A 143,098-nucleotide genomic window follows, 5' to 3' on the forward strand; every position below is an offset into this window, starting at 1 on the left:
ATCGCGGTGTTCATTCCACTTGAGGCCGCAAACTCAGGGTCACTCTCACATACCTAGAGCTGAGAGAAGCCTCCTCTTGAGGTGCTTGTGGTAAGGTGGTATTCCTCTGGAGTCGAAGCCAGGGACTAACCTCTCATCTCGTGTTGATTTTTGGTCCACGGAGCTCTTTTGTGTTGCTACAGTGACCTCAGGATCCCTCTCGCTTTGAAACAGTGTTCTTGGGGTTTCTCAAGAGTGCCATCAAGGAAATCAAGGCTCCTTTCATGTGTGATGTGCAACATGGAATTGCCTTGCACGCAGTGCAAGGGAATCGGGCCTCATCTTGCGGCGAGGGGGAAGTCTCATGGTTTTTCTCGAGTTTCGGCGGAAACCTGGGGTATATTCTCGAGTTACGACGGGGATGGCCCTTCCACACACGTGTTTGTTCTGCGACGTCAGGACTCCTGCCTAGTTGCGAGGGACAACTCGGGATTCTCCTCTAGGCTTGGCAGGGCAATTGGGATGCCTCTCCAGCTGAGGCGGGAGACCAAGGGTCCCTTTCCACGTGCCACAGGAATCCTGGGACTCCTATCAAGTTTCACGAGGAGTCAGGCATCATCTCATTTGGAGGCACTGATCTCCGCATACCTCTGGAGTTTTCAAAGGATGTGAGGCCTCCAGTCGTGATGAGGTGGGATACTAGGTCTTTCTCTGTGGTCTCCACAGGGGATTCAGACATCCTTTCGTCTTGGGAGATGCAAGACGAGCCTGCATTCAAGTCACTGAAGGGATATCCGGCCTTATTTCGAGTCAGGGCATCGCGGTGTCCATTCCACTTGAGGCTGCTAACTCAGGTTCCCTCTCACATACCTAGAGTTGAGAGAAGCCTCCTCTTGAGGTACTCGTGGTAAGGTGGTGTTCTTCTGGAGTCGAAGCCAGGGACTAACCTCTCATCTCGAGTTGATTTTTGGTCCACGGAGCTCTTTCGTGTTGCTACAGTGACCTCAGGATCCCTCGAGCCTTGAAACAGTGTTCTTGGGGTTTCTCTGGAGTGCCATCAAGGAAATCAAGGCTCCTTTCATCTGTGATGTGCAACACGGAATTTCTCTGCACGCAGTGCAGGGGAATCGGGCCTCATTTCGCGGCGAGGGGGAAGTCTCATGGTTTTTCTCGAGTTGCGGCGGGAACCTGGGGTATATTCTCGAGTTATGACGGGGATGGCCCTTCCACACACGTGTTTGTTCTGCGAAGTCAGGACTCCTGCCTAGTTGCGAGGGACAACTCGGGATTCTCCTCTAGGCTTGGCAGGGCAATTGGGATGCCTCTCCAGCTGAGGCGGGAGACCAAGGGTCCCTTTCCACGTGCCACAGGAATCCTGGGACTCCTATCAAGTTTCACGAGGAGTCAGGCATCATCTCATTTGGAGGCACTGATCTCCGCATACCTCTGGAGTTTTCAAAGGATGTGAGGCCTCCAGTCGTGATGAGGTGGGAAACTAGGTCTTTCTCTGTGGTCTCCACAGGGGATTCAGACATCCTTTCGTCTTGGGAGATGCAAGACGAGCCTGCATTCAAGTCACTGAAGGGATATCTGGCCTTATTTCGAGTCAGGGCATCGCGGTGTCCATTCCACTTGAGGCCGCAAACTCAGGGTCCCTCTCACATACCTAGAGCTGAGAGAAGCCTCCTCTTGAGGTGCTTGTGGTAAGGTGGTATTCCTCTGGAGTCGAAGCCAGGGACTAACCTCTCATCTCGAGTTGATTTTTGTCCATGGAGCTCTTTCGTGTTACTACAGTGACCTCAGGATCCCTCTAGCCTTGAAACAGTGTTCTTGGGGTTTCTCTGGAGTGCCATCAAGGAAATCAAGGCTCCTTTCATGTGTGATGTGCAACACGGAATTGCTCTGCCCGCAGTGCAGGGTATCGGGCCTCATTTTCCGGCGAGTGGGAAGTCTCATGGTTTTTCTCGAGTTGTGGTGGGAACCTGGGGTATATTCTCGAGTTACGACGGGGATGGCCCTTCCACCCACGTGTTTGTTCAGCGACGTCAGGACTCCTGCCTAGTTGCGAGGGACAACTCGGGATTCTCCTCGAGGCTTGGCAGGGCAATTGGGACACCTCTCCAGCTGAGGCGGGAGACCAAGGGCCCCTTTCCACTTGCCACAGGAATCCTGAGAATCCTATCAAGTTTCACGAGGAGTCCGGCATCATCTCCTTTGGAGGCACTGATCTCCGCGTACCTCTGGAGTTTTCAAAGGATGTGAGGCTTCCAGTCGCGATGAGGTGGGGAACTAGGTCTTTCACTGCGGTCTCCACAGGGGATTCAAACATCCTTTCGTCTTGGGAGATGCAAGACGAGCCTGCATTCAAGTCACTGCAGGGATAACCGGCCTTATTTCGAGTCAGGGCATCGCGGTGTCCATTCCACTTGAGGCCGCAAACTCAGGGTCCCTCTCACAAACCTAGAGCTGAGAGAAGCCTCCTCTTGATGTGCTTGTCGTAAGGTGGTATTCCTCTGGAGTCGAAGCCAGGGACTAACCTCTCATCTCGAGTTGATTTTTGGTCCACGGAGCTCTTTCGTGTTGCGACAGTGACCTCAGGATCCCTCTAGCCTTGAAACAGTGTTCTTGGGGTTTCTCTGGAGTGCCATCAAGGAAATCAAGGCTCCTTTCTTGTTTGATGTGCAACACGGAATTGCTCTGCATGCAGTGCAGAGGAATCGGGCCTCAACTCGCGCGAGGGGGAAGTCTCATGGTTTTTCTCGAGTTGCGGCGGGAACCTGGGGTATATTCTCGAGTTACGACGGGGATGGCCCTTCCACCCACGTGTTTGTTCAGCAACGTCAGGACTCCTGCCTAGTTACGAGGGACAACTCGGGATTCTCCTCGAGGCTTGGCAGGGCAATTGGGATGCCTCTCCAGCTGAGGCGGGAGACCAACGGTCCCTTTCCACGTGCCACAGGAATCCTGGGACTCCTATCAAGTTTCACGAGGAGTCAGGCATTGGCTCCTTTGGAGGCACTGATCTCCGCGTACCTCTGGCGTTGTCAAAGGATGTGAGGCCTCCGGTCGCGAAGAGGTGGGGAACTAGGTCTTTCTCTGTGGTCTCCACAGGGGATTCAGACATCCTTTCGTCTTGGGAGATGCAAGACGAGCCTGCATTCAAGTCACTGCAGGGATATGCGGCCGTATTTCGAGTCAGGACATCGCGGTGTCCATTCCACTTGAGGCCGCAACGTAAGGGTCCCTCTCACATACCTAGAGCTGAGAGAAGCCTCCTCTTGAGGTACTTGTGGTAAGGTGGTATTCCTCTGGAGTCGAAGCCAGGGACTAACCTCTCATCTCGAGTTGTTTTTTGGTCCACGGAGCTCTTTCGTGTTGTGACAGTGACCTCAGAATCCCTCTAGCCTTGAAACAGTGTTCTTCGGGTTTCTCTGGAGTGCCATCAAGGAAATCAAGGCTCCTTTCATGTGTGATGTGCAACACGGAATTGCTCTGCATGCAGTGCAGGGGAATCGGTCCTCAACTCGCGCGAGGGGGAAGTCTCATGGTTTTTCTCGAGTTGCGGCAGGAACCTGGGGTATATTCTCGAGTTGCGAGGGGGATGGCCCTTCCACCCACGTGTTTGTTCAGCCACGTCAGGACTCCTGCCTACTTGCGAGGGACAACTCGGGATTCTCCTCGAGGCTTGGCAGGGCAACTGGGACGCCTCTCCGGCTGAGGCGGGAGACCAAGTTTCCCTTTCCACGTGCCACAGGAATCCTGGGACTCCTATCAAGTTTCACGAGGAGGCAGGCATCGTCTCCTTTGGAGGCACTGATCTCTGCGTACCTCTGGAGTTTTCAAAGGATGTGAGGCCTCCGGTCGCGATGAGGTGGGGAACTAGGTCTTTCTCTGTGGTCTCCACAAGGGATTCAGACAGCCTTTCGTCTTGGAAGATGCAAGACGAGCCTTCATTCAAGTCACTGCAGGGATATCCGGGCTTATTTCGAGTCAGGGCATCACGGTGTCCATTCCACTTGAGGCCGCAAACTCAGGGTCCCTCTCACATACCTAAAGCTGCTAGAAGCCTTCTCTTGAGGTGCTTGTGGTAAGGTGTTATTGCTCTGGAGTCGACGTTAGGGACTAACCTCTCATCTCGAGTTGATTTTTGGTCCACGGAGCTCTTTCGTGTTGCTACAGTGACCTCAGGATCCCTCTAGCCTTGAAACAGTGTTCTTGGGGTTACTCTGGAGTGCCATCATGGAAATCAAGGCTCCTTTCATGTGTGATGTGCAACACGGAATTGCTCTGCACGCAGTGCAGCGGAATCGGACCTGATCTCGAGGCGAGGGGGAAGTCTCATGGTTTTTCTCGAGTTGCGGCGGGAACGTGGGGTATATTCTCGAGTTACGTCGGGGATGGAACTTTCACACACTTGTTTATTCAGCAACGTCAGGACTCCTGCCTAGTTGCGCGGGACAACTCGGGATTCTCCTCGAGGCTTGGCAGGGCAATTGGGATGCCTCTCCAGCTGATCGTGAGACCAAGTGTCCCTTTCCACGTGCCAAAGGAATCCTGGGACTCCTATCAAGTTTCACGAGGAGTCAGGCATCGTCTCCTATGGAGGCGCGGATCTCTGCGTACCTCTGGAGTTATCAAAGGATGTGAGGCATCGGTTGCCATGAGGTGGGGAACTAGGTCTTTCTCTGTGGTCTCCACAGGGGATTCAGACATCCTTTCATCTTGGGAGATGCAAGACGAGTCTGCATTCAAGTCACTGCAAGGATATCCGGCCTTATTTCGAGTCAGGGCATCGCGGTGTCCATTCCACTTGAGGCCGCAAACTCAGGGTCCCTCTCACATACCTAGAGCTGAGAGAAGCCTCCTCTTGAGGTGCTTGTGGTAAGGTGGTATTCCTCTGGAGACGAAGCCAGGGACTAACCTCTCATCTCGAGTTGATTTTTGGTCCACGGAGCTCTTTTGTGTTGCTACAGTGACCTCAGGATCCCTCTAGCCTTGAAACAGTGGTCTTAGGGTTTCTGTGGAGTGCCATGAAGGAAATCAAGGCTCCTTTCATGTGTGATGTGCAACATTGAATTGCTCTGCCCGCAGTGCAGGGGAATCGGGCCTCATCTCGCGGCGAGTGGGAAGTCTCATGGTTTTTCTGGAGTTGCGGCGGGAACCTGGGGTATATTCTCGAGTTACGACTTGGATGGCCCTTTCAGCCACGTGTTTGTTCAGCGACGTCAGGACTCCTGCCTAGTTGCGAGGGACAATTCGGGATTCTCCTCGAGGCTTGGCAGGGCAATTGGGACGCCTCTCCAGCTGAGGCGGGAGACCAAGGGTCCCTTTCCACGTGCACAGGAATCCTGGGACTCTATCAAGTTTCACGAGGAGTCAGGCATCTTCTCCTTTGGAGGCACTGATCTCCGCGTACCTCTGGAGTTTTCAAAGGATGTGAGGCCTCCGGTCGCGATGAGGTGGGGAACTAGGTCTTCTTCTGTGGTCTCCACAGGGGATTCAGACATCCTTTCGTCTTGGGAGATGCAAGACGAGCCTGCATTCAAGTCACTGCAGGGATATCCGGCCTTATTTCGAGTCAGGGCATCGCGGTGTCCATTCCACTTGAGGCTGCTAACTCAGGTTCCCTCTCACATACCTAGAGCTGAGAGAAGCCTCCTCTTGAGGTACTCGTGGTAAGGTGGTGTTCTTCTGTAGTCGAAGCCAGGGACTAACCTCTCATCTCGTGTTGATTTTTGGTCCACGGAGCTCTTTTGTGTTGCTACAGTGACCTCAGGATCCCTCTCGCTTTGAAACAGTGTTCTTGGGGTTTCTCTAGAGTGCCATCAAGGAAATCAAGGCTCCTTTCATGTGTGATGTGCAACATGGAATTGCCTTGCACGCAGTGCAAGGGAATCGGGCCTCATCTTGCGGCGAGGGGGAAGTCTCATGGTTTTTCTCGAGTTTCGGCGGGAACCTGGGGTATATTCTCGAGTTACGACGGGGATGGCCCTTCCACACACGTGTTTGTTCTGCGACGTCAGGACTCCTGCCTAGTTGCGAGGGACAACTCGGGATTCTCCTCGAGGCTTGGCAGGGCAACTGGGACGCCTCTCTGGCTGAGGCGGGAGACCAAGTTTCCCTTTCCACGTGCCACAGGAATCCTGGGACTCCTATCAAGTTTCACGAGGAGGCAGGCATCGTCTCCTTTGGAGGCACTGATCTCTGCGTACCTCTGGAGTTTTCAAAGGATGTGAGGCCTCCGGTCGCGATGAGGTGGGGAACTAGGTCTTCTCTGTGGTCTCCACAAGGGATTCAGACAGCCTTTCGTCTTGGAAGATGCAAGACGAGCCTTCATTCAAGTCACTGCAGGGATATCCGGGCTTATTTCGAGTCAGGGCATCACGGTGTCCATTCCACTTGAGGCCGCAAACTCAGGGTCCCTCTCACATAGCTAGAGCTGAGAGAAGCCTCCTCTTGAGGTGCTTGTGGTAAGGTGGTATTCCTCTGGAGTCGAAGCCAGGGACTAACCTCTCATCTCGAGTTGATTTTTGGTCCACGGAGCTCTTTCGAGTTGCTACAGTGTCCTCAGGATCCCTCTAGCCTTGAAAGAGTGTTCTTTGGGTTTCTCTGTAGTGCCATCAAGGAAATCAAGGCTCCTTTCATGTGTGATGTGCAACACGGAATTGCTCTGCACGCAGTGCAGGGGAATCGGGCCTCATCTCGCGGGGAGGGGGAAGTCTCATGATTTTTCTCGAGTTTCGGCGGGAACCTGGGGTATATTTTCGAGTTATGACGGGGATGGCCCTTCCACCCACGTGTTTGTTCAGCGACGTCAGGACTCCTGCCTAGTTGCGAGGGACAACTCGGGATTCTCCTCGAGGCTTGGCAGGGCAATTGGGACGCCTCTCCAGGTGAGGCGGGAGACCAAGGGTCCCTTTCCATGTGCCACAGGAATCCTGGGACTCCTATCAAGTTGCACGAGGAGTCAGGCATCGTCCCCTTTGGAGGCACTGATCTCCGTGTACCTCTGAAGTTTTCAAAGGATGTGAGGCCTCCGGTCGCGATGAGGTGGGGAACTAGGTCTTTCTCTGTGGTCTCCACAGGGGATTCAGACATCCTTTCATCTTGGGAGATGCAAGACGAGCCTGCATTCAAGTCACTGCAGGGATATCCGGCCTTATTTCGAGTCAGGGCATCGCGGTGTCCATTCCACTTGAGGCCGCAAACTCAGGGTCCCTCTCACATACCTAGAGCTGAGAGAAGCCTCCTCTTGAGGTGCTTGTGGTGAGGTGGTATTCCTCTGGAGTCGAAGCCGGTTACTAACCTATCATCTCGTGTTGATTTGTGGTCCACCGAGCTCTTTCGTGTTGCTACAGTGACCTCAGGATCCCTCTAGCCTTGAAACAGTGTTCTTGGGGTTTCTCTGGAGTGCCATCAAGGAAATCAAGGCTCCTTTCATGTGTGATGTGCAACACCGAATTGCTCTGCACGCAGTGCAGGGGAATCGGGCCTCATCTCGCGGCGAGGGGGAAGTCTCATGGTTTTTCTCGAGTTGCGGCGGGAACCTGGGGTATATTCTCGAGTTACGACGGGGATGGCCCTTCCACCCACGTGTTTGTTCAGCGACGTCAGGACTCCTGCCTAGTTTCGAGGGACAACTCGGGATTCTCCTCGAGGCTTGGCAGGACAATTGGGACGCCTCTCCAGCTGAGACGGGAGACCAAGTGTCCCTATCCACGTGCCACAGGAATCCTGGGACTCCTATCAAGTTTCACGAGGAGTCAGGCATCGTCTCCTTTGGAGGCAATGATCTCCGCGTACCTCTGGAGTTTTCAAAGGATGTGAGGCCTCCGGTCGCCATGAGGTGGGAAACTAGGTCTTTCTCTGTGGTCTCCACAGGGGATTCAGACATCCTTTCGTCTTGGGAGATGCAAGACGAGCCTGCATTCAAGTCACTGCAGGGATATCCGGCCTTATTTCGAGTCAGGGCATCGCGGTCTCCATTCCACTTGAGGCCGCAAACTCAGGGTCCCTCTCACATACCTAGAGCTGAGAGAAGCCTCCTCTTGAGGTGCTTGTGGTGAGGTGGTATTCCTCTGGAGACGAAGCCAGGGACTAACCTCTCATCTCGAGTTGATTTTTGGTCCACGGAGCTCTTTTGTGTTGCTACAGTGACCTCAGGATCCCTCTAGCCTTGAAACAGTGTTCTTGGGGTTTCTGTGGAGTGCCATGAAGGAAATCAAGGCTCCTTTCATGTGTGATGTGCAACATTGAATTGCTCTGCCCGCAGTGCAGGGGAATCGGGCCTCATCTCACGGCGAGGGGGAAGTCTCATGGTTTTTCTCGAGTTGCGGCGGGAACCTGGGGTATATTCTCGAGTTACGACTTGGATGGCCCTTTCAGCCACGTGTTTGTTCAGCGACGTCAGGACTCCTGCCTAGTTGCGAGGGACAATTCGGGATTCTCCTCGAGGCTTGGCAGGGCAATTGGGACGCCTCTCCAGCTGAGGCGGGAGACCAAGAGTCCCTTTCCACGTGCACAGGAATCCTGGGACTCCTATCAAGTTTCACGAGGAGTCAGGCATCGTCTCCTTTGGAGGCACTGATCTCCGCGTACCTCTGAAGTTTTCAAAGGATGTGAGGCCTCCGGTCGCGATGAGATGGGGAATTAGGTCTTTTTCTGTGGTCTCCACAGGGGTTCAGACATCCTTTCGTCTTGGGAGATGCAAGACGAGCCTGCATTTAAGTCACTGCAGGGATATCCGGCCTTATTTCGAGTCAGGGCATCGCGGTGTCTATTCTACTTGAGGCCGCAAACTCAGGGTCCCTCTCACATACCTAGAGCTGAGAGAAGCCTCCTCTTGAGGTGCTTGTGGTAAGGTGGTATTCCTCTGGAGTCGAAGCCCGGGACTAACCTCTCATCTCGAGTTGATTTTTGGTCCATGGAGCTCTTTCGTGTTGCTACAGTGACCTCAGGATCCCTCTAGCCTTGAAACAGTGTTCTTGGGGTTTCTCTGGAGTGCCACCAAGGAAATCAAGGCTCCTTTCATGTGTGATGTGCAACACGGAATTGCTCTGCACGCAGTGCAGGGGAATCGGGCCTCATCTCGAGGCGAGGGGGAAGTCTCATGGTTTTTCTCGAGTTGCGGCGGGAACCTGGGGTATATTCTCGAGTTACGACGGGGATGGCCCTTCCAACCACATGTTTGTTCAGCGACGTCAGGACTCCTGCCTAGTTGCGAGGGACAACTCGGGATTCTCCTCGAGGCTTGGCAGGGCAATTGGGACGCCTCTCCAGCTGAGGCGGGAGATCAAGGGTCCCTTTCCACGTGCCACAGGAATCCTGGGACTCCTATCAAGATTCCCGAGGAGTCAGGCATCGTCTCCTTTGGAAGCACTCATCTCCGCGTACCTCTGGAGTTTTCAAAGGATGTGAGGCCTCCCGTCGCGATGAGGTGGGGAACTAGGTCTTTTTCTGTGGTCTCCACAGGGGATTCAGACATCCTTTCGTCTTGGGAGATGCAAGACGAGCCTGCATTCAAGTCACTGCAGGGATATCCGGCCTTATTTCGAGTCAGGGCATCGCGGTGTCCATTCCACTTGAGACCGCAAACTCAGGGTCCCTCTCACATAGCTAGAGCTGAGAGAAGCCTCCTCTTGAGGTGCTTGTGGTAAGGTGGTATTCCTCTGGAGTCGAAGCCAGGGACTAACCTCTCATCTCGAGTTGATTTTTAGTCCACGGAGCTCTTTCTTGTTGCTACAGTGACCTCAGGATCCCTCTAGCCTTGAAACAGTGTTCTTGGGGTTTCTCTGGAGTGCCATCAAGGAAATCAAGGCTCCTTTCATGTGTGATGTGCAACACGGAATTGCTCTGCACGCAGTGCAGGGGAATCGGGCCTCATCTCGCGGCGAGGGGGAAGTCTCATGGTCTTTCTCGAGTTGCGGCGGGAACCTGGGGTATATTCTCGAGCTACGACGGGGATGGCCCTTCCACACACGTGTTTGTTCAGCGACGTCAGGACTCCTGCCTAGTTGCGAGGGACCCCTCGAGATTCTCCTCGAGGCTTGGCAGGGCAATTGGGACGCCTCTCCAGCTGAGGCGGGAGACCAAGGGTCCCTTTCCACGTGCCACAGGAATCCTGGGACTCCTATCAAGTTTCACGAGGAGTCAGGCATCGTCTCCTTTGGAGGCACTGATCTCTGCATACCTCTGGAGTTTTCAAAGGATGTGAGGCCTCCGGTCGCGATGAGGTGGGGAACTAGGTCTTTCTCTGTGGTTTCCACAGGGGATTCAGACATCCTTTCGTCTTTGGAGATGCAAGACGAGCCTGCATTCAAGTCACTGCAGGGATATCCGGCCTTATTTCAAGTCAGGGCATCGCGGTCTCCATTCCACTTGAGGCCGCAAACTCAGGGTCCCTCTCACATACCTAGAGCTGAGAGAAGCCTCCTCTTGAGGTGCTTGTGGTGAGGTGGTATTCCTCTGGAGACGAAGCCAGGGACTAACCTCTCATCTCGAGTTGATTTTTGGTCCACGGAGCTCTTTTGTGTTGCTACAGTGACCTCAGGATCCCTCTAGCCTTGAAACAGTGTTCTTGGGGTTTCTGTGGAGTGCCATGAAGGAAATCAAGGCTCCTTTCATGTGTGATGTGCAACATTGAATTGCTCTGCCCGCAGTGCAGGGGAATCGGGCCTCATCTCACGGCGAGGGGGAAGTCTCATGGTTTTTCTCGAGTTGCGGCGGGAACCTGGGGTATATTCTCGAGTTACGACTTGGATGGCCCTTTCAGCCACGTGTTTGTTCAGCGACGTCAGGACTCCTGCCTAGTTGCGAGGGACAATTCGGGATTCTCCTCGAGGCTTGGCAGGGCAATTGGGACGCCTCTCCAGCTGAGGCGGGAGACCAAGAGTCCCTTTCCACGTGCACAGGAATCCTGGGACTCCTATCAAGTTTCACGAGGAGTCAGGCATCGTCTCCTTTGGAGGCACTGATCTCCGCGTACCTCTGAAGTTTTCAAAGGATGTGAGGCCTCCGGTCCCGATGAGATGGGGAATTAGATCTTTTTCTGTGGTCTCCACAGGGGTTCAGACATCCTTTCGTCTTGGGAGATGCAAGACGAGCCTGCATTTAAGTCACTGCAGGGATATCCGGCCTTATTTCGAGTCAGGGCATCGCGGTGTCTATTCTACTTGAGGCCGCAAACTCAGGGTCCCTCTCACATACCTAGAGCTGAGAGAAGCCTCCTCTTGAGGTGCTTGTGGTAAGGTGGTATTCCTCTGGAGTCGAAGCCCGGGACTAACTTCTCATCTCGAGTTGATTTTTGGTCCATGGAGCTCTTTCGTGTTGCTACAGTGACCTCAGGATCCCTCTAGCCTTGAAACAGTGTTCTTGGGGTTTCTCTGCAGTGCCGTCAAGGAAATCAAGGCTCCTTTCATGTGTGATGTGCAACACGGAATTGCTCTGCACGCAGTGCAGGGGAATCGGGCCTCATCTCGCGGCGAGGGGGAAGTCTCATGGTTTTTCTCGAGTTGCGGCGGGAACCTGGGGTATATTCTCGAGTTACGACGGGGATGGCCCTTCCAGCCACATGTTTGTTCAGCGACGTCAGGACTCCTGCCTAGTTGCGAGGGACAACTCGGGATTCTCCTCGAGGCTTGGCAGGGCAATTGGGACGCCTCTCCACCTGAGGCGGGAGACGAAGGGTCCCTTTCCACGTGCCACAGGAATCCTGGGACTCCTATCAAGATTCCCGAGGAGTCAGGCATCGTCTCCTTTGGAAGCACTCATCTCCGCGTACCTCTGGAGTTTTCAAAGGATGTGAGGCCTCCCGTCGCGATGAGGTGGGGAACTAGGTCTTTTTCTGTGGTCTCCACAGGGGATTCAGACATCCTTTCGTCTTGGGAGATGCAAGACGAGCCTGCATTCAAGTCACTGCAGGGATATCCGGCCTTATTTCGAGTCAGGGCATCGCGGTGTCCATTCCACTTGAGACCGCAAACTCAGGGTCCCTCTCACATAGCTAGAGCTGAGAGAAGCCTCCTCTTGAGGTGCTTGTGGTAAGGTGGTATTCCTCTGGAGTCGAAGCCAGGGACTAACCTCTCATCTCGAGTTGATTTTTAGTCCACGGAGCTCTTTCTTGTTGCTACAGTGACCTCAGGATCCCTCTAGCCTTGAAACAGTGTTGTTGGGGTTTCTCTGGAGTGCCATCAAGGAAATCAAGGCTCCTTTCATGTGTGATGTGCAACACGGAATTGCTCTGCACGCAGTGCAGGGGAATCGGGCCTCATCTCGCGGCGAGGGGGAAGTCTCATGGTCTTTCTCGAGTTGCGGCGGGAACCTGGGGTATATTCTCGAGTTACGACGGGAATGGCCCTTCCACACACGTGTTTGTTCAGCGACGTCAGGACTCCTGCCTAGTTGCGAGGGACCCCTCGAGATTCTCCTCGAGGCTTGGCAGGGCAATTGGGACGCCTCTCCAGCTGAGGCGGGAGACCAAGGGTGCCTTTCCACGTGCCACAGGAATCCTGGGACTCCTATCAAGTTTCACGAGGAGTCAGGCATCGTCTCCTTTGGAGGCACTGATCTCTGCATACCTCTGGAGTTTTCAAAGGATGTGAGGCCTCCGGTCGCGATGAGGTGGGGAACTAGGTCTTTCTCTGTGGTTTCCACAGGGGATTCAGACATCCTTTCGTCTTGGGAGATGCAAGACGAGCCTGCATTCAAGTCACTGCAGGGATATCCGGCCTTATTTCAAGTCAGGGCATCGCGATGTCCATTCCACTTGAGGCCGCGAACTCAGGGTCCCTCTCACATACCTAGAGCTGAGAGAAACCTCCTCTTGAGGTGCTTGTGGTAAGGTGGTATTCCTCTGGAGTCGAAGCCAGGGACTAACCTCTCATCTCGAGTTGATTTTTGGGCCACGGTGCTCTTTCCTGTTGCTACAGTGACCTCAGGATTCCTCTAGCCTTGAAACAGTGTTCTTGGGGTTTCTCTGGAGTGCCATCAAGGAAATCAAGGCTCCTTTCATGTGTGATGTGCAACATTGAATTGCTCTCCACGCAGTGCAGGGGAATCGGGCCTCATCTCGCGGCGAGGGGGAAGTCTCATGGTTTTTCTCGAGTTGCGGCGGGAACCTGGGGTATAATCTCGAGTTACGACGGGGATGGCCCTTCCACCCACGTGTTTGTTCAGCGACGTCAGGACTCCTGCCTAGTGGCGAGGGACAACTCCCGATTCTCCTCGAGGCTTGGCAGGGCAATTGGGACGCCTCTCCAGCTGAGGCGGGAGACCAAGGGTCCCTTTCCACGTGCCACAGGAATCCTGGGACTCCTATCAAGTTTCACGAGGAGTCAGGCATCGTTTCCTTTGGAGGCACTGATCTCCGCGTACCTCTGGAGTTTTCAAAGGATGTGAGGGCTCCGGTCGCCATGAGGTGGGGAACTAGGTCTTTCTCTGTGGCCTCCACAGGGGATTCAGACATCCTTTCATCTTGGGAGATGCAAGACGAGCCTGCATTCAAGTCACTGCAGGGATATCCGGCCTTATTTCGATTCAGGGAATTGCGGTGTCCATTCCACTTGAGGCCGCAAACTCAGGGTCCCTCTCACATACCTAGATCTGAGAGAAGCCTCCTCTTGAGGTGCTTGTGGTAAGGTGGTATTCCTCTGGAGTCGAAGCCAGGGACTAACCTCTCATCTCGAGTTGATTTTTGGTCCGCGGAGCTCTTTCATGTTGCTACAGTGACCTCAGGATCCCTCTAGCCTTGAAACAGTGTTTTTGGGGTTTCTCTGGAGTGCCATCAAGGTAATCAAGGCTCCTTTCATGTGTGATGTGCCACACGTAATTGTTCTGCACGCAGTGCTGGGGAATCAGGCCTCATCTCGCGGCGAGGGGGAAGTCTCATGGTTTTTCTCAAGTTACGGCGGGAACCTGAGGTATATTCTCGAGTTACGACGGGGATGGCCCTTCCACCCACGTGTTTGTTCAGCGACGTCAGGACTCCTGCCTAGTTGCGAGGGACAACTCGGGATTCTCCTCGAGGCTTCGCAGGGCAATTGGGACGCCTCTCCAGCTTAGGCGGGAGACCAAGGGTCCCTTTCCAAGTGCCACAGGAATCCTGGGACTCCTATCAAGTTTCACGAGGTGTCAGGCATCGTCTCCTTTGGAGGCAATGATCTCCGCGTACCTCTGGAGTTTTCAAAGGATGTGAGGCCTCTGTTCGTGATGAGGTGGGGAACTAGGTCTTTCTCTGTGGTCTCCACAGGGGATTCAGACATTCGTACATCTTGGGAGATGCAAGACGAGCCTGCATTCAAGTCACTGCACGGATATCCGGCCTTATTTCGCGTCAGGGCATCACAGTGTCCATTCCACTTGAGGCCGCAAAATCAGGGTCCTCTCACATACCTAGAGCTGAGAGAAGCCTCCTCTTGAGGTGCTTGTGGTAAGGTAGTATTCCTCTGGAGTCGAAGCCAGGGACTAACCTCTCATCTCGAGTCGATTCTTGGTCCACGGAGCTCTTTCGTGTTGCTACAGTGACCTCAGGATCCCTCTAGCCTTGAAACAGTGTTCTTTGGGTTTCTCTGGAGTGCAATCAAGGAAATTAAGACACCTTTCATGTGTGATGTGGAACACGGAACTGCTCTGCACGCAGTGCAGGGGAATCGGGCCTCATCTCGGGGCGAGGGGGAAGTCTCATGGTTTTTCTCGAGTTGCGGCGGGAACCTGGGGTATTTTCTCGGGTTATGACGGGGATGGCCCTTCAAACCACGTGTTTGTTCAGCGATGTCAGGACTCCTGCCTATTTGCGAGGGACAACTCGGGATTCTCCTCGAGGCTTGGCAGGGCAATTGGGACGTCTCTCCAGCTGAGGCGGGAGACCAAGGGTCACTTTCCATGTGCCACAGGAATCCTGGGACTCCTATCAAGTTTCACGAGGAGTCAGGCATCGTCTCCTTTGGAGGCACTGATCTCCGCGTACCTCTGGAGTTTTCAAATTATGTGAGGCCTCCGGTCGCCATGAGGTGGAGAATTAGGTCTTTCTCTGTGTCCTCCACAGGGGATTCAGACATTCTTTCATCTTGGGAGATGCAAGACGAGCCTGCATTCAAGTCACTGCAGGGATATCCGGCCTTATTTCGAGTCAGGGCATCGCGGTGTTCATTCCACTTGAGGCCGCAAACTCAGGGTCCCTCTCACACACCTGGAGCTGAGAGAAGCCTCCTCTTGAGGTGCTTGTGGAAAGGTGGTATTCCTCTGGAGCCGAAGTTAGGGAATAATCTCTCATCTCGAGTTGATTTTTGGTCCACGGAGCTCTTTCTTGTTGCTACAGTGACCTCAGGATCCCTCTAGCCTTGAAACAGTGTTCTTGGGGTTTCTCTGGAGTGCCATCAAGGAAATCAAGGCTCCTTTCATGTGTGATGTGCAACACGGAATTGCTCTGCACGCAGTGCAGGGGAATCGGGCCTCATCTCGCGGCGAGGGGGAAGTCTAATGGTTTTTCTCGAGTTCTGGCGGGAACCTGGGGTATATTCTCGAGTTACGACGGGGATGGCCCTTACACACACGTGTTTGTTCAGCGATGGCAGGACTCCTGCCTAGTTGCTTGGGACAACTCGGGACTCTCCTCGAGGCTTGGCAGGGCAATTGGGACGCCTCTCCAGCTGAGGCGGGAGACCAAGGGTCCCTTTCCACTTGCCACAGGAATCCTGGGACTCCTATCAAGTTTCACGAGGAGTCCGGCATCGTCTCCTTTGGAGGCACTGATCTCTGCGTACCTCTGGAGTTTTCAAAGGATGTGAGGCCTCCGGTCGCGATGAGGTGGCGAACTAGGTCTTTCTCTGTGGTCTCCACAGGGGATTCAGACATCCTTTCGTCTTTGGAGATGCAAGACGAGCCTGCATTCAAGTCACTGCAGGGATATCCGGCCTTATTTCAAGTCAGGGCATTGCGGTGTCCATTCCACTTGAGGCCGCGAACTCAGGGTCCCTCTCACAAACCTAGAGCTGAGAGAAGCCTCCTCTTGAGGTGCTTGTGGTAAGGTGGTATTCCTCTGGAGTCGAAGCCAGGGACTAACCTCTCATCTCGAATTGATTTTTGTCCACGGAGCTCCTTCCTGTTGCTACAGTGACCTCAGGATCCCTCTAGCCTTGAAACAGTGTTCTTGGGATTTCTCTGGAGTGCCATCAAGGAAATCAAGGCTCCTTTCATGTGTGATGTGCAACACGGAATTGCTCTCCACGCAGTGCAGGGGAATCAGGCCTCATCTCGCGGCGAGGGGGAAGTCTCATGGTTTTTCTCGAGTTGCGGCGGGAACCTGGGGTATAATCTCGAGTTAGGTCGGGGATGGCCCTTCCACCCACGTGTTTGTTCAGCGTCGTCAGGACTCCTGCCTAGTTGCGAGGGACAACTCGCGATTCTCCTCGAGGCTTGGCAGGGCAATTGGGACGCCTCTCCAGCTGAGGCGGGAGACCAAGTGTCCCTTTCCACGTGCCACAGGAATGCTGGGACTCCTATCAAGTTTCACGAGGTGTCAGGCATCGTCTCCTTTGGAGGCACTGATCTCCGCGTACCTCTGGAGTTTTCAAAGGATGTGAGGCCTCCGGTCGCGATGAGGTGGGGAACTAGGTCTTTCTCTGTGGCCTCCACAGGGGATTCAGACATCCTTTCATCTTGGGAGATGCAAGACGAGCCTGCATTCAAGTCACTGCAGGGATATCCGGGCTTATTTCCCGTCAGGGCATCGCAGTGTCCATTCCACTTGATTCCGCAGAATCAGGGTCCCTCTCACATACCTAGAGCTGAGAGAAGCCTCCTCTTGAGGTGCTTGTGGTAAGGTGGTATTCCTCTGGAGTCGAAGCCAGGGACTAACCTCTCATCTCGAGTTGATTTTTGGTCCACGGAGCTCTTTCGTTTTGCTACAGTGACCTCAGGATCCCTCTAGCCTTGAAACAGTGTTGTTGGGGTTTCTCTGGAGTGCCATCAAGGAAATCAAGGCTCCTTTCATGTGTGATGTGCAACACGGAATTGCTCTGCACGCAGTGCAGGGGAATCGGTCCTCATCTCGTGGCGAGGGGGAAGTCTCATGGTTTTTCTCGAATTGCGGCGGGAACCTGGGGTATATTCTCGAGTTACGACGGGGATGGCCCTTCCACCCACGTGTTTGTTCAGCGACGTAAGGACTCCTGCCTAGTTGCGAGGGACAACTCGGGATTCTCCTCGAGGCTTGGCAGGGCAATTGGGACGCCTCTCCAGCTGAGGCGGGAGACCAAGGGTCCCTTTCCACGTGCCACAGGAATCCTGGGACTCCTATCAAGTTTCTCGAGGAGTCAGGCATCGTCTCCTTTGGAGGCACTGATCTCCGTGTACCTCTGGAGTTTTCAAAGGAAGTGAGGCCTCCGGTCGCGATGAGGTGGGGAACTAGGTCTTTCTCTGTGGTCTCCACTGGGGATTCAGACATCCTTTCGTCTTGGGAGATGCAAGACGAGCCTGCTTTAAAGTCACTGCAGGGATATCCGGCCTTATTTCGAGTCAGGGCATCGCGGTGTTCATTCCACTTTAGACCGCAAACTCAGGGTCCCTCTCACATACCTAGAGCTGAGAGAAGCCTCCTCTTGAGGTGCTTGTGGTAAGGTGATATTCCTCTGGAGTCGAAGTCAGGGACAAACCTCTCATCTCGAGTTGATTTTTGGTCCACGGAGCTCTTTCGTGTTGCTACAGTGACCTCAGGATCCCTCTAGCCTTGAAACAGTGTTCTTGGGGTTTCTCTGGAGTGCCATCAAGGAAATCAAGACTCCTTTCATGTGTGATGTGCAACACGGAGTTGCTCTGCACGCAGTGCAGGGGAATCAGGCCTCATGTCGTGGCGAGGGGGATGTCTCATGGTTTTTCTCGAGTTGCGGCGGGAACCTGGGGTATATTCTCGAGTTACGACGGGGATGGCCCTTCCACACACGTGTTTGTTCAGCGACGTCAGGACTCCTGCCTAGTTGCGACGGACAACTCGGGATTCTCCTCGAGGCTTGGCAGGGCAATTGGGACGCCTCTCCAGCTGAGGCGGGAAACCAAGGGTCCCTATTCACGTGCCACACGAATCCTGGCACTCCTATCAAGTTTCACGAGGAGTCAGGCATCGTCTCCTTTGGAGGCACTGATCTCCGCGTACCTCTGGAGTTTTCAAAGGATGTGAGGCCTCCGGTCGGGATGAGGTGGGGAACTAGGTCTTTCTCTGTGGTCTCCACAGGGGATTCAGACATTCTTTCATCTTGGGAGAAGCAAGACGAGCCTGCATTCAAGTCACTGCAGGGATATCCAGCCTTATTTCGCGTCAGAGTATCGCAGTGTCCATTTCACTTGAGACCGCAAAATCAGGGTCCCTCTCACATACCTAGAGCTGAGAGAAGCCTCCTCTTGAGGTGCTTGTGGTAAGGTGGTATTCATCTGGAGTCGAAGCCAATGACTAACCTCTCATCTGGAGTTGATTCTTGGTCCACGGAGCTCTTTCATGTTGCTACAGTGACCTCAGGATCGCTCTAGCCTTGAAACAGTGTTCTTGGGGTTTCTCTGGAGTGCCACCAATGAAATCAAGGCTCCTTTCATGTGTGATGTGCAACACGGAATTGCTCTGCATGCAGTGCAGGGGAATCGGGCCTTATCTCGCGGCGAGGGGGAAGTCTCATGGTTTTTCTCGAGTTGCGGCGGAACCTGGGGTATATTCTCGAGTTACGACGGGGATGGCCCTTCCACACACGTGTTTGTTCAGCGACGGCAGGACTCCTGCCTGGTTGCGAGGGACAACTCGGGATTTTCCTCGAGGCTTGGCAGGGCAATTGGGACGCCTCTCCAGCTGAGGCGGGAGACCAAGTGTCCCTTTCCACGTGCCACAGGAATCCTGGGACTCCTATCAAGTTTCACGAGGAGTCAGTCATCGTCTCCTTTGGAGGCACTAATCTCCGCGTACCTCTGGAGTTTTCAAAGGATGTGAGGCCTACCGTCGCGATGAGGTGGGGAACTAGGTCTTTCTCTGTGGTCTGCACAGGGGATTAAGACATCCTATCGTCTTGGGAGATGCAAGACGAGCCTGCATTCAAGTCACTGAAGGGATATCCGGCCTTATTTCGCGTCAGGGCATCGCAGTGTCCATTCCACTTGATTCCGCAGAATCAGGGTCCCTCTCACATACTTAGAGCTGAGAGAAGCTTCCTCTTGAGGTGCTTGTGGTAAGGTGGTATTCCTCTGGAGTCGAAGCCAGGGACTAACCTCTCACCTCGAGTTGATTTTTGGTCCACGGAGCTCTTTCGTTTTGCTACAGTGACCTCAGGATCCCTCTAGCCTTGAAACAGTGTTCTTGGGGTTTCTCTGGAGTGCCATCAAGGAAATCAAGGCTCCTTTCATGTGTGATGTGCAACACGGAATTGCTCTGCACGCAGTGCAGGGGAATCGGTCCTCATCTCGCGGCGAGGGGGAAGTCTCATGGTTTTTCTCGAGTTGCGGCGGGAACCTGGGGTATATTCTCGAGTTACGACGGGGATGGCCCTTCCACCCACGTGTTTGTTCAGCGACGTGAGGACTCCTGCCTAGTTGCGAGGGACAACTCGGGATTCTCCTCGAGGCTTGGCAGGGCAATTGGGACGCCTCTCCAGCTGAGGCGGGAGACCAAGGGTCCCTTTCCACGTGCCACAGGAATCCTGGGACTCCTATCAAGTTTCACGAAGAGTCAGGCATCGTCTCCTTTGGAGGCACTGATCTCCGTGTACCTCTGGAGTTTTCAAAGGAAGTGAGGCCTCCGGTCGCGATGAGGTGGGGAACTAGGTCTTTCTCTGTGGTCTCCACAGGGGATTCAGACATCCTTTCGTCTTGGGAGATGCAAGACGAGCCTGCTTTCAAGTCACTGCAGGGATATCCGGCCTTATTTCGAGTCAGGGCATCGCGGTGTTCATTCCACTTTAGGCCGCAAACTCAGCGTCCCTCTCACATACCTAGAGCTGAGAGAAGCCTCCTCTTGAGGTGCTTGTGGTAAGGTGGTAGTCCTTTGGAGTCGAAGCCAGGGACTAACCTCTCATCTCGAGTTGATTTTTGGTCCACGGAGCTCTTTCGTGTTGCTACAGTGACCTCAGTTTCCCTCTAGCCTTGAAACAGTGTTCTTGGGGTTTCTCTGGAGTGCCATCAAGGAAATCAAGGCTCTTTTCATGTGTGATGTGCAACACGGAATTGCTCTGCACGCAGTGCAGGGGAATCGGGCCTCATCTCGCGGCGAGGGGGAAGTCTCATGGTTTTTCTCGAGTTGCCGTGGGACCTGGGGTATATTCTCGAGTTACGACGGGGATTGCCCTTCCACACACGTGTTTGTTCAGCGACAGCAGGACTTTTGCCTAGTTGCGAGGGACAACTCGGGATTCTCCTCGAGGCTTGGCACGGCAATTGGGATGCCTCTCCAGCTGAGGCGGGAGACGAAGGGTCCCTTTCCACGTGCCACAGGAATCCTGGGACTCCTATCAAGTTTCACGAGGAGTCAGGCATCGTCTCCTTTGGAGGCACTTAACTCTGCGTACCTCTGGAGTTATCAAAGAATGTGAGGCCTCCGGTCGCGATGAGGTGGGGAACTAGGTCTTTCTCTGTGGTCTCGACAGGGGATTCAGACATCCTTTCATCTTGGGAGATGCAAGACGAGCCTGCATTCAAGTCACTGCAGGGATATCCGGCCTTATTTGGAGTCAGGGCATCGCGGTGTCCATTCCACTTGAGGCCGCGAACTCAGGGTCCCTCTCACATACCTAGAGCTGAGAGAAGCCTCCTCTTGAGGTGCTTGTGGTAAGGTGGTATTCCTCTGGAGTGGAAGCCAGGGACTAACCTCTCATCTCGAGTTGATTTTTGGTCCACGGAGCTCTTTTGTGTTGCTACAGAGACCTCAGGATCCCTCTAGCCTTGAAACAGTGTTCTTGGGGTTTCTCTGGAGTGCCATCAAGGAAATCAAGGCTCCTTTCATGTGTGATGTGCAACACGGAATTGCTCTGCACGCAGTGCAGGGGAATCGGGCCTCATCTCGCGGCGAGGGGGAAATCTCATGGTTTTTCTCGAGTTGCGGCGGGAACCTGGGGTATATTCTCGAGTTACGACGGGGATGGCCGTTACACACACGTGTTGGTTCAACGACGTCAGGACTCCTGCCTAGTTGCAAGGGACAACTCGGGATTCTCCTCGAGGTTTGGCAGGGCAATTGGGATGCCTCTCCAGCTGAGGAGGGAGACCAAGGCTCCCTTTCCACGTGCCACAGGAATCCTGGGTCCTCCTATCAAGTTTCAGGAGGAGTCAGGTATCGTTTCCTTTGGAGGCACTGATCTCCGCATACCTCTGGAATTTTCAAAGGATGTGAGGCCTCCGGTCGCGATGAGGTGGGGAACTAGGTCTTTCTCTGTGGTCTCCACAGAGGATTCAGACATCCTTTCGTCTTGGGAGATGGAAGCCGAGCCTGCATTTATGTCACTGCAGGGATATCCGGCGTTATTTCGAGTCAGGGCATTGCATGTCCATTCCACTTGAGGTTGCAAACTCAGGGTCCCTCTCACATACCTAAAGCTGCGAGAAGCCTCCTCTTGAGGTGCTTGTGGTTAGGTGGTATTCCTCTGGAGTCGAAGCCAGGGACTAACCTCTCATCTTGAGTTGATTTTTGGTCCACGGAGCTCTTTCGTGTTGCTACAGTGACCTCAGGATCCCTCTAGCCTTGAAACAGTGTTCTTGGGGTTTTTTTAGAGTGCCATCAATAAAATCAAGGCTCCTTTCATGTTTGATGTGTAACACGGAATTGCTCTGCATGCAGTGCAGGAGAATCGAGCCTCATCTCGCGGCGAGGGGGAAGTCTCATGGTTTTTCTCGAGTTGCGGCGGGAACCTGGGGTATATTCTCGAGTTATGATGGGGATGGCCCTTCCACCCACGGGTTTGTTCAGCCACGTCAGGACTCCTGCCTAGTTGCGAGGGACAACTCGGGATTCTCCTCGAGGCTTGGCAGGGAAATTGGGACGCCTCTCCAGCTGAGGCGGGAGACCAAGGGTCCCTTTCCACGTGCCACAGGAATCCTGGGATTCCTATCAAGATTCACGAGGAGTCAGGCATCGTCTCCTTTGGAGGCACTGATCTCCGCCTACCTCTGGAGTTTTCAAAGGATGTGAGGCCTCCGGTCGCGTGAGATGGGGAACTAGGTCTTTCTCTGTGGTCTCCACTGGGGATTCAGACATCCTTTCGTCTTGGGAGATGCAAGACGAGCCTGCATTCAAGTCACTGCAGGGATATCCGGCCTTAATTTGAGTCAGGGTATCGCGGTGTCCATTCCACTTGAGGCCGCAAACTCAGGGTCCCTCTCACATACCTAGAGCTGAGAGAAGCCTCCTCTTGAGGTGCTTGTGGTAAGGTGGTATTCCTTTGGAGTTGAAGCCAGGGACTAACCTCTCATCTCGAGTTGATTTTTGATCCACGGACCTCTTTCGTGTTGCTTCAGTGACCTCAGGATCCCTCTAGCCTTGAAACAGTGTTCTTGGGGTTTCTCTGGAGTGCCATCAAGGAAATCAAGGCTCCTTTCATGTGTGATGTGCAAGACGGAATTGCTCTGTACGTAGTGCACGGGAATCGGGCCTCATCTCGTGGCGAGGGGGAAGTCTCATGGTTTTTCTCGAGTGGCAACGGGAACCTGGGGTATATTCTCCAATTACAACGGGCATGGCCATTCCCCCCACGTGTTTGTTCAGCGACGTCAGGACTCCTGCCTAGTTGCGAGGGACAACTCGGGATTCTCCTCGAGGCTTGGCAGGGCAATTGGGACGCCTCTCCAGCTGAGGCGGGAGACCAAGGGTCCCTTTTCACGTGCCACAGGAATCCTGGGACTCCTATCAAGTTTCACGAGGAGTCAGGCATCGTCTCCTTGGGAGGCACTGATCTCCGCGTACCTCTGGAGTTTTCAAAGAATGTGAGGCCTCCGGTCGCGATGAGGTGGGGAACTAGGTCTTTCTCTGTGGTCTCCACTGGGGATTCAGACATCCTTTCGTCTTGGGAGATGCAAGACGAGCCTGCATTCAAGTCACTGCAGGGATATCCGGCCTTATTTCGAGTCAGGGCATCACGGTGTCCATTCCACTTGAGGCCGCAAACTCAGGGTCCCTCTCACATAGCTAGAGCTGAGAGAAGCCTCCTCTTGAGGTGCTTGTGGTAAGGTGGTATTCCTCTGGAGTCGAACCCAGGAACTAACCTCTCATCTCGAGTTGATTTTTGGGCCACGGAGCTCTTTCATGTGGCTACAGTGACCTCAGGATCCCTCTAGCTTTGAAACAGTGTTCTTGGGGTTTCTCTGGAATGCTATCAAGGAAATCAAGGCTCCATTCATGTGTGATGTGCAACACTGAATTGCTCTGCACATAGTGCAGGGGAATCGGGCCTCATCTCGCGGTGAGGGGGAAGTCTCATGGTTTTTCTCGAGTTGCGGCGGGAACCTGGGGTATATTCTCGAGTTACGACGGGGATGGCCCTTCCAACCACATGTTTGTTCAGCGAAGTCAGGACTCCTGCCTAGTTGCGAGGGACAACTCGGGATTCTCCTCGAGGCTTGGCAGGGCAATTGGGACGCCTCTCCAGCTGAGGCGGGAGACCAAGCGTCCCTTTCCACGTGCCACAGGAATCCTGGGACGCCTATCAAGTTTAACGAGTCAGGCATCGTCTCCTTTGGAGGCACTGATCTCTGCGTACCTCTAGAATTTTCAAAGGATGTGAGGCCTCCGGTCGCGATGAGGTGGGGAACTAGGTCTTTCTCTGTGGTCTGCACAGGGGATTAAGACATCCTTTCCTCTTGGGAGATGCAAGACGAGCCTGCATTCAAGTCACTGCAGGGATATCCGGCCTTATTTCGCGTCAGGGCATCGCAGTGTCCATTCCACTTGAGGCCGCAAACTCAGGGTCCCTCTCACATACCTAGAGCTGAGAGAAGCCTCCTCTTGAGGTGCTTGTGGTAAGGTGGTATTCCTCTGGAGTCGAAGCCAGGGACTAACCTCTCATCTCGAGTTGATTTTTGGTCCACGGAGCTCTTTCGTGTTGCTACAGTGACCTCAGGATCCCTCTAGCCTGGAAACAGTGTTCTTGGGGGTTTTTTAGAGTGCCATCAAGAAAATCAAGGCTCCATTCATGTTTGATGTGTAACACGGAATTGCTCTGCATGCAGTGCAGGAGAATCGAGCCTCATCTCGCGGCGAGGGGGAAGTCTCATGGTTTTTCTCGAGTTGCGGCGGGAACCTGGGGTATATTCTCGAGTTACGACGGGGATGGCCCTTCCACCCACGTGTTTGTTCAGCGACAGCAGGACTTCTGCCTAGTTGCGAGGGACAACTCGGGATTCTCCTCGAGGCTTGGCACGGCAATTGGGATGCCTCTCCAGCTGAGGCGGGAGACGAAGGGTCCCTTTCCACGTGCCACAGGAATCCTGGGACTCCTATCAAGTTTCACGAGGAGTCAGGCATCGTCTCCTTTGGAGGCACTGATCTCTGCGTACCTCTGGAGTTATCAAAGGATGTGAGGCCTCCGGTCGCGATGAGGTGGGGAACTAGGTCTTTCTCTGTGGTCTCGACAGGGGATTCAGATATCCTTTCATCTTGGGAGATGCAAGACGAGCCTGCATTCAAGTCACTGCAGGGATATCCGGCCTTATTTCGAGTCAGGGCATCGCGGTGTTCATTTCACTTGAGGCCGCAAACTCAGGGTCCCTCTCACATACCTAGAGCTGAGAGAAGCCTCCTCTTGATGTGCTTGTCGTAAGGTGGTATTCCTCTGGAGTCGAAGCCAGGGACTAACCTCTCATCTCGATTTGATTTTTGGTCCACGGAGCTCTTTTGTGTTGCTACAGAGACCTCAGGATCCCTCTAGCCTTGAAACAGTGTTCTTGGGGTTTCTCTGGAGTGCCATCAAGGAAATCAAGTCTCCTTTCATGTGTGATGTGCAACACGGAATTGCTCTGCACGTAGTGCAGGGGAATCGGGCCTCATCTCGCGGCGAGGGGGAAGTCTCATGGTTTTTCTCGAGTTGCGGCGGGAACCTGGGGTATATTCTCGAGTTACGACGGGGATGGCCGTTACACACACGTGTTGGTTCAACGACGTCAGGACTCCTGCCTAGTTGCGAGGGACAACTCGGGATTCTCCTCGAGGCTTGGCAGGGCAATTGGGACGCCTCTCCAGCTGAGGCGGGAGACCAAGGGTCCCTTTCCACGTGCCACAGGAATCCTGGGACTCCTATCAAGTTTCACGAGGAGTCAGGCATCGTCTCCTTTGGAGGCCATGATTTCCGTGTACCTCTGGAGTTTTCAAAGGATGTGAGGCCTCCGGTCGGGATGAGGTGGGGAACTAGGTCTTTCTCTGTGGTCTCCACAGGGGACTCAGACATCCTTTCGTCTTGGGAGATGCAAGAAGAGACTGCATTCCAGTCACTGCAGGGATATCCGGCCTTATTTCGAGTCAGGGCATCGCGGTGTTCATTCCACTTGAGGCCGCAAACTCAGGGTCCCTCTCACATACCTAGAGCTGAGAGAAGCCTCCTCTTGAGGTGCTTGTGGTAAGGTGGTATTCCTCTGGAGTCGAAGCCAGGGACTAACCTCTCATCTCGAGTTGATTTTTGGTCCACGGAGCTCTTTCGTTTTGCTACAGTGACCTCAGGATCCCTCTAGCCTTGAAACAGTGTTCTTGGGGTTTCTCTGGAGTGCCATCAAGGAAATCAAGGCTCCTTTCATGTGTGATGTGCAACACGGAATTGCTCTGCACGCAGTGCAGGGGAATCGGTCCTCATCTCGCGGCGAGGGGGAAGTCTCATGGTTTTTCTCGAGTTGCGGCGGGAACCTGGGGTATATTCTCGAGTTACGACGGGGATGGCCCTTCCACCCACGTGTTTGTTCAGCGACGTCAGGACTCCTGCCTAGTTGCGAGGGACAACTCGGGATTCTCCTCGAGGCTTGGCAGGGCAATTGGGACGCCTCTCCAGCTGAGGCGGGAGACCAAGGGTCCCTTTCCACGTGCCACAGGAATCCTGGGACTCCTATCAAATTTCACGAAGAGTCAGGCATCGTCTCCTTTGGAGGCACTGATCTCCGTGTACCTCTGGAGTTTTCAAAGGAAGTGAGGCCTCCGGTCGCGATGAGGTGGGGAACTAGGTCTTTCTCTGTGGTCTCCACAGGGGATTCAGACATCCTTTCGTCTTGGGAGATGCAAGACGAGCCTGCTTTCAAGTCACTGCAGGGATATCCGGCCTTATTTCGAGTCAGGGCATCGCGGTGTTCATTCCACTTTAGGCCGCAAACTCAGCGTCCCTCTCACATACCTAGAGCTGAGAGAAGCCTCCTCTTGAGGTGCTTGTGGTAAGGTGGTAGTCCTTTGGAGTCGAAGCCAGGGACTAACCTCTCATCTCGAGTTGATTTTTGGTCCACGGAGCTCTTTCGTGTTACTACAGTGACCTCAGTTTCCCTCTAGACTTGAAACAGTGTTCTTGGGGTTTCTCTGGAGTGCCATCAAGGAAATCAAGGCTCTTTTCATGTGTGATGTGAAACACGGAATTGCTCTGCACGCAGTGCAGGGGAATCGGGCCTCATCTCGCGGCGAGGGGGAAGTCTCATGGTTTTTCTCGAGTTGCTGTGGGACCTGGGGTATATTCTCGAGTTACGACGGGGATTGCCCTTCCACACACGTGTTTGTTCAGCGACAGCAGGACTTTTGCCTAGTTGCGAGGGACAACTCGGGATTCTCCTCGAGGCTTGGCACGGCAATTGGGATGCCTCTCCAGCTGAGGCGGGAGACGAAGGGTCCCTTTCCACGTGCCACAGGAATCCTGGGACTCCTATCAAGTTTCACGAGGAGTCAGGCATCGTCTCCTTTGGAGGCACTTAACTCTGCGTACCTCTGGAGTTATCAAAGAATGTGAGGCCTCCGGTCGCGATGAGGTGGGGAACTAGGTCTTTCTCTGTGGTCTCCACAGGGGATTCAGACATCCTTTCATCTTGGGAGATGCAAGACGAGCCTGCATTCAAGTCACTGCAGGGATATCCGGCCTTATTTGGAGTCAGGGCATCGCGGTGTCCATTCCACTTGAGGCCGCGAACTCAGGGTCCCTCTCACATACCTAGAGCTGAGAGAAGCCTCCTCTTGAGGTGCTTGTGGTAAGGTGGTATTCCTCTGGAGTGGAAGCCAGGGACTAACCTCTCATCTCGAGTTGATTTTTGGTCCACGGAGCTCTTTTGTGTTGCTACAGAGACCTCAGGATCCCTCTAGCCTTGAAACAGTGTTCTTGGGGTTTCTCTGGAGTGCCATCAAGGAAATCAAGGCTCCTTTCATGTGTGATGTGCAACACGGAATTGCTCTGCACGCAGTGCAGGGGAATCGGGCCTCATCTCGCGGCGAGGGGGAAGTCTCATGGTTTTTCTCGAGTTGCGGCGGGAACCTGGGGTATATTCTCGAGTTACGACGGGGATGGCCGTTACACACACGTGTTGGTTCAACGACGTCAGGACTCCTGCCTAGTTGCAAGGGACAACTCGGGATTCTCCTCGAGGGTTGGCAGGGCAATTGGGATGCCTCTCCAGCTGAGGCGGGAGACCAAGGGTCCCTTTCCACGTGCCACAGGAATCCTGGGACTCCTATCAAGTTTCAGGAGGAGTCAGGCATCGTCTCCTTTGGAGGCACTGATCTCCGCATACCTCTGGAATTTTCAAAGGATGTGAGGCCTCCGGTCGCGATGAGGTGGGGAACTAGGTCTTTCTCTGTGGTCTCCACAGAGGATTCAGACATCCTTTCGTCTTGGGAGATGGAAGCCGAGCCTGCATTTATGTCACTGCAGGGATATCCGGCGTTATTTCGAGTCAGGGCATTGCATGTCCATTCCACTTGAGGTTGCAAACTCAGGGTCTCTCTCACATACCTAAAGCTGCGAGAAGCCTCCTCTTGAGGTGCTTGTGGTTAGGTGGTATTCCTCTGGAGTCGAAGCCAGGGACTAACCTCTCATCTTGAGTTGATTTTTGGTCCACGGAGCTCTTTCGTGTTGCTACAGTGACCTCAGGATCCCTCTCGCCTGGAAACAGTGTTCTTGGGGTTTTTTTAGAGTGCCATCAAGAAAATCAAGGCTCCTTTCATGTTTGATGTGTAACACGGAATTGCTCTGCATGCAGTGCAGGAGAATCGAGCCTCATCTCGCGGCGAGGGGGAAGTCTCATGGTTTTTCTCGAGTTGCGGCGGGAACCTGGGGTATATTCTCGAGTTATGATGGGGATGGCCCTTCCACCCACGTGTTTGTTCAGCCACGTCAGGACTCCTGCCTAGTTGCGAGGGACAACTCGGGATTCTCCTCGAGGCTTGGCAGGGCAATTGGGACGCCTCTCCAGCTGAGGCGGGCGACCAGGGGTCCCTTTCCACGTGCCACAGGAATCCTGGGATTCCTATCAAGTTTCACGAGGAGTCAGGCATCGTCTCCTTTGGAGGCACTGATCTGCGCCTACCTCTGGTGTTTTCAAAGGATGTGAGGCCTCCGGTCGCGATGAGATGGGGAACTAGGTCTTTCTCTGTGGTCTCCACTGGGGATTCAGACATCCTTTCGTCTTGGGAGATGCAAGACGAGCCTGCATTCAAGTCACTGCAGGGATATCCGGCCTTAATTTGAGTCAGGGTATCGCGGTGTCCATTCCACTTGAGGCCGCAAACTCAGGGTCCCTCTCACATACCTAGAGCTGAGAGAAGCCTCCTCTTGAGGTGCTTGTGGTAAGGTGGTATTCCTTTGGAGTTGAAGCCAGGGACTAACCTCTCATCTCGAGTTGATTTTTGGTCCACGGAGCTCTTTCGTGTTGCTTCAGTGACCTCAGGATCCCTCTAGCCTTGAAACAGTGTTCTTGGGGTTTCTCTGGAGTGCCATCAAGGAAATCAAGGCTCCTTTCATGTGTGATGTGCAAGACGGAATTGCTCTGTATGCAGTGCACGGGAATCGGGCCTCATCTCGTGGCGAGGGGGAAGTCTCATGGTTTTTCTCGAGTGGCAACGGGAACCTGGGGTATATTCTCCAATTACAACGGGCATGGCCATTCCCCCCACGTGTTTGTTCAGCGACGTCAGGACTCCTGCCTAGTTGCGAGGGACAACTCGGGATTCTCCTCGAGGCTTGGCAGGGCAATTGGGACGCCTCTCCAGCTGAGGCGGGAGACCAAGGGTCCCTTTAAACGTGCCACAGGAATCCTGGGACTCTTATCAAGTTTCACGAGGAGTCAGGCATCGTCTCCTTGGGAGGCACTGATCTCCGCGTACCTCTGGAGTTTTCAAAGGATGTGAGGCCTCCGGTCGCGATGAGGTGGGGACCTAGGTCTTTCTCTGTGGTCTCCACTGGGGATTCAGACATCCTTTCGTCTTGGGAGATGCAAGACGAGCCTGCATTCAAGTCACTGCAGGGATATCCGGCCTTATTTCGAGTCAGGGCATCACGGTGTCCATTCCACTTGAGGCCGCAAACTCAGGGTCCCTCTCACATAGCTAGAGCTGAGAGAAGCCTCCTCTTGAGGTGCTTGTGGTAAGGTGGTATTCCTCTGGAGTCGAACCCAGGAACTAACCTCTCATCTCGAGTTGATTTTTGGGCCACGGAGCTCTTTCATGTGGCTACAGTGACCTCAGGATCCCTCTAGCTTTGAAACAGTGTTCTTGGGGTTTCTCTGGAATGCTATCAAGGAAATCAAGGCTCCATTCATGTGTGATGTGCAACACTGAATTGCTCTGCACATAGTGCAGGGGAATCGGGCCTCATCTCGCGGTGAGGGGGAAGTCTCATGGTTTTTCTCGAGTTGCGGCGGGAACCTGGGGTATATTCTCGAGTTACGACGGGGATGGCCCTTCCAACCACATGTTTGTTCAGCGAAGTCAGGACTCCTGCCTAGTTGCGAGGGACAACTCGGGATTCTCCTCGAGGCTTGGCAGGGCAATTGGGACGCCTCTCCAGCTGAGGCGGGAGACCAAGCGTCCCTTTCCACGTGCCACAGGAATCCTGGGACGCCTATCAAGTTTAACGAGTCAGGCATCGTCTCCTTTGGAGGCACTGATCTCTGCGTACCTCTAGAATTTTCAAAGGATGTGAGGCCTCCGGTCGCGATGAGGTGGGGAACTAGGTCTTTCTCTGTGGTCTGCACAGGGGATTAAGACATCCTTTCCTCTTGGGAGATGCAAGACGAGCCTGCATTCAAGTCACTGCAGGATTATTCGGCCTTATTTCGCGTCAGGGCATCGCAGTGTCCATTCCACTTGAGGCCGCAAACTCAGGGTCCCTCTCACATACCTAGAGCTGAGAGAAGCCTCCTCTTGAGGTGCTTGTGGTAAGGTGGTATTCCTCTGGAGTCGAAGCCAGGGACTAACCTCTCATCTCGAGTTGATTTTTGGTCCACGGAGCTCTTTCGTGTTGCTACAGTGACCTCAGGATCCCTCTAGCCTGGAAACAGTGTTCTTGGGGTTTTTTTAGAGTGCCATCAAGAAAATCAAGGCTCCTTTCATGTTTGATGTGTAACACGGAATTGCTCTGCATGCAGTGCAGGAGAATCGAGCCTCATCTCGCGGCGAGGGGGAAGTCTCATGGTTTTTCTCGAGTTGCGGCGGGAACCTGGGGTATATTCTCGAGTTACGACGGGGATGGCCGTTACACACACGTGTTGGTTCAACGACGTCAGGACTCCTGCCTAGTTGCGAGGGACAACTCGGGATTCTCCTCGAGGCTTGGCAGGGCAATTGGGACGCCTCTCCAGCTGAGGCGGGAGACCAAGGGTCCCTTTCCACGTGCCACAGGAATCCTGGGACTCCTATCAAGTTTCACAAGGAGTCAGGCATCGTCTCCTTTGGAGGCCATGATTTCCGTGTACCTCTGGAGTTTTCAAAGGATGTGAGGCCTCCGGTCGGGATGAGGTGGGGAACTAGGTCTTTCTCTGTGGTCTCCACAGGGGACTCAGACATCCTTTCGTCTTGGGAGATGCAAGACGAGACTGCATTCCAGTCACTGCAGGGATATCCGGCCTTATTTCGAGTCAGGGCATCGCGGTGTTCATTCCACTTGAGGCCGCAAACTCAGGGTCCCTCTCACATACCTAGAGCTGAGAGAAGCCTCCTCTTGAGGTGCTTGTGGTAAGGTGGTATTCCTCTGGAGTCGAAGCCAGGGACTAACCTCTCATCTCGAGTTGATTTTTGGTCCACGGAGCTCTTTCGTTTTGCTACAGTGACCTCAGGATCCCTCTAGCCTTGAAACAGTGTTCTTGGGGTTTCTCTGGAGTGCCATCAAGGAAATCAAGGCTCCTTTCATGTGTGATGTGCAACACGGAATTGCTCTGCACGCAGTGCAGGGGAATCGGTCCTCATCTCGCGGCGAGGGGGAAGTCTCATGGTTTTTCTCGAGTTGCGGCGGGAACCTGGGGTATATTCTCGAGTTACGACGGGGATGGCCCTTCCACCCACGTGTTTGTTCAGCGACGTCAGGACTCCTGCCTAGTTGCGAGGGACAACTCGGGATTCTCCTCGAGGCTTGGCAGGGCAATTGGGACGCCTCTCCAGCTGAGGCGGGAGACCAAGGGTCCCTTTCCACGTGCCACAGGAATCCTGGGACTCCTATCAAGTTTCACGAAGAGTCAGGCATCGTCTCCTTTGGAGGCACTGATCTCCGTGTACCTCTGGAGTTTTCAAAGGAAGTGAGGCCTCCGGTCGCGATGAGGTGGGGAACTAGGTCTTTCTCTGTGGTCTCCACAGGGGATTCAGACATCCTTTCGTCTTGGGAGATGCAAGACGAGCCTGCTTTCAAGTCACTGCAGGGATATCCGGCCTTATTTCGAGTCAGGGCATCGCGGTGTTCATTCCACTTTAGGCCGCAAACTCAGCGTCCCTCTCACATACCTAGAGCTGAGAGAAGCCTCCTCTTGAGGTGCTTGTGGTAAGGTGGTAGTCCTTTGGAGTCGAAGCCAGGGACTAACCTCTCATCTCGAGTTGATTTTTGGTCCACGGAGCTCTTTCGTGTTGCTACAGTGACCTCAGTTTCCCTCTAGCCTTGAAACAGTGTTCTTGGGGTTTCTCTGGAGTGCCATCAAGGAAATCAAGGCTCTTTTCATGTGTGATGTGCAACACGGAATTGCTCTGCACGCAGTGCAGGGGAATCGGGCCTCATCTCGCGGCGAGGGGGAAGTCTCATGGTTTTTCTCGAGTTGCCGTGGGACCTGGGGTATATTCTCGAGTTACGACGGGGATGGCCGTTACACACACGTGTTGGTTCAACGAAGTCAGGACTCCTGCCTAGTTGCGAGGGACAACTCGGGATTCCCCTCGAGGCTTGGCAGGGCAATTGGGACGCCTCTCCAGCTGAGGCGGGAGACCAAGGGTCCCTTTCCACGTGCCACAGGAATCCTGGGACTCCTATCAAGTTTCACGAGGAGTCAGGCATCGTCTCCTTTGGAGGCCATGATTTCCGTGTACCTCTGGAGTTTTCAAAGGATGTGAGGCCTCCGGTCGGGATGAGGTGGGGAACTAGGTCTTTCTCTGTGGTCTCCACAGGGGACTCAGACATCCTTTCGTCTTGGGAGATGCAAGAAGAGACTGCATTCCAGTCACTGCAGGGATATCCGGCCTTATTTCGAGTCAGGGCATCGCGGTGTTCATTCCACTTGAGGCCGCAAACTCAGGGTCCCTCTCACATACCTAGAGCTGAGAGAAGCCTCCTCTTGAGGTGCTTGTGGTAAGGTGGTATTCCTCTGGAGTCGAAGCCAGGGACTAACCTCTCATCTCGTGTTGATTTTTGGTCCACGGAGCTCTTTCGTTTTGCTACAGTGACCTCAGGATCCCTCTAGCCTTGAAACAGTGTTCTTGGGGTTTCTCTGGAGTGCCATCAAGGAAATCAAGGCTCCTTTCATGTGTGATGTGCAACACGGAATTGCTCTGCACGCAGTGCAGGGGAATCGGTCCTCATCTCGCGGCGAGGGGGAAGTCTCATGATTTTTCTCGAGTTGCGGCGGGAACCTGGGGTATATTCTCGAGTTACGACGGGGATGGCCCTTCCACCCACGTGTTTGTTCAGCGACGTCAGGACTCCTGCCTAGTTGCGAGGGACAACTCGGGATTCTCCTCGAGGCTTGGCAGGGCAATTGGGACGCCTCTCCAGCTGAGGCGGGAGACCAAGGGTCCCTTTCCACGTGCCACAGGAATCCTGGGACTCCTATCAAATTTCACGAAGAGTCAGGCATCGTCTCCTTTGGAGGCACTGATCTCCGTGTACCTCTGGAGTTTTCAAAGGAAGTGAGGCCTCCGGTCGCGATGAGGTGGGGAACTAGGTCTTTCTCTGTGGTCTCCACAGGGGATTCAGACATCCTTTCGTCTTGGGAGATGCAAGACGAGCCTGCTTTCAAGTCACTGCAGGGATATCCGGCCTTATTTCGAGTCAGGGCATCGCGGTGTTCATTCCACTTTAGGCCGCAAACTCAGCGTCCCTCTCACATACCTAGAGCTGAGAGAAGCCTCCTCTTGAGGTGCTTGTGGTAAGGTGGTAGTCCTTTGGAGTCGAAGCCAGGGACTAACCTCTCATCTCGAGTTGATTTTTGGTCCACGGAGCTCTTTCGTGTTGCTACAGTGACCTCAGTTTCCCTCTAGACTTGAAACAGTGTTCTTGGGGTTTCTCTGGAGTGCCATCAAGGAAATCAAGGCTCTTTTCATGTGTGATGTGAAACACGGAATTGCTCTGCACGCAGTGCAGGGGAATCGGGCCTCATCTCGCGGCGAGGGGGAAGTCTCATGGTTTTTCTCGAGTTGCTGTGGGACCTGGGGTATATTCTCGAGTTACGACGGGGATTGCCCTTCCACACACGTGTTTGTTCAGCGACAGCAGGACTTTTGCCTAGTTGCGAGGGACAACTCGGGATTCTCCTCGAGGCTTGGCACGGCAATTGGGATGCCTCTCCAGCTGAGGCGGGAGACGAAGGGTCCCTTTCCACGTGCCACAGGAATCCTGGGACTCCTATCAAGTTTCACGAGGAGTCAGGCATCGTCTCCTTTGGAGGCACTTAACTCTGCGTACCTCTGGAGTTATCAAAGAATGTGAGGCCTCCGGTCGCGATGAGGTGGGGAACTAGGTCTTTCTCTGTGGTCTCCACAGGGGATTCAGACATCCTTTCATCTTGGGAGATGCAAGACGAGCCTGCATTCAAGTCACTGCAGGGATATCCGGCCTTATTTGGAGTCAGGGCATCGCGGTGTCCATTCCACTTGAGGCCGCGAACTCAGGGTCCCTCTCACATACCTAGAGCTGAGAGAAGCCTCCTCTTGAGGTGCTTGTGGTAAGGTGGTATTCCTCTGGAGTGGAAGCCAGGGACTAACCTCTCATCTCGAGTTGATTTTTGGTCCACGGAGCTCTTTTGTGTTGCTACAGAGACCTCAGGATCCCTCTAGCCTTGAAACAGTGTTCTTGGGGTTTCTCTGGAGTGCCATCAAGGAAATCAAGGCTCCTTTCATGTGTGATGTGCAACACGGAATTGCTCTGCACGCAGTGCAGGGGAATCGGGCCTCATCTCGCGGCGAGGGGGAAGTCTCATGGTTTTTCTCGAGTTGCGGCGGGAACCTGGGGTATATTCTCGAGTTACGACGGGGATGGCCGTTACACACACGTGTTGGTTCAACGACGTCAGGACTCCTGCCTAGTTGCAAGGGACAACTCGGGATTCTCCTCGAGGGTTGGCAGGGCAATTGGGATGCCTCTCCAGCTGAGGCGGGAGACCAAGGGTCCCTTTCCACGTGCCACAGGAATCCTGGGACTCCTATCAAGTTTCAGGAGGAGTCAGGCATCGTCTCCTTTGGAGGCACTGATCTCCGCATACCTCTGGAATTTTCAAAGGATGTGAGGCCTCCGGTCGCGATGAGGTGGGGAACTAGGTCTTTCTCTGTGGTCTCCACAGAGGATTCAGACATCCTTTCGTCTTGGGAGATGGAAGCCGAGCCTGCATTTATGTCACTGCAGGGATATCCGGCGTTATTTCGAGTCAGGGCATTGCATGTCCATTCCACTTGAGGTTGCAAACTCAGGGTCTCTCTCACATACCTAAAGCTGCGAGAAGCCTCCTCTTGAGGTGCTTGTGGTTAGGTGGTATTCCTCTGGAGTCGAAGCCAGGGACTAACCTCTCATCTTGAGTTGATTTTTGGTCCACGGAGCTCTTTCGTGTTGCTACAGTGACCTCAGGATCCCTCTCGCCTGGAAACAGTGTTCTTGGGGTTTTTTTAGAGTGCCATCAAGAAAATCAAGGCTCCTTTCATGTTTGATGTGTAACACGGAATTGCTCTGCATGCAGTGCAGGAGAATCGAGCCTCATCTCGCGGCGAGGGGGAAGTCTCATGGTTTTTCTCGAGTTGCGGCGGGAACCTGGGGTATATTCTCGAGTTATGATGGGGATGGCCCTTCCACCCACGTGTTTGTTCAGCCACGTCAGGACTCCTGCCTAGTTGCGAGGGACAACTCGGGATTCTCCTCGAGGCTTGGCAGGGCAATTGGGACGCCTCTCCAGCTGAGGCGGGCGACCAGGGGTCCCTTTCCACGTGCCACAGGAATCCTGGGATTCCTATCAAGTTTCACGAGGAGTCAGGCATCGTCTCCTTTGGAGGCACTGATCTGCGCCTACCTCTGGAGTTTTCAAAGGATGTGAGGCCTCCGGTCGCGATGAGATGGGGAACTAGGTCTTTCTCTGTGGTCTCCACTGGGGATTCAGACATCCTTTCGTCTTGGGAGATGCAAGACGAGCCTGCATTCAAGTCACTGCAGGGATATCCGGCCTTAATTTGAGTCAGGGTATCGCGGTGTCCATTCCACTTGAGGCCGCACACTCAGGGTCCCTCTCACATACCTAGAGCTGAGAGAAGCCTCCTCTTGAGGTGCTTGTGGTAAGGTGGTAGTCCTTTGGAGTTGAAGCCAGGGACTAACCTCTCATCTCGAGTTGATTTTTGGTCCACGGAGCTCTTTCGTGTTGCTTCAGTGACCTCAGGATCCCTCTAGCCTTGAAACAGTGTTCTTGGGGTTTCTCTGGAGTGCCATCAAGGAAATCAAGGCTCCTTTCATGTGTGATGTGCAAGACGGAATTGCTCTGTACGCAGTGCACGGGAATCGGGCCTCATCTCGTGGCGAGGGGGAAGTCTCATGGTTTTTCTCGAGTGGCAACGGGAACCTGGGGTATATTCTCCAATTACAACGGGCATGGCCATTCCCCCCACGTGTTTGTTCAGCGACGTCAGGACTCCTGCCTAGTTGCGAGGGACAACTCGGGATTCTCCTCGAGGCTTGGCAGGGCAATTGGGACGCCTCTCCAGCTGAGGCGGGAGACCAAGGGTCCCTTTAAACGTGCCACAGGAATCCTGGGACTCCTATCAAGTTTCACGAGGAGTCAGGCATCGTCTCCTTGGGAGGCACTGATCTCCGCGTACCTCTGGAGTTTTCAAAGGATGTGAGGCCTCCGGTCGCGATGAGGTGGGGACCTAGGTCTTTCTCTGTGGTCTCCACTGGGGATTCAGACATCCTTTCGTCTTGGGAGATGCAAGACGAGCCTGCATTCAAGTCACTGCAGGGATATCCGGCCTTATTTCGAGTCAGGGCATCACGGTGTCCATTCCACTTGAGGCCGCAAACTCAGGGTCCCTCTCACATAGCTAGAGCTGAGAGAAGCCTCCTCTTGAGGTGCTTGTGGTAAGGTGGTATTCCTCTGGAGTCGAACCCAGGAACTAACCTCTCATCTCGAGTTGATTTTTGGGCCACGGAGCTCTTTCATGTGGCTACAGTGACCTCAGGATCCCTCTAGCTTTGAAACAGTGTTCTTGGGGTTTCTCTGGAATGCTATCAAGGAAATCAAGGCTCCATTCATGTGTGATGTGCAACACTGAATTGCTCTGCACATAGTGCAGGGGAATCGGGCCTCATCTCGCGGTGAGGGGGAAGTCTCATGGTTTTTCTCGAGTTGCGGCGGGAACCTGGGGTGTATTCTCGAGTTACGACGGGGATGGCCCTTCCAACCACATGTTTGTTCAGCGAAGTCAGGACTCCTGCCTAGTTGCGAGGGACAACTTGGGATTCTCCTCGAGGCTTGGCAGGGCAATTGGGACGCCTCTCCAGCTGAGGCGGGAGACCAAGCGTCCCTTTCCACGTGCCACAGGAATCCTGGGACGCCTATCAAGTTTAACGAGTCAGGCATCGTCTCCTTTGGAGGCACTGATCTCTGCGTACCTCTAGAATTTTCAAAGGATGTGAGGCCTCCGGTCGCGATGAGGTGGGGAACTAGGTCTTTCTCTGTGGTCTGCACAGGGGATTAAGACATCCTTTCCTCTTGGGAGATGCAAGACGAGCCTGCATTCAAGTCACTGCAGGGATATTCGGCCTTATTTCGCGTCAGGGCATCGCAGTGTCCATTCCACTTGAGGCCGCAAACTCAGGGTCCCTCTCACATACCTAGAGCTGAGAGAAGCCTCCTCTTGAGGTGCTTGTGGTAAGGTGGTATTCCTCTGGAGTCGAAGCCAGGGACTAACCTCTCATCTCGAGTTGATTTTTGGTCCACGGAGCTCTTTCGTGTTGCTACAGTGACCTCAGGATCCCTCTAGCCTGGAAACAGTGTTCTTGGGGTTTTTTTAGAGTGCCATCAAGAAAATCAAGGCTCCTTTCATGTTTGATGTGTAACACGGAATTGCTCTGCATGCAGTGCAGGAGAATCGAGCCTCATCTCGCGGCGAGGGGGAAGTCTCATGGTTTTTCTCGAGTTGCGGCGGGAACCTGGGGTATATTCTCGAGTTACGACGGGGATGGCCGTTACACACACGTGTTGGTTCAACGACGTCAGGACTCCTGCCTAGTTGCGAGGGACAACTCGGGATTCTCCTCGAGGCTTGGCAGGGCAATTGGGACGCCTCTCCAGCTGAGGCGGGAGACCAAGGGTCCCTTTCCACGTGCCACAGGAATCCTGGGACTCCTATCAAGTTTCACAAGGAGTCAGGCATCGTCTCCTTTGGAGGCCATGATTTCCGTGTACCTCTGGAGTTTTCAAAGGATGTGAGGCCTCCGGTCGGGATGAGGTGGGGAACTAGGTCTTTCTCTGTGGTCTCCACAGGGGACTCAGACATCCTTTCGTCTTGGGAGATGCAAGAAGAGACTGCATTCCAGTCACTGCAGGGATATCCGGCCTTATTTCGAGTCAGGGCATCGCGGTGTTCATTCCACTTGAGGCCGCAAACTCAGGGTCCCTCTCACATACCTAGAGCTGAGAGAAGCCTCCTCTTGAGGTGCTTGTGGTAAGGTGGTATTCCTCTGGAGTCGAAGCCAGGGACTAACCTCTCATCTCGAGTTGATTTTTGGTCCACGGAGCTCTTTCGTTTTGCTACAGTGACCTCAGGATCCCTCTAGCCTTGAAACAGTGTTCTTGGGGTTTCTCTGGAGTGCCATCAAGGAAATCAAGGCTCCTTTCATGTGTGATGTGCAACACGGAATTGCTCTGCACGCAGTGCAGGGGAATCGGTCCTCATCTCGCGGCGAGGGGGAAGTCTCATGGTTTTTCTCGAGTTGCGGCGGGAACCTGGGGTATATTCTCGAGTTACGACGGGGATGGCCCTTCCACCCACGTGTTTGTTCAGCGACGTCAGGACTCCTGCCTAGTTGCGAGGGACAACTCGGGATTCTCCTCGAGGCTTGGCAGGGCAATTGGGACGCCTCTCCAGCTGAGGCGGGAGACCAAGGGTCCCTTTCCACGTGCCACAGGAATCCTGGGACTCCTATCAAGTTTCACGAAGAGTCAGGCATCGTCTCCTTTGGAGGCACTGATCTCCGTGTACCTCTGGAGTTTTCAAATGAAGTGAGGCCTCCGGTCGCGATGAGGTGGGGAACTAGGTCTTTCTCTGTGGTCTCCACAGGGGATTCAGACATCCTTTCGTCTTGGGAGATGCAAGACGAGCCTGCTTTCAAGTCACTGCAGGGATATCCGGTCTTATTTCGAGTCAGGGCATCGCGGTGTTCATTCCACTTTAGGCCGCAAACTCAGCGTCCCTCTCACATACCTAGAGCTGAGAGAAGCCTCCTCTTGAGGTGCTTGTGGTAAGGTGGTAGTCCTTTGGAGTCGAAGCCAGGGACTAACCTCTCATCTCGAGTTGATTTTTGGTCCACGGAGCTCTTTCTTGTTGCTACAGTGACCTCAGTTTCCCTCTAGCCTTGAAACAGTGTTCTTGGGGTTTCTCTGGAGTGCCATCAAGGAAATCAAGGCTCTTTTCATGTGTGATGTGCAACACGGAATTGCTCTGCACGCAGTGCAGGGGAATCGGGCCTCATCTCGCGGCGAGGGGGAAGTCTCATGGTTTTTCTCGAGTTGCCGTGGGACCTGGGGTATATTCTCGAGTTACGACGGGGATTGCCCTTCCACACACGTGTTTGTTCAGCGACAGCAGGACTTTTGCCTAGTTGCGAGGGACAACTCGGGATTCTCCTCGAGGCTTGGCACGGCAATTGGGATGCCTCTCCAGCTGAGGCGGGAGACGAAGGGTCCCTTTCCACGTGCCACAGGAATCCTGGGACTCCTATCAAGTTTCACGAGGAGTCAGGCATCGTCTCCTTTGGAGGCACTTAACTCTGCGTACCTCTGGAGTTATCAAAGAATGTGAGGCCTCCGGTCGCGATGAGGTGGGGAACTAGGTCTTTCTCTGTGGTCTCCACAGGGGATTCAGACATCCTTTCATCTTGGGAGATGCAAGACGAGCCTGCATTCAAGTCACTGCAGGGATATCCGGCCTTATTTGGAGTCAGGGCATCGCGGTGTCCATTCCACTTGAGGCCGCGAACTCAGGGTCCCTCTCACATACCTAGAGCTGAGAGAAGCCTCCTCTTGAGGTGCTTGTGGTAAGGTGGTATTCCTCTGGAGTGGAAGCCAGGGACTAACCTCTCATCTCGAGTTGATTTTTGGTCCACGGAGCTCTTTTGTGTTACTACAGAGACCTCAGGATCCCTCTAGCCTTGAAACAGTGTTCTTGTGGTTTCTCTGGAGTGCCATCAAGGAAATCAAGGCTCCTTTCATGTGTGATGTGCAACACGGAATTGCTCTGCACGCAGTGCAGGGGAATCGGGCCTCATCTCGCGGCGAGGGGGAAGTCTCATGGTTTTTCTCGAGTTGCGGCGGGAACCTGGGGTATATTCTCGAGTTACGACGGGGATGGCCGTTACACACACGTGTTGGTTCAACGACGTCAGGACTCCTGCCTAGTTGCAAGGGACAACTCGGGATTCACCTCGAGGGTTGGCAGGGCAATTGGGATGCCTCTCCAGCTGAGGCGGGAGACCAAGGGTCCCTTTCCACGTGCCACAGGAATCCTGGGACTCCTATCAAGTTTCAGGAGGAGTCAGGTATCGTTTCCTTTGGAGGCACTGATCTCCGCATACCTCTGGAATTTTCAAAGGATGTGAGGCCTCCGGTCGCGATGAGATGGGGAACTAGGTCTTTCTCTGTGGTCTCCACAGGGGATTCAGACATCCTTTCGTCTTGGGAGATGGAAGCCGAGCCTGCATTTATGTCACTGCAGGGATATCCGGCGTTATTTCGAGTCAGGGCATTGCATGTCCATTCCACTTGAGGTTGCAAACTCAGGGTCCCTCTCACATACCTAAAGCTGCGAGAAGCCTCCTCTTGAGGTGCTTGTGGTTAGGTGGTATTCCTCTGGAGTCGAAGCCAGGGACTAACCTCTCATCTTGAGTTGATTTTTGGTCCACGGAGCTCTTTCGTGTTGCTACAGTGACCTCAGGATCCCTCTCGCCTGGAAACAGTGTTCTTGGGGTTTTTTTAGAGTGCCATCAAGAAAATCAAGGCTCCTTTCATGTTTGATGTGTAACACGGAATTGCTCTGCATGCAGTGCAGGAGAATCGAGCCTCATCTCGCGGCGAGGGGGAAGTCTCATGGTTTTTCTCGAGTTGCGGCGGGAACCTGGGGTATATTCTCGAGTTACGACGGGGATGGCCCTTCCACCCACGTGTTTGTTCAGCCACGTCAGGACTCCTGCCTAGTTGCGAGGGACAACTCGGGATTCTCCTCGAGGCTTGGCAGGGCAATTGGGACGCCTCTCCAGCTGAGGCGGGCGACCAGGGGTCCCTTTCCACGTGCCACAGGAATCCTGGGATTTCTATCAAGTTTCACGAGGAGTCAGGCATCGTCTCCTTTGGAGGCACTGATCTGCGCCTACCTCTGGAGTTTTCAAAGGATGTGAGGCCTCCGGTCGCGATGAGATGGGGAACTAGGTCTTTCTCTGTGGTCTCCACTGGGGATTCAGACATCCTTTCGTCTTGGGAGATGCAAGACGAGCCTGCATTCAAGTCACTGCAGCGATATCCGGCCTTAATTTGAGTCAGGGTATCGCGGTGTCCATTCCACTTGAGGCCGCAAACTCAGGGTCCCTCTCACATACCTAGAGCTGAGAGAAGCCTCCTCTTGAGGTGCTTGTGGTAAGGTGGTATTCCTTTGGAGTTGAAGCCAGGGACTAACCTCTCATCTCGAGTTGATTTTTGGTCCACGGAGCTCTTTCGTGTTGCTTCAGTGACCTCAGGATCCCTCTAGCCTTGAAACAGTGTTCTTGGGGTTTCTCTGGAGTGCCATCAAGGAAATCAAGGCTCCTTTCATGTGTGATGTGCAAGACGGAATTGCTCTGAACGCAGTGCACGGGAATCGGGCCTCATCTCGTGGCGAGGGGGAAGTCTCATGGTTTTTCTCGAGTGGCAGCGGGAACCTGGGGTATATTCTCCAATTACAACGGGCATGGCCATTCCCCCCACGTGTTTGTTCAGCGACGTCAGGACTCCTGCCTAGTTGCGAGGGACAACTCGGGATTCTCCTCGAGGCTTGGCAGGGCAATTGGGACGCCTCTCCAGCTGAGGCGGGAGACCAAGGGTCCCTTTTCACGTGCCACAGGAATCCTGGGACTCCTATCAAGTTTCACGAGGAGTCAGGCATCGTCTCCTTGGCAGGCACTGATCTCCGCGTACCTCTGGAGTTTTCAAAGGATGTGAGGCCTCCGGTCGCGATGAGGTTGGGAACTAGGTCTTTCTCTGTGGTCTCCACTGGGGATTCAGACATCATTTCGTCTTGGGAGATGCAAGACGAGCCTGCATTCAAGTCACTGCAGGGATATCCGGCCTTATTTCGAGTCAGGGCATCACGGTGTCCATTCCACTTGAGGCCGCAAACTCAGGGTCCCTCTCACATAGCTAGAGCTGAGAGAAGCCTCCTCTTGAGGTGCTTGTGGTAAGGTGGTATTCCTCTGGAGTCGAACCCAGGAACTAACCTCTCATCTCGAGTTGATTTCTGGGCCACGGAGCTCTTTCATGTGGCTACAGTGACCTCAGGATCCCTCTAGCTTTGAAACAGTGTTCTTGGGGTTTCTCTGGAATGCTATCAAGGAAATCAAGGCTCCATTCATGTGTGATGTGCAACACTGAATTGCTCTGCACATAGTGCAGGGGAATCGGGCCTCATCTCGCGGTGAGGGGGAAGTCTCATGGTTTTTCTCGAGTTGCGGCGGGAACCTGGGGTATATTCTCGAGTTACGACGGGGATGGCCCTTCCAACCACATGTTTGTTCAGCGAAGTCAGGACTCCTGCCTAGTTGCGAGGGACAACTCGGGATTCTCCTCGAGGCTTGGCAGGGCAATTGGGACGCCTCTCCAGCTGAGGCGGGAGACCTAGCGTACCTTTCCACGTGCCACAGGAATCCTGGGACGCCTATCAAGTTTAACGAGTCAGGCATCGTCTCCTTTGGAGGTACTGATCTCTGCGTACCTCTAGAATTTTCAAAGGATGTGAGGCCTCCGGTCGCGATGAGGTGGGGAACTAGGTCTTTCTCTGTGGTCTGCACAGGGGATTAAGACATCCTTTCCTCTTGGGAGATGCAAGACGAGCCTGCATTCAAGTCACTGCAGGGATATTCGGCCTTATTTCGCGTCAGGGCATCGCAGTGTCCATTCCACTTGAGCCCGCAAACTCAGGGTCCCTCTCACATACCTAGAGCTGAGAGAAGCCTCCTCTTGAGGTGCTTGTGGTAAGGTGGTATTCCTCTGGAGTCGAAGCCAGGGACTAACCTCTCATCTCGAGTTGATTTTTGGTCCACGGAGCTCTTTCGTGTTGCTACAGTGACCTCAGGATCCCTCTAGCCTGGAAAAAGTGTTCTTGGGGTTTTTTTAGAGTGCCATCAAGAAAATCAAGGCTCCTTTCATGTTTGATGTGTAACACGGAATTGCTCTGCATGCAGTGCAGGAGAATCGAGCCTCATCTCGCGGCGAGGGGGAAGTCTCATGGTTTTTCTCGAGTTGCGGCGGGAACCTGGGGTATATTCTCGAGTTACGACGGGGATGGCCCTTCCACCCACGTGTTTGTTCAGCGACAGCAGGACTTCTGCCTAGTTGCGAGGGACAACTCGGGATTCTCCTCGAGGCTTGGCAGGGCAATTGGGACGCCTCTCCAGCTGAGGCGGGAGACCAAGGGTCCCTTTTCACGTGCCACAGGAATCCTGGGACTCCTATCAAGTTTCACGAGGAGTCAGGCATCGTCTCCTTTGGAGGCACTGATCTCTGCGTACCTCTGGAGTTTTCAAAGGATGTGAGGCCTCCGGTCGCGATGAGGTGGGGAACTAGGTCTTTCTCTGTGGTCTCGACAGGGGATTCAGACATCCTTTCATCTTGGGAGATGCAAGACGAGCCTGCATTCAAGTCACTGCAGGGATATCCGGCCTTATTTCGAGTCAGGGCATCGCGGTGTTCATTCCACTTGAGGCCGCAAACTCAGGGTCCCTCTCACATACCTAGAGCTGAGAGAAGCCTCCTCTTGATGTGCTTGTCGTAAGGTGGTATTCCTCTGGAGTCGAAGCCAGGGACTAACCTCTCATCTCGAGTTGGTTTTTGGTCCACGGAGCTCTTTTGTGTTGCTACAGAGACCTCAGGATCCCTCTAGCCTTGAAACAGTGTTCTTGGGGTTTCTCTGGAGTGCCATCAAGGAAATCAAGGCTCCTTTCATGTGTGATGTGCAACACGGAATTGCTCTGCACGTAGTGCAGGGGAATCGGGCCTCATCTCGCGGCGAGGGGGAAGTCTCATGGTTTTTCTCGAGTTGCGGCGGGAACCTGGGGTATATTCTCGAGTTACGACGGGGATGGCTGTTACACACACGTGTTGGTTCAACGACGTCAGGACTCCTGCCTAGTTGCGAGGGACAACTCGGGATTCTCCTCGAGGCTTCGCAGGGCAATTGGGACGCCTCTCCAGCTGAGGCGGGAGACCAAGGGTCCCTTTCCACGTGCCACAGGAATCCTGGGACTCCTATCAAGTTTCACGAGGAGTCAGGCATCGTCTCCTTTGGAGGCCATGATTTCCGTGTACCTCTGGAGTTTTCAAAGGATGTGAGGCCTCCGGTCGGGATGAGGTGGGGAACTAGGTCTTTCTCTGTGGTCTCCACAGGGGACTCAGACATCCTTTCGTCTTGGGAGATGCAAGACGAGACTGCATTCCAGTCACTGTAGGGATATCCGGCCTTATTTCGAGTCAGGGCATCGCGGTGTTCATTCCACTTGAGGCCGCAAACTCAGGGTCCCTCTCACATACCTAGAGCTGAGAGAAGCCTCCTCTTGAGGTCCTTGTGGTAAGGTGGTAATCCTCTGGAGTCGAAGCCAGGGACTAACCTCTCATCTCGAGTTGATTCTTGGTCCACGGAGCTCTTTCGAGTGGCTACAGTGACCTCAGGATCCCTCTAGCCTTGAAACAGTGTTCTTGGGGTTTCTCTGGAGTGCCATCAAGGAAATCAAGGCTCTTTTCATGTGTGATGTGCAACACGGAATTGCTCTGCACGCAGTGCAGGGGAATCGGGCCTCATCTCGCGGCGAGGGGGAAGTCTCATGGTTTTTCTCGAGTTGCGGCGGGAACCTGGGGTATATTCTCGAGTTACGACGGGGATGGCCCTTCCACCCTCGTGTTTGTTCAGCGACGGCAGGACTCCTGCCTAGTTGCGAGGGACAACTCGGGATTCTCCTCGAGGCTTGGCAGGGCAATTGGGACGCCTCTCCAGCTGAGGCGGGAGACCAAGGGTCCCTTTCCACGTGCCACAGGAATCCTGGGACTCCTATCAAGTTTCATGAGGAGTCAGGCATCGTCTCCTCTGGAGGCACTGATTTCCGTGTACCTCTGGAGTTTTCAAAGGAAGTGAGGCCTCCGGTCGCGATGAGGTGGGGAACTAGGTCTTTCTCTGTGGTCTCCACAGGGGATTCAGACATCCTTTCGTCTTGGGAGATGCAAGACGAGCCTGCTTTCAAGTCACTGCAGGGATATCCGGCCTTATTTCGAGTCAGGGCATCGCGGTGTTCATTCCACTTTAGGCCGCAAACTCAGGGTCCCTCTCACATACCTAGAGCTGAGAGAAGCCTCCTCTTGAGGTGCTTGTGGTAAGGTGGTAGTCCTTTGGAGTCGAAGCCAGGGACTAACCTCTCATCTCGAGTTGATTTTTGGTCCATGGAGCTCTTTCGTGTTGCTACAGTGACCTCAGGATCCCTCTAGCCTTGAAACAGTGTTCTTGGGGTTTCTCTGAAGTGCCATCAAGGAAATCAAGGCTCTTTTCATGTGTGATGTGCAACACGGAATTGCTCTGCACGCAGTGCAGGGGAATCGGGCCTCATCTCGCGGCGAGGGGGAAGTCTCATGGTTTTTCTCGAGTTGCGGCGGGACCTGGGGTATATTCTCGAGTTACGACGGGGATTGCCCTTCCACACACGTGTTTGTTCAGCGACAGCAGGACTTCTGCCTAGTTGCGAGGGACAACTCGGGATTCTCCTCGAGGCTTGGCACGGCAATTGGGATGCCTCTCCAGCTGAGGCGGGAGACGAAGGGTCCCTTTCCACGTGCCACAGGAATCCTGGGACTCCTATCAAGTTTCACGAGGAGTCAGGCATCGTCTCCTTTGGAGGCACTGATCTCCGCGTACCTCTGGAGTTTTCAAAGGATGTGAGGCCTCCGGTCGCGATGAGGTGGGGAACTAGGTCTTTCTCTGTGGTCTCCACAGGGGATTCAGACATCCTTTCGTCTTGGAAGATGCAAGACGAGCCTGCATTCAAGTCACTGCAGGGATATCCGGCCTTATTTCGCGCCAGAGTATCGCAGTGTCCATTTCACTTGAGGCCGCAAAATCAGGGTCCCTCTTACATACCTAGAGCTGAGAGAAGCCTCCTCTTGAGGTGCTTGTGGTAAGGTGGTATTCCTCTGGAGTCGAAGCCAATGACTAACCTCTCATCTGGAGTTGATTCTTGGTCCACAGAGCTCTTTCATGTTGCTACAGTGACCTCAGGATCCCTCTAGCCTTGAAACAGTGTTCTTGGGGTTTCTCTGGAGTGCCACCAATGAAATCAAGGCTCCTTTCATGTGTGATGTGCAACACGGAATTGCTCTGCACGCAGTGCAGGGGAATCGGGCCTCATCTCGCGGCGAGGGGGAAGTCTCATGGTTTTTCTCGAGTTGCGGCGGGAACCTGGGGTATATTCTCGAGTTACGACGGGGATGGCCCTTCCACACACGTGTTTTTTCAGCGACGGCAGGACTCCTGCCTGGTTGCGAGGGACAACTCTGGATTCTCCTCGAGGCTTGGCAGGGCAATTGGGACGCCTCTCCAGCTGAGGCGGGAGACCAAGTGTCCCTTTCCACGTGCCACAGGAATCCTGGGACTCCTATCAAGTTTCACGAAGAGTCAGGCATCGTCTCCTTTGGAGGCACTGATCTCCGTGTACCTCTGGAGTTTTCAAAGGAAGTGAGGCCTCCGGTCGCGATGAGGTGGGGAACTAGGTCTTTCTCTGTGGTCTCCACAAGGGATTCAGACATCCTTTCGTCTTGGGAGATGCAAGACGAGCCTGCTTTCAAGTCACTGCAGGGATATCTGGCCTTATTTCGAGTCAGGGCATCGCAGTGTTCATTCCACTTTAGGCCGCAAACTCAGCGTCCCTCTCACATACCTAGAGCTGAGAGAAGCCTCCTCTTGAGGTGCTTGTGGTAAGGTGGTAGTCCTTTGGAGTCGAAGCCAGGGACTAACCTCTCATCTCGAGTTGATTTTTGGTCCACGGAGCTCTTTCGTGTTGCTACAGTGACCTCAGTTTCCCTCTAGCCTTGAAACAGTGTTCTTGGGGTTTCTCTGGAGTGCCATCAAGGAAATCAAGGCTCTTTTCATGTGTGATGTGCAACACGGAATTGCTCTGCACGCAGTGCAGGGGAATCGGGCCTCATCTCGCGGCGAGGGGGAAGTCTCATGGTTTTTCTCGAGTTGCCGCGGGACCTGGGGTATATTCTCGAGTTACGCGGGGATTGCCCTTCCACACACGTGTTTGTTCAGCGACAGCAGGACTTCTGCCTAGTTGCGAGGGACAACTCGGGATTCTCCTCGAGGCTTGGCACGGCAATTGGGATGCCTCTCCAGCTGAGGCGGGAGACGAAGGGTCCCTTTCCACGTGCCACAGGAATCCTGGGACTCCTATCAAGTTTCACGAGGAGTCAGGCATCGTCTCCTTTGGAGGCACTGATCTCTGCGTACCTCTGGAGTTATCAAAGAATGTGAGGCCTCCGGTCGCGATGAGGTGGGGAACTAGGTCTTTCTCTGTGGTCTCCACAGGGGATTCAGACATCCTTTCATCTTGGGAGATGCAAGACGAGCCTGCATTCAAGTCACTGCAGGGATATCCGGCCTTATTTGGAGTCAGGGCATCGCGGTGTCCATTCCACTTGAGGCCGCGAACTCAGGGTCCCTCTCACATAACTAGAGCTGAAAGAAGCCTCCTCTTGAGGTGCTTGTGGTAAGGAGGTATTCCTCTGGAGTGGAAGCCAGGGACTAACCTCTCATCTCGAGTTGATTTTTGGTCCACGGAGCTCTTTTGTGTTGCTACAGAGACCTCAGGATCCCTCTAGCCTTGAAACAGTGTTCTTGGGGTTTCTCTGGAGTGCCATCAAGGAAATCAAGGCTCCTTTCATGTGTGATGTGCAACACGGAATTGCTCTGCACGCAGTGCAGGGGAATCGGGCCTCATCTCGTGGCGAGGGTTAAGTCTCATGGTTTTTCTCGAGTTGCGGCGGGAACTTGGGGTATATTCTCGAGTTATGACGGGGATGGCCCTTCCACCCACGTGTTTGTTCAGCCACGTCAGGACTTTTGCCTAGTTGCGAGGGACAACTCGGGATTCTCCTCGAGGCTTGGCAGGGCAATTGGGACGCCTCTCCAGCTGAGGCGGGCGACCAGGGGTCCCTTTCCACGTGCCACAGGAATCCTGGGATTCCTATCAAGTTTCACGAGGAGTCAGGCATCGTCTCCTTTGGAGGCACTGATCTCCGCCTACCTCTGGAGTTTTCAAAGGATGTGAGGCCTCCGGTCGCGATGAGATGGGGAACTAGGTCTTTCTCTGTGGTCTCCACTGGGGATTCAGACATCCTTTCGTCTTGGGAGATGCAAGACGAGCCTGCATTCAAGTCACTGCAGCGATATCCGGCCTTTATTTGAGTCAGGGTATCGCGGTGTCCATTCCACTTGAGGCCGCAAACTCAGGGTCCCTCTCACATACCTAGAGCTGAGAGAAGCCTCCTCTTGAGGTGCTTGTGGTAAGGTGGTATTCCTTTGGTGTTGAAGCCAGGGACTAACCTCTCATCTCGAGTTGATTTTTGGTCCACGGAGCTCTTTTGTGTTGCTTCAGTGACCTCAGGAACCCTCTAGCCTTGAAACAGTGTTCTTGGGGTTTCTCTGGAGTGCCATCAAGGAAATCAAGGCTCCTTTCATGTGTAATGTGCAAGACGGAATTGCTCTGAACGCAGTGCACGGGAATCGGGCCTCATCTCGTGGCGAGGGGGAAGTCTCATGGTTTTTCTCGAGTGGCAGCGGGAACCTGGGGTATATTCTCCAATTACAACGGGCATGGCCATTCCCCCCACGTGTTTGTTCAGCGACGTCAGGACTCCTGCCTAGTTGCGAGGGACAACTCGGGATTCTCCTCGAGGCTTGGCAGGGCAATTGGGACGCCTCTCCAGCTGAGGCGGGAGACCAAGCGTCCCTTTCCACGTGCCACAGGAATCCTGGGACGCCTATCAAGTTTAACGACTCAGGCATCGTCTCCTTTGGAGGCACTGATCTCCGCGTACCTCTGTAGTTTTCAAAGGATGTGAGGCCTCCGGTCGCGATGAGATGGGGAACTAGGTCTTTCTCTGTGGTCTCCACAGGGCATTCAGAAATCCTTTTGTCTTGGGAGATGCAAGATGAGCCTGCATTTAAGTCACTGCAGGGATGACCGGCCTTATTTCGAGTCAGGGCATCCCGGTGTCCATTCCACTTGAGGCCGCAAAATCAGGGTCCCTCTCACATACCTAGAGCTGAGAGAAGCCTCCTCTTGAGGTGCTTGTGTTAAGGTGGTATTCCTCTGGAGTCAAAGCCAGGGACTAACCTCTCATCTCGAGTTGATTCTTGGTCCACGGAGCTCTTTCGTGTTGCTACAGTGACCTCAGGATCCCTCTAGCCTTGAAACAGAGTTCTTGGGGTTTCTCTGGAGTGCCATCAAGGAAATCAAGGCTCCTTTCATGTGTGATGTGCAAGACGGAATTGCTCTGCACGCAGTGCAGGGGAATCGGGCCTCATCTCGCGGCGAGGGGGAAGTCTCATGGTTTTTCTCGAGTTGCGGCGGGAACCTGGGGTATATTCTCGAGTTACGACGGGGATGGCCCTTCCACACACTTGTTTGTTCACCGACGTCAGGACTCCTGCCTACTTGCGAGGGACAACTCGGGATTCTCCTCGAGGCTTGGCAGGGCAATTGGGACGCCTCTCCAGCTGAGGCGGGAGACCAAGGGTCCCTTTTCACGTGCCACAGGAATCCTGGGACTCCTATCAAGTTTCACGAGGAGTCAGGCATCGTTTCCTTGGGAGGCACTGATCTCCGCGTACCTCTGGAGTTTTCAAAGGATGTGAGGCCTCCGGTCGCGATGAGATGGGGAACTAGGTCTTTCTCTGTGGTCTCCACAGGGGATTCAGACATCCTTTCATCTTGGGAGATGCAAGACAAGCCTGCATTCAAGTCACTGCAGGGATATCCGGCCTTATTTCGAGTCAGGGCATCGCGGTGTTCATTCCACTTGAGGCCGCAAAATCAGGGTCCCTCTCACATACCTAGAGCTGAGAGAAGCCTCCTCTTGAGGTGCTTGTGGTAAGGTTCTATTCCTCTGAAGTCGAAGTCAGGGACTAACCTCTCATCTCGAGTTGATTTTTGGTCCACGGAGCTCTTTTGTGTTGCTACAGTGACCTCAGGTTCCCTCTAGCCTTGAAACAGTGTTCTTGGGGTTTCTCTGGAGTACCATCAAGGAAATCAAGGCTCCTTTCATGTGTGATGTGCAACACGGAATTTCTCTGCACGCAGTGCAGGATATCAGGCCTCATTTTGCGGCGACGGGGAAGTCTCATGGATTTTCTCGAGTTGCGGTGGGAACCTGGGGTATATTCTGAGGTTATGACGGGGATGGCCCTTCCAGCCACGTGTTTGTTCAGCGAAGTCAGGACTTCTGCCTAGTTGCGAGGGACAACTCGGGATTCTCCTCGAGGCTTGGCAGGGCAATTGGGACGCCTCTCCAGCTGAGGCGGGAGACCAAGCGTCCCTTTCCACGTGCCACAGGAATCCTGGGACGCCTATAAAGTTTCAGGAGGAGTCAGGCATCATCTTCTTTGGAGGCACTGATCTCCGCGTACCTCTGGAGTTTTCAAAGGATGTGAGGGCTCCGGTCGCCATGAGGTCGGGAACTAGGTCTTTCTCTGTGGTCTCCACAGGGGATTCAGACATCCTTTCGTCATGGGAGATGCAAGGCTAGACTGCATTCAAGTCACTGCAGGGTTATCCGGCCTTATTTCGAGTCAGGGCATCGCAGTGTCCATTCCACTTGAGGCCGCAAACTCAGGGTCCCTCTCACATACCTAGAGCTGAGAGAAGCCTCCTCTTGAGGTGCTTGTGGTAAGGTGGTATTCCTCTGGAGTCGAAGCCAGGGACTAACCTCTCATCTCGAGTTGATTTTTGGTCAACGGACCTCTTTCCTGTTGCTACAGTGACCTCAGCTTCCTTCTAGCCTTGAAACAGTGTTCTTGGGGTTTCTCTGGAGTGCCACCAATGAAATCAAGGCTCCTTTCATGTGTGATGTGCAACACGGAATTGCTCTGCACGCAGTGCAGGGGAATCGGGCCTCATCTCGCGGCGAGGGGGAAGTCTCATGGTTTTTCTCGAGTTGCGGCGGGAACCTGGGGTATATTCTCGAGTTACGACGGGGATGGCCCTTCCACACACGTGTTTTTTCAGCGACGGCAGGACTCCTGCCTGGTTGCGAGGGACAACTCTGGATTCTCCTCGAGGCTTGGCAGGGCAATTGGGACGCCTCTCCAGCTGAGGCGGGAGACCAAGTGTCCCTTTCCACGTGCCACAGGAATCCTGGGACTCCTATCAAGTTTCACGAAGAGTCAGGCATCGTCTCCTTTGGAGGCACTGATCTCCGTGTACCTCTGGAGTTTTCAAAGGAAGTGAGGCCTCCGGTCGCGATGAGGTGGGGAACTAGGTCTTTCTCTGTGGTCTCCACAAGGGATTCAGACATCCTTTCGTCTTGGGAGATGCAAGACGAGCCTGCTTTCAAGTCACTGCAGGGATATCTGGCCTTATTTCGAGTCAGGGCATCGCAGTGTTCATTCCACTTTAGGCCGCAAACTCAGCGTCCCTCTCACATACCTAGAGCTGAGAGAAGCCTCCTCTTGAGGTGCTTGTGGTAAGGTGGTAGTCCTTTGGAGTCGAAGCCAGGGACTAACCTCTCATCTCGAGTTGATTTTTGGTCCACGGAGCTCTTTCGTGTTGCTACAGTGACCTCAGTTTCCCTCTAGCCTTGAAACAGTGTTCTTGGGGTTTCTCTGGAGTGCCATCAAGGAAATCAAGGCTCTTTTCATGTGTGATGTGCAACACGGAATTGCTCTGCACGCAGTGCAGGGGAATCGGGCCTCATCTCGCGGCGAGGGGGAAGTCTCATGGTTTTTCTCGAGTTGCCGCGGGACCTGGGGTATATTCTCGAGTTACGCGGGGATTGCCCTTCCACACACGTGTTTGTTCAGCGACAGCAGGACTTCTGCCTAGTTGCGAGGGACAACTCGGGATTCTCCTCGAGGCTTGGCACGGCAATTGGGATGCCTCTCCAGCTGAGGCGGGAGACGAAGGGTCCCTTTCCACGTGCCACAGGAATCCTGGGACTCCTATCAAGTTTCACGAGGAGTCAGGCATCGTCTCCTTTGGAGGCACTGATCTCTGCGTACCTCTGGAGTTATCAAAGAATGTGAGGCCTCCGGTCGCGATGAGGTGGGGAACTAGGTCTTTCTCTGTGGTCTCCACAGGGGATTCAGACATCCTTTCATCTTGGGAGATGCAAGACGAGCCTGCATTCAAGTCACTGCAGGGATATCCGGCCTTATTTGGAGTCAGGGCATCGCGGTGTCCATTCCACTTGAGGCCGCGAACTCAGGGTCCCTCTCACATAACTAGAGCTGAAAGAAGCCTCCTCTTGAGGTGCTTGTGGTAAGGAGGTATTCCTCTGGAGTGGAAGCCAGGGACTAACCTCTCATCTCGAGTTGATTTTTGGTCCACGGAGCTCTTTTGTGTTGCTACAGAGACCTCAGGATCCCTCTAGCCTTGAAACAGTGTTCTTGGGGTTTCTCTGGAGTGCCATCAAGGAAATCAAGGCTCCTTTCATGTGTGATGTGCAACACGGAATTGCTCTGCACGCAGTGCAGGGGAATCGGGCCTCATCTCGTGGCGAGGGTTAAGTCTCATGGTTTTTCTCGAGTTGCGGCGGGAACTTGGGGTATATTCTCGAGTTATGACGGGGATGGCCCTTCCACCCACGTGTTTGTTCAGCCACGTCAGGACTTTTGCCTAGTTGCGAGGGACAACTCGGGATTCTCCTCGAGGCTTGGCAGGGCAATTGGGACGCCTCTCCAGCTGAGGCGGGCGACCAGGGGTCCCTTTCCACGTGCCACAGGAATCCTGGGATTCCTATCAAGTTTCACGAGGAGTCAGGCATCGTCTCCTTTGGAGGCACTGATCTCCGCCTACCTCTGGAGTTTTCAAAGGATGTGAGGCCTCCGGTCGCGATGAGATGGGGAACTAGGTCTTTCTCTGTGGTCTCCACTGGGGATTCAGACATCCTTTCGTCTTGGGAGATGCAAGACGAGCCTGCATTCAAGTCACTGCAGCGATATCCGGCCTTAATTTGAGTCAGGGTATCGCGGTGTCCATTCCACTTGAGGCCGCAAACTCAGGGTCCCTCTCACATACCTAGAGCTGAGAGAAGCCTCCTCTTGAGGTGCTTGTGGTAAGGTGGTATTCCTTTGGTGTTGAAGCCAGGGACTAACCTCTCATCTCGAGTTGATTTTTGGTCCACGGAGCTCTTTTGTGTTGCTTCAGTGACCTCAGGAACCCTCTAGCCTTGAAACAGTGTTCTTGGGGTTTCTCTGGAGTGCCATCAAGGAAATCAAGGCTCCTTTCATGTGTAATGTGCAAGACGGAATTGCTCTGAACGCAGTGCACGGGAATCGGGCCTCATCTCGTGGCGAGGGGGAAGTCTCATGGTTTTTCTCGAGTGGCAGCGGGAACCTGGGGTATATTCTCCAATTACAACGGGCATGGCCATTCCCCCCACGTGTTTGTTCAGCGACGTCAGGACTCCTGCCTAGTTGCGAGGGACAACTCGGGATTCTCCTCGAGGCTTGGCAGGGCAATTGGGACGCCTCTCCAGCTGAGGCGGGAGACCAAGCGTCCCTTTCCACGTGCCACAGGAATCCTGGGACGCCTATCAAGTTTAACGACTCAGGCATCGTCTCCTTTGGAGGCACTGATCTCCGCGTACCTCTGTAGTTTTCAAAGGATGTGAGGCCTCCGGTCGCGATGAGATGGGGAACTAGGTCTTTCTCTGTGGTCTCCACAGGGCATTCAGAAATCCTTTTGTCTTGGGAGATGCAAGATGAGCCTGCATTTAAGTCACTGCAGGGATGACCGGCCTTATTTCGAGTCAGGGCATCCCGGTGTCCATTCCACTTGAGGCCGCAAAATCAGGGTCCCTCTCACATACCTAGAGCTGAGAGAAGCCTCCTCTTGAGGTGCTTGTGTTAAGGTGGTATTCCTCTGGAGTCAAAGCCAGGGACTAACCTCTCATCTCGAGTTGATTCTTGGTCCACGGAGCTCTTTCGTGTTGCTACAGTGACCTCAGGATCCCTCTAGCCTTGAAACAGAGTTCTTGGGGTTTCTCTGGAGTGCCATCAAGGAAATCAAGGCTCCTTTCATGTGTGATGTGCAAGACGGAATTGCTCTGCACGCAGTGCAGGGGAATCGGGCCTCATCTCGCGGCGAGGGGGAAGTCTCATGGTTTTTCTCGAGTTGCGGCGGGAACCTGGGGTATATTCTCGAGTTACGACGGGGATGGCCCTTCCACACACTTGTTTGTTCACCGACGTCAGGACTCCTGCCTACTTGCGAGGGACAACTCGGGATTCTCCTCGAGGCTTGGCAGGGCAATTGGGACGCCTCTCCAGCTGAGGCGGGAGACCAAGGGTCCCTTTTCACGTGCCACAGGAATCCTGGGACTCCTATCAAGTTTCACGAGGAGTCAGGCATCGTTTCCTTGGGAGGCACTGATCTCCGCGTACCTCTGGAGTTTTCAAAGGATGTGAGGCCTCCGGTCGCGATGAGATGGGGAACTAGGTCTTTCTCTGTGGTCTCCACAGGGGATTCAGACATCCTTTCGTCTTGGGAGATGCAAGACAAGCCTGCATTCAAGTCACTGCAGGGATATCCGGCCTTATTTCGAGTCAGGGCATCGCGGTGTTCATTCCACTTGAGGCCGCAAAATCAGGGTCCCTCTCACATACCTAGAGCTGAGAGAAGCCTCCTCTTGAGGTGCTTGTGGTAAGGTTCTATTCCTCTGAAGTCGAAGTCAGGGACTAACCTCTCATCTCGAGTTGATTTTTGGTCCACGGAGCTCTTTTGTGTTGCTACAGTGACCTCAGGTTCCCTCTAGCCTTGAAACAGTGTTCTTGGGGTTTCTCTGGAGTACCATCAAGGAAATCAAGGCTCCTTTCATGTGTGATGTGCAACACGGAATTTCTCTGCACGCAGTGCAGGATATCAGGCCTCATTTTGCGGCGACGGGGAAGTCTCATGGATTTTCTCGAGTTGCGGTGGGAACCTGGGGTATATTCTGAGGTTATGACGGGGATGGCCCTTCCAGCCACGTGTTTGTTCAGCGAAGTCAGGACTTCTGCCTAGTTGCGAGGGACAACTCGGGATTCTCCTCGAGGCTTGGCAGGGCAATTGGGACGCCTCTCCAGCTGAGGCGGGAGACCAAGCGTCCCTTTCCACGTGCCACAGGAATCCTGGGACGCCTATAAAGTTTCAGGAGGAGTCAGGCATCATCTTCTTTGGAGGCACTGATCTCCGCGTACCTCTGGAGTTTTCAAAGGATGTGAGGGCTCCGGTCGCCATGAGGTCGGGAACTAGGTCTTTCTCTGTGGTCTCCACAGGGGATTCAGACATCCTTTCGTCATGGGAGATGCAAGGCTAGACTGCATTCAAGTCACTGCAGGGTTATCCGGCCTTATTTCGAGTCAGGGCATCGCAGTGTCCATTCCACTTGAGGCCGCAAACTCAGGGTCCCTCTCACATACCTAGAGCTGAGAGAAGCCTCCTCTTGAGGTGCTTGTGGTAAGGTGGTATTCCTCTGGAGTCGAAGCCAGGGACTAACCTCTCATCTCGAGTTGATTTTTGGTCAACGGACCTCTTTCCTGTTGCTACAGTGACCTCAGCTTCCTTCTAGCCTTGAAACAGTGTTCTTGGGGTTTCTCTGGAGTGCCATCAAGGAAATCAAGGCTCCTTTCATGTGTGATGTGCAACACGGAATTGCTCTGCACGCAGTGCAGGATATCAGGCCTCATGTTGCGGCGACGGGGAAGTCTCATGGATTTTCTCGAGTTGCGGTGGGAACCTGGGGTATATTCTGAGGTTATGACGGGGATGGCCCTTCCACCCACGTGTTTGTTCAGCGACGTCAGGACTCCTGCCTAGTTGCGAGGGACAACTCGGGATTCTCCTCGAGGCTTGGCAGGGCAATAGGGACGCCTCTCCATCTGAGGCGGTAGACCAAGGGTCCCTTTCCACATGCCACAGGTTTCCTGGGACTCGTATCAAGTTTCACGAGGAGTCAGGCATCGTCTCCTTTGAAGGCACTGATCTCCGCGTACCTCTGGAATTTTCAAAGGATGGGAGGCCTAGGGTGGCGATGAGGTGGGGAACTAGGTCTTTCTCTGTGGTCTCCACAGGGGATTCAGACATGCTTTCGTCTTGGGAGATGCAAGACGAGCCTGCATTCTAGTCACTGTAGGGATATCCGGCCGTATTTCACGTCAGTGCATAGCGGTGTCCATTTCACTTGAGGTTGCAAACTCAGGGTCCCTCTCACATTCCTAGAGCTGAGAGAAGCCTCCTCTTGAGGGGCTTGTGGTAAGGTGGTATTCCTCTGGAGTCGAAGCCAGGGACTAACCCCTCATCTCGAGTTGATTTTTGGTCCACGGAGTTCTTTCGTGTTGCTACAGTGACCTCAGGATCCCTCTAGCCTTGAAACAGTGTTCTTGGGGTTTCTCTGGAGTGCCATCAAGGAAATCAAGGCTCCTTTCATGTGTGATGTGCAACACGGAATTGCTCTGCAAGCAGTGTAGGGGTATCGGCCCTCATCTCGCGGCAAGGAGTAAGTCTCATGGTTTTTCTCGAGTTGCGGCGGGAACCTGGGGTATATTCTCGAGTTACGACGGGGATGGCCCTTTCAAACCCATGTTTGTTCAGCGACGTTAGGACTCCTGCCTAGTTGCGAGGGACAACTCGGGATTCTCCTCGAGGCTTGGCAGGGCAATTGGGACGCCTCTCCAGCTGAGGCGGGAGACCAAGTGTCCCTTTCCATGTGCCACAGGAATTCTGGGACTCCTATCAAGTTTCAGGAGGAGTCAGGCATCGTCTCCTTTGGAGGCACTGATCTCCGCGTACCTCTGGAGTTTTCAAAGGGTATGAGGCCTCCGGTCGCGATGAGGTGGGGAACTAGGTCTTTCTCTGTGGTCTCCACAGGGGATTCAGACATCCTTTCATCTTGGGAGATGCAAGACGAGCCTGCATTCAATTCACTGAAGGGATATCCGGCCTTATTTCGCGTCAGGGCATCGCAGTGTCCATTCCACTTGAGTCCGCAAAATCAGGGTCCCTCTCACATACCTAGAGCTGAGAGAAGCCTCCTCTTGAGGTGCTTGTGGTAAGGTGGTATTCCTTTGGAGTCGAAGCCAGGGACAAACCTCTCATCTTGAGTTGATTTTTGGTTCACGGACCTCTTTCTTGTTGCTGCAGTAACCTCAGGATCCCTCTAGCCTTGAAACAGTGTTCTTGGGGTTTCTCTAGAGTGCCATCAAGAAAATCAAGGCTCCTTTCATGTTAGATGTGCAATAAGGAATTGCTCTGCATGCAGTGCAGGAGAATCGGGCCTCATCTCGTGGCGAGGGGGAAGTCTCATGGTTTTTCTCGAGTTGCGGCGGGAACCTGGGGTATATTCTCGAGTTCCGACGGGGATGGCCCTTCCACCCACGTGTTTGTTCAGCGACGTCAGGACTCCTGCCTAGTTGCGAGGGACAACTCGGGATTCTCCTCGAGGCTTGGCAGGGCAATTGGGACGCCTCTCCAGCTGAGGCGGGAGACCAAGGGTCCCTTTCCACGTGCCACAGGATTCCTGGGACTCCTATCAAGTTTCACGAGGAGTCAGGCATCGTCTCCTTGGGAGGCACTGATCTCCACGTACCTCTGGAGTTTTCAAAGGATGTGAGGCCTCCGGTCGCGATGAGGTGGGGAACTAGATCTTTCTCTGAGGTCTCCACAGGGGATTCAGACATCTTTTCGTCTTGGGAGATGGAAGACGAGCCTGCATTCAAGTCACTGCAGGGATATCCGGCCTTATTTCGCGTCAGGGCATCGCGGTGTCCATTCCACTTGAGGCCGCAAACTCAGGGTCCCTCTCACATATGTAGAGCTGAGAGAAGCCTCCTCTTGAGGTGCTTCTGTGAAGGTGGTATTCTTCTGGAGTCGAAGTTAGGGACGAATCTCTCATCTCGAGTTGATTTTTGGTCCACGGAGCTCTTTCGTGTTGCTACAGTGACCTCAGGATCCCTCTAGCCTTGAAACAGTGTTCTTGGGGTTTCTCTGGAGTGCCATCAAGGAAATCAAGGCTCCTTTCATGTGTGATGTGCAACACGGAATTGCTCTGCACGCAGTGCAGGGGAATCAGGCCTCATCTCGCGGCGAGGGGGAAGTCTCATGGTTTTTCTCGAGTTGCGGCGGGAACCTGGGGTATATTCTCGAGTTACGACGGGGATGGCCCTTCCACACACGTGTTTGTTCTGCGACGGCAGGACTCCTGCCTAGTTGCGAGGGACAACTCGGGATTCTCCTCGAGGCTTGGCAGGGCAATTGGGACGCCTCTCCAGCTGAGGCGGGAGACCAAGGGTCCCTTTCCACGTGCCACAGGAATCCTGGGACTCCTATCAAGTTTCACGAGGAGTCAGGCATCGTCTCCTTTGGAGGCACTGATCTCCGCGTACCTCTGGAGTTTTCAAAGGATGTGAGGCCTCCGGTCGCCATGAGGTGGGGAACTAGGTCTTTCTCTGTGGTCTCCACAGGGGATTCAGACATCCTTTCATCTTGGGAGATGCAAGACGAGCCTGCATTCAAGTCACTGCAGGGATATCCGGCCTTATTTCGAGTCAGGGCATCGCGGTGTCCATTCCACTTGAGGCCGCAAACTCAGGGTCCCTCTCACATACCTAGAGCTGAGAGAAGCCTCCTCTTGAGGTGCTTGTGGTAAGGTGGTATTCCTCTGGAGTCGAAATCAGGGACTAACCTCTCATCTCGAGTTGATTTTTGGTCCACGGAGCTCTTTCCTGTTGCTACAGTGACCTCAGGATCCCTCTAGCCTTGAAACAGTGTTCTTGGGGTTTCTCTGGAGTGCCATCAAGGAAATCAAGGCTCCTTTCATGTGTGATGTGCAACACGGAATTGCTCTGCACGCAGTGCAGGGGAATCGGGCCTCATCTCGCGGCGAGGGGGAAGTCTCATGGTTTTTCGCGAGTTGCGGCGGGAACCTGGGGTATATTCTCGAGTTACGACGGGGATGGCCCTTCCACCCACGTGTTTGTTCAGCGACGTCAGGACTCCTGCCTAGTTGCGAGGGACAACTCGGGATTCTCCTCGAGGCTTGGGAGGACAATTGGGAGGCCTCTCCAGCTGAGGCGGGAGACCAAGGGTCCCTTTCCACGTGCCACAGGAATCCTGGGACTCCTATCAAGTTTCACGAGGAGTCAGGCATCGTCTCCTTTGGAGGCACTGATCTCCGCGAACCTCTGGAGTTTTCAAAGGATGTGAGGCCTCCGGTCGGGATGAGGAGGGGAACTAGGTCTTTCTCTGTGGTCTCCACAGGGAATTCAGATATTCTTTCATCTTGGGAGAAGCAAGACGAGCCTGCATTCAAGTCACTGCAGGGATATCCGGCCTTATTTCGAGTCAGGGCATCGCAGTGTCCATTCCACTTGAGTCCGCAAAATCAGGGTCCCTCTCACATACCTAGAGCTGAGAGAAGCCTCCTCTTGAGGTGCTGTGGTAAGGTGGTATTCCTCTGGAGTCGAAGCCAGGGACTAACCTCTCATCTGGAGTTGATTCTTGGTCCACGGAGCTCTTTCATGTTGCTACAGTGACCTCAGGATCGCTCTAGCCTTGAAACAGTGTTCTTGGGGTTTCTCTGGAGTGCCACCAATGAAATCAAGGCTCCTTTCATGTGTGATGTGCAACACGGAATTGCTCTGCACGCAGTGCAGGGGAATCGGGCCTCATCTCGCGACGAGGGGGAAGTCTCATGGTTTTTCTCGAGTTGCGGCGGGAACCTGGGGTATATTCTCGAGTTACGACGGGGATGGCCCTTTCACACACGTGTTTGTTCAGCGACGGCAGGACTCCTGCCTAGTTGCGAGGGACAACTCGGGATTCTCCTCGAGGCGTAGCAAGGCAATTGGGACGCCTCTCCAGCTGAGGCGGGAGACCAAGGGTCCCTTTCCATGTGCCACAGGAATCCTGGGACTCCTATCAAGTTTCAGGAGGAGTCAGGCATCGTCTCCTTTGGAGGCACTGATCTCCGCGTACCTCTGGAGTTTTCAAAGGATGTGAGGCCTCCGGTCGCGAAGAGGTGGGGAACTAGTTCTTTCTCTGTGGTCTCCACAGGGCATTCAGACATCCTTTCGTCTTGGGAGATGCAAGACGAGCCAGCATTCAAGTCACTGCAGGGATATCCGGCCTTATTTCGCGTCAGGGCATCGCAGTGTCAATTCCACTTGAGGCCGCAAAATTAGGGTCCCTCTAACATACCTAGAGCTGAGAGAAGCCTCCTCTTGAGGTGCTGGTGGTAAGGTGGTATTACTCTGGAGTCGAAGCCAGGGACTAACCTCTCATCTCGAGTTGATTTTTGGTCCACGCAGCTCTTTCGTGTTGCTACAGTGACCTCAGGATCCCTCTAGCCTTGAAATAGTGTTCTTGGGGTATCTCTGGAGTGCCATCAAGGAAATCAAGGCTCCTTTCATGTGTGATGTGCAACACGGAATTGCTCTGCAAGCAGTGCAGGGGAATCGGGCCTCATCTCGCGGCGAGGGGGAAGTCTCATGGTTTTTCTCGAGTTGCGGCGGGAACCTGGGGTATATTCTCGAGTTCCGACGGGGATGGCCCTTCCACCCACGTGTTTGTTCAGCGACGTCAGGACTCCTGCCTAGTTGCGAGGGACAACTCGGGATTTTCCTCGAGGGTTGGCAGGGCAATTGGGACGCCTCTCCACCTGAGGCGGGAGACCAAGGGTCCCTTTCCACGTGCCACAGGAATCCTGGGACTCCTATCAAGTTTCATGGGGTGTCAGGCATAGTCTCCTTTGGAGGCACTGATCTCCGCGTTCCTCTGGGGTTTTCAAAGGATGTGAGGCCTTCGGTCGTGATGAGATGGGGAACTAGGTCTTTCTCTGTGGTCTCCACAGGGGATTCAGACATCCTTTCGTCTTGGGAGATGCAAGACGAGCCTGCATTCAAGTCACTGCAGGGAAATCCGGCCTTATTTCGAGTCAGGGCCTCGCAGTGTCCATTCCACTTGAGGCCGCAAACTCAGGGTCCCTCTCACATACCTAGAGCTGAGAGAAGCCTCCTCTTGAGGTGCTTGTGGTAAGGGGATATTCCTCTGAAGTCGAAGCCAGGGACTAACCTCTCATCTCGAGTTGATTTTTGGTCCACGCAGCTCTTTCTTGTTACTACAGTGACCTCAGGATCCCTCTAGCCTTGATACAGTGTTCTTGGGGTTTCCCTGGAGTGCGATCAAGGAAATCAGGGCTCCTTTCATGTGTGATATGCAACACGGAATTGCTCTGCACGCAGTGCAGGGGAATCGGGCCTCATCTCGCGGCGAGGGGGAAGTCTCATGGTTTTTCTCGAGTTGCGGCGGGAACCTGGGGTATATTCACGAGTTATGACGGGGATGGCCCTTCCACACACGTGTTTGTTCAGTGACGTCAGGACTTCTGCCTAGTTGCGAGGGTCAACTCGGGATTCTCCTCGAGGCTTGGCATGTCAATTGGGACGCCTCTCCAGCTGATGCGGGAGACCAACGGTCCCTTTCCACGTGCCACAGGAATCCTGGGACTCCTATCAAGTTTCACGAGGAGTCAGGCATCGTCTCCTTTGGAGGCACTGATCTCCGCGTACCTCTGGAGTTTTCAAAGGATATGAGGGCTTCGGTCGCGATGAGGTGGGGAACTAGGTCTTTCTCTGTGGTCTCCACAGGGGATTCAGACATCCTTTCATCTTGGGAGATGCAAAACGAGCCTGCATTCAAGTCACTGCAGTGATATCCGGCCTTATTTCGAGTCAGGGCATCGCAGTGTCCATTCCACTTGAGGCTGCAAACTCAGGGTCCCTCTCACATACCTAGAGCTGAGAGAAGCCTCCTCTTGAGGTGCTTGTGGTAAGGTGGTATTCCTCTGGAGTCGAAGCCAGGGACTGAACTCTCATCTCGAGTTGATTTTTGGTCCACGGAGCTCTTTCTTGTTGCTACAGTGACCTCAGGATCTGTCTAGCCTGGAAACAGTGTTCTTGGGGTTTCTCTGGAGTGCCATCAAGGAAATCAAGGCTCCTTTCATGTGTGATGTGCAACACGGAATTGCTCTACACGCAGTGCAGGGGAATCAGGCCTCATCTCGCGGCGAGGGGGAAGTCTCATGGTTTATCTCGAGTTGCGGCGGGAGCCTGGGGTATATTCTCGAGTTACGACGGGGATGGCCCTTCCACACACGTGTTTGTTCAGCGACGTCAGGACTCCTGCCTAGTTGCGAGGGACAACTCGGGATTCTCCTCGAGGCTTGGCAGGGCAATTGGGACGCCTCTCCAGCGGAGGCGGGAGACCAAGGGTCCCTTTCCACGTGCCACAGGAATCCTGGGACTCCTATCAAGTTTCACGAGGAGTCAGGCATGCTCCCCTTTGGAGGCACTGATCTCCGCGTACCTCTGGAGTTTTCAAAGGATGTGAGGCCTCCGGTCGCGATGAGGTGGGGAACTAGGTCTTTCTCTGTGGTCTCCACAGGGGATTCAGACATCCTTTCGTCTTGGGAGAAGCAAGACGTGCCTGCATTCAAGTCACTGCAGGGATATCCGGCCTTATTTCGAGTCAGGTCATCGCGGTGTCCATTTCACTTGAGGCCGCAAACTCAGGGTCCCTCTCACATACCTAGAGCTGAGAGAAGCCTCCTCTTGAGGTGCTTGTGGTAAGGTGGTATTCCTCTGGAGTCGAAGCCAGGGACTAATCTCTCATCTCGAGTTGATTTTTGGTCCACGGAACTTTTTCGTGCTGCAACAGTGAGCTTAGGATCGCTCTAGCCTTGAAACAGTGTTCTTGGGGTTTCTCTGGAGTGCCATCAAGGTAATCAAGGCTCTTTTCATGTGTGATGTGCAACACGGAATTGTTCTGCACGCAGTGCAGGGGAATCGGGCCTCATCTCGCGGCGAGGGGGAAGTCTCATGGTTTTTCTCGAGTTGCAGCGGGAACCTGGGGTATATTCTCGAGTTCAGTCGGGGATGCCCCTTCCACACACGTGTTTGTTCAGCGACGTCAGGACTCCTGCCTAGTTGCGAGGGACAACTCGGGATTCTCCTCGAGGCTTGGCAGGGCAATTGGGACGCCTCTCCAGCTGAGGCGGGAGACCAAGGGTCCCTTTCCACGTGCCACAGGAATCCTGGGACTCCTATCAAGTTTCACGAGGAGTCAGGCATTGTCTCCTTTGGAGGCACTGATCTTCACGTACCTCTGGAGTTTTCAAAGAATATGAGGCCTCCGGTCGCGATGAGGTGGGGAACTAGGTCTTTCTATGTGGTCTCCACAGGGGATTCAGACATCCTTTCATCTTGGGAGATGCAAGACGAGCCTGCATTCTAGTCACTGCAGGGATATCCGGCCTTATTTCGAGTCAGGGCATCGCGGTGTCCATTCCACTTGAGCCCGCAAACTCAGGGTCCCTCTCACATACCTAGAGCTGAGAGAAGCCTTCTCTTGAGGTGCTTGTGGTAAGGTGGTAATCCTCTGGAGTCGAAGCCAGGGACTAACCTCTCATCTCGAGTTGATTTTTGTTCCACGGAGCTCTTTCGTGTTGCTACAGTGACCTCAGGATCCCTCTAGCCTTGAAACAAAGTTCTTGGGGTTTCTCTGAAGTGCCATCAAGGAAATCAAGGCTCCTTTCATGTGTGATGTGCAACACGGGATTGCTCTGCATGCAGTGCAGGGGAATCAGGCCTCATCTCGCAGCGAGGGGGAAGTCTCATGGTTTATCTCGAGTTGCGGCGGGAACCTGGGGTATATTCTCGAGTTACAACGGTGATGGCCCTTTTACACACGTGTTTGTTCAGCGATGGCCGGACTCCTGCCTAGTTGCGAGGGACAACTCGGGATTCTCCTCGAGGCTTGGCAGGGCAATTGGGACGCCTCTCCAGCTGAGGCGGGAGACCAAAGGTCCCTTTCCACGAGCCACAGGAATCCTGGGACTCCAATCAAGTTTCACGAGGAGTCAGGCATCGTCTCCTTTGGAGGCACTGATCTCCGCATACCTCTGGAGTTTTCAAAGGATGTGAGGCCTCCGGTCGCCATGAGGTGGGGAACTAGGTCTTTCTCTGTGGTCTCCACAGCGGATTCAGACATCCTTTCATCTTGGGAGATGAAAGACGAGCCTGCATTCAAGTCACTGCAGGGATATCCGGCCTTATTTCGATTCAGGGAATTGCAGTTTCCATTCCACTTGAGGCCGCAAAATCAGGGTCCCTCTCACATACCTAGAGCTGAGAGAAGCCTCCTCTTGAGGTGCTTGTGGTAAGGTGGTATTCCTCTGGAGTCGAAGTTAGGGACTAACCTCTCATCTCGAGTTGATTTTTGGTCCACGGAGCTCTTTCGTGTTGCTACAGTGACCTCGGGATCCCTCTAGCCTTGAAACAGTGTTCTTGGGGTTTCTCTGGAGTGCCATCAAGGAAATCAAGGCTCCTTTCATGTGTGATGTGCAACACGGAATTGCTCTGCCCGCAGTGCAGGGGAATCGGGCCTCAGCTCGCGGCGAGGGGGAAGTCTCATGGTTTTTCTCGAGTTGCGGCGGGAACCTGGGGTATATTCTCGAGTTACGACGGGCATGGCCCTTCCACACACGTGTTTGTTCAGCGACGTCAGGACTCCTGCCTAGTTGCGAGGGACAACTCGCGTTTCTCCTCGAGGCTTGGCAGGGCAATTGGGACGCCTCTCCAGCTGAGGCGGGAGACCAAGGGTCCCTTTCCACGTGCCACAGGAATCCTGGGACTCCTATCAAGTTTCACGAGGAGTCAGGCATCGTCTCCTTTGGAAGCACTGATCTCCGCGTACCTCTGGAGTTTTCAAAGGATGTGAGGCCTCCGGTCGCGATGAGGTGGGGAACTAGGTCTTTCTCTATAGTCTCCATAGGGGATTCAGACATCCTTTCGTCTTGGGAAATGCAAGACGAGCCTGCATTCAAGTCACTGCAGGGATATCCGGCCTTATTTCGCGTCAGGGCATCGCAGTGTCCATTCCACTTGAGGCCGCAAAATCAGGGTCCCTCTCACATACCTAGAGCTGAGAGAAGCCTTCTCTTGAGGTGCTTGTGGTAAGGTGGTATTCCTCTGGAGTCGAAGTTAGGGACTAATCTCTCATCTCGAGTTGATTTTTGGTCCACGGAGCTCTTTCGTGTTGCTACAGTGACCTCAGGATCCCTCTAGCCTTGATACAGTGTTCTTGGGGTTTCCCTGGAGTGTGATCAAGGAAATCAGGGCTCCTTTCATGTGTGATATGCAACACGGAATTGCTCTGCACGCAGTGCAGGGGAATCGGTCCTCATCTCGTGGCGAGGGGGAAGTCTCATGGTTTTTTTCGAGTTGCGGCGGGAACCTGGGGTATATTCTCGAGTTACGACGGGGATGGCCCTTCCACCCACGTGTTTGTTCAGCGACGTCAGGACTCCTGCCTAGTTGCGAGGGACAACTCGGGATTTTCCTCGAGGCTTGGCAGGGCAAATGGGACGCCTCCCCAGCTGAGGCGGGAGACCAAGGGTCCCTTTCCACGTGCCACAGGAATCCTGGGACTCCTATCAAGTTTCACGAGGAGTCAGGCATCGTCTCCTTTGGAGGCACTGATCTCCGCGTACCTCTGGAGTTTTCAAAGGAAGTGAGGCCTCCGGTCGCGAAGAGGTGGGGAACTAGGTCTTTCTCTGTGGTCTCCACGGGGGATTCAGACATCCTTTCGTCTTGGGAGATGCAAGACGAGCCTGCATTCAAGTCACTGCAGGGATATCCGGCCTTATTTCGAGTCAGGGCATCGCGGTGTTCATTCCACTTGAGGCCGCAAACTCAGGGTCCCTCTCACATACTTAGAGCTGAGAGAAGCCTCCTCTTGAGGTGCTTTTGGTAAGGTGGTAGTCCTTTGGAGTCGAAGCCAGGGACTAACCTCTCATCTCGAGTTGATTTTTGGTCCACGGAGCTCTTTCGTGTTACTACAGTGACCTCAGTTTCCCTCTAGCCTTGAAACAGTGTTCTTGGGGTTTCTCTGGAGTGCCATCATGGAAATCAAGGCTCTTTTCATGTGTGATGTGTAACACGGAATTGCTCTGCACGCAGTGCAGGGGAATCGGGCCTCATCTCGCGGCGAGGGGGAAGTCTCATGGTTTTTCTCGAGTTGCGGCGGGACCTGGGGTATATTCTCGAGTTACGACGGGGATGGCCATTCCACACACGGGTTTGTTCAGCGACGGCAGGACTCCTGCCTAGTTGCGAGGGACAACTCGGGATTCTCCTCGAGGCTTGGCAGGGCAATTGGGACGCCTAGCCAGCTGAGGCAGGAGACGAAGGGTCCCTTTCCCCGTGCCACGGGAATCCTGGAACTCCTATCAAGTTTCAGAGGAGTCAGGCATCGTCTCCTTTGGAGGCACTGATCTCCGCGTACTTCTGGAGTTTTCAAAGGATGTGAGGCCTCCGGTCGCGATGAGGTGGGGAACTAGGTCTTTCTCTGTGGTCTCCACAGAGGATTCAGACATCCTTTCGTCTTGTGAGATGCAAGACGAGCCTGCATTCAAGTCACTGCAGCGATATCCGGCCTTATTTCGCGTCAGGGCATAGCGGTGTCCATTCCACTTGAGGCTGCAAACTCAGGGTCCCTCTCACATACCTAGAGCTGAGAGAAGCCTCCTCTTGAGGTGCTTGTGGTAAGGTAGTATACCTCTGGAGTCGAAGCCAGGGACTAACCCCTAATCTCGAGTTGATTTTTGGTCCACGGAGTTCTTTCGTGTGGGTACAGTGACCTCAGGATCCCTCTAGCCTTGAAACAGTGTTCTTGGGGTTTCTCTGGAGTGCCATCAAGGAAATCAAGGCTCCTTTCATGTGTGATGTGCAACACGGAATTGCTCTGCACGCAGTGCAGGGGAATCGGCCCTCATCTCTCGGCGAGGGGGAAGTCTCATGGTTTTTCTCGAGTTGCGGCGGGAACCTGGGGTATATTCTCGAGTTACGACAGTGATGGCCCTTCCACACACGTGTTTGTTCAGCGATGGCAGGACTCCTGCCTAGCTGCGAGGGACAACTCGGGATTCTCCTCGAGGCTTGGCAGGGCAATTGGGACGCCTCTCCAGCTGAGGCGGGAGACTAAGGGTCCCTTTCCACGTGCCACAGGAATCCTGGGACTCCTATCAAGTTTCACGAGGAGTCAGGCATTGTCTCCTTTGGAGGCACTGATCTCCGCGTACATCTGGAGTTTTCAAAGGATGTGAGGCCTCCGGTCGGCATGAGGTCGGGAACTAGGTCTTTCTCTGTGGTCTCCACAGGGGATTCAGACATCCTTTCATCTTGGGAGATGCAAGACGAGCCTGCATTCAAGTCACTGCAGGGATATCCGGCCTTATTTCGCGTCAGGGCATCGCAGTGTCCATTCCACTTGAGGCCGCAAAATCAGGGTCCCTCTCACATACCTAGAGCTGAGAGAAGCCTCCTCTTGAGGTGCTTGTGGTAAGGTGGTATTCCTCTGGAGTCGAAGTTAGGGACTAATCTCTCATCTCGAGTTGATTTTTGGTCCACGGAGCTCTTTCGTGTTACTACAGTGACCTCAGTTTCCCTCTAGCCTTGAAACAGTGTTCTTGGGGTTTCTCTGGAGTGCCATCAAGGAAATCAAGGCTCTTTTCATGTGTGATGTGTAACACGGAATTGCTCTGCACGCAGTGCAGGGGAATCAGGCCTCATCTCGCGGCGAGGGGGAAGTCTCATGGTTTTTCTCGAGTTGCGGCGGGACCTGGGGTATATTCTCGAATTACGACGGGGATGGCCCTTCCACACACGGGTTTGTTCAGCGACGGCAGGACTCCTGCCTAGTTGCGAGGGACAACTCGGGATTCTCCTCGAGGCTTGGCAGGGCAATTGCGACGCCTAGCCAGCTGAGGCAGGAGACGAAGGGTCCCTTTCCACGTGCCACAGGAATCCTGGGACTCCTATCAAGTTTCACGAGGAGTCAGGCATCGTCTCCTTTGGAGGCACTGATCTCCGCGTACCTCTGGAGTTTTCAAATTATGTGAGGCCTCCGGTCGCCATGAGGTGGGGAACTAGGTCTTTCTCTGTGGTCTCCACGGGGGATTCAGACATCCTTTCGTCTTGGGAGATGCAAGACGAGCCTGCATTCAAGTCACTGCAGGGATATCCGGCCTTATTTCGAGTCAGGGCATCGCGGTGTTTATTCCACTTGAGGCCGCAAACTCAGGGTCCCTCTCACATACTTAGAGCTGAGAGAAGCCTCCTCTTGAGGTGCTTTTGGTAAGGTGGTAGTCCTTTGGAGTCGAAGCCAGGAACTAACCTCTCATCTCGAGTTGATTTTTGGTCCACGGAGCTCTTTCGTGTTACTACAGTGACCTCAGTTTCCCTCTAGCCTTGAAACAGTGTTCTTGGGGTTTCTCTGGAGTGCCATCAAGGAAATCAAGGCTCTTTTCATGTGTGATGTGTAACACGGAATTGCTCTGCACGCAGTGCAGGGGAATCGGGCCTCATCTCGCGGCGAGGGGGAAGTCTCATGGTTTTTCTCGAGTTGCGGCGGGACCTGGGGTATATTCTCGAATTACGACGGGGATGGCCCTTCCACACACGGGTTTGTTCAGCGACGGCAGGACTCCTGCCTAGTTGCGAGGGACAACTCGGGATTCTCCTCGAGGCTTGGCAGGGCAATTGCGACGCCTAGCCAGCTGAGGCAGGAGACGAAGGGTCCCTTTCCACGTGCCACAGGAATCCTGGGACTCCTATCAAGTTTCAGGAGGAGTCAGGCATCGTCTCCTTTGGAGGCACTGATCTCCGCGTACCTCTGGAGTTTTCAAAGGATGTGAGGCCTCCGGTCGCGATGAGGTGGGGAACTAGGTCTTTCTCTGTGGTCTCCACAGGGGATTCAGACATTCTTTCGTCTTGGGAGATACAAGGCGAGCCTGCATTCAAGTCACTGCAGGGATATCCGGCCTTATTTCGAGTCAGGGCATCGCAGTGTCCATTCCACTTGAGGCGGGAAAATCAGGGTCCCTCTCACATACCTAGAGCTGAGAGAAGCCTCCTCTTGAGGTGCTTGTGGTAAGGTGGTATTCCTCTGGAGTCGAAGCCAGGGACTAACCTCTCATCTCGAGTTGATTTGTGGTCCACGGAGCTCTTTCTTGTTGCTACAGTGACCTCAGGATCCCTCTAGCCTTGAAACAGTGTTCTTGGGGTTTCTCTGGAGTGCCATCAAGGAAATCAAGGCTCCTTTCATGTGTGATGTGCCACACGTAATTGCTCTGCACTCAGTGTAGGGGAATCGGGGCTCATCTCGCGGCGAGGGGGAAGTCTCATGGTTTTTCTCGAGTTGCGGCAGGAACCTGGGGTATATTCTCGAGTTACGATGGGGATGGACCTTCCAACCACGTGTTTGTTCAGTGACGTCAGGACTCCTGCCTAGTTGCGAGGGACAACTCGGTATTCTCCTCGAGGCTTGGCAGGGCAATTGGGACGCCTCTCCAGCTGAGGCGGGAGACCAAGGATCCCTTTCCACGTGCCACGGGAATCCTGGAACTCCTATCAAGTTTCAGAGAGTCAGGCATCTTCTCCTTTGGAGGCACTGATCTCCGCGTACTTCTGGAGTTTTCAAAGGATGTGAGGCCTCCGGTCGCGATGAGGTGGGGAACTAGGTCTTTCTCTGTGGTCTCCACAGAGGATTCAGACATCCTTTCGTCTTGTGAGATGCAAGACGAGCCTGCATTCAAGTCACTGCAGCGATATCCGGCCTTATTTCGCGTCAGGTCATAGCGGTGTCCATTCCACTTGAGGCTGCACACTCAGGGTCCCTCTCACATACCTAGAGCTGAGAGAAGCCTCCTCTTGAGGTGCTTGTGGTAAGGTGGTATACCTCTGGAGTCGAAGCCAGGGACTAACCCCTAATCTCGAGTTGATTTTTGGTCCACGGAGTTCTTTCGTGTGGGTACAGTGACCTCAGGATCCCTCTAGCCTTGAAACAGTGTTCTTGGGGTTTCTCTGGAGTGCCATCAAGGAAATCAAGGCTCCTTTCATGTGTGATGTGCAACACGGAATTGCTCTGCCCGCAGTGCAGGGGAATCGGGCCTCATCTCTCGGCGAGGGGGAAGTCTCATGGTTTTTCTCGAGTTGCGGCGGGAACCTGGGTTATATTCTCGAGTTACGACAGTGATGGCCCTTCCACACACGTGTTTGTTCAGCGATGGCAGGACTTCTGCCTAGTTGCGAGGGTCAACTCGGGATTCTCCTCGATGCTTGGCAGGTCAATTGGGACGCCTCTCCAGCTGATGCGGGAGACCAACGGTCCCTTTCCACGTGCCACAGGAATCCTGGGACTCCTATCAAGTTTCAGAGGAGTCAGGCATCGTCTCCTTTGGAGGCACTGATCTCCGCGTACCTCTGGAATTTTCAAAGGATATGAGGCCTCCGGTCGCGATGAGGTGGGGAACTAGGTCTTTCTCTGTGGTCTCCACAGGGGATTCAGACATCCTTTCATCTTGGGAGATGCAAGACGAGCCTGCATTCAAGTCACTGCAGGGATATCCGGCCTTATTTCGAGTCAGGGCATCGCGGTGTCCATTCCACTTGAGGCTGCAAACTCAGGGTCCCTCTCACATACCTAGAGCTGAGAGAAGCCTCCTCTTGAGGTGCTTGTGGTAAGGTGGTATTCCTCTGGAGTCGAAGCCTGGGACTAACCTCTCATCTCGAGTTGATTTTTGTTCCACGGAGCTCTTTCGTGTTGATACAGTGACCTCAGGATCCCTCTAGCTTTGAAACAGTGTTCTTGGGGTTTCTCTGGAGTGCCATCAAGGAAATTAAGGCTCCTTTCCTGTGTGATGTGCAACACGGAATTGCTCTGCACGCAGTGCAGGGGAATCGGGCCTCATCTCGCGGCGAAGGGGAAGTCTCATGGTTTCTCTCGAGTTGCGGCGGTAACCTGGGGTATATTCTCGAGTTACGACGGGGATGGCCCTTCCACTCACGTGTTTGTTCACCGACGTCAGGACTCCTGCCTAGTTGCGAGGGACAACTCGGGATTCTCCACGAGGCTTGGCAGGGCCATTGGCATGCCTCTCCAGCTGAGGCGGGAGACCAAGGGTCCCTTTCCACGTGCCACAGGAAGCCTGGGACTCCTATCAAGTTTCACGAGGAGTCAGGCATCGTCTCCTTTGGAGGCACTGTTCTCCGCGTACCTCTGGAGTTTTCAAAGGATATGAGGCCTCCGGTCGCGATGAGGTGGGGAAATAGGTCTTTCTCTGTGGTCTACACATGTGATTCAGACATCCTTTCGTATTGGGAGATGCATGACGAGCCTGCATTCAAGTCACTGCAGGGATATCTGGCCTTATTTCGCGTCAAGGAATCGCAGTGTCCATTCCACTTGAGGACGCAAACTCAGGGTCCCTCTCACATACCTAGAGCTGAGAGAAGCCTCCTCCTGACGTGCTTGTGGTAAGGTGGTATTCCTCTGGAGTCGAAACCAGGGACTAACCTCTCATCTCGATTTGATTTGTGGTCCACGGAGCTCTTTCTTGTTGCTACAGTGACCTCAGGATCCCTCTAGCCTTGATACAGTGTTCTTGGGGTTTCCCTTTAGTGCGATCAAGGAAATCAGAGCTCCTTTCATGTGTGATATGCAACACGGAATTGCTGTGCACGCAGTGCAGGGGAATCGGGCCTCATCTCGCGACGAGGGGGATGTCTCATGGTTTTTCTCGAGTTGCGGCGGGAACCTGGGGTATATTCACGAGTTATGACGGGGATGGCCCTTTCACACACGTGTTTGTTCAGTGACGTCAGGACTTTTGCCTAGTTGCGAGGGTCAACTCGGGATTCTCCTCGATGCTTGGCAGGTCAATTGGGACGCCTCTCCAGCTGAGGCGGGAGACCAAGGGTCCCTTTCCACGTGCCACAGGAATCCTGGGACTCTTATCAAGTTTCACGAGGAGTCAGGCATCGTCTCCTTTGGAGGCACTGATCTCCGCGTACCTCTGGAGTTTTCAAAGGATATGAGGCCTCCGGTCGCGATGAGGTGGGGAACTAGGTCTTTCTCTGTGGTCTCCACAGGGGATTCAGACATCCTTTCATCTTGGGAGATGCAAGACGAGCCTGCTTTCAAGTCACTGCAGGGATATCCGGCCTTATTTCGCGTCAGGGCATCGCAGTGTCCATTCCACTTGAGGCCGCAAAATCAGGGTCCCTCTCAAATACCTAGAGCTGAGAGAAGCCTCCTCTTGAGGTGCTTGTGGTAAGGTGGTATTCCTCTGGAGTCGAAGCTAGGGACTAACCCCTCATCTCGAGTTGATTTTTGGTCCACGGAGCTCTTTCGTGTTGCTACAGTGGCCTCAGGATCCCTCTAGCCTTGAAACAGTGTTCTTGGGGTTTCTCTGGAGTGCCATCAAGGAAATTAAGGCTCCTTTCATGTGTGATGTGCAACACGGAATTGCTCTGCCCGCAGTGCAGGGGAATCGGGCCTCATCTCGCGGCGAGGGGGAAGTCTCATGGTTTCTCTCGAGTTGCGGCGGGAACCTGGGGTGTATTCTCGAGTTACGACGGGGATGGCCCTTCCACCAACGTGTTTGTTCAGCGACGTCAGGACTCCTGCCTAGTTGCGAGGGACAACTCGGGATTCTCCTCGAGGCTTGGCAGGGCAATTGGGACGCCTCTCCAGCTGAGGCGGGAGACCAAGGGTCCCTTTCCACGTGCCGCAGGAATCCTGGGACTCCTATCAAGTTTCACGAGGAGTCAGGCATCGTCTCCTTTGGAGGCACTGATCTCCACGTACCTCTGGAGTTTTCAAAGGATGTGAGGCCTCCGGTCGCGATGAGGTGGGGAACTAGGTCTTTCTCTGTGGTCTCCACAGGGGATTCAGACATCCTTTCCTCTTGGGAGATGCAAGACGAGCCTGCATTCAAGTCACTGCAGGGATATCCGGCCTTATTTCGAGTCAGGGCATCGCGGTGTCCATTCCACTTGAGGCCGCAATCTCAGGGTCCCTCTCACATAGCTAGAGCTGAGAGAAGCCTCCTCTTGACGTGCTTGTGGTAAGGTGGTATTCCTCTGGAGTCGAAGCCAGGAACTAACCTCTCATCTCGAGTTGATTTTTGGGCCACGGAGCTCTTTCATGTTGCTACAGTCACCTCAGGATCCCTCTAGCTTTGAAACAGTGTTCTTGGGGTTTCTCTGGAGTGCCACCAAGGAAATCAAGGCTCCTTTCATGTGTGATGTGCAACACGGAATTGCTCTGCACGCAGTGCAGGGGAATCGGGCCTCATATCGCGGCGAGGGGAAAGTCTCATGGTTTTTCTCGAGTTGCGGCGGGAACCTGGTGTATATTCTCGAGTTACGACGGGGATGGCCCTTCCAACCACATGTTTGTTCAGCGACGTCAGGACTCCTGCCTAGTTGCGAGGGACAACTCGGGATTCTCCTCGAGGCTTGGCAGGGCAATTGGGACGCCTCTCCACCTGAGGCGGGAGACCAAACGTCCCTTTCCACGTGCCACAGGAATCCTGGGACTCCTATCAAGTTTCATGAGGAGTCAGGCATCGTCTCCTTTGGAGGCACTGATCTCCGCGTACCTCTGGAGTTTTCAAAGGATGTGAGGCCCCCGGTCGCGATGAGGTGGGGAACTAGGTCTTTCTCTGTGGTCTCCACAGAGGATTCAGACAACCTTTCGTCTTGGGAGATGCAAGACGAGCCTGCATTTATGTCAATGCAGGGATATCCGGCCTTATTTCGAGTCAGGGCATTGCATGTCCATTCCACTTGAGGCTGCAAACTCAGGGTTCCTCTCACATACCTAAAGCTGCGAGAAGCCTCCTCTTGAGTTGCTTGTGGTTAGGTGGTATTCCTCTGGAGTCGAAGCCAGGGACTAACCTCTCATCTCGAGTTGATTTTTGGTCCACGGAGCTCTTGCGTGTTGCTACAGTGGCCTCAGGATCCCTCTAGCCTTGAAACAGTGTTCTTGGGGTTTCTCTGGAGTGCCATCAAGGAAATTAAGGCTCCTTTCATGTGTGATGTGCAACACGGAATTGCTCTGCACGCAGTGCAGGGGAATCGGGCCTCATCTCGCGGCGAGGGGGAAGTCTCATGGTTTCTCTCGAGTTGCGGCGGGAACCTGGGGTATATTCTCGAGTTACGACGGGGATGGCCCTTCCACCCACGTGTTTGTTCAGCGACGTCAGGACTCCTGCCTAGTTGCGAGGGACAACTCGGGATTCTCCTCGAGGCTTGGCAGGGCAATTGGGACGCCTCTCCAGCTGAGGCGGGAGACCAAGGGTCCCTTTCCACGTGCCACAGGAATCCTGGGACTCCTATCAAGTTTCACGAGGAGTCAGGCATCGTCTCCTTTGGAGGCACTGATCTCCACGTACCTCTGGAGTTTTCAAAGGATGTGAGGCCTCCGGTCGCGATGAGGTGGGGAACTAGGTCTTTCTCTGTGGTCTCCACAGGGGATTCAGACATCCTTTCATCTTGGGAGATGCAAGACGAGCCTGCATTGAAGTCACTGCAGAGATATCTGGCCTTATTTCGAGTCAGTGCATTGCGGTGTCCATTCACTTGAGGCCGCAAACTCAGGGTACCTCTCACATACCTAGAGCTGAGAGAAGCCTCCTCTTGGGGTGCTTCTGGTAAGGTGGTATTCCTCTGGAGTCGAAGCCAGGGACTAACCTCTCATCTCGAGTTGATTCTTGGCCCAGAGAGCTCTTTCATGTTGCTACAGTGACCTCAGGATCCCTCTAGCCATGAAACAGTGTTCTTGGGGTTTCTCTGGAGTGCCATCAAGGAAATCAAGGCTCCTTTCATGTGTGATGTGCTACACGGAATTGCTCTGCACGCAGTGCAGGGGAATCGGGCCTCATCTCGCGGCGAGGGGGAAGTCTCATGGTTTTTGTCGAGTTGCGGCCCGAACCTGGGGTATATTCTCGAGTTATGACGGGGATGGCCCTTCCACACACGTGTTTGTTCAGCGACGTCAGGACTCCTGCCTAGTTGGAAGGGACAACTCGGGATTCTCCTCGAGGCTTGGCAGGGCAATTAGGATGCCTCTCCAGCTGAGGCGGGAGAGCAAGAGTTCCTTTTCACGTGCCACAGGAATCTTGGGACTCCTTTCAAGTTTCACGAGGAGTCAGGCATCGTCTCCTTTGGAGGCATGATCTCCGCGTCCCTCTGGAGTTTTCAAAGGATGTGAGGCCTCCGGTCGCGATGAGGTGGGGAACTAGGTCTTTCTCTGTGGTCTCCACAGGGGATTCAGACATCTTTCGTCTTGGGAGATGCAATACGAGCCTGCATTCAAGTCACCACAGGGATATCCGGCCTTACTGCGAGTCAGGGCATCACGGTGTCCATTCCACTTGAGGCCGCAAACTCAGGGTCCCTCTCACATACCTAGAGCTGAGAGAAGCCTCCTCTTGAGGTGCTTGTGGTAAGGTGGTATTCCTCTGGAGTCAAAGCCAGGGACTGCCCTCTCATCTCGAGTTGATTCTTTCTTCACAGAGCTCTTTCATGTTGCTACAGTGGCCTCAGGATCCCTCTAGCCTTGAAACAGTGTTCTTGGGGTTTCTCTGGATTGCCATCAAGGAAATCAAGGCTACTTTCATGTGTGATGTGCAACACGGAATTGCTCTGCACGCAGTGCAGGGGAATCGGGCCTCATCTCGCGGCGAGGCGGAAGTCTCATGGTTTTTCTCGAGTTGTGGTGGGAACTTGGGGTATATTCTCTAGTTATGACGGGGATGGCCCTTCCACAAAAGTGTTTGTTCAGCGACGTCAGGACTCCTGCCTAGTTGCGAGGGACAACTCGGGATTCTCCTCGAGGCATGGCAGGGCAATTGGGACGCCTCTCCAGCTGAGGCGGGAGACCAAGTGTCCCTTTCCACGTGCCAGAGGAATCCTGGGACTCCTATCAAGTTTCACGAGGAGTCAGGCATCGTCTCCTTTGGAGGCAATGATCTCCGTGTACCTCTGGAGTTTCCAACGGAAGTAGGCCTCTGCTCCCGATGAGGTGGGGAACTAAGTCTTTCTCTGTGGTCTCCACAGGGGATTCAGACATCCTTTCGTCTTGGGAGATGCAAGACGAGCCTGCATTCACGTCACTGCAGCGATATCCGGCCTTATTTCATGTCAGGGCATCGCGGTGTCCATTCCACTTGAGGCCGCAAAATCAGGGTCCCTCTCACATACCTAGAGCTGAGAGAAAACCCCTCTTGAGGTGGTTGTGGTAAGGTGGTATTCCACTGGAGTCGAAGCCAGGGACTAACCTCTCATCTCGAGTTGATTTTTGGTCCACGGGCCACTTTTGTGTTGTTACAGTGACCTCAGGATCCCTCTAGCCTTGAAACAGTGTTCTTGGGGTTTCTCTGGAGTGCCATCAAGGAAATCAAGGCTCCTTTATGTGTGATGTGCAACACGGAATTGCTCTGCATGCAGTGCAGGTGAATCGGGCCTTATCTCGCGGAGAAGGGGAAGTCTCATTGTGTTTCTTGAGTTGCGGGGGGAACGTGGGGTATATTCTCGAGTTACGACGGGGATGGCCCTTCCACACACGTGTTTGTTCAGCGACGTCAGGACTCCAGCCTAGTTGCAAGGGACAACTCAGGATTCTCCTCGAGGCTTGGCAGGGCAGTTGGGACGCCTCTCCAGCTGAGGCGGGAGACCAAGGGTCCCTTTCCACGTGCCACAGGAATCCTGGGACTCCTATCAAGTTTCACGAGGAGTCAGTCATCCTCTCCTTTGGAGGCACTGATCTCCGCGTACCTCTGGAGTTTTCAAAAGAAGTGAGGCTCCGGTCCCGATGAGGTGGGGAACTAGGTCTTCTCTGTGGTCTACACAGGGGATTCAGACATCCTTTGGTCTTGGGAGATGCAAGACGAGCCTTCATTCAAGTCACTGCAGGGATATCTGGCCTTATTTCGAGTCAGGGCATCGCGGTGTCCATTCCACTTCAGGCCGCAAACTCAATGTCCCTTTCACATACCTAGAGTTGAGAGAAGCCTCCTCTTGAGGTGCTTGTGGTAAGGTGGTATTCCACTGGAGTCGAAGCCAGGGACTAACCTCTCATCTCGAGTTGTTTCTGAGTCCACGGAGATATTTTGTGTTGCTACAGTGACCTCAGGATCCCTCTAGCCTTGAAACAGTGTTCTTGGGGTTTCTCTGGAGTGCCATCATGGAAATCAACGCTCCTTTCATGTGTGATGTGCAACACGGAATTGCTCTGCACGCAGTGCAGGGGAATCGGGCCTCATCTCGCCGCGAGGGGGAAGTCTCATGGTTTTTCTCGAGTTGCGGCAGGAAACTGGGGTATATTCTTGAGTTACGACGGGGATGGCCCTACCACACACTTGTTTGTTTAGCGACGTCAGGACCCTGCCTAGTTGCGAGGGACAACTCGGGATTCTCCTCTAGGCTTGGCAGGGCAATTGGGACGCGTCTCCAGCTGAGGCGGCAAACCAAGGGTCCCTTTCCACGTGCCACAGTGATCGTGTGACTCCTCTCAAGTTTCACGAGGAGTCAGGTATCGTCTCCTTTGGAGGCACTGATCTCCGCGTACCTCTGGAGTTTTCAAAGGGAGTGAGTTCTCCGGGTCCGATGAGGTGGGGAACAAGGTCTTTCTCTGTGGTCTTCACAGGGGATTCAGACATCCTTTCGTCTTGGGAGATGCAAGACGAGCCTGCATTCAAGTCACTGAAGGGATATCCGGCCTTATTTCGAGTCAGGGCATCGCGGTGTCCATTCCACTTGAGGCCGCAAACTCAGGGTCCCTCTCACATACCTAGAGCTGAGAGAAGCCTCCTCTTGAGGTGCTTGTGTTAAGGTGGTATTCCTCTGGAGTCAAAGCCAGGGACTAACCTCTCATCTCGAGTTGATTCTTGGTCCACGGAGCTCTTTCGTGTTGCTACAGTGACCTCAGGATCCCTCTAGCCTTGAAACAGAGTTCTTGGGGTTTCTCTGGAGTGCCATCAAGGAAATCAAGGCTCCTTTCATGTGTGATGTGCAACACGGAATTGCTCTGCACGCAGTGCAGGGGAATCGGGCCTCATCTCGTGGCGAGGGGGAAGTCTCATGGTTTTTCTCGAGTTGCGATGGGAACCTGGTGTATATTCACGAGTTACCACGGGGATGGCCCTTCCACAAAAGTGTTTGTTCAGCGACATCAGGACTCCTGCCTAGTTGCGAGGGACAACTCGGGATTCTCCTCGAGGCTTGGCAGGGCAATTGGGACGCCTCTCCAACTGAGGCGGGAGACAAAGGGTCCCTTTCCACGTGCCACAGGAATCCTGGGACTCCTATCAAGTTTCACGAGAAGTCAGGCATCGTCTCCTTTGGAGGCACTGATCTCCGCGTACCTCTGGAGTTTTCAACGGAAGTAGGCCTCTGCTCCCGATGAGGTGGGGACCTAGGTCTTTCTCTGTGGTCTCCACAGGGGATTCAGACATACTTTCGTCTTGGGAGATGCAAGACGAGCCTGCATTCACGTCAATGCAGCGATATCTGGCCTTATTTCATGTCAGGGCATCGCGGTGTCCATTCCACTTGAGGTCGCAAAATCAGGGTCCCTCTCACATACCTAGAGCTGAGAGAAACCCCCTCTTGAGGTGCTTGTGGTAAGGTGGTATTCCACTGGAGTCGAAGCCAGGGACTAACCTCTTATCTCGAGTTGTTTCTGGGTCCACGGAGCTCTTTTGTGTTGCTACAGTGACCTCAGGATGCCTCTAGCCTTGAAACAGTGTTCTTGGGGTTTCTCTGGAGTGCCATCAAGGAAATCAAGGCTCCTTTCATGTGTGATGTGCAACACGGAATTGCTCTGCACAAAGTGCAGGCGAATCGGGCCTCATCTCGCGGCGAGTGGGAAGTCTCATGGTTTATCTCGAGTTGCGGCGGGAAACTGGGGTATAATTTCGAGTTTCAACGGGGATGGCCCTTCCACACACGTGTTTGTTCAGCGACGTCAGGACTCCTGCCTAGTTGCGAGGGACAACTCGGGATTCTCCTCTAGGCTTGGCAGTCCAATTGGGACGACTCTCCAGCTGAGGCGGGAGACCAAGGGTCCCTTTCCACATGCCACAGGAATCCTGGGACTCCTATCAAGTTTCACGAGGAGTCAGGCATCATCTCCTTTGGAGGCCCTGATCTCCGCATACCTCTGGAGTTTTCAAAGGATGTGAGGTCTCTGGTCGCGATGAGGTGGGGAACTAGGTCTTTCTCTGTGGTCTCCACAGGGGATTCAGACATCCTTTCGTATTGGGAGATGCAAGACGAGCCTGCATTCAAGTCACTGCAGGGATATCCGGCCTCATTTCGAGTCAGGCCATCGCGGTGTCCATTCCACTTGAGGCCGCAACCTCAGGGTCCCTCTCACATACCTAGAGCTGAGAGAAGCCTCCTCTTCAGGTGGTTGTGGTAAGGTGCTATTCCTCTGGAGTCGAAGCCAGGGACTAACCTCTCATTTCGAGTTGATTTTTGGTCCAAGGAGCTCTTTCGTGTTGCTACAGTGACCTCAGGATCCCTCTAGCCTTGAAACAGTGTTCTTGGGGTTTCTCTGGAGTGCCATCAAGGAAATCAAGGCTCCTTTCATTTTTGATGTGCAACACGGAATTGCTCTGCACACAGTGCAGGGGAATCGGGCCTCATCTCGCGGCGAGGGGGAAGTCTCATGGTTTCTCTCGAGTTGCAGCGGGAGCCTGGGGTATATTCTCGAGTTACGACGGGGATGGCCCTTCCACACACGTGTTTGTTCAGCGACGTCAGGACTCCTGCCTAGTTGCCAGGGACAACTGGGGATTCTCCTCAAGGCTTGGCAGAGCAATTGGGACGCCTCTCCAGCTGAGGCGGAAGACCAAGGGTCCCTTTCCACGTGCCACACGAATCCTGGGACTCCTATCAAGTTTCACGAGGAGTCAGGCATCGTCTCCTTTGGAGGAACTGATCTCCGCGTACTTCTGGAGTTTTCAAAGGATGTGAGGCCTCCGGTCGCCATGAGGTGGAGAATTAGGTCTTTCTCTGTGGCCTCCACAGGAGATTCAGACATCCTTTCGTCTTGGGAGATGCAAGACGAGCCTGCATTCGAGTCACTGCAGGGATATCCGGCCTTATTTCGAGTCAGGGCATCGCGGAGTCCATTCCACTTGAGTCCACAAACTCAGGGTCCCTCTCACATACCTAGAGCTGAGAGAAGCCTCCTCTTGAGGTGCTTGTGGTAAGGTGATATTCCTCTGGAGTCGAAGCCAGGGACTAACCTCTCATCTCGAGTTGATTTGTGGTCCACGGAGCTCTTTCGTGTTGCTACAGTGACCTCAGGATCCCTCTAGCCTTGAAACAGTGTTCTTGGGGTTTCTCTGGAGTGCCATCAAGGAAATCAAGGCTCCTTTCATGTGTGATGTGCAACACGGAATTGCTCTGCACAAAGTGCAGGCGAATCGGGCCTCATCTCGCGGCGCGTGGGAAGTCTCATGGTTTATCTCGAGTTGCGGCGGGAAACTGGGGTATAATTTCGAGTTTCCACGGGGATGGCCCTTTCACACACGTGTTTGTTCAGCGACGTCAGGACTCCTGCCTAGTTGCGAGGGACAACTCGGGATTCTATTCGAGCATTGGCAGGGCAATTGGGACGCCTCTCCAGCTGAGGCGGGAGACCAAGGGTCCCTTTCCACGTGCCACAGGAATCCTGGGACTCCTATCAAGATTCACGAGGAGTCAGGCATCGTCTCCTTTCGAGGCACTAATCTCCGCGTACTTCTGGAGTTTTCAAAGGATCTGAGGCCTCCGGTCGTGATGAGGTGGGGAAGTATGTGTTTCTCTGTGGTCTCCACAGGGGATTCAGACATTCTTTCGTCTTGGGAGATGCAAGACGAGCCTGCATTCAAGTCACTGCAGGGATATCCGGCCTTATTTCGAGTCAGGGCATCGCGGTGTCCATTCCACTTGAGGCCGCAAACTCAGGGTCCCTCTCACATACCTAGAGCTGAGAGAAGCCTCCTCATGGGGTGCTTGTGGTAAGGTGCTATTCCTCTGGAGTCGAAGCCAGGGACTAACCTCCCATTTCGAGTTGATTTTTGGTCCAAGGAGCTCTTTCGTGTTGCTACAGTGACCTCAGGATCCCTCTAGCCTTGAAACAGTGTTCTTGGGGTTTCTCTGGAGTGCCATCAAGGAAATCAAGGCTCCTTTCATGTTTGATGTGCAACACGGAATTGCTCTGCACACAGTGCAGGGGAATCGGGCCTCATCTCGCGGCGAGGGGGAAGTCTCATGGTTTCTCTCGAGTTGCAGCGGGACCCTTGGGTATATTCTCGAGTTACAACGGGGATGGCCCTTCCACACACGTGTTTGTCGAGCGACGTCAGGAATCCTGCCTAGTTGGAAGGGACAACTCGGGATTCTCCTCGATGCTTGGCAGGGCACTTGGGACGCCTCTCCAGCTGAGGCGGGAGACCAAGGGTCCCTTTCCTCATGCCACAGTAATCCAGGGACTCCTATCAGGTTTCACGAGGAGTCAGGCATCATCTCCTTTGGAGGCCCTGATCTCCGCGTACCTCTGGAGTTTTCAAAGGATGTGAGGCCTCCAGTCGCGATGAGGTGGGGAACTAGGTCTTTCTCTGTGGTCTCCACTGGGGATTCAGACATCCTTTCGTCTTGGGAGATGCAAGACGAGCCTGCATTCAAGTCACTGCAGGGATATCCGGCCTCATTTCGAGTCAGGCCATCGCGGTGTCCATTCCACTTGAGGCCGCAACCTCAGGGTCCCTCTCACATACCTAGAGCTGAGAGAAGCCTCCTCTTGAGGTGCTTCTGGTAAGGTGCTATTCCTCTGGAGTCGAAGCCAGGGACTAACCCCTCATTTCGAGTTGATTTTTGGTCCAAGGAGCTCTTTCGTGTTGCTACAGTGACCTCAGGATCCCTATAGCCTTGAAACAGTGTTCTTGGGGTTTCTCTGGAGTGCCATCAAGGAAATCAAGGCTCCTTTCATGTGTTATGTGCAACACGGAATTGCTCTGCACACAGTGCAGGGGAATCGGGCCTCATCTCGCGGCGAGGGGGAAGTCTCATGGTTTCTCTCGAGTTGCAGCGGGAGCCTGGGGTATATTCTCGAGTTACGACGGGGATGGCCCTTCCACACACGTGCTTGTTCTGCGACGTCAGGACTCCTGCCTAGTTGCCAGGGACAACTCGGGATTCTCCTCAAGGCTTGGCAGAGCAATTGGGACGCCTCTCCAGCTGAGGCGGGAGACCAAGGGTCCCTTTCCACGTGCCACAGGAATCCTGGGACTCCTATCAAGTTTTACGAGCAATCAGGCATTGTCTCCTTTGGAGGAACTGATCTCCGCGTACCTCTGGAGTTTTCAAAGGATGTGAGGCCTCCGGTCGCGATGAGGTGGGGAAATAGGTCTTTCTCTGTGGTCTCCACAGGGGATTCAGACATCCTTTCGTCTTGGGAGATGCAAGACGAGCCTGCATTCAAGTCACTGCAGGGATATCCGGCCTTATTTCGAGTCAGGGCATCGCGGAGTCCATTCCACTTGAGTCCACAAACTCAGGGTCCCTCTCACATACCTAGAGCTGAGAGAAGCCTCCTCTTGAGGTGCTTGTGGTAAGGTGATATTCCTCTGGAGTCGAAGCCATGGACTAACCTCTCATCTCGAGTTGATTTTTGGTCCACGGAGCTCTTTTGTGTTGCTACAGTGACCTCAGGATCCCTCTAGCCTTGAAACAGTGTTCTTGGGGTTTCTCTGGAGTTCCATCAAGGAAATCAAGGCTCCTTTCATTTTTGATGTGCAACACGGAATTGCTCTGCAGACAGTGCAGGTGAATCGGGCCTCATCTCGCGGCGAGGGGGAAGTCTCATGGTTTCTCTCGAGTTGCAGCGGGAGCCTGGGGTATATTCTCGAGTTACGACGGGGATGGCCCTTCCACACACGTGTTTGTTCAGCGACGTCAGGACTCCTGCCTAGTTGCCAGGGACAACTCGGGATTCTCCTCAAGGCTTGGCAGAGCAATTGGGACGCCTCTCCAGCTGAGGCGGGAGACCAGGGGTCCCTTTCCACGTGCCACAGGAATCCTGGGACTCCTATCAAGTTTCACGAGGAGTCAGGCATCGTCTCCTTTGGAGGAACTGATCTCCGCGTACCTCTGGAGTTTTCAAAGGATGTGAGGCCTCCGGTCGCGATGAGGTGGGGAAATAGGTCTTTCTCTGTGGTCTCCACTGGGGATTCAGACATCCTTTCGTTTTGGGAGATGCAAGACGAGCCTGCATCCAAGTCACTGCAGGGATATCCGGCCTCATTTCGAGTCAGGCCATCGCGGTGTCCATTCCACTTGAGGCCGCAACCTCAGGGTCCCTCTCACATACCTAGAGCTGAGAGAAGCCTCCTCTTGAGGTGCTTCTGGTAAGGTGCTATTCCTCTGGAGTCGAAGCCAGGGACTAACCTCTCATTTCGAGTTGATTTTTGGTCCAAGAAGCTCTTTCGTGTTGCTACAGTGACCTCAGGATCCCTCTAGCCTTGAAACAGTGTTCTTGGGGTTTCTCTGGAGTGCCATCAAGGAAATCAAGGCTCCTTTCATGTGTGATGTGCAACACGGAATTGCTCTGCACACAGTGCAGGCGAATCGGGCCTCATCTCGCGGCGATTGGGAAGTCTCATGGTTTATCTCGAGTTGCGGCGGGAAACTGGGGTATAATTTCGAGTTTCAACGGGGATGGCCCTTCCACACACGTGTTTGTTCAGCGACGTCAGGACTCCTGCCTAGTTGCGAGGGACAACACGGGATTCTATTCGAGCCTTGGCAGGGCAATTGGGACGCCTCTCCAGCTGAGGCGGGAGACCAAGGGTCCCTTTTCACGTGACACAGGAATCCTGGGACTCCTATCAAGATTCACGAGGAGTCAGGCATAGTCTCTTTTGGAGGCACTAATCTCCGCGTACTTCTGGAGTTTTCAAAGGATCTGAGGCCTCCGGTCGCGATGAGGTGGGGAACTAGGTCTTTCTCTGTGGTCTCCACAGGGGATTCAGACATCGTTTCGTCTTGGGAGATGCAAGACGAGCCTGCTTTCATGTCACTGTAGGGATATCCGGCCTTATTTCAAGTCAGGGCATCGTGGAGTCCATTCCACTTGAGTCCACAAACTCAGGGTTCCTCTCACATACCTAGAGCTGAGAGAAGCCTCCTCTTGAGGTGCTTGTGGTAAGGTGCTATTCCTCTGGAGTCGAAGCCAGGGACTAACCTCTCATTTCGAGTTGATTTTTGGTCCAAGGAGCTCTTTCGTGTTGCTACAGTGACCTCAGGATCCCTCTAGCCTTGAAACAGTGTTCTTGGGGTTTCTCTGGAGTGCCATCAAGGAAATCAAGGCTCCTTTCATGTTTGATGTGCAACACGGAATTGCTCTGCACACAGTGCAGGGGAATCGGGCCTCATCACGCGGCGAGGGGGAAGTCTCATGGTTTCTCTCGAGTTGCAGCGGGAGCCTGGGGTATATTCTCGAGTTACGACCGGGATGGCCGTTCCACATACGTGTTTGTTCAGCGACGTCAGGACACCTGTCTAGTTGCGAGGGAAATGTCGGGATTCTCCTCGAGGCTTGGCAGGGCAATTGGGACGCCTCTCCAGCTGAGGTGGGAGACCAAGGGTCCCTTTCCACGTGCCACAGGAATCCTGGGACTCCTATCAAGTTTCACGACGAGTCAGGCATCGTCTCCTTTGAAGTCACTGATCTCCGCATACCTCTGCAGTTTTCAAGGGATGTGAGGACTCCGGTCGCGAAGAGGTGGGGAACTAGGTCTTTCTCTGTGGTCTCCACAGGGGATTCAGACATCCTTTCGTCTTGGGAGATGCAAGACGAGCCTGCATTCAAGTCACTGCATGGATGTCCGGCCTTATTTCAAGTCAGGGCATCGCGGTGTCCATTCCACTTGGGCCGCAAACTCAGGGTCCCTCTCACATACCTAGAGCTGAGAGAAGCCTCCTCTTGGGGTGCTTGTGGTAAGGTGGTATTCCTCTGGAGCCGAAGCCAGGGACTAACCTCTCATCTCTAATTGATTTTTGGTCCACGGAGCACTTTCGTGTTGCCACAGTGAGCTCACGATCCCTCTAGCCTTGAAACAGTGTTCTTGGGTTTTCTCTGGAGTGCCATCAAGGAAATCAAGGCTCCTTTCATGTTTGATGTGCAACACGGAATTGCTCTGCACGCAGTGCAGGGGAATCGGGCCTCATCTCGGGGCGAGGGGGAAGTCTCATGGTTTTTCTCGAGTTGCGGCGAGAACCTGGGGTATATTCTCGAGTTACGACGGGGATGGCCCTTCCACACACGTGATTGTTCAGCGACGTCAGGACTCCTGCCTAGTTGGGAGGGACAACTCTGGATTCTCCTCGATGCTTGGCAGGGCAATTGGGACGCCTCTCCAGCTGAGGCGGGAGGCCAAGGGTCCCTTTGAGAGGGTAACAGGCAGGAAGGCCAGGGGTCTCCAAATGGAGGAAAGAGGCTGTAATTGCCAGACATTTTTATCTCTCTTAAATGGCAAGAAGAAACAAACCAGCGATCTGTTTTTCATTCTCTATACAAATTTAAAAGGAGGTTTCTCTTAACATTCTGTGTTGCCATGACACCTGGTCTCACCTAAAGCTAACCACTCTCAAACTTTGAGTTAACCAATACATGCCTTTTTCGTATGGAAATGTGGTCTTAAGCTATGTTAATGAACCCCAGACTCAATCTTCAAGTTGGTTCCGCTAAATGGCCTAACTTACTTCCTCAGGTATTGTTCTCCTAATCTATGTAAACGGAACTATTTGTTGGTATTCTGCCCTTCTAAAAGATTCAAGTCAATCGTTTTATGGCCTGGGATGAATTATCTGATGCCATTCTAAATTTTATGACATTCCTTTCATTTCATTAACAGACTGTGAGTGACTATATAACATACAGCTAAAGACTAGGAGGGGGGTACTCTTTTGCCCCCTTCTGATGCCTATGTCAGAAGCTTTCTCTATCTCCTTTATACTTTAATAAAACTTTATTACACAAAAGCTCTGAGCGATCCAGCCTCGTCTCTGGTCCCGGATTGAATTCGTCTCCTCCGGAGGCCAAGAATCCCGCGTCTTATCGTTCAGCAACAACCTTTCGTCTTGGGGGCTCGTCCGGGATCCTTCAGGACAAGGTAAGGATGCTTGGTGCTCTAGTTCTTTGTTCTCCTAGCGAACACGTTTTCAGCTGTACTTTACTAACTCTATGGTGTGCTTGTGTAAATGAATGAAACGCCCTGCGCGAAGCAAGTGAGGAGCCCTGCTCTGTGGTCCCGCGGTGACCTCATAAGGCTATGGCAAAAACCTGTCGGGGGTTTATACCGACCTGCCAATGCCAAGAGGCAACCAATGTCTCCTTCGGGAACTGACCAGAAACGGGCAAAGCGTGTGGACCGAACTCTCCTTTCTCGGTCAAACTTTTTGGTCTCTTTGACCATTTCATAGCTCCTTGGGAATTAGAAGTACTAACCTTATCTATCGGATGATAGACTTTCAAGGGACTTGTGACCTATGTTGCTGCTATACTGTGGTCTTGGTCTCAAACTTGGATTGGTAGTCAGGAAGCGCCTAGCCTCGCTAGGCATGGAAAGTTCGGAAGCTAGATGGAGCTCTAACTCCCAGAGCATCTCTGAGGTTAAAGGTTACTCGGATTGGAACTGCAATGGTGTTTTCCTTTGGTAACACTGGCTCTTAGTGGACCAGAGGAGGCTCTTATACCGGTGTGGTGACGCTTGGAAGGAACATCTCAGTTTCATGTTGTATCGGTCTTATTGCGGTCAAGAATGTACTCAGGGTTGTGCACAGGCACTCAGGTGATGAATGTGTCCCCCAGAGGTCTTAGCTTGGGAAGCATTCCGGAAGGTTACTCTGATTGTGCCCCGGGTGGCATCAGAGGCAAGCGAAGTGAAGGGCTGGACGTCAGTCAGGGATGCCATCAGGTCTACCCCTGGTGCATCCCCACCCCGTCTTGGTGGTAGAACCGGGAGGGACGAATGTGACGCCTGCGTCGGTAAGAGACAGACTAAGTCCGACCAGGAAGGAAAAGCTTTTGGTGTAACGTCTGTCTACACCCCCATCTAGAGCAGGGAGGGACGCCTCCAGTAGAAAAAATGGCGCTGGTCGCTTTTTTTCTCTCTTACAGATGGGAGCTAACAATTCCAGCCTCACTCCTTTGAACTGTATCCTGAAAAACTGGGATAGATTTGATCCCCAGGGCTTAAAGAAGACACACCTGGTCTTCCTATGTGATACTGCATGGCCGCGGTACCCACTGGAGGACGGCGAACGGTGGCCAGTTGGAGGGTCTCTTAAGTATTATAACACTGTTCTACAATTAGACCGGTTCTGTAAAAAGCAAGGAAAATGGGTAGAAGTAGCGTATGTGTTGTCCTTTTTCTCTCTGCGAAATATGCCAGACTTATGTCCTAAGGGTGTAGATTTGGGTGTGAAACCTTCTGCTCCCCCCTGTCCTCCTACTTTGCCCCCGTATCCGGGTCTCCAAGATGAGGTTCAAACTACTCTGGTTTCAGTAGAAACTCAGACCATCGAAGTAAGAGATGAGATAGAGGACAGGAGGCAAAGAGATAGAGAAAAGCAGGTTTTTCCAATCTATCCCTGGGATATGTCCAGAGTAGCCAGAGAGACGGAGGGACAGCCACTCATGCTGTTGCCTCTTCACGAAGTACCCACCGGGAGAAATTATCAGTCTATGAGAGTTAATAAGCCTTTTTCTTATCAAGAGATACAAAGAATTAAAGAGGACCTGGGAGACTATTTAGAGGACCCAGAAAAATATATTAGAGCTTTTAAAGGTGTTACTCTGCATTATGACCTCACTTGGAAGGATGTGATGTATATCTTGGGACAAACGCTGACTCCCGACTCAAAGGCTCGAGTTTTGGGGAAAGCGGTTGCTTATGGTGATGAGTGGCTTGGTAATGAATCAGTGGGAAAGAGGGAGGACGAGATAACTGCCCTCCCCACTGGGAGTCAGGCGGTCCCAGCTACAGAACCAGACTGGGACTATAACACTGCTAAAGGAAGATGGGATCAGAGTCATTTTGTCAGATGTATTCTTGAAGGACTCAGACAGGTGCGTTCTAAGCCTTTAAACTATGGCAAACTGGCAGACATAGAACAGGAGGAGAAGGAAGCTCCTGGTAAATTCCTAGATAGACTGAGAGAAGCCCTTCGCAGATTCACTGAGATTGATCCCGAAAGTGAAGAAGGGAAAGTGATCTTAAAAGATAAATTTCTCACTCAGTCGGCTCCAGATATTCGCCGTAAGTTATCAAAACGGGCGTATGGACCAAATCAGTCTTTAGATAATCTGTTACAACTGGCTCAGACAGTCTATTATGGTAGGGAATATGAGGAAAAGAAAGAAAGGCAGAGAAAGACGAAGGAAAAGGCGGAAGCCCTCGCAATGGCTATGAAAACCATTCTTAAGCAGCCTGAGAAAAGTGCCCAGAGGGACCCAGGTGAAAAGGGATGGGCTTGCTATTGCTGTGGAAAGGAGGGGCATCTCAAGCGGGATTGCCCTCAGGCATCTAAGCCGCCCCCGGCTCCATGTCCGGTCTGCAAGGGACCACACTGGAGGAGAGACTTCCCCCAGAGGCGTAGGTCTCAGGGGTCTGACTCTCAAGACAATCAGGACTGAAGGTGCCCGGGGGTCCCCACACAAGCTCCCGTCCTAATTACACCTGAGGAACCCCGGGTATTAATAACAGTGGGAGGCCAATCCGTCAATTTCCTTTTAGATACTGGGGCAACTTACTCCGTGCTTACTGAAGCCCCTGGCCCACTTTCTTCCTGATCCGCTTCCGTAATGGGACTGTCTGGACGAGCCAAAAGGTATTACTTCAGTTATTCTCTATCATGCAACTGGGATTCTGTGCTATTTTCACACGAGTTTCTTATCGTGCCAGAATCACCCTCACCCCTTTTGGGGAGGGATATACTGAGCAAAGTCCATGCCTCTGTTTTCATGAATATGGAGCCTTCCCTTTCTCTCCCTTTAGTTGAACAAAATGTGAATCCTAGAGTATGGGCTGATGGAAAATCTGTGGGTTGAGCACAAAATGCTATTCCTGTGGTTGTCAAGCTCAAAGACCCACACTTATTCCCACATAAGAAGCAGTATCCACTGAAACCTGAGGTTAAGGAAGGGTTAAAACCCATCATTGAGAATTTAAAGGAACAGGGACTATTAGTTCCCTGTAACAGTCCATGCAACACTCCTATTTTGGGTGTAAAAAAATCAAATGATAAATGGAGATTAGTTCAAGATTTATGAATAATAAATGAGGCTGTGGTTCCTTTACACCCTGTGGTGCCTAATCCTTATACTCTATTGTCTGAAATTCCTGAACGAGCCAAATATTTTTCAGTAATTGATTTGAAAGATGCCTTCTATTCAGTGCCTTTGGCAGAGGAAAGTCAATTTCTATTTGCCTTTGAAGACCCTACACAGCCAGCTTCCCAGTTAACCTGGACAGTTTTGCCGCAGGGATTTCGTGACAGTCCTCACTTGTTTGGACAGTTTGTCACGAGATCTACAAAACTTTAATAGCTCTGAAGCGGTAGTGTTACAATATGTAGATGATATTTTGCTCTGTGCTGAGACAGAGGAAGCTTGTTCACGAGCCTCAGAAGATTTCTTAAACTTTCTGGCAGACTGCGGTTACAAGGCATCAAGAGAAAAGGCTCAGCTTTGTCAACAATCTGTTAGATATCTGGGCCTAATCATCTCAGAAGGGACTAGGGCCATAGGCCCTGAGAGAATTAAACCTATACTAAACCATCCCCTACCTATGACTTTAAGACAATTGAGAGGATTTTTGGGAATCACAGGCTACTGTCGTATTTGGATTCCGAGCTATGGGGAACTTGCCCGGCCTTTATATAAACTTATAGCTGAAACTCAGCAGGCCCAAACCGACAAACTGGTTTGGTCTCCAGATACTCAAAAGGCTTTTAAGTTTCTTCAGACTGCTCTCCTGCAAGCTCCGGCTTTGAGTTTGCCCACAGGGTCAGAATTTAACCTGTTTGTCACTGAAAGAAAAGGTATGGCCTTGGGAGTTTTGACACAACCCCGGGGGCCTCACCAGCAACCTATTGCTTATCTAAGCAAAGAATTAGATGTAATTGCACGTGGGTGGCCCCACTGCCTAAGAGTAATTGGGGCAACGGCTTTATTAGCACCTGAAGCTTTAAAAATAATTAATGGGCGAAACCTTACCGTACTGACTTCTCATGATGTGAGTGGAATCTTAAATTCTAAGGTTAATATTTGGATGACAGACAGTAGACTTCTTAAATATCAGTCACTGTTGTTAGAAGGACCAGTAACTAAGCTTAAAGTTTGTGGAAATTTAAATCCTGACACTTTCCTTCCTGAGAAGGAAGATGAAACACCTGATCACGATTGTTCCCAATTCCTAACTTTAAACTATGCAGCTCGGGAGGATCTAATGGATACCCCATTAGACAATCCTGACATGGAAATATTTACAGACGGCAGTTCTTTTGTTCGGGATGGAAAGCGCAAAGCAGGTTACGCTGTGGTGACTGCTGAACAGGTTTTAGAAGCAAAATCTCTCCCCCAGGGAACCAGTGCCCAGTTAGCGGAGCTTGTGGCTCTGACCCGAGCTCTAGAGTTAAGCAAAGGGCAGCGAGTGAATATCTACACTGATTCTAAGTATGCTTATTTGACTTTACATGCTCATGCTGCAATATGGAAAGAAAGACAGTTTAAAACAGCAACAGGAGAACCTATTAAGCATTTCAGAGAGATTGAGAGACTTTTAACTGCTATCTATTGTCCTAAAGAAGTAGCGGTTATGCATTGCAAAGGGCACAGCAGGGATGGGAGTAAAGTAGCTGCCGGTAACCTGCTGGCTGATTCTCAAGCCAAAAAAGCGGCACTTTACAAAACCCCCTCCCTACAGACGCCTTTGATCTGGACAGGTCCTGTGGAACAGGAAAAACCACAATATACTGAGGAAGAATTAGAAAGATATGAGAAAAGAGGAGCAAAGATTACTGATAAAGGATGGTTACAGTCCGAGGATGGATGATTAATAATTCCTGAAAATGCTCAGTGGAAAATTCTTAAGGGTTTACACCAGAGTTTTCATTTGGGTGTAGAAAGTACTTACCAGATGGCTTCTCGTTTGTTTGAAGGTAAAAATATAATGAAAACTTTAAAGAACATTATCAAACGGTGTGAGGTATGTCAGAAAAATAACCCAAAGACTGAAAAGCTAGCAAAATCTGGATTACAACGAAAGGGAAAGTATCCTGGAGAAGACTGGGAAATTGATTTTACTCATATGCCAAAAGCTAATGGATATTCTTGCTTACAAGTTTGGGTGGATACTTTTACTGGATGGATTGAGGCGTTCCCCTGTCGTAGTGAACAAGCTAAGGAGGTTATAAAGATTTTAATCCATAAAATTATCCCCAGGTTTGGGCTGCCACGGAGCCTTCAGAGCGACAATGGTTCTGCCTTTAAATCTGCTGTAACTCAGGGGGTGTCTAAAGCTCTAGGAATAGAGTATCACTTACACTGTTCCTGGAGACCCCAATCCTCAGGAAAGGTTGAAAAAGCTAATGACATTATCAAAAGACATCTGCGAAAATTAATTCAAGAAACGCAGGACAACTGGATTAAAGTCCTACCCATAGCTTTAATGAGGGCTCGAACTGCCCCCAAAAAGGAGGGACTGTCCCCCTTTGAATGTATTTATGGAAGGCCTTTCTTACGCACAGACATTGTTATAGATCCTGAGGCCTTAGAGTTAACTAATTATGTAACTCAACTCTCAGCTTTTCAACAGGCATTAACAGAACTCTGGGAGATGACTCCTGACCCAGCCTCTGAATCCAGCAAGCCTCTATTTGAGCCAGGAACCGAGGTCCTCATAAAAACATTGGGATCTGGGGGCTCATCCCTCGAGCCCCTCTGGGAAGGCCCTTACCAGGTTATTCTTTCTTCTCCCACAGCTGTCAAAGTCCCAGGAATTGATTTGTGGGTACATCACACTCGAGTTAAGAGGTGGCACCCTGACCAGAACTAAGTGATGTCATTTCATGTTTTTACTTTCTATGCTCTGACTTTGTATGTTTCAGATGGGCCTGATAATCTATGTGAGCCTACTTCTGCTGACTCCAGAAATCCTGAGTCTGCCCTTTGATCCTCAAGACAATGCCTTCCTGTCCTGGGCTCACTCCTATGCTGCATTCCACAATCGGTCTAACTGCTGGGTCTGCAGAGCACTCCCCTCCTCATCAGTGAAAGGCTTCCCGTGGTGGACATCTCCACTTCAAAAAAAAGACTTTCTCCAAGTCTGTGAATACCTTCCACAACAATCACAGGTGATGCCTCTTCTTCTTCTGATGACATCTAACAACCCTAGAATGGACTGGTGCAATACTTTGTACCTTAACTATGGACATAACGTGACTTTTAATACTGATTGTTTTGTTTTTGCTGTTTGCTCCCTGCATCTGTAACTGTGTAACTGGATTTGTTTCTAGTCGCATGAAAGCTTTTAAGTTACAAATGGTTGCTCAAACTCCTGCTATCACTGCAGCTTCTTCCGACTACTATTTGGGGCCCCTGGATCAGACATCCTCACTATGAGGATTAGGAGAATATGTTGCCTCACCAATTTAGGGACAACGCCCCTTGTCAGCTCGGAAGCAGTTATGGAATGGAAACGATGCCCCTTTTCCCTAGGCAACATAATTCTCCTAAAAGAAAAGGGGGGAATGAGAGGGTAACAGGCAGGAAGGCCAGGGGTCTCCAAATGGAGGAAAGAGGCTGTAAGTGCCAGACATTTTTATGTCTCTTAAATGGCAAGAAGAAACAAACCAGCAATCTGTTTTTCATTCTCTATACACATTTAAAAGGAGGTTTCTCTAACATTCTGTGTTGCCATGACACCTGGTCTCACCTAAAGCTAACCACTCTCAAACTTTGAGTTAACCAATACATGCCTTTTTCGTATGGAAATGTGGTCTTAAGCTATGTTAATGAACCCCAGACTCAATCTTCAAGTTGGTTCCGCTAAACAGCCTAACTTACTTCCTCAGGTATTGTTCTCCTAATCTATGTAAACGGAACTATTTGTTGGTATTCTGCCCTTCTAAAAGATTCAAGTCAATCGTTTTATGGCCTGGGATGAATTATCTGATGCCATTCTAAATTTTATGACATTCCTTTCATTTCATTAACAGACTGTGAGTGACTATATAACATACAGCTAAAGACAAGGAGGGGGGTACTCTTTTGCCCCCTTCTGATGCCTATGTCAGAAGCTTTCTCTATCTCCTTTATACTTTAATAAAACTTTATTACACAAAAGCTCTGAGCGATCCAGCCTCGTCTCTGGTCCCGGATTGAATTCGTCTCCTCCGGAGGCCAAGAATCCCGCGTCTTATCGTTCAGCAACAACCTTTCACCTTTCCACGTGCCACAGGAATCCTGGGACTCCTATCAAGTTTCACGAGGAGTCAGGCATCGTCTCCTTTGGAGGCCCTGATCTCCGCGTACCTCTGGAGTTTTCAAAGGATGTGAGGCCTCCGGTCGCGATGAGGTGGGGAACTAGGTCTTTCTCTGTGGTCTTCACAGGGGTTTCAGACATCCTTGCGTCTTGGGAGATGCAAGACGAGCCTGCATTCAAGTCACTGCAGGGATATTCGGCCTTAGTTCGAGTCAGGGCATCGCGGTGTCCATTCCACATGAGGCCACAAACTCAGGGTCCCTCTCACATACCTAGAGCTGAGAGAAGCCTCCTCTTGAGGTGCTTGTGGTAAGGTGGTATTCCTCTGGAGTCGAAGCCAGGGACTAACCTCTCATCTCAGGTTGATTTTTGGTCCACGGAGCTCTTTCGTGTTTCTACAGTGACCTCAGGATCCCTCTAGCATTGAAACAGTGTTCTTGGGGTTTCTCTGGAGTGCCATCAAGGAAATCAAGGCTCCTTTCATGTGTGATGTGCAACACTGAATTGCTCTGCACGCAGTGCAGGGGAATCGGGCCTCATCTCGCGGCGAGGGGGAAGTCTCATGGTTTTTCTCGAGTTGCGGCGGGAACCTGGGGTATATTTTCGAGTTACGACGGGGATGGTCCTTCCACACACGTGTTTGTTCAGCGACGTCAGGACTCCTGCCTAGTTGCGAGGGACATCTCGCAATTCTCCTCGAGGCTTGGCAGGGCAATTGGGATGCCTCTCCAGCTGAGGCGGGAGGCCAAGGGTCCCTTTGAGAGGGTAACAGGCAGGAAGGCCAGGGGTCTCCAAATGGAGGAAAGAGGCTGTAATTGCCAGACATTTTTATCTCTCTTAAATGGCAAGAAGAAACAAACCAGCGATCTGTTTTTCATTCTCTATACAAATTTAAAAGGAGGTTTCTCTTAACATTCTGTGTTGCCATGACACCTGGTCTCACCTAAAGCTAACCACTCTCAAACTTTGAGTTAACCAATACATGCCTTTTTCGTATGGAAATGTGGTCTTAAGCTATGTTAATGAACCCCAGACTCAATCTTCAAGTTGGTTCCGCTAAATGGCCTAACTTACTTCCTCAGGTATTGTTCTCCTAATCTATGTAAACGGAACTATTTGTTGGTATTCTGCCCTTCTAAAAGATTCAAGTCAATCGTTTTATGGCCTGGGATGAATTATCTGATGCCATTCTAAATTTTATGACATTCCTTTCATTTCATTAACAGACTGTGAGTGACTATATAACATACAGCTAAAGACTAGGAGGGGGGTACTCTTTTGCCCCCTTCTGATGCCTATGTCAGAAGCTTTCTCTATCTCCTTTATACTTTAATAAAGCTTTATTACACAAAAGCTCTGAGCGATCCAGCCTCGTCTCTGGCCCCGGATTGAATTCGTCTACTCCGGAGGCCAAGAATCCCGCGTCTTATCGTTCAGTAACAACCTTTCACCTTTCCACGTGCCACAGGAATCCTGGGACTCCTATGAAGTTTCACGAGGAGTCAGGCATCGTCTCCTTTGGAGGCCCTGATCTCCGCGTACCTCTGGAGTTTTCAAAGGATGTGAGGCCTCCGGTCGCGATGAGGTGGGGAACTAGGTCTTTCTCTGTGGTCTTCACCGGGGATTCAGACATCCTTGCGTCTTGGGAGATGCAAGACGAGCCTGCATTCAAGTCACTGCAGGGATATTCGGCCTTAGTTCGAGTCAGGGCATCGCGGTGTCCATTCCACATGAGGCCACAAACTCAGGGTCCCTCTCACATACCTAGGGCTGAGAGAAGCCTCCTCTTGAGGTGCTTGTGGTAAGGTGGTATTCCTCTGGAGTCGAAGCCAGGGACTAACCTCTCATCTCGAGTTGATTTTTGGTCGACGGAGCTCTTTCGTGTTGCTACAGTGACCTCAGGATCCCTCTAGCCTTGAAACAGTGTTCTTGGGGTTTCTCTGGAGTGCCATCAAGGAAATCAACGCTCCTTTCATGTGTGATGTGCAACACGGAATTGCTCTGCACGCAGTGCAGGGGAATCGGGCCTCATCTCGCGGCGAGGGGAAAGTCTCATGGTTTTTCTCGAGGTGCGGCGGGAACCTGGGGTATATTCTCAAGTTACGACGGGGATGGCCCTTCCACACACGTGTTTGTTCAGCGACGTCAGGACTCCTGCCTAGTTGCGAGGGACAACTCGGGATTCTCCTCGAGGCTTGGCAGGGCAATTGGGACGCCTCTCCAGCTGAGGCGGGAGACCAAGTGTCCCTTTCCACGTGCCACTGGAATCCTGGGACTCCTATCAAGATTCACTAGGAGTCAGGCATCGTCTCCTTTGGAGGCACTGATCTCCGCGTACCTCTGGAGTTTTCTAAGGATGTGAGGCCTCCGGTCGCGACGAGGTGGGGAACTAGGTCTTTCTTTGTGGTCTCCACAGGGGATTCAGACATCCTTTCGTCTTGGGAGATGCAAGACGAGCCTGCATTCAAGTCACTGCAGGGATATCCGGCCTTATTTCGAGCCAGGGCATCGCAGTGTCCATTCCACTTGAGGCTGCAAACTCACGGTCCCTCTCAAATACCTAGAGCTGAGAGAAGCCTCCTCTTGAGGTGCTTGTGGTAAGATGGTATTCCGCTGTAGTCGAAGCCAGGGACTAACCTCTCATCTCGAGTTGATTTTTGGTCCACGGAGCTCTTTCGTGTTGCTACAGTGACCTCAGGATCCCTCTAGCCTTGAAACAGTGTTCTTGGGGATTCTCTGGAGTGCCATCTAGGAAATCAAGGATCCTTTCATGTGTGATGTGCAACACGGCATTGCTCTGCATGCAGTGCAGGGGAATCGGGCCTCATCTCGCGGCGAGGGGGAAGTCTCATGGTTTTTCTCGAGTTGCGGCGGGAACCTGGGGTATATTCTCGAGTTACGACGGGGATGGCCCTTCCAAACACGTGTTTGTTCAGCGACGTCAGGACTCCTGCCTGGTTGTGAGGGACAACTCGGGATTCTCCTCGAGGCTTGGCAGGGCAATTGGGTCGCTACTCCAGCTGAGGCGGGAGACCAAGTGTCCCTTTCCACGTGCCACAGGAATCCTGGGACTCCGATCAAGTTTCACGAGGAGTCAGGCATTGTCTCCTTTGGAAGCACTGATCTCCGCGTACCTCTGGGGTTTTCAAAGAATGTGAGGCCTCCGGTCGCGATGAGGTGTGGAACTAGGTCTTTCTCTGTGGTCTCCACAGGGGATTCAGACATCCTTTCGTCTTGGGAGGTGCAAGACGAACCTGCATTCAAATCACTGCAGGGATATCCGGCCTTATTTCGAGTCAGGGCATCGCGGTGGCCATTCCACTTGAGGCCGCAAACTCAGGGTCCCTCTCACATACCTAGAGCTGAGAGAAGCCTCCTCATGAGGTGCTTTTGGTAAGGTGGTATTCCTCTGGAGTCGAAGCAAGGGACTAACCTCTCATCTCGAGTTGATGTTTGGTTCACGGAGCTCTTTCGTGTTGCTACAGTGACCTCAGGATCCCTCTAGCCTTGCAACAGTGTTCTTGCGCTTTCTCTGGAGCGCCAACAAGGAAATCAAGGCTCCTTTCATGTGTGATGTGCAACACGGAATTGCTCTGCACGCAGTGCAGGGGAATCGGGCCTCATCTCGTGGCGAGGGGGAAGTCTCATGGTTTTTCTCGAGTTGCGGCGGGAACCTGAGGTATATTCTCGAGTTACGACGGGGATAGCCCTTCCACACACGTGTTTGTTCAGCGACGTCAGGACTCCTGCCTAGTTGCGAGGGACAACTCGGGATTCTCCTCGAGGCTTGGCAGGGAAATTGGGACGCCTCTCCAGCTGAGGCGGGAGACCAAGGGTCCCTTTCAATCTGCCACAGGAATCCTGGGACTCCTATCAAGTTTCATGAGAAGTCAAGCATCGTCTCTTTTGGAGGAACTGATCTCCACGTACCTCTGGAGTTTTCAAAGGATGTGAGGCCTCCGGTCGCGATGAGGTGGGGAACTAGGTCTTTCTCTGTGGTCTCAACAGGGGATTCAGACATCCTTTCGTCTTGGGAGATGCAAGACGAGCCTGCATTCAAGTCACTGCAGGGATATCCGGCCTTATTTCGAGGCAGGGCATCGGGGTGTCCATTCCACTTGAGGCCGCAGACTCAGGGTCCCTCTCACATACCTAGAGCTGAGAGAAGCCTCCTCTTGAGGTGCTTGTGGTAAGGTGGTATTCCTCTGGAGTCGAAGCCAGGGGCTAACCTCTCATCTCGAGTTGATTTTTGGTCCACAGATCTCTTTCTTGTTGCTACAGTGACCTCAGGATTCCTCTAGCCTTGAAACAGTGTTCTTGGGGTTTCTCTGGAGTGCCATCAAGGAAATCAAGGCTCCTTTCATGTGTGATGTTCAACACGGAATTGCTCTGCACGCAGTGCAGCGGAATCGGGCCTCATCTCGCGGCGAGGGGGAAGTCTCATGGCTTTCTCGAGTTGCGGCGGGAACATGGGGTATATTCTCGAGTTACGACAGGGATGGCCCTTCCACACCCGTGTTTGTTCAGCGACGTCAGGACTCCTGCCTAGTTGCGAGGGACAACTCGGGATTCTCCTCGAGGCTTGGCAGGGCAATTAGGAGGCCTCTTCAGTTGAGGCGGGAGACCAAGGGTCCCTTTCCACGTGCCACAGGAATCCCGGGACTCCTATCAAGTTTCACGAGGAGTCAGGCATCGTCTCCTTTGGAGGCACTGATCCCCGGATATCTCTGGAGTTTTCCAAGGATTTGAGGCCTTCGGTCGCGATGAGGTGGGGAACTAGGTCTTTCTCTGTGGTCTCCACAGGGGATTCAGACATCCTTTCGTCTTGGGAGATGCAAGACGAGCCTGCATTCAAGTCACTGCGCGGATATCTGGCCTTATTTCGAGTGAGGGCATCGCGGTGTCCATTCCGCTTGAGGCCGCAAACTCAGAGTCCCTCTCATATACTTAAACTGAGAGAATCCTCCTCCTGAGGTGCTTGTGGCAAGGTGGTATTCCTCTGGAGTCGAAGCCAGGGACTACCCTCTCATCTCGAGTTGATTTTTGGTCCACAGATCTCTTTCTTGTTGCTACAGTGACCTCAGGATTCCTCTAGCCTTGAAACAGTGTTCTTGGCGTTTCTCTGGAGTGCCATCAAGGAAATCAAGGCTCCTTTCATGTGTGATGTGCAACACGGAATTGCTCTGCACGCAGTGCAGGGGAATCGGGCCTCATCTCTCGGCGAGGGGGAAGTCTCATGGTTTTTCTCAAGTTGCGGCAGGAACCTGGGGTATATTCTCGAATTACGACGGGGATGGCCCTTCCACACACGTGTTTGTTCAGCGACGTCAGGACTTCTGCCTAGTTGCGAGGGACAACTCGGGATTCTCCTCGAGGCTTGGCAGGGCAATTGGGAAGCCTCTCTAGCTAAGGCGGGAGACCAAGGGTCCCTTTTCACGTGCCACAGGAATCCTGGGACTCCTATCAAGTTTCACAAGGAGTCAGGCATCGTCTCCTTTGGAGGCACTGATCTCCGCGTACCTCTGGAGTTTTCAAATGATGTGAGGCCTCCGGTCACGATGAGGTGGGGAGCTAGGTCTTTCTCTGTGTTCCCCACAGGGGATTCAAACATCCTTTCATCTTGGAAGATGCAAGACGAGCCGGCATAAAGTCACTGCCGGGATATCCGGCCTTATTTCGAGTCAGGGCATCGCGGTGTCCATTTCACTTGAGGCCGCAAACTCAGGGTCCCTCTCACATACCTAGAGCTGAGAGAAGCCTCCTCTTGAGGTGCTTTTGGTAAGGTGGTATTCCTCTGGAGTCGAAGCCAGGGACTAACCTCTCATCTCGAGTTGATTTTTGGTTTACGGAGCTCTTTCGTGTTGCTACAGTGACCTCAGGATCCCTCTAGCCTTGCAACAGTGTTCTTGGGCTTTCTCTGGAGCGCCATCAAGGAAATCAAGGCTCCTTTCATGTGTGATGTGCAACACGGAATTGCTCTGCACGCAGTGCAGGGGAATCGGGCCTCATCTCGCGGCGCGGGGGAAGTCTCAAGGTTTTTCTCGAGTTGCGGCGGGAACCTGAGGTATATTCTCGAGTTACCACAGGGATGGCCCTTCCACACACGTGTTTGTTCAGCGACGTCAGGACTCCTGCCTAGTTGCGAGGGACAACTCGGGATTCTCCTCGAGGCTTGCCAGGGCAATTGGGACGCCTCTCCAGCTGAGGCGGAAGACCAAGGGTCCCTTTCAACGTGCCACAGGAATCCTGGGACTCCTATCAAGTTTCATGAGAAGTCAAGCATCGTCTCTTTTGGAGGAACTGATCTCCACGTACCTCTGGAAATTTCAAAGGATGTGAGGCCTCCGGTCGCGATGAGGTGGGGAACTAGGTCTTTCTCTGTGGTCTCCACAGGGGATTCAGACATCCTTTCGTCTTGGGAGGTGCAAGACGAGCCTGCATTCAAGTCACTGCAGGGATATCCGGCCTTATTTCGAGGCAGGGCATCACGGTGTCCATTCCACTTGAGGCCGCAGACTCAGGGTCCCTCTCACATACCTAGAGCTGAGAGAAGCCTCCTCTTGAGTTGCTTGTGGTAAGGTGGTATTCCTCTGGAGTCGAAGCCAGGGGCTAACCTCTCATCTCGAGTTGATTTTTGGTCCACAGATCTCTTTCTTGTTGCTACAGTGACCTCAGGATTCCTCTAGCCTTGAAACAGTGTTCTTGGCGTTTCTCTGGAGTGCCATCAAGGAAATCAAGGCTCCTTTCATGTGTGATGTGCAACACGGAATTGCTCTGCACGCAGTGCAGCGGAATCGGGCCTCATCTCGCGGCGAGGGGGAAGTCTCATGGCTTTCTTGAGTTGCGGCGGGAACATGGGGTATATTCTCGAGTTACGACAGGGATGGCCCTTCCACACCCGTGTTTGTTCAGCGACGTCAGGACTCCTGCCTAGTTGCGAGGGACAACTCGGGATTCTCCTCGAGGCTTGCCAGGGCAATTGGGACGCCTCTCCAGCTGAGGCGGGAGACCAAGGGTCCCTTTCAACGTGCCACAGGAATCCTGGGACTCCTATCAAGTTTCATGAGAAGTCAAGCATCGTCTCTTTTGGAGGAACTGATCTCCACGTACCTCTGGAATTTTCAAAGGATGTGAGGCCTCCGGTCGCGATGAGGTGGGGAACTAGGTCTTTCTCTGTGGTCGCCACCGGGGATTCAGACATCCTTTCGTCTTGGGAGGTGCAAGACGAGCATGCATTCAAGTCACTGCAGGGATATCCGGCCTTATTTCGAGGCAGGGCATCGCGGTGTCCATTCCACTTGAGGCCGCAGACTCAGGGTCCCTCTCACATACCTAGAGCTGAGAGAAGCCTCCTCTTGAGGTGCTTGTGGTAAGGTGGTATTCCTCTGGAGTCGAAGCCAGGGACTAACCTCTCATCTCGAGTTGATTTGTGGTTCACGGAGCTCTTTCGTGTTGCTACAGTGACCTCAGAGTACCTCTAGCCTTGAAACAGTGTTCTTGGGGTTTCTCTGGAGTGCCATCAAGTAAATCAAGGCTCCTTTCATGTGTGATGTTCAACACGGAATTGCTCTGCACGCAGTGCAGCGGAATCGGGCCTCATCTTGCGGCGAGGGGGAAGTCTCATGTCTTTCTCGAGTTGCGGCGGGAGCCTGGGGTATATTCTCGAGTTACGACAGGGATGGCCCTTCCACAACCGTGTTTGTTCAGCGACGTCAGGACTCCTGCCTAGTTGCGAGGGACAACTCGGGATTCTCCTCGAGGCTTGGCAGGGCAATTGGGAGGCCTCTTCAGCTGAGGCGGGAGACCAAGGGTCCCTTTCCACGTGCCACAGGAATCCTGGGACTCCTATCAAGTTTCTCGAGGAGTCAGGCATCGTCTACTTTGGAGGCACTGATCTCCGCGTACTTCTGGAGTTTTCAAAGGATGTGAGGCCTCCGATCGCGATGAGGTGGGGAACTAGGTCTTTCTCTGTGGTCTACACAGGGGATTCAGACATCCTTTCGTCTTGGGAGATGCAAGACGAGCCTGCATTCAAGTCACTGTGCGGATATCCGGCCTTATTTCGAGGCAGGGCATCGCGGTGTCCATTCCACTTGAGGCCGCAAACTCAGAGTCCCTCTCATATACTTAAACTGAGAGAAGCCTCCTCTTGAGGTGCTTGTGGTAAGGTGGTATTCCTCTGGAGTCGAAGCCAGGGACTAACCTCTCATCTCGAGTTGATTTTTGGTCCACAGATCTCTTTCTTGTTGGTACAGTGACTTCAGGATTCCTCTAGCCTTGAAACAGTGTTCTTGGGGTTTCTCTGGAGTGCCATCAAGGAAATCAAGGCTCCTTTCATTTGTGATGTGCAACATGGAATTGCTCTGCACGCAGTGCAGGGGAATCGGACCTCATCTCTCGGCGAGGGGGAAGTCTCATGGTTTTTCTCGAGTTGCGGCAGGAACCTGGGGTATATTCTCGAATTACGACGGGGATGGCCCTTCCACACACGTGTTTGTTCAGCGACGTCAGGACTCCTGCCTAGTTGCGAGGGACAACTCGGGATTCTTCTCGAGGCTTGGCAGGGCAATTGGGAAGCCTCTCCAGCTGAGGCGGGAGACCAAGGGTCCCTTTCCACGTGCCACAGCAATCCTGGGACTCCTATCAAGTTTCACAAGATCAGGCATCGTCTCCTTTGGAGGCATTGATCTCCGCGTACCTCTGGAGTTTTCAAATGATGTGAGGCCTCCGGTCACGATGAGGTGGGGAGCTAGGTCTTTCTATGTGTTCAACACAGGGCATTCAGACATCCTTTCGTCTTGGAAGATGCAAGACGAGCCTGCATTCAAGTCACTGCAGGGATATCCGGCCTTATTTCGAGTCAGGGCATCGCGGTGTCCATTTCACTTGAGGCCGCAGACTCAGGGTCCCTCTCACATACCTAGAGCTGAGAGAAGCCTCCTCTTGAGGTGCTTGTGGTAAGGTGGTATTCCTCTGGAGTCGAAGCCAAGGACTAACCTCTCATCTCGAGTTGATTTTTGGTTCACGGAGCTCGTTCATTTTGCTACAGTGACCTCAGGATACCTCTAGCCTTGAAAAAGTTTTCTTGGGGTTTCTCTGGAGTGCCATGGAGGAAATTAAGTCTCCTTTCATGTGTGATGTGCAACACGGAATTGCTCTGCACGCAGTGCAGGGGAATCGGGCCTCATCTCGTGGCGAGGGGGAAGTCTCATGGTTTTTCTAGAGTTGCGGCGGGAACCTGGGGTGTATTCTCGAGTTACGACGGGGATGGCCCTTCCACACACGTGTTTGTTCAGCGACGTCAGGACTCCTGCCTAGTCGCGAGGGACAACTCGGGATTCTCCTCAGGCTTGGCAGGGCAATTGGGACGCCTCTCCAGCTGAGGCGGGAGACCAAGGGTCCCTTTCCACGTGCCACAGGAATACGGGGACTCCTATCAAGTTTCACAAGGAGTCAGGCATCGTCTCCTTTGGAGGCACTGATCTCCGCGTACTTCTGGAATTTTCAAAGGATGTGAGGCCTCCGGTCGCGATGAGGTGGGGAACTAGGTCTTTCTCTGTTGTCTCCACAGGGGATTCAGACATCCTTTCGTCTTGGGAGATGCAAGACGAGCCGGCATTCAAGTCACTGCAGGGATATCCGGCCTTATTTCGAGTCAGGGCATCGCGGTGTCCATTCCACTTGAGGCGGCAAACTCAGGCTCCCTCTCACATACCTAGAGCTGAGAGAAGCCTCCTCTTGAGCTGCTTGTGGTAAGGTGGTATTCCTCTGGAGTCGAAGCCAGGGACTAACCTCTCATCTCGAGTTGATTTTTGGCCCACGGAGCTCTTTCGTGTTGTTACAGTGACCTCAGGATTCCTCTAGCCTTGAAAAAGTTTTCCTGAGATTTCTCTGGAGTGCCATCGAGGAAATCAAGGCTCCTTTCATGTGTGATGTGCAACACGGAATTGCTCTGCACGCAGTGCAGGGGAATCGGGCCTCATCTCGCGGCGAGGGGGAAGTCTCATGGTTCTTCTTGCGTTGCGGTGGGAACCTGGGGTATATTCTCGAGTTACGACGGGGATGGCACTTCCACACACGTGTTTGTTCAGCGACGTCAGGACTCCTGCCTAGTTGCTAGGGACAACTCGGGATTCTCCTCGAGGCTTGGCAGGCCAATTGGGACGCCTCTCCAGCTGAGGCGGGAAACCAAGGGTCCCTTTCCACATGCCACAGGAATCCTGGGACTCCTATCAAGTTTCACGAGGAGTCAGGCATCTTCTCCTTTGGAGGCACTGATCTCCGCTACCTCTGGAGTTTTCAAAGGATGTGAGGCCTCCGGTCGCGATGAGGTGGGGAACTAGGTCTTTCTCTGTGGTCTCCACAGGGGAATCAGACATTCTTTCGTCTTGGAAGATGCAAGACGTGCCTGATTTCAAATCACTGCAGGGATATCCGGCTTTATTTCGAGTCAGGGCATCCCCGTGTCCATTCCACTTGAGGCCGCAAATTCAGGGTCCCTCTCACATACCTAGAGCTGAGAGAAGCCTCCATTTGAGGTGCTTGTGGTAAGGTGGTATTCCTCTGGAGTCGAAGCCATGGACTAACCTCTCATCTCGAGTTGATTTTTGGTCCACGGAGCCCTTTCGTGTGGCTACAGTGACCTCAGGATCCCTCTAGCCTTGAAACAGTGTTCTTGGGGTTTCTCTGGAGTGCCATCAAGGAAATCAAAGCACCTTTCATGTGTGATGTGCAACACGGAATTGCTCTGCACACAATGCAGGGGAATCGGGCCTCATCTCACGGGGATGGGGAAGTCTCATGGTTTTTCTCGAGTTGCGGCGGGAACCTGGGGTATATTCTCGAGTTACGACGGGGATGGCCCTTCCACACACGTGTTTGTTCAGCGACGTCAGGACTCCTGCCTAGTTGTATGGGACAACTCGGGATTCTCCTCGAGGCTTGGCAGGGCAATTGGGACGCCTCTCCAGCTGAGGCGGGAGACCAAGGGTCCCTTTCCACGTGCCACAGCAATCCTGGGACTCCTATCAAGTTTCACGAGGAGTCAGGCATCGTCTCCTTTGGAGGCACTGATCTCTGCGTACCTTTGGAGTTTTCTAAGGATGTGAGGCCTCCGGTCGCGATGAGGTGGGGAACTAGGTCTTTCTCTGTGGTCTCCACAGGGGATTCATACATCCTTACGTCTTGGGAGATGCAAGATGATACTGCATTCAAGTCACTGCAGGGATATCCGGCATTATTTCGAGTCAGGGCATCCCCGTGTCCTTTCCACTTGAGGCCACAAACTCGGGGTCCCTCTCACATTCCTAGAGTTGAGAGAAGCCTCCTCTTGAGGTGCTTGTGGTAAGGTGGTATTCCTCTGGAGTCGAAGCCAGGGACTAACCTCTCATCTCGAGTTGATTTTTGGTCCACGGAGCTCTTTCGTGTTGCTACAGTGACCTCAGGATCCCTCTAGACTTGAAAGAGTGTTCTTGGGGTTTCTCTGGAGTACCATCAAGTAAATCAAGACTCCTTTCATGTGTGATGTGCAACACGGAATTGGTCTGCACGCAGTGCAGGGAAATAGGGCCTCATCTCGCGGCGAGGGGGAAGTCTCATGGTTTTTCTCGAGTTGCGGCGGGAACCTGGGGTATATTCTCGAGTTACGACGGGGATGGCCCTTCCACACACGTGTTTGTTCAGCGACGTCAGGACTCCTGCCTAGTTGCGAGGGACAACTCGGGATTCTCCTCTAGACTTGGCAGGGCAATTGGGTCGCCTCTCCAGCTGAGGCGGCAGAAAAAGGGTCCCTTTACACGTGCCACAGGAATCCTGGGACTCCTATCAAGTTTCACGTGGAGTCAGGCATCGTCTCCTTTGGAGGCACTGATCTCCGCGTACCTCTGGAGTTTTCAAAGCATGTGACGCCTCCGGTCGCGATGAGGTGGGGAACTAGGTCTTTCTCTGTGGTCTCCACAGGGGACTCAGACATCCTTTCGTCTTGGGAGATGCAAGATGAGCCTGCATTCAAGTCACTGCAGGGATATTTGGCCTTATTTCGAGTCAGGGCATAGCGGTGTCCCTCTCACATACCTTGATCTGAGAGAAGCCTCCTCTTGGGGTGCGTGTGGTAAGGTGGTATTCCTCTGGAGTCGAAACCAGGGACTAACCTCTCATCTCGAGTTGATTTTTGGTCCACGGAGCTCTTTATTGTTGCTACAGTGACCTCAGGATCCCCCTAGCCTTGAAACAGTGTTCTTGGGGTTTCTCTGGAGTGTCATCAAGGAAATCAAGGATCCTTTCTTGTGTGATGTGCAACACGGAATTGCTCTGCACGCAGGGCAGGAGAATCGGGCCTCATCTCGCGGCGAGGGGGAAGTCTCATGGTTTTTCTTGAGTTGTGGCGTGAACCTGGGGTATATTCTCGAGTTACGACGGGGATGGCCCTTCCACACACGTGTTTGTTCAGCGACCTCTGGACTTCTGCTTACTTGCGAGGGACAACTCGGGATTATCCTTGAGGCTTGGTAGGGCAATTGGGACGCCTCTCCAGCTGAGGCGGGAGACCAAGGGTCCCTTTCCACGTGCCACAGGAATCCTGGGACTCCTATGAAGTTTCACGAGGAGTCAGGCATCGTACCCTTTGGAGGCACTTATCTCCGCGTACCTCTGGAGTTTTCAAAGGATGTGAGGCCTCCGGTCGCCATGAGGTGGGGAACTAGGTCTTTCTCTGTGGTCTCCACAGGGGATTCAGACATCCTTTCGTCTTGGGAGATGCAAGACGAGCCTGCAGTCAAGTCACTGCAGGGATATCCGGCCTTATTTCGAGTCAGGGCATCGCGGTGTCCATTCCACTTGAGGCCGCAAACTCACGGTCCCTCAACATACCGAGAGCTGAGGTAAACCTCCGCTTGAGGTGGTTGTGGTAAGGTGGTATTCCTCTGGAGTCGAAGCCAGGGACTAACCTCTCATCTCGAGTTGATTTTTGGTCCACGGAGCTCTTTCATGTTGCTACAGTGACCTCAGGATGCCTCTAGCCTTGAAACAGAGTTCTTGGGTTTTCTCTGGATTGCCATCAAGGAAATCAAGGCTCCTTTCATGTGTGACGTGCAACACGGAATTGCTCTGCACGCAGAGCAGGGGATTCGGGCCTCATCTCGGGGCGAGGGGGATGTCTCATGGTTTTTCTCGAGTTGCGGCGGAACCTGGGGTATATTCTCGAGTTACGACGGGGATGGCCCTTCCACACACGTGTTTGTTCAGCGATGTCAGGACTTCTGCCTAGTTGCGAGGGACAACTCGGGATTCTCCTCGAGGCTTGGCAGGGCAATTGGGACGCCTCTCCAGCTGAGGCGGGAGACGAAGGGTCCCTTTCCACGTGCCACAGGAATCCTGGGACTCCTATCAAGTTTCACGAGGAGTCAGGCATCGTCCCCTTTGGAGGCACTGATCTCCGCGTACCTCTGGAATTTTCAAAGGATGTGAGGCCTCCGGTCGCGATGAGATGGGGAACTAGGTCTTTCTCTGTGGTCTCCACAGGGGATTCAGGCATCCTTTCGTCTTGGGAGATGCAAGATGAGCCTGCAGTCAAGTCACTGCAGGGATATCCGGCCTTATTTCGAGTCAGGCCATCGCGGTGTCCATTCCACTTGAGGCCGCAAACTCAGGGTCCCTCTCACATACCGAGTGCTGAGGTAACCTCCTCTTGAGGTGGTTGTGGTAAGGTGGTATTCCTCTGGAGTCGAAGCCAGGGACTAACCTCTCATCTCGAGTTGATTTTTGGTCCACGGAGCTCTTTCGTGTTGCTACAGTGACCTCAGGATCCCTCTAGCCTTGAAACAGTGTTCTTGGGGTTTCTCTGGAGTGCCATCAAGGAGATCAAGGCTCCTTTCATGTGTGATGTGCAACACGGAATTGCTCTGCACGCAGAGCAGGGGAATCGGGCCTCATCTCTTGGCGAGGGGGATGTCTCATGGTTTTTTGTCGAGTTGCGGCGGAACCTGCGGTATATTCTCGAGTTACGACTGGAATGGCCCTTCCACACACGTGTTTGTTCTGCGATGTAAGGACTCCTGCCTAGTTGCGAGGGACAACTCGGGATTCTCCTCGAGGCTTGGCAGGGCAATTGGGACGCCTCTCCAGCTGAGGCGGGAGACCAAGGGTCCCTTTCCACGTGCCACAGGAATCCTGGGACTCCTATCAAGTTTCACGAGGAGTCAGGCATCGTCTCCTTTGGAGGCACTGATCACCGCGTACCTCTGCAGTTTTCAGAGGATGTGAGGCCTCCGGTCGCGATGAGATGGGGAACTAGGGTTTTCTCTGTGGTCTCCACAGGGGATTCAGACATCCTTTCGTCTTGGGAGATGCAAAACGAGCCTGCCTTCAGGTCACTGCAGGGATATCCGGCCTTATTTTCAGTCAGGGCATCGCGGTGTCCATTCCACTTGAGGCCACAAACTCAGGGTCCCTCTCACACACCCTGAGCTGAGAGAAGCCTCCTCTTGAGGTGCTTGTGGTAAGGTGGTATTCCTCTGGAGTCGAAGCCAGGGACTAACCTCTCATCTCGAGTTGATTTGTGGTCCACGGAGCTCTTTCGTGTTGCTACAGTGACCTCAGGATCCCTCTAGACTTGAAAGAGTGTTCTTGGGGATTCTCTGGAGTGCCATCAAGGAAATCAAGACTCCTTTCATGTGTGATGTGCAACACGGAATTGGTCTGCACGCAGTGCAGGGAAATAGGGCCTCATCTCGCGGCGAGGGGGAAGTCTCATGGTTTTTCTCGAGTTGCGGCGGGAACCTGGGGTATATTCTCGAGTTACGACGGGGATGGCCCTTCCACACACGTGTTTGTTCAGCGACGTCAGGACCCCTGTCTAGTTGCGAGGCACAACTCGGGATTCTCCTCTAGACTTGGCAGGGCAATTGGGACGCGTCTCCAGCTGAGGCGGCAGACCAAGGGTCCCTTTCCACGTGCCACAGGAATCCTGGGACTCCTATCAAGTTTCACGTGGAGTCAGGCATCGTCTCCTTTGGAGGCATTGATCTCCGCGTACCTCTGGAGTTTTCAAAGGATGTGACGCCTCCGGTCGCGATGAGGTGGGGAACTAGGTCTTTCTCTGTGGTCTCCACAGGGGATTCAGACATCCTTTCGTCTTGGGAGATGCAAGACGAGCCTGCATTCAAGTCACTGCAGGGATAATTGGCCTTATTTCGAGTCAGGGCATCGCGGAGTTCATTCTACTTGAGGCCGCAAACTCAGGGTCCCTCTCACATACCTAGAGCTGAGAGAAGCTTCCTCTTGAGGTGCTTGTGGTAAGATGGTATTCCTCTGGAGTCGAAGCCAGGGACTAACCTCTCATCTCGAGTTGATTGTTGGTCCACGGAGCTCTTTCGTTTTGCTACAGTGACCTCAGGATCCGTCTAGCCTTGAAACACTGTTCTTGGGGTTTCTCTGGAGTGCCATCAAGGAAATCAAGGCTCCTTTCATGTGTGATGTGCAACACGGAATTGCTCTGCACGCAGTGCAGGGGAATCGGGCCTCATCTCGCGGCGAGGGGGAAGTCTCATGGTTTTTCTCGAGTTGCGGAGGGAACCTGGCGTATATTCTCGAGTTACGTCGGGCATGGCCCTTCGACACCCGTGTTTGTTCAGCGACGTCAGGACTCCTGCCTAGTCGCGAGGGACAACTCGGGATTCTCCTCGAGGCTTGGCAGGGCAATTGGGATGCCTCTCCGGCTGAGGCGGGAGAACAAGGGGCCCTTTCCACGAGCCACAGGAATCCTGGGACTCCTATCAATTTTCAAGAGGAATCAGACATCTTCTCCTTTTGAAGCATTGATCTCTGCGTACTTCTGGAGTTTTCAAAGGATGTGAAGCGTCCAGTCGCGCTGAGGCGAGGTACTTGATCTTTCTCTGTGGTCTCCACAGGGGATTCAGACATCCTTTCGTATTGGGAGATGCAAGACGAGCCTGCATTCAAGTCACTGCAGGGATATCCGGCCTTATTTCGAGTCAGGACATCGCGGTTTCCATTCCACTTGAGGCTGCAAACTCAGGGTCCCTCTCACATACCTTTAGCTGAGAGAAGCCTCCTATTGAGGTGCTTGTGGTAAGTTGGTATTCCTCTGGATTTGATGCCAGGGACTAACCTCTCATCTCGAGTCAACGGAGCTCTTTCGTGTTGCTACAGTGACCTCAGGATCCCTCTAGCCTTGAGACAGTGTTCTTGTGGTTTCTCTCAACTACCATCAAGGAAATGAAGGCTCCTTTCATGTTTGATGTGGAACACGGAATTGCTCTACACGCAATGCTGGTGAATCTAGCCTCATCTCTCGGTGCGGAGGAAGTCTCATGGTTTTTCTCGAGTTGTGGCGGGAACCTGGGGTATATTATTGAGTTACGATTGGGATGGCCCTTCAAAACACGTGTTTCTTCATTGACATCAGGATTCCTGCCTAGTTCCAAAGGACACCTCGGGATTCTCCTCGAGGCTTAAAAGGGCAATAGGAACACCTCTTGAGGTGAGGCGGCAGACCCAGTGTCCCTTTCCTGTTGCCACTAGGATACTGGGATTCCTAGCAATTGTCATGAGGAGTCTTGATTCCTCTCCTTTTGAATCATTGTACTACGCGCTCCTCTCGAGTTGTCAAAGGGATGTGAGGCCTGCTGTCGAGATGAGGCGGGGAGCTAGTGCTGTCTCTAGTGTCTCCACAGGGGATTCAGACAGCCCTTCATCTTGTGAGATGGATACCAGCTTGCAGTCACATCACTGGAGGGAATTCCGGCCTTATTTCTAGTCAGGGCATTTCAGTGTCGATTCCATTTGATGCTACATAATCAGGGTCCCTCTCTCATACATATAGCTGAGAGAAGCCTCTTCTTGTGGTGCTTGTGGAAAGTTGGCATTCCTAATGATTTGAAGCCAGGAAATCAGCTCTCATCTCGAGATGTGTTGGGATACATGGAGCTCTTTCGTGATGCTGCAGTGAACTCAGGATCCCTCTAGACTTGAGACATTGTTCTTGGGGTTTCTCTGGAGTGCCATCAAGGAAATAAAGGATCCTTTCGTGTTTGATGTGGAACACGGAATTGCTTTGCACACAATGCAGAGGAATCGGGCCTCATCTGGCGGCAAGGGGGAAGTCTCATGGTTTTTCTCGAGTTGCGGCGGGAACCTGGGGTATATTCTCTAGTTACGACGGGGATGGCCCTTCCAAACACGTGTTTGTTGAGCGACGTCAGGACACCTGTCTAGTTGTGAGGGACAACTCGGGATTCTCCTCGAGGCTTGGCAGGGCAACTGGGACGCCTCTGCAGGTGAGGCGGAAGACCCAGGGTCCCTTTCCACATGCCACAATGATACTGGGATTCCTGTGAATTTTCAAGAGGAGGCAGGCATCGTCTCCTTTGAATCATTGAACTCCGCTTTTCTCTCCAGTTGTCAAAGAGATGTGAGGCCTGCTGTCGAGATGGAGCGGGGAGCTAGGGCTTTCTCTAGGGTCTCCCCTGGGGATTCAGACATCCGTTCATCTTGTGGGATGAAAACCAGCTTGCATTCAAGTCACTGCAGGGAATTCTGGCCTTATTTTGAGTCACGGCATCTCGGTGTCGATTCCATTTGAGTCCGCAAATTCAGTGTCCCTCTCACATACGTATAGCTGACAGAATCTTCCTCTTGTGGCGCTTGTGGAAACTGGGCATACCTCTTGAGTCGAAGCCAGGAAATCAGCTCTCATCTCGAGATGATTTGGGGTACATGGAGCTCTTTTGTGTTACTGCAGTGACCTTAGGATCCCTGTAGCCATGAGACAGTGTTCTTGGGGATTCTCTGGAGTGCCATCAAGGAAATCAAGGCTCCTTTCTTATTTGATTTCGATCACGGAATTGCTCTGCAAGCAATGCAGGGGAATTGGGCCTCATCTCCTTGCAAGGGGGAAGTCTCATGCTTTTTCTCGAGTTGCGGCAGGAACCTGGGGTATATTCTCAAGTTACGACCAGGATGGCCCTTCCAAACACGTGTCTGTTCAGAGACGTCAGGCCTCCTGCCTAGTTGTGAGGGACACCTCGGGATTCTCCTCGAGGCTTGGCAGGAAAATTGGGACGTCGCTTCAGTTGAGGCGGGAGACCAAGGGTCCCTTTCCACGTGCCACAGGAATCCTGGGACTCCTATCAGTATTCAAGAGAGGCCAGGCATTGTCTCCTTTTGAAGCATTGATCTCTGCGTACTTCTGGAGTTTTCAAAGGATGTGAGGCCTCTGGTTGCGATGAGGCGGGGAACAAGGTCTTTCTCTGTGGTCTCCACAGGGGATTCAGACATCCTTTCGTCTTGGGAGATGCAAGACAACACTGCATTCAGTCACTGCAGGGATATCTGCTCTTAATTTGAGTCGGGGCATCTCGGTGTTCCTTCCACTTGAGGTCGCCAGCTCAGGGTCCCTCTCACATACCTATAGCTGAGAGAAGCCTCCTCTTGAGGTGCTTGTGGTAAGTTGGTATTCCTCTGGAGTCGAAGCCAGGGACTAACCTCTCATCTCGAGATGATTTTTGGTCCATGGAGCTCTTTCGTGTTGCTGCAGTGACCTCAGGATCCCTCTAGCCATGAGACAGTGTTCTTGGGGTTTCTTTGGAGTGCCATCAAGGATATCAAGGCTCCTTTCATGTTTGATGTGGAACACGGAATTGCTCTGCACGCAATGCAGGGGAATCAGGCCTCATCTCGTGGGAAGGGGAAGTCTCATGGTTTTTCTCGAGTTGCGGTGGGAACCTGGGGTATATTATTGAGTTACGATGGGGATGGCCCTTCAAAACACGTGTTTCTTCACTGACATCAGGATTCCTGCCTAGTTCCAAAGGACACCTCGGGATTCTCCTCGAGGCTTAAAGGGGCAATAGGAACACCTCTTGAGGTGAGGTGGCAGACCCAGTGTCCCTTTCCTGTTGCCACTAGGATGATGGGATTCCTGGCAATTGTCATGAGGAGTCTTGATTCCTCTCCTTTTGAATCATTGAACTCCGCGCTCCTCTCGAGTTTTCAAGGGGATGTGAGGCCTGCGGTCGAGATGAGGCGGGGAGCTAGTGCTGTCTCTAGTGTCTCCACAGGGGACTCAGACAGCCCTTCATCTTGTGAGATGGATACCAGCTTGCAGTCACATCACTGGAGGGAATTCCGGCCTTATTTCTAGTCAGGGCATTTCAGTGTCGATTCCATTTGATGCTACATAATCAGGATCCCTCTCTCATACATATAGCTGAGAGAAGCCTCTTCTTGTGGTGCTTGTGGAAAGTTGGCATTCCTAATGATTTGAAGCCAGGAAATCAGCTCTCATCTCGAGATGTGTTGGGATACATGGAGCTCTTTCGTGATGCTGCAGTGAACTCAGGATCCCTCTAGACTTGAGACATTGTTCTTGGGGTTTCTCTGGAGTGCCATCAAGGAAATAAAGGATCCTTTCGTGTTTGATGTGGAACACGGAATTGCTTTGCACACAATGCAGAGGAATCGGGCCTCATCTGGCGGCAAGGGGGAAGTCTCATGGTTTTTCTCGAGTTGCGGCGGGAACCTGGGGTATATTCTCTAGTTACGACGGGGATGGCCCTTCCAAACACGTGTTTGTTGAGCGACGTCAGGACACCTGTCTAGTTGTGAGGGACAACTCGGGATTCTCCTCGAGGCTTGGCAGGGCAACTGGGACGCCTCTGCAGGTGAGGCGGAAGACCCAGGGTCCCTTTCCACATGCCACAATGATACTGGGATTCCTGTGAATTTTCAAGAGGAGGCAGGCATCGTCTCCTTTGAATCATTGAACTCCGCTTTTCTCTCCAGTTGTCAAAGAGATGTGAGGCCTGCTGTCGAGATGGAGCGGGGAGCTAGGGCTTTCTCTAGGGTCTCCCCTGGGGATTCAGACATCCATTCATCTTGTGGGATGAAAACCAGCTTGCATTCAAGTCACTGCAGGGAATTCTGGCCTTATTTCGAGTCACGGCATCTCGGTGTTGATTCCATTTGAGTCCGCAAATTCAGTGTCCCTCTCACATACGTATAGCTGACAGAATCTTCCTCTTGTGGCGCTTGTGGAAACTGGGCATACCTCTTGAGTCGAAGCCAGGAAATCAGCTCTCATCTCGAGATGATTTGGGGTACATGGAGCTCTTTTGTGTTACTGCAGTGACCTTAGGATCCCTGTAGCCATGAGACAGTGTTCTTGGGGATTCTCTGGAGTGCCATCAAGGAAATCAAGGCTCCTTTCTAATTTGATCTGGATCACGGAATTGCTTTGCAAGCAATGCAGGGGAAATGGGCATCATCTCCTGGCGAGCGGGAAGTCTCATGCTTTTTCTCGAGTTGCGGCGGGAACCTGGGGTATATTCTCAAGTTACGACGGGGATGGCCCTCCCAAACACGTGTTTGTTCAGCGACGTCAGGACTCCTGCCTAGTTGCGAGAGACACCTCGGGATTCTCCTCGAGGCTTGGCAGGGCAATAGGACGCCTCTCCAGCTGAGGCGGGAGACTAAGTGTCCCTTTCCTGGTGCCACAGGAATTCTGGGACACCTATCAATATTCAAGAGGAGTCAAGCATCGTCTCCTTTTGAGGCATTGATCTCCGCATTTCTCTGGAGTTTTCAAAGGATGTGAGGCCTCCGGTCGCGATGAGGTGGGAAACTAGGTCTTTCTCTGTGGTCTCCACAGGGAATTCAGACATCCTTTCGTCTTGGGAGATGCAAAACGAACTTGCATTCAAGTCACTGCAGGGATATCCGGCCTTATTTCGAGCCAGGGCATCGCATTGTCCATTCCACTTGAGGCCACAAACTCAGGGTCCCTCTCTCATACTTATAGCTGAGAGAAGCCTCCTCTTGAGGTGCTTGTTGAAAGTTCGTATTCCTCTTGAGTAGATGCCAGGGACTAAGCTCTTATCTCGAGTTGACTTGGGGTACACAGAGCTCTTTTGTGTTGCTTCAGTGCCTTCAGCGTCCCTCTAGCCTTGAGACAGTGTTCTTGGGGTTTCTCTGGAGTGCTATCAAGGAAATCAAGACTCCTCCGTGTTTAATGTGGAACACTGAATTGCTCTGCATGCAATGCGGGGGAATCGGGCCTCATCTCGCAGCGAAGGGGAAGTCTCATGGCTTTTCTCGTGTTGTGGTGGGAACATGGGGTATATTCTCGAGTTACGATGGGGATGCCCCTTCAAAACACGTGTTTGTTGAGCGACGTCAGGACTCCTGCCTAGTTGCGAGCGACACCTCGGGATTCTCCTTGAGGCCTGGCAGGGCAATTGGGACGCCTCTCCAGTTGAGGCGGGAGACCTAATATCCCTTTCCACATGTCACAGGGATACTGGGATTCCAATCAATTTTCAAGAGGAGTCAGGCATTGTCTCCTTTGGAGGCACTGATCTCCGCGTACCTCTGGAGTTTTCAAAGGATGTGAGGCCTCCGGTCGCGATGAAGTGGGGAACTAGGTCTTTCTCTCTGGTCTCCACAGGGGATTCAGACATTCTTTTGTCTTGAGAGATGCAAGACGAGCCTGCATTCAAGTCACTGCAGGGATATCCGGCCTTATTTCGAGTCAGGGCATCTCGGTGTCCATGCCACTTAAGGCGGCAAATTCATGGTCCCTCTCAAATACCTATAGCTGAGAGAAGCATCCTCTTGAGGTGCTTGTGGTAAGATGGTATTCCTCGGGAGTCGAAGCCAGGGACTCACCTCTCATCTCGAGTTGATTTTTGGTCGACGGAGCTCTTTCGTGTTGCTACAGTGACCTCAGGATCCTTCTGGCCTTGAAACAAGTTGCGTGGGGTTTCTCTGGAGGGCCATCAAGGAAATCAAGGCTCCTTTCCTGTGTGATGTGCAACACGGAATTGCTCTGCACACAGTGCAGGGGAATCGGGCCTCATCTCGTGGGGACTGGGAAGTCTCATGGTTTTTCTCGAGCTGCGGCGGGAACCACGGGTATAATCTTGAGTTACGACGGAGACAGCCCTTCCAAACACGTGTTTGTTCAGTGACGTCAGGACTCCTGCCTAGTTGCGAGGGACAACTTGGGATTCTCCTCGAGGCTTGGCAGGGCAATTGGTACTCCTCTCCAGCTGAGGCGAGAGACCAAGAGTCCATTTCCACGTGTCACAGTAATCCTGGGACTCCTATCAATTTTCAAGAGGAGTCAGGCATCCTCTCCTTTTGAGAAACTGATCTCCGTGTACCTCTGGAGTTTTCAAAAGATGTGAGGCCTCCGGTCGCGATGAGGTGAGGAACTAGGTCTTTCTCTGTGGTCTCCACAGGGGATTCAGACATCCTGTCGTCTTGAGAGATGTAAGACAAGCCTTCATTCAAATCTCTGCAGGGAAATCCGGCCTCATTTCGAGTCAGGGCATCTCGGCGTCCATCCACTTGAGGCCACCAGCTCAGGATCCCTCTCACATACCTAGAGCTGAGGTAAACCTCCTCTTGAGGTGCTTGTGGTAAGTTGGTATTCCTCTGGAGTCGAAACCAGGGACTAACCTCTCATCTCGAGTTGATTTTTGGTCCAGGGAGCTCTTTCATGTTGCTACAGTTACATCAGGATCCCTTTAGCCTTGAATCAAGATTCGTTGGGGTCTCTGGAGGGCCATCAAGGAAATCAAGGCTCCTTTCATGTTTGATGTGCAACACGGAATTGCTCTGCACGCAGTGCAGGGGAATCGGGCCTCATCTCACGGCGAGCGGGAAGTCTCATGGTATTTCTCGAATTGCAGGGGGACCATAGGGTATATTCTCGAGTTACGACGGGGATGGCCCTTCCAAACACGTGTTTATTCAGTGACGTCAGGACTCCTGCCTAGTTGCGAGGGACAACTCGGGATTCTCCTCGAGGCTTGGCAGGGCAATTGGGAAGCCTCTCCACCTGAGGCGGGAGAACAAGGGTCCCTTTCCACGTGCCACAGTAATCCTGGGACTCCTATCAAATTTCAAGAGGTGTCAGGCATCGTCTTCTTTTGATGCATTGACTCCTCGTACCTCTGGAGTTTTCAAAGGATGTGAGGCCTCCAGTCGCGATGAGCTGGGGAACTAGGTCTTTCTCTGTGGGCTCCACAGGGAATTCAGACATCCTTTCGTCTTGGGAGATGTAAGATGAGCCTGCATTCAAGTCACTGCAGGGATATCCGGCCTTATTTCGAGACAGCGCATCGCGGTGTCCATTCCACTTGAGGCCGCAAACTCAGGGTCCCTCTCACATACATATAGCTGACAGAAACCTCCTCTTGAGGTGCTTGTGGTAAGTTGGTACTCCTCGGGAGTCGAAGCGAGGGACTAACCTCTCATCTCGAGTTGATTTTTCGTCCACGGACCTCTTTCTTTTTGCTACAGTGCCCTCAGGATCCCTTTAGCCTTGAAACAGTGTTCTTGGGGTTTCTCTGAAGTGCCATCAAGGAAATCAAGGCTCCTATCATGTTTGATGTGCAACAGGGAATTGCTCTGCTCGCATTGCAGGGGAATCGGGCCTCATCTCGTGGCGAGGGGAAAGTCTCATGGTTTTTCTCGAGTTGCGGCGGGAAGCTGGGGTATATTCTCGAGTTAAGACGGGGATGGCCCTTCCAAACACGTGTTTGTTCAGCGATGTCAGGACTCCTGCCTAGTTGCAAGGGACATCTCGGGATTCTCGTCGAGGCATGGCAGGGCAATTGATACGCCTCACCAACTAAGGCGGGAGACCAAGTGTCCCTTTCCACGTGCCACAGGAATCCTGGGACTCTATCAATTTTCAAGAGGAGTCAGGCATCATCTCCTTTGGAGGCCATGATCTCCGCGTACCTCTGGAGTTTTCAAATATGTGAGGCGTCTTGTCGCGATGAAGTGGGAACTAGGTCTTTCTCTGTATCTCCACAGGGGATTCAGACATCCTGTCGTCTTGAGAGATGTAAGACGAGCCTACATTCAAATTACTGCAGGGATATCCAGCCTTATTTCGAGTCAGGGCATCTCAGTGTTCATGCCACTTGAGGCCGCAAATTCAGGTTCCCTCTCACATACCTATAGCTGAGAGAAGCCTCCTCTTGAGGTGCTTGTGGTAAGTTGGTATTCCTCGGGAGTCAAAGCCAGGGACTAACCTCTCATCTCGAGTTGATTTTTGGTCCACGGAGCTCTTTTGTGTTGCTACAGTGACCTCAGGAACCCTCTAGCCTTGAAACAAGTTTCTTGGGGTTTCTCTGGAGTGCCATCAAGGAAATCAAGGCTCCTTTCATGTGTGATGTGCAACACGGAATTGCTCTGCACGCAGTGCAGGGGAATCGGGCCTCGTCTCGCGGCCAGGGGGAAGTCTCATGGTTTTTCTCGAGTTGTGGCGGTAACCTGGGGTATATTCTCGAGTTATGACGGGGATGGCCGTTCCACACACGTGTTTGTTCAGCGACATCAGGACTCCTGCCTAGTTGCGAGGGACAACTCGGGATTCTCCTCGAGGCATAGCAGGGCAATTGGGACGCCTCTCCAACTGAGGTGGGAGACCAAGGGTCCCTTTCCACGTGCCGCAGGAATCCTGGGACTCTATCAATTTTCAAGAGGCGTCAGGCATCGTCTCCTTTTGAGGCATTGATCTCCGCGTACCTCTGGAGTTTTCAAAGGACGTGAGACCTCTGGTCGCGATGAGGTGGGACCTACGTCTTTCTCTGTGTCTCCACAGGGAATTCAGACATCCTTTTTTTTGGGAAATGCAAGACGAGCCTGCATTCAAGTCCCTGCAGAGATATCCCGCCTTATTTCGAGTCAGGGCATCTAGGTGTCATTTCCACTTTAGGCAGCAAACTCAGGGTCCCTCTCACATACCAGAGCTGAGAGAAGCCTCCTCTTGAGATGCTTGTGGTAAGGTGGTATTCCTCTGGAGTCGAAGCCAGGGACTAACCTCTCATCTCGAGATGATTTGGGGTACATGGAGCTCTTTTGTGTTACTGCAGTGACCTTAGGATCCCTGTAGCCATGAGACAGTGTTCTTGGGGATTCTCTGAAGTGCCATTAAGGAAATCAAGGCTCCTTTCTAATTTGATCTGGATCACGGAATTGCTCTGCAAGCAATGCAGGAGAAATGGGCCTCATCTCCTGGCGAGGGGGAAGTCTCATGCTTTTTCTCGAGTTGCGGCGGGAACCTGGGGTATATTCTCGAGTTACGACGGGGATGGCCCTTCCACACACGTGTTTGTTCAGCGACGTCAGGACTCCTGCCTAGTTGCGAGAGACACCTCGGGATTCTCCTCGAGGCTTGGCAGGGCAATAGGACGCCTCTCCAGCTGAGGCGGGAGACTAAGTGTCCCTTTCCAGGTGCCACAGGAATTCTGGGACACCTATCAATATTCAAGAGGAGTCAGGCATTGTCTCCTTTTGAAGCATTGATCTCTGCATACCTCTGAAGTTTTCAAAGGATGTGAGGCCTCCGGTCGCGCTGAGGCGGGGTACTAGGTCTTTCTCTGTGGTCTCCACAGGGGATTCAGACATCCTTTCGTCTTGGGAGATGCAAAACTAGCCTGCATTCAAGTCACTGCAGGGATATCCGGCCTTATTTCGAGTCAGGGCATCTCGGTGTCCATTCCACTTGAGGCCACAAACTCAGGGTCCCTCTCTCATACTTATAGCTGAGAGAAGCCTCCTCTTGAGGTGCTTGTTGAAAGTTCGTATTCCTCTTGAGTAGATGCCAGGGACTAAGCTCTTATCTCGAGTTGACTTGGGGTACACAGAGCTCTTTTGTGTTACTTCAGTGCCTTCAGCGTCCCTCTAGCCTTGAGACAGTGTTCTTGGGGTTTCTCTGGAGTGCTATCAAGGAAATCAAGACTCCTCCGTGTTTAATGTGGAACACTGAATTGCTCTGCATGCAATGCAGGGGTTTCGGGCCTCATCTCGCAGCGAAGGGGAAGTCTCATGGCTTTTCTCGTGTTGTGGTGGGAACATGGGGTATATTCTCGAGTTACGATGGGGATGCCCCTTCAAAACACGTGTTTGTTGAGCGACGTCAGGACTCCTGCCTAGTTGCGAGGGACACCTCGGGATTCTCCTTTAAGCTTGGCAGGGGCATTGGGACACCTCTCCAGGTGAGGCGGGAGACTCAGTCTCCCTTTCCACATGCCACAGGGAAACTGGGACTCCTATCAATTTTCATGAAGAATCAGGCATCGTCTCCTTTTGAAGCATTGATCTCTGTGTACCTCTCGAGGTCCAAGGTTGTGAAGCCTCCGGTCACGATTAGTAGGGCACTAGGTCTTTCTCTATCGTCACCACAGGAGATTCAGACATTCCGTCACCTTGGGAGATGCAAGACAAGCCTGCGTTCAAGTCACTGCAGAGATATTGGCCTTATTTCAAGTCAGGGCATCTCAGTATCCATTCAACTTAAAATAAGGCCGGATTTCCCTGCAGTGACTTAAATGCAGGCTTGCCTTTCATCTCACAAGATGAAGGGATGTCTCAATGCCCTGTTTGAGGCCCTAGAGAATAACCTAGTTCCCCTCTTCGTCTCGACAGGAGGCCTCACATCCCTTTGACAACACGAGAATTCAATGCTTCAAAAGGAGACGAAGGTTAGACTCCTCTTGAAAACTGACAGGAGTCACAGTATTGCTCTGGCAACTACAAAGGGAAACTTGATCTCCCGCCTCACCTCGAGAGGCGTCCCTATTGTCCTGCCAAGCCTCCAGGAGAATCCCAAGGTGTCCCTCACAACTAGAGAGCAGTCGTGACGTCGCTGAACCAACACGAGTTTTGAAGGGCCATCCCCGCTGTAACTCAAGAACATAGCCCAGTTTCCCGCCATAACTCTTGAAAACCATGAGAATTTCCCCTCACCGCGAGATGAGGCCCAATTCCCCTCCATTGCATGCAGAGCAATTCCGCAATACTCATCAAACATGGAAGTCCCCTTGATTTCCTGCATGAAACTCCACATAGTCCCCAAGAACACTGTCACAAGTCTAGAGAGAACCTCAGGTCAATGCAGCAACACGAAAGAGCCCTGCATACCGCAAATCAACTCGAGAATGGGCCCAATTCCCCTGCATTGGCTCCAGAGCAATCCTGCATTCCTCATCAAACAGGAAAAGTGGCTTGACTTGTTTTAGGCAACTCCAGAGATTCCCCGAGAACACCGTCCCAAGTCTAGAGGAATACCAAGTTCAGCACAGCAACACAGGAAAATCTCTGTGTACTGCAAATCATCTCGATATGACAGCTGATTCCCTGGCTGTAACTTAAGAGGAATGCCAGCTTTAAACAACACATAAAGAGGAGACTTCTCTCAGCTATAGGTACGGGAGAGGGACCCTGAGCTTGCTGCCTCAAGTAGAATAGACAACGAGATGCCCTGACTCAAAGTAAGGCCGGATTTCCCTGCTGTGACTTGAATGCAGACTGCTCTTTCATCTCACAAGATGAAGGGTTGTCTGACTCCGCTGTGGAGGCCCTAGAGAATTCCTTAGTTCCAGGCCTCATCTCGACAGGAGGCCTCACATCCCGTTGACATCACGTGAGGCATGCAGAGTTCAATGCTTCAAAAGGAGACGAAGACTGACTCCTCTTGAAAACTGACAGGAGTCACAGGATTGCTCTGGCAACTACAAAGGGAAACTTGGTCTCCTGCCTCACCTCGAGAGGTGTCCCTACTGTCCTGCCAAGCCTCGAGGAGAATCCCGAGGTTTCCCTCGCAACCAGACAGGAGTCCTGACATCATTGAACAAACCCGAGGTTTGAAGCGCCATCCCCGCCGTAACTCGAGAACATAACCCAGGGTCCTGCCCCAACTCTAGAAAAACATTAACACTTTCCCCTAGCTGCGAGATGAGGCCCAATTCCCCTGGAATGCATGCAGAGTAATTCCGTGTTCCCTATCTAACACGAAAGGAGCCTTGACTTCCTTGATGGAACTGCAGAGAGATCCCAAGAACACTATCACAAGTCTAGAGGGACCCTGGTGCCCCTGCAGCAACACGAAAGAGCCCTGTGTACCGCAAATCAACTTGAGATGAGGCCCAATTCCACTGCATGGGCTACAGAGCAATACTACACTCCTCATCAAACAGGACAAGTGGCTTGACTTGTTTTAGGCAACTCCAGAGATTCCCCGAGAACACTGTCCCAAGTCTAGAGGAACACCAAGTTCAGCACAGCAACTCGAGAAAAGCCCCGTGTACCCCAAATCATCTCGAGATGAGAGCGGATTCCCTGGCTTCGAATCAAGAGGAATGCCATCTTTCCACAAGCAGATCAAGCGGAGGCTTTTCTCAGCTATAGGTATGTGAGTGGGACCCTGAGTTTTCTGCCTCAAGTGGAATGGACACCGAGATGCCCTGACTCGAAATAAACCTGGAATTCCCTACAGTGACTTGAATGCAGGCTCGTATTTCATCTGCCAAGATGAATGGATGTCTGAATCTCCAGTGAATACCCTAGAGAAAGCCCTAGTTCCGCGCTTCTTCTCGACAGGAGGCCTCACATCCCTTTGAAAACACGAGTGGAATGCGGAGTTCAATGCTTCAAAAGTAGACGATGACTGACTCCTCTTGAAAATTGACGGGAATCCCAGTATCCCTGTGGCAACTTGAAAGGACACTGGGTCTCCCAACTCACCTCAAGAGGCGTCCCTATTGCCCTGCCAAGCCTCAAAGAGAATCGCGAGTTGTCCCTCACAACTAGACAGGAGTCCTGATGTCACTGAACAAACAAGAGTTTTGAGGGGCCATCCCCGTCGTCACTCGAGAATATAACCCAGGTTCCTTCTGCAACATGAGAAAAACCATGAGACTTCCAGCTTGATGAGAGATGAGATCAGATTCCCCTGCATTGTTTGCAGAGCAATACCGTGTTCCCCATCAAACATGAAAGGAGCCTTGACTTTCTTGATGGAACTCCAGAGAGTCCCCATGAATGCTAACACAAGTCTAGAGGGACACTGAGGTGACCACAGCAACACAAAAGAGCTCGGTGTACCCCAAATCAACTCGAGATGAGGCCAGATTCCCCTACATTGGCTCCAGAGCCATCCAGCATTCCCCATCAAACATGACAACAGGCTTAACTTCCTTTATGCAACTCCAGAAATTTCCCGAGAACACCGTCCTAAGTATAGAGGAACACCACGTTCACACAGCAACTAGAAAACAGCTCCGTGTACCTCACATCATCTCGAGATGAGAGCTGATTCCCTGGCTTTGACTCAAGAGGAATGCCAGCTTTAAACAACACCTAAAGAGGAGGCTTCTCTCAGCTATAGGTACGTGAGAGGCACCCTGCTTTTGCTGCCTCAAGGGGAATGGACACCGAGATACCCTAACTCGAAATAAGGCCTGAATTCCCTGCAGTGACTTGAATGCAGGCTTGTCTTTCATCTCACAAGATGAAGGGACATCTGAATCCCCTGTGGAGACCCTAGAGAATAATCTAGTACCCGCCTCATCTCGACAGCAAGTGTCACATCCCTTTGACAACGTGAGAGGCACGTGGAGTTCAATGCTTCAAAAGGAGACGAAGCCTGACTCCTCTTGAAAACTGACAGGAGTCACAGTATCGCTCTGGCAACTGCAAATGGAAACTGGTCTCCCACCTCAACTCTAGAGGTGTTCCTATTGTCCTACCAAGCCTCAAGGAGAATCCCAACATGTCCCTCGCTACTAGACAGGAGTCCTGACGTCACTGAACCAACACGAGTTTTGAAGGTCCATTCCCGCTGTAACTCGAGAACATACCCCAGGTTCCCCCCACAACTCGAGAAAACCATGAGAATTTCCCCTCGCCACAAGATGAGGCCCAATTCGCCTGCATTGCATGCAGAGCAGGTCCATGTTCCCCATCAAACACGAAAGGTGCCTTGATTTCCAAGATGAAACTCCACATAGTCCCCAAAAACACTGTCACAAGTCTAGAGGTACCCTGAGGTCAACACAGCAACACGAAAGAGCCCCGTGTACTGCAAAACAACTCTAGATGAAGCCCAATTGCACTGCATTGGCTCCAGAGCAATCATGCATTCCTCATCGAACAGGACAAGTGGCTTGACTTGTTTTAGGCAACTCCAGAGATTCCCCGAGAACACCGTTCCAAGTCTAGAGGAACACCGAGTTCAGCATAGCAACTCGAGAAAAGCTCCGTGTACCACAAATCATCTCAAGATGAGAGCTGATTCCCTGGCTTTGACTTAAGAGGAATGCCAGCTTTAAACAATACCTAAAGAGGAGGCTTCTCTCAGCTATAGGTACGTGAGAGGGACCTTGAGTTTGCTGCCTCAAGTGGAATGGACACCGAGATGCCCTGACTCAAAATAAGGGCGGATTTCCCTGCAGTGATTTGAATGCAGGCTCGTCTTTCATCTCACAAGATGAAGGGATGTCTGAATCCCCTGTGGAGACCCTAGATAAAGCTCTAGTTCCCCGCCTCATCTCGACAGGAGGCCTCACATCCCTTTGACACCACGAGTGTAACGCGGAGTTCAAGCTTCAAAAGTAGACGATAACTGACTCCTCTTGAAAATTGACAGGAATCCCAATATCCCTGTGGCAAATTGAAAGGACACTGGGTCTCCTGCCTCACCTCGAGAGGTGTCCCTATTGCCCTGCCAAGCCTCAAAGAGAATCCCGAGTTGTCCCTTGCAACTACTCAGGAGTCATGACATCACTGAACAAACATGAGTTTTGAGGGGCCATCCCCGTCGTCACTCGAGAATATAACCCAGGTTCCTCCGCAACTCGAGAAATACAATGAGACTTCCCGTTCAATGAGAGATGAGATCAGATTCCCCTGCATTGCATGCAAAGCAATTCCGTGTTCCTCATCAAACAGGAAAGGAGCCTTGACTTCCTTGATGGAACTCCAAAGAGTCCCCTAGAACATTGATACAAGTCTAGAGGGACCCTGAAGTCACTGCAGAAATACGAAAGTGCTCGCTGTACCCCAAATCAACTCGAGATGAGGCCAGATTCCCCTACATTGGCTCCAGAGTGATCCGGCATTCCCCATCAAACACGACAAGTGGCTTGACTTCCTTTAGGTAACTCTAGAGATTCCCTGAGAACACCGTCCTAAGTATAGAGGAACACCACATTCAGCACAGCAAGTAGAAAACAGCTCCGTGTACCTCAAATCATCTCGAGATGAGAGCTGATTCCCTGGCTTTGACTCAGGAGGAATGCCAGCTTTAAAGAACACCTAAAGAGGAGGCTTCTCTCAGCTATATGAACGTGAGAGGGACGCTGAGTTTGCTGCCTCAATTGGAATGGACACCGAGATGCCCTGACTTGAAATAAGGCAGGATTTCCCTGCAGTGACTTGAATGCAGGCTCGTCTTTCATCTCACAAGATGAAGGGATGTCTGAATGCCCTGTGGAGACCCTAGAGTATACCCTAGTTCCCCTCCTCATCTCGACAGGAGGCCTCACATCCCTTTGAAAACAGGAGAGCCATGCGGAGTTCAATGCTTCAAAGGAGATGAAGCCTGACTCCTCTTGGCAACTGACAGGAGTCACAGTATTGCTCTGGCAACTGCAAAGGGAAACTTGGTCTCCCACCTCACCTCGAGAGGCGTCCCTATTGTCCTGCCAAGCCTCGAGGAGAATCCCAAGTTGCCCCTCACAACTAGACAGGAGTCCTGACGTAGCTGAACAAACACGAGTTTTGAAGGGCCATCCCCGCCATAACTCGAGAACATAACCCAAGTTCTTGCCACAACTCCAGAAAAAAAAAAATGAGACTTTCCCCTCGCCGGTAGACGAGGCCCGATTCCCCTGCAATGCATGCAGAGTAATTCCGTGTTCCCCATCAAACACGATAGGAGACTTGACTTCCTTGATGGAACTCAAGGGAATCCCCAGGAACACTGTCACAAGTCTAGAGCGACCCTGAGGTCCCTGCAGCAACTTAAAAGCACACCATGTACTTTAAATCAACTCGAGAAGAGGCCTGATTCCCCTGCATTTTCTCCAGAGCCATCACTCTTTCCACATCAAACACATGTGGCTTGCCTTCCTTTTGGCAACTCCAGAGATTACCCGAGATACCGTCTAAAGTCTAGAGGAACACCAAGTTCAGCACAGCAACTCGATAAAAACTCTTGTACCACAAATCATCTCAAGATGAGAGCTGATTTCCCTGGCTTCGACTCAAGAGGAATGCCAACTGTCCACAAGCCCCTCAAGAGGAGGCTTCTCTCAGCTATAGGTATGTGAGAGGGACCCTGCATTTGCTGCGTGAAGTGGTATGGCCACCGACATGCCGTGACTCGAAATAAGGCCAGAATTCCCTGCATTGACATGAATGCAGGCTTGTCTTTCATCTCAAAAGATGAAGGGATATCTGAATCCCCTGTGGAGACCCTAGAGAAAGCCCTAGTTCCCTGCCTCATCTCGATAGGAGGCCTCACATCCTTTTGATAACTCGAGAGGAACACGGATTTCAATGCTTCAAAATTAGATGATGACTGTCTCCTCTTGAAAATTGACAGGAATCCCAGTATACCTGTAGCAACTTGAAAGTGACAATGGGTCTCCCTATTCACCACAAGAGGCGTCCATATTGCCCAGCCAAGCCTCAAGGAGAATCCCGAGTTGACCCTTGCAACTAGATAGGCGTCCTGACGTCGCTGAACAAACAGGAGTTTTGAGGGGCCATCCCCATCGTAACTCGAGAATATACCTCAGATTCCCTCCGCAATTCAAGAAAAACCATGAGACTTCACGCTCGATGAGAGATGAGACCAGATTCCACTACATTGAGTGCAGAGCAAGTCCGTGTTCCCCATCAAACAGAAAAGGAGCCTTGAGTTCCTTGATGGAACTCCAGAGAGTGCCCAAGAACACTCTCACAAGTATAGAGGGACCCTCAGGTACCCGCAGAAACACGAAAGCACTCCGTGTACTCCAGATCAGCTCTAGATGAGGTCCGATTCCCCTGCATTGTTCCAGAGACATCCCACATTCCCCATCAAACACGACAAGTGGCTTGACTTCCTTTAGGCAACTCCATAGTTTACACAAGAATACCGTCACAATTCTAGAGGAACACCAAGTTCAGCACAGCAATTCGAGAAAAGCTCCATGTACCCCAAATCATCTCGAGATGAGAGCTGATTCCCTGCCTTTGACTCAAGAGGAATGCCAACTTTCAACAAGCTTCTCACGAGAAGGCTTCTCTCAGCTATATCTATGTGAGAGGGACCCTGAGTTTGCTGCCTCAAGTGGAATGGTCACCGAGATGCCGTGACTCGAAATAAGGCCGGATATTCCTGCAGTGACTTGAATGCAGGCTCGTCTTTCATCACACAAGATGAAGTGATGTCTGAATCCCCTGTGGAGACCCTAGAGAAAGCCCTAGTTCCCCGATTCATCTCGACAGGAGGTTTCACATCCTTTTGAAACCTCGAGAGGCATGCGGATTTAAATGCTTCAAAACGAGAGGATGTCTGCCTCCTCTTGAAAATTGATAGGAATCCCAAAATTCCTGGGACAACTGGAAAGGACCCTGGGTCTCACCGCTCACGCCGAGAGGTGTCCCTATTGTGCTGCCAAGCCTCCAGGAGAATACCGATGTGTCCCTCGCAACTAGACAGGAGTCCTGACGTCGCTGAACCAACACGAGTTTTGAAGAGCGATCCCCGCCGTAAATAGAGAACATAACCCAGGTTCCCGCCACAACTCAAGAAAACCATGATAATTTCCCCTCGCCGTGAGATGAGGTGTGATTCCCCTGTATTGCATGCAGAGGAAGTCCGTGTTCCCCATCAAACATGAAAGGAGCCTTGACTTCCTAGATGAAACTCCACATAGTCCCCAAGAACTCTGTCAGAAGTCTAGAGGGACCCTGAGGTCAATGCAGCAACACGAAAGAGCCCCGTGTATCGCAAAGCAACTAGAGATGAGGCCCGATTCCCCTGCATTGGCTTCAGAGCAATCCTGCATTCCTCATCAAACAGGACAAGTGCCTTGATTTCTTTTAGGCAACTCCAGAGATTCCCTGAGAACACCGTCCCAAGTCTAGAGGAACACCAAGTTCAGCACAGCAACTCGAGAAAAGCTCCATGCACCCCAAATCATTTTGAGATGAGAGCTGATTCCCTGGCTTCGAATCAAGAGGAATGCCAACTTTCCTCAAGCAGCTCAAGCGGAGGCTTCTCTCATCTCTAGGTATGTGAGAGGGACCCTGAGTTTTCTGCCTCAAGTGGAATGGACACCGAGATGCCCTGACTCAAAATAAACCTGGAATTCCCTGCAGTGACTTGAATGCAGGCTCGTCTTTCATCTCACAAGATGAAGGGATGTCTGATTCCCCTGTGAAGACCCTAGAGAAAACCCTAGTTCCCCGCCTCTTCTCGAATGGAGGCCTCACATCCCTTTGACAACACGAGTGGAAAGCGGAGTTCAATGCTTGAAAAGTAGACGATGACTGACTCCACTTGAAAATTGACAGGAATCCCAGTATCCCTGTGGCAACTTGAAAGGACACTGGGTCTCCTGCCTCACCTCGAAAGGCATCCCTATTGCCCTGCCAAGCCTCGAAGAGAATCCCGAGTTGTCCCTCACAACTAGACAGGAGTCCTGTTGTCACTGAACAAACACGAGATTGGAGGGGCCATCTCCGTCGTCACTCGAGGATATAACCCAGGTTCCCTCCGCAACTCCAGAAAAACAATTAAACTTTCCCCTCTCTGCGAGATGAGGCCCGATTCCGCTGCAATGCATGCAGAGTAAGTCCGTGTTCCACATCAAACACGAAAGGAACCTTGGCTTCCTTGATGGAACTCCAGAGAGACCCTAGGAACACTGTCACAAGGCTAGAGGGACCCTGATGTCCCTGCAGCAACATGAAACGGCTCCGTGTCCTCCAAATCAACTCGAGATGAGCCCCGATTCCCCTGCAATTCATGCAGACTAAGACCGTGTTCCCCATCAAATACGAAAGGAGCCTTGACTTCCTGATGGAACTCCAGAGAGACACTAAGAACCCTGTCACAAGTCTACAGGGACCCTGATGTCCCTGCAGCATCATGAAAGGTATCCGTGTACTCCAAATCAAATCCAGATGAGGCCCGATTCCCCTGCATTGTCCCCAGAGCCATCCCGCATTACCCATCATACATGACAAGGGGCTTACTTCCTTTAGGCAACTCCAGAGTTTCCCCTAGAATACCATCTCAAGTCTAATGGAATACCAAGTTCAACACAGCAACTCTAGAAAAGCTCCGTGTACCCCAAATCATCTCCAGATGAGAGCTGATTCCCTCTCTTTGACTCAAGAGGAATGCCAACTTTCCACAAGCCCCTCAAGAGGAGGCTTCTCTCAGCTATAGGTATGTGAGTGGGACCCTGAGTTTGCTGCATCAAGTGGAATGGTCACCGAGATGCCATGACTCGAAATAAGACCTGATTTCCCTGCAGTGACATGAATGCAGGCTTGTCTTTCATCTCAAAAGATGAAGGGATGTCTGAATCACCTGTGGAGACCCTAGACAAAGCCCTAGTTTCCCGAATCATCTCAACAGGAGGCCTCACATCCCTTTGACAACTCAAGATTAACACTTAGTTAAATGCTTCAAAAGTAGAAGATGACTGAGTCCTCTTGAAAATTGAAAGATATCCCAGTATCACTGTAGCAACTTGACAGTGACAGTGGGTCCCCCTTCTCACCATGAGAGGTGTCCCTATTGCCCAGCCAAGCCCCGAAGAGAATCCCGAGGTGACCCTTGCAACTGGACAGGCGTGCTGATATTGCTGAACAAACAGGAGATTTGAAGGCCATCCCCGTCGTCACTCGAGAATATACCCCAGGTTCCCTCTGCAATTCGAGAAAAGCCATGAGACTTCCCGCTCGATGAGAGATGAGACCAGATTCCCCTGCATTGAGGGCAGAGCAAGTCCGTGTTCCCCACCAAACATGAAAGGAGATTTGACTTCCTTAATGGAACTCCAGAGAGTCCCCAAGAACACTCTAACAAATATAGAGAGAACCTGAGACCTCCGCAGCAACACAAAAGCGCTCTGTGTACTCCAAATCAACGCAAGATGAGGCCCGATTCCCCTTCATTGTCTCCAGAGCAATCCCGTGTTCCCCATCAAAGACGACAAGTGGTTTGACTTCCTTTAGTCAACTCCAGAGATTCCACGAGAATGCCATCACAAGTCTGGAGGAACACCAAGTCCAGCATAGCAACTCGAGAAAAGCTCCGTGTACCACAAATCATCTCGAGATGAGAGCTGATTCCCTGGCTTTGACTCAAGAGGAATGCCAACTTTCCACAAGCACCTCACGAGGAGGCTTCTCTAGCTATATGTATGTGAGAGGGACCCTGAGTTTGCTGCCTCAAGTGGAATGGACACCAAGATGCCCTGACTTGAAATAAGCCTGGAATTACCTGCAGTGACTTGAATGCAGGCTCGTCTTTCATCTCACAAGATGAAGGGATGTCTGAATCCCCTGTGAAGACCTTAGAGAAAGACCTAGTTCCCCGCCTCTTCTCGATGGAGGCCTCACATCCGTTTGACAACACGAGTGGAACGCGGAGTTCAATGCTTCAAAAGTAGACGATGACTGACTCCACTTGAAAATTGATAGGAATCCCAGTATCCGTGTGTCAACTTGAAAGGACACTGGATCTCCCGCCTCACCTCGAGAGGCGTCGCTATTGCCCTGCCAAGCCTCGAAGAGAATCCCAAGTTGTCCCTTGCAACTACACAGGAGTCATGACGTCGCTGAACAAACACGAGTTTTGAGGGGCCATCCCTGTCGTCACTCGAGAATATAACCCAGGTTCCCATTGCAACTCGAGAAAAACTATGAGACTTCCTGCTCGATGAGAGATGAGATCAGAGTCCCCTGCATTGCGTGCAGAGCAATTCCGTGTTCCTCATCAAACAGGAAAGGAGCCTTGACTTCCTTGATGGAACTCCAGAGAGTCCCCAAGAACATTGATACAAGTCTAGAGGAACCTGAAGTAACCGCAGTAACATGAAAGAGCTCGGTGTAACACAAATCAATTCGAGATGAGGCCAGATTCCTCTACATTGGCTCCAGAGCCATCTGGCATTCCCCATCAAACATGACAAGTGGCTTGACTTCCTTTAAGCAACTCCAGAGATTCCCCGAGAACACTGTCTCAAGTCTAGAGGAACACCACGTTCAGCACAGCAACTAGAAAACAGCTCCGTGTACCTCAAATCATCTCGAGATGAGAGCTGATTCCCTGGCTTTGACTCAGAAGGAATGCCAGCTCTAAACAACACCTAAAGAGGAGGCTTCTCTCAGCTCTAGGTACTTGAGAGGGACCCTGAGTTTGCTGCCTCAATTGGAATGGACACCGAGATGCCCTGACTTGAAATAAGGCAGGATTTCCCTGCAGTGACTTGAATGCAGACTCTTCTTTCATCTCACAAGATGAAGGGATGTCTGAATGCCCTGTGGAGATCCTAGAGAATACCCTAGTTCCCTGCCTCATCTCGACAGGAGGCCTCATATCCCTTTGACATCACGAGAGGCACGCGGAGTTCAATGCTTCAAAAGGAGACGAAGCCTGACTCCTCTTGCAAACTGACAGGAGTCACAGTATCGCTCTGTCAACTGCAAAGGGAAACTTGGTCTCCCCCCTCATCTCGAGAGGCGTCCGTATTGCGCTGAAACATCTCAAGGAGAATCCCGATGTGTCCCTCCCAACAAGACAGGATCCCTGACATTGCTGAACCTCACCCCAGACCCTGCACCTGGGGTCACTCGTCCAGTTTCCAAGGTGACTCCACCTGAAATATCCTGTGTCTGGAATCACATGTGCACATCTCCAGGATGACCCCACTTCCCAGACCCAGTACCTGTGGTCACACTTCCACAATCTCCAGGGTGACCACAACACATTGGACTATGCACCTGGGGTCACATGTCCACAGTCTGCAGGGTGACACTCTCCCAAACCCTATATCTAGGATCACATATCTACAGTCCCCTGGGTGATACCTCCCAGACACTGTACCTGGAGTCACACATCCACAGTCTCCACGGTGACCCCTTCCCAAGCCTTGCAACTGGGCTCACAATTCCACATTCTCCAGGGTGACTTCCTTCTGACCATTCCCCTGGTCACATATCCACATTCTCCAGGGTGACCAACCCAGTCCCTGTCCATGGGGTCACATATCAACAGTCTCCAGGGTGACACTCCTCCCCTGAATGCACATTTCAAGGGGAGCACAAAACAGCACACCCAAAATATGTCCATTTGACAAAAGGGTTATTTTGGACTGATTAATTAAAAAAAACAAAAACAAACAGCTGCCCCAGGAGGATCTTTGAAAACCAAGTTGAAATGCCATTTTATGAAGTAGACTTACATTTATTAAGGATATCTCCATCTTTAAGGATGTGTCCCTGTCTGGACCAGGAAATAGAGGATGACTAAATATCAAGAATGGACTAAGTATCAAGACTGACTTGATTTCACTAAATGACTTGACTAAATATCAAGAAGGTCTATGGAATGGACCTGGAAGTTAATCTGCATACCACCATGCCTTTGTTTACTGTGCTTCACCTAATAATCTCCCTTAAATAGCTTCTTCCATTCCTTAACCTTCTTTCATTCTTAGCTGATGATAGCATTTAAGGTAAAGTCTTGGACCATTTCAGAAAGTGACTGTTTTCCCAGGTATCTTTCAACTATATAGGAGGTATGCATGGCATATATTAAACTTCTGATTGTTTTTCTCCAATCCATCTCCCTTTCATTATGAACATCTCAGTGAAGAACATTGAGGCTAGGGGGAAAATTATCTTTCCTCTCATCTAATGCAATAAAATAGCATTCAGAGATATAGAGGAATGAACCACAGACCAATTTAAAAAAAAATAAATAAAGAAAGAAAAGCATTAAAACAAAAACAAAAACAAAACAAAACAAAAAAAAAAAGAACCAAGCACTGTGACACCATGATCTCCAAAGAGGAGATTTTCCTAAGGAAAAAAAATCCATATGGCGGGGTTCAAATTAAAACAAGGAGAAAAGAATGTAGTTCTAATCAATGGTTTCCATTTTGAACATGCAAAGAATTCACTTGACAAGTCCAGGGATAAAATATTACAGGAGAAACCCTTTGATATCAATTGTAGTGTGTTGGTTTACCAATCAGGCAAACAGCAGTTCACGTTCAAACACTCAATATTTCAACCCTTTATGTAACAAAACTTATAAAATTCCTTTAGCTCTTCCTCTTTTTCTAAAGAAAAATGTCAAAAATACTGCTGAATATACTCCACACTGAACAAACCAATTTTGAAAATTCTTACATATGTTATTTTACAATATACTTACCATGAGTTTAGAAAAATTTGAATTCCCACCAGTATACCAGTTGGTTCTTTTTTTTTTGTTTTGTTTTAACACTTGTCTCCCTTCATATACAAAAGTACAATATGAAGCCTTCATTTAATCTCTGCAGTTCATCTCATTTCAAATGTTTATGGAAGAAGCACTTCATTGAAAGTAGTGCTGTAAATATTCTGCCATAGGAATACTTCTGTCTACATGCTTTCTCATTCAAGAACTCGCCATCACGCTGCGCAGGCTGCGTCTTTGACGGTGGGTGTCCCATTTTTATCCGCTACTCTTTATTTCATGGAGTCGTATCAACGCTATGAACGGAAGGCTGTGATATGGAACCAGAAGGCTGTTTGAACTTTTGAAACCTTGTGTGGGATTGATGGTGGTGCCGAGGCATGAGAGGCTAGTATGAGTGAGAAAAGGAGAGAGCGCGTGCAGAGACTTGGTGGTGCATAATGGATATTTTTTAACTTGGCGAGATGTCTCTCAATCCTGTGGCTTTGGTGAGAGAGTGTGCAGAGAGCAAGGATAGCAAATAACGTACGAATGTTTTTGCATTCAAAGGACATCCACATCTGTTGGAAGACTTTTAAGTGAGTTTTGTTCTTAGATGACCCACGTTAGCTGAATGTGTTAAGTGAAACGATACTTGTATTTCCCCTACCCTTTTGTCAACTGCTGTGAATGCTGTATGGTGTGTGTTCTCTTCTGTTACTGATCTGCAAGTGTGGTAATGTGAACTGAAGCTGATGGGTTGAGAACATGGACTGAGCTTGTGGTGTGCTTTGCAGAAGTACTTGGAAGCAGAGTTCACCAGTGAGCTCGGGGTGTCTCAAAGCAGGGTGGAAGTTCTCAGGTCTGTTAGCTACCCATAAGAATGCTGTTTGCTGCAGTTCTGTGTCCTGTGCTTGGATGCTTTTTATAAGAGTTGTCACTGTTGGAAATTCTTAAATAAAACTGATTTAAATTAAAAAAAAATAAAAAAAAAAGAAAGAAAAGCATAAATCTAACACTTACATTACTAAGTGAAGGAATCCAGCCTCAAGTGCTACACACTGTATGATCTTATAAGACATTCTAGCAAAGGTAAAACAGACATGATAAACAGTTTATGGAATATATGGCTGAAATATTTCACATGGTACTTTAGTGAGGAATACCTGCCACTATGCATTTGTCTAAGCACATAGATTTTTGTTTTCAGAACACAAGTAATTTATTACCTATTCACATTTATTTATTTATGGTATGGAGTGCCAAAGACTGGAATGCAGAATTTAACAAAGAATCTAACAGATTGAGAAATACATGAAAAGCTTCAGACTTCCCTAGGGGCCCAGTGTTTAAGACTCCACGTTGTCAGTGCAGGAAAGGTGGGTTCAATTCCTGGTCAGGGACCTAAAACCCCACATGCTGCAGCACAGCCAGAAGATTTAAAAGGAAGAAGAAAATTTTTAAAAAGCCACTCTCACTGTTAGGACAAAATTATCTGACCTAAGTTCACTGTGTAATTGAATGGAATCTGCAGGCCAAAGGCAAAATGTACCATAAACAATGGGCTCTGTAAGTTCTTTCCACGGGGGTTTGTAGCTAACAGGACTGAAACTACCATATCAGTCATTGAAGGAGCAAGCCCTGAATTTGATAAGTGATGAGTAGTGGAAGCCAGGTTTCTTACCATTGGAGTGGGAAGTTACAGGCAGACAAAAGGAGAAGGTTATAATACCGGTGTCATAAGAGGTCAGGTTGGAGACATCATTATAAACTATCTTTAGCCTAATACAGAAACATATAACTCCATGTGAAAATCTTCATAACCGTGTGTATGCATAGTCTGGATACATGCATGTGTATTTCCATGCATTGTCTGCTGAGATTACTAAGTTCCCACATACACGTTTTTATTAATATGCTCTAATAAAAAGGGACAAGGACTCTTTAAATATGCGTCTGATACTAGGACTGAGACAGTAATATGTAAAGCAGCATAATCTTAAAATGTGAGAAAGAAGGACCAAAAAGCCCCATAAAAGCTGAATTATGTAAAATAAAAGCAGGAGAGTATGGAAAAAGCTATCAATAGCCAAAGCTAGAATGAACTAAGCAGTCTAATTGGCTGGATTATAGACAAAAGAAAGTGAAAGTGAAGTTGCTCAGTCGTGTCTGACTCGTTGCAACCCCATGGACTGTAAGCTACGAGGCGCCTCCATTCATGAAATTTTCCAGGCAAGAGTACTGGAGTGGGTTGCCATTTCCTTCTCCAGGGGATCTTCCCCACCCAGGGATTGAACCCAGGTCTCCTGCATTGCAAGCATATGCTTTTACAGGCTGAGCCACCAGGGAAGCTCCCAAAAGTTTAAAATAATTTTCAGGTGTCCAAAGAGGTAAAAAGTAAAAATTAGGTTTTATGAGTAATATTGAATAAAAATCTCACACAGAAAGATTCTAAATAATTGATACAGACTCAGCTGTCCATCAAGTATATGAAGATAACTCCCCTCTCATCAAATGTGGGTCCTGCATTATGACTTCCTCCTTAATAAGGCACTCAGGATGGATGTAAGGAAAATCAACAATAAAGACAAATAACAAATGTTGGCGAAAATGTACGAAATTGAAACTCAAAACTTTACTTGTGGAGAGGTAAAATGGTGCAATCAATGTGTGCAAAACAAGCATTTTCTCGAAAACATAAAAATGTAATTATATCACTCAGCATTGGCCACAGGACTGGAAAAGATCAGTTTTCATTCCAATCCCAAAGAAAGGCAAAGCCAACGAATGTTCCAATTACCACACAGTTGCACTCATCTCACACGTTAACAAAGTAATGATCAAATTTCTCCAAGCCAGGCTTCAACAGTACGTGAACCATGAATTTCTAGATGTTCAAGCTGGATTTAGAAAAGACAGATGGACCAGAGATCAAATTGCCAACACCCGTTGGATCATTGAAAGAGCAAGAGAGAACAACATCCAGAAAAATATTTACTTCTGCTTTGTTAACAATGCCAAAGCCTTTGACTCTGCAGATCACCACAAACTGTGGAAAATTCTGAAAGGTATGGGAATACCAGATCACCTTACCTGCCTCCTGAGAAATCTGTATGCAGGTGAAGAAGCAACAATTAGAACTAGACATGGAACAATGAACTGGTTCCAAATCAGGAACGGAGTACAGCACCCTGCTTATTTAACTTATATGCAGAGTATATCATGTGAAATCCTGGGGCTGGATGAGGCACAAGCTGGAATCAAAATTGCCAGGAGAAATATCAATAATTTCAGAGACACAGATGACACCACTCTTATGGCAGAAAGCAAAGAAGAACTAAAGAGTCTCTTGATGAACGTGAAAGAGGAGAGTGAAAAAGTTGGCTTAAAACTCAGTATTCAGAAAACTAAGATCATGGCATCCGGCCCCATCACTTCATGGCAAACAGATGGGAAAACAATGGAAATGGTGACAGAATTTATTGGGGGGGGGGGGCTCCAAAATCACTGAAGATGGTGACTGCAGGCATGAAATTAAAAGACACCTGCTCCTTGGAATAAAAGTTATGACCAACCTAGATAGCATATTAAAAAGCAGAGACATTACCACCAAAGTCCATGTACTCAAAGCTATGGTTGTTCCAATAGTCATGTATAGATGTTACAGCAGGACTACAAAGAAAACTGAGCACCGAAGAAGTGATGCTTTGGAACTGTGGTGTTGGAGAAGACTCTTGAGCATCACTTAGACTGCAAGGAGATCCAACAAGTCAATCCTAAGGGAAATCAGCCCTGAATATTCATTGGAAGCACTGATGCTGAAGCTGCAACTGCAATACTTTGGCCACCTAATGTGAAGAACTGACTCATTGGAAAAGACCCTGATGCTGGGAAAGATTGAAGGCAGGAGCAGAAGGGGATAACAGAGAATGAGATGGTTGATGGCATCACCAACTCGATGGACATGAGTTTGAGCAAGCTCCGGGAGTTGGTGATGGATAGGGAAGCCTGGTGTGCTGCAGTCCATGGGGTCACAAAGAGTCGGACATGACTGAGTGACTGAACTGAAATATTATATGTTTTGGTAACTCCACTCCTAGATATACATCCAAAGAATTTAAAAGAGGTGTTCAGATATATACTTGTACACCAATATTTACAGCAGCAGTGTTCTTGATAGCCCAAGTTAAAAACAATGAAAATGTCCACCAACAAGTGAATGGAAGAGCAAATAGGGCAGTTCCATCCATGAGATGCATTACTCTGCCATATAAAGGAATATAGTAAAATAATGCCACAGCTTCAGAAAATAGTAGGGGGCTTTTCAAAAGCTTAAACACAGAGTTAACATAGAATCCATCAATTCCGGTCCAGGTTATACACTGAAAATATTTAAAACCAAATGCTGGAACAGATATTCAAACCCCATATTCATAGCAGCATTATTCATAGTAACCAAAAGGTGGAAGCAGCACAAGTGTTCAACAGATGACTGGATGAGCACGATGTAGTATATACACAACGGGATATGATTCAACCTTTAAAAACAAGATAACTCTCATACATGCTATAGTGTAGATGAAACTTCAAGTCATTAGGTGAAGTGAAACAAGCCTGACACAAAAGGAAAAATGTTCTATGATTCCACTAGCATGAGATAGCCATATAAGACAAATTCCAAGTAGAATAAGATGGCCAGGGATGGGGGGTTTGAGTATTTAATGGTTACAGTGTCACTTCAGGAAAAGGAAAAGATTCTGGAGATGAATGGTGGGGGAATTTTTACAAAGTGAGTGCAGTTAATGCTATAGAAGTTCATACTTAAAATGACTCAAATAATAAATGTTGTTATATGTTTGTAAGCACAATGAAGAAAATGACACATGGCACAACATGGAAAAGCACTAAAAACATTCTCAGTGAAAGAAACCACACTGGAAAGCCACCCAGATCACAGTCATCTTGTCACTTTAAATCCATGAAGGTTTTTAACATGAGGGAAAGCCCCAGTGATGGCTCCAGAAAAAGAAAACTGCATTAGAATGAAGAAAGACAGTTGCACAAAGCTTGGGCAGCTGATGAAAGTTGAACTGGTCCTATGGATGGGATTGTAATGTGGAAACCATAATTATCCCCCATTTTGGGGTTGTGGGCTGGTTCCCCGGGAAAGTGACCATGTTTTGGGTAAAACACATTGCGGTATTTGGTGTGAATGTAGAAAAGTTTGTACCACTATTTAAAGTAGACACATTTGAAGTTTTACTAGAAAGTAAGTTACTTTTCAATACAGCCATGTAAGTCATGCCAGAAAATCAGAGATGACATCGAACATTGCAATAGAGGCCAAGACTTAACCAAACCAAATTCAGCTAAAGTAGTTTGATGCTAATTGCCTTGTACTAGTCCACATGGTATTAAAAGGCACCATAGGAAGAGTATATTAGTAGACACCATGCCCTGGGTGCTGTGGATGACCAGATGGAACTGAAACTATGAGATGTCTTAATTCTAGTTTTCCACATAACACTACACCAAAGCAACTGTCAGAACTAAAAAGCAAATTCACGGACTTGCCTGGCAGTCCAGTGGTTAAGACTGCACTTCCACTGCAGGGGGTACAGGTTTGATCCTTAGTCAGGGAACTAAGATCCAACATGTCGAGCTGTGGGGCCAAAAAAGAAAAAAGAAAGTCAGCAGAACTGCAAGATCATTTGTGATTCTCTACACTAATAATGAACTATCAGAAAGAGAAATTAAGAAAATAATTCATTTTACAATTGCATCCCCTCCCCCACATAACTAGAAATCTAACCAAGGACTTGAAAGACCTGAAAGCTAAAAACTACAAGACAATGATCAAAGAAACTGAATGGACACAAGTAAAAAGATATCCCATGCTTATGGGTGAAAATACCATTAAAATATCCATTCTAAACAAAGCAACGTACACATTCATGCAATCACTGCCAGCATTTCAATGACATTTTTCACAGAAACGAAAGCAATCTTCATATCTGTGTGGAGCCACAAAGGAGCCAGAAGAGCCAAAGGGATCCTGAGAAAGCAGAACAGGCTGGTGGCATGTCTATCCCTGACTTCAATCTAGAGTATGGACCTAAAGTCACCAGAAGACGAGTGGAATTGGCACAGAAATAGTCAAGAGAGCTCAGAAGTAAACCTACAAGTGCATGGTAATTAATTTACAAGAAAGGAACTAAGAACATACACGCGGGAAAGGACAGTCCCCCCCCGCTCCAATAAACCGTGCTGGGAAAAATGGAAACCACACACCAAGGAACAATATAGGACACCATCTTATACTACAGACAAAAACTGACTAAAATCCCACAACTTTCCACATCAAGCCCTAACAGTCTTGGGTCCTCTTAAGACAGATTTTCAGCAACAGCCACACACAGAAGCTTCTTCCCAATTTCCGTCACTTTTTCTTTCAGCAGCACATCGTTGCAGGAATCTTGAGGAAACCGGACTCCCGTCAGACTCAAGTGAACCCCACAATGTCCCAAAGCTGAACCCCCATAAGGTCCTGAGGAGATCAAGTTCTCTCAGCCTGAATTGAACCCCACAATGTCCCAAAGCTGAAGCACCCATGGGTTCTGAGGAGATGAGAGTCCTGTCAGCCTCAACTGAACCCCACAATGCCCCAAAATTGAAGTCCTAGTGGATCCTGAGGAGACTAGATTCCATCAGCCAAAACTAAACCCCATAATGCCCCAAAGCCAAAATACAGTGGATCCTGTGGTGACCCATCTCCTGTCAACCTGAACTGAACCCCACAACGTCACAAAGCTGAACCCCCATAAGGTCCTGAGGAGATCAAGTTCTCTCAGCCTGAATTGAACCCCACAATGCCCCAAAGCTGAAACCACATGGGTCTTGTGGTGACCCATCTCCTGTCAGCCTGAACTGAACCCCACAATGTCCCAAAGCTGAACCCCCAGCAGGTCCTGAGGAGACCAGATTCCATCAACCTGAACTAAACCCCACAATGCCCCCAAACTGAAGCCCCAGTGGGTTCTGAGGAGACCAGATTCCATCTGCCTGAACTGAACCCCACAGTATCCCAAAGCTGAAGCCCTAGTGGGTCCTGAGGAGACCAGAGTGCTGTCAGTGGCCACCAACAGCCAGGTGCTCCAGCAGAGTGGGGAGTTCCCACTGGGGTGAGGGGAGTGTCAGGGAGGCGGGCTCTTCATTATCACGAACAGGCATGATCAAGAAGGTTTGCAGGGGCCAGGGCAAGGGCAAGGGAGACGAGCTCCAGCTCCGAGTATTCTAAGTCCCCACTTTCTGAGATTGCATGACCTACATGATCCAGACTTTGCAAGGAGCAAGCTGAGTTACAGAGGCAGAAGGAGCAGGAGGTGATGTAAAATTTTAATGTTTCCTCTTCAGGTTCAGAAAGACGAAGACCTCCCAGGTTCCCAGGTCCTTGTGCCCCAGTGACTGTGAGCTCTTCCTCCTGGGTGTATGACCAACCCCCACACTAAGTCCCCTCTACACCCATGGCCCTGGACCAAGCCTAACATCACCCCCCCCAGGCCCTGATGAAGCTCCCCACCCTCATTGTGCATCTCACTTCCCACATCAACGTGGTCTTTTTGAAGCCTAAACAAGACCATACTCCTCTCCTCCCTGTGATTCCCCTCACCTGATGAAGCCAGGCCTTCATCCGTTCCAGGTGACTTCAAGGGCCTCATTCTCTCCATGTGTGTGGCCGCTCTCTGTGCCTGTCTTTATGGGCCTGTGGTGATCTCCTAAAATGAGGGTTATTTGATACAGAGAGTGGGGTAAATGGTGGCCACCAAAGATGTGTCCCCCCAGAACAGGACTGTATCTGAGAAAAGAGTCTTTGTAGATGTAGTTAAGGATAGCAAGGTAAGGTCATCTAGGGTTAGGGTGACCTTCAATCCAACTGACAAACTCCTTCAAAGAGACGAAAGAGGACACAAAGGGGAAGCCTCTTAAAGGCAGAGGCAGAGATGGGAGGGAGGGGGCCACAAGCCCAGGGACCCCTGGAGACCCTGAAGTTGGAAAAGGCAGCAATGACCTATCCTGGAGCCTCTGGAGGGACATCAGCCCTGTGCCACCTTGATTTCCAATGTCTGGTCTCCAGGACTCGGGGAGGATGAACTCCTGTTGTTTTGAACCACCCAGCTTGTGATCATGTTAGAGAAGCCACAGAGCAGCCACACAGACCCTGCTCTGTAGGATCCTAGAAATGTGCGTCTCATTAAAGCAGATAAAGGGTGGATTACAGAACCCTTAAAATCAGCACTGGACCCTCAGAAATGCTAAAGCAGTGGCTGGGCTCAAGAATGTTGAGGGGTGACGCCTGAAGCCTGTGCCTAGGGGTACTAGATGCACACGCCTCCCCAGGTTCTTACACCAGTACATGTGGTGTAACATCTCAGTCCTGATGGAGGACATTTAATATCAATGGCCACATTGCTAATTAAGAAGCCACCAATTGCACAGGTGAAAGCCCAATTAGGGCACTTGCTTCAGGGATGAGCAATTCTGAAGATGGTCAGGGATGGGGACTTACTCATGTGTAGACGGCAACCCTTGCACATACTCCACCCCCTCCCCTCCCAAGGAGTGTCCTCAGTGGGAAGCTGGGAGACTCCACAGAGTCATCTCTAAGTAAATGCTGGCTGACCCCCAGGCTAGCCATTCCTGAACCTCATCCGCCCTTCACAGATAAAGCACTTGAATATGTGCAAAGACCTCACAGGCTGGAGAAAAGTGGAGCCACTCCAGCGACAGCATGCTTACTCACGTGGCTCCTGTAGGTCAGGCAGAATGGTCTTGGCCTGGGTGACCTGGAAGCTTAGCACTTTCCTACCTGAGTTACTCCTCCTGTGCTGCTCCCATTGCCTGTTTTCTTGCTTCCTCATCTCTGCCTGAGAAGATTTCCAACAGCAGGAACAGGCGACACAGCCCATCCTTAGGAAGTGACAGCCTAGCACCTCCTGCAAAAGGTCCAGCAGAGCCCAACACACACCCAATCCCCCAAAACACCATGGGCCCTCACTCTCTCTTATCAAGCCAGCCCTGCAAGATCTAAGCAGAAAGACAGCATCAGGTACAGCTGCAAGCACTTGAGGGGGTTTACATAGACCTCAACCCAGGCACACATCCAGAGGGCAGGCCAGTCAGGTCAGCCAATCTGCCCACCTAGGCTTGTGGTTTCAGAAAATGGGCCTCGTTGTCCTGGCCAGGGTTCCAGGAACAGGTGCGGGTCCTTTGGGTCAGGATGGATATGAGGCTGCTGCTCTGACTTGTTTTCTAATCTTTTTATCTGACCTCTAAATGGGAGAGGATTTCAGGAAGGCCTTCTTCTAATGAGAGGGACCCAGGGGTCAGGGAGAGGATGGGTGGTGGGTGGAGACAGACTCAGTGCCCAGGTGCTATGGGACACTCTGGAAAACCTGCTGGAAGGAGGCTGCAACCAGTGAAGCCCAAGGTCACAAAGCTATCCTGAAGCTGCTGTATGTTACCTCAGGTCCTCCTCTGAGGGTCTCAAGGTCAGATCTGTCCAACAGAGGAGCTGGGGGCTCTTTGCAATGAGGGCTTTGTGCACAGTTCCTGGGTGCTGAGCCCTGCAGGGTACCTGCCCAGGTGAGCCCCATATCCTGGGAGGCACCTGCCCATAAGAACCATGTATCCTGGGAGGGGCGAGTGAACAAGTATTCTCTCTGTGCAGTCATCACAGAGTAGCTTAGTGACTCTCACGTGGGCAGTGCTGGAATTAGATGAGGACAAGGACATGTTGGGGGACGTTCCCTGAGACACCCCCAGGCCCATCCAGAGTGAAGAGTTCAGTAGGTGGGTACTGGTTGCTGTGCTGGAGTGGGAGGCTTCATGGGTGCCTCTTGCTTCTTCACCTGACACCACAGAGGCCTCTGAGGACACAGAAGACAGCCTGCCCAGAGACGGTGGGAGCTCCTGGTGACCAGGCACGGGATGTGAGAGGGAAGGACCTGGCTGAGGGGGCCTTTCTGATCTGAGCTGGGAGTGGACAAGCAAGTGGTGAGTGTGATCCAGGAAAGTGGCCCTGGTGATGGGAGG

Source organism: Cervus elaphus, chromosome 13 (assembly GCF_910594005.1).
Source record: "Cervus elaphus chromosome 13, mCerEla1.1, whole genome shotgun sequence".
In the NCBI taxonomy this organism is placed as follows: domain Eukaryota; kingdom Metazoa; phylum Chordata; class Mammalia; order Artiodactyla; family Cervidae; genus Cervus; species Cervus elaphus.